This window comes from Pelophylax lessonae (assembly GCF_965119305.1).
Source record: "Pelophylax lessonae genome assembly, chromosome: 4".
In the NCBI taxonomy this organism is placed as follows: Eukaryota; Metazoa; Chordata; class Amphibia; order Anura; family Ranidae; genus Pelophylax; species Pelophylax lessonae.
In genome coordinates this window covers 265,897,186-266,041,364 of record NC_138771.1, presented here as the reverse complement: position 1 = coordinate 266,041,364, position 144,179 = coordinate 265,897,186, and positions in this window count along the sequence as shown.

The following is a 144,179-nucleotide window of genomic DNA, read 5'->3' as shown; positions in this document are numbered from 1 at the left end:
GTTGTTCCTTTGTGTTATGATGTCATCATTATAATATGACTTTCTGTTTGATCAACTATTTGCAGACCAATATCCAGGGTCTCCCCTGAAGAAGGAGTATCTGTCGCCACTCCGAAACTAGTTGGGACAATACCCCGGGATTCTGTGGTCAAATCAATACCCGCTGATGTGATGTATTTTACTTAGTTTGCCATGCTTTTATATGCCTATTTGTAATTTCTTAATAAAAATTGATTAAATTATAGTGATCTGTTTATAATGTTATTCATATCAATACCTGAGTGCCTATAAAGTCCCACATATAGGGGAATTTTCCTATTGTTCAACTGTTTATGAAGCATTTGGCAAATAATAACTTGAATCTGAAGTTTACCATGCAATGGAGGCATACAGCAATACCTTTTCTTGACACTCAAGTTATGTTGAATCATGATGGGTCCATACATACAGCACTATACCGCAAGAGCACTGCAGGTAACACCATTCTACATGATGATAGTGGACATGACGATAGGGCTGATGCCCTCCGTGACCGCCTGCGTATCTGTGGCTACAGCAACAGAGTCCTGAAAAGAGCATATAATAGAGCCAGATCTTTGGAAATAGATGAACTCATTTTTGGACCCAAAAAGGGCAAACAAGAGGACACCACTAGGGTCATTACTAAATTTAATGCAGATCATCAAACCATTAGGAATATCTTATCCAAAAATTGGCATTTTTTACGGGAGGATCGGGTTGTCTCTAAATATGTCAAGACACAGCCACAGATCACTTTCTGAAGATCTAAATCAATCAGAGACTCTCTTGTTCATAGCCATTATAGCATACCCCAGCAAATTGAGAATGGGGGCAGACCTGCTGTAGTAACATATAGATGTGGGTCATGTGACCAATGTCCGTAGGTCCTAGAGAGGGAGATACATTTCCCCTCCCTAGAGGTGGGATGCACAAATGCCGAGCCTTCGCTGATTGCCAAACAGAAGGCGTAGTTTACATTGCGAACTGTCATTGTGGGGGCCTTCTATATAGGGAAGACGAAAAGGAAATTAGCCAAAAGGATCCAAGTTCATCTCTACTATATGGAAGTAGGATTAATCTATACACCTATATGCAAGCATGTAGGCATGCATCACAGTTTTGACCCCAACTTTATCATGCTTTCTGTTCTAGAGGTCATCCCCAAAAATCCTTGTGGGGGGGACTTCGACAACAGAATACTACAGAAAGAGGCCAGGTGGATTTTCAATTTACAGGCTACGACCTGGCCTGGTCTCAATACGGCAGTTTCCTATAAACCTTTTCTTTAAAATGGAGATCATGGCCACCATACCTACAGTATAATCCAACAATATTGGAACATACCATGATTTTGTTATGTGCTAGTTCCAGGTAGTGATGGACGAACATCGGGCGGGGCGGATCGCGAACGTCAGCCGCCAATTTTCTCAAAAGTCCGTGAACCGCGAGTTCGCAGGGGGCCCCATTGACTTTAATGGAAGGCGAACTTTAAAAACCTTTAGGCCATATTTGCAGCCACAAAAGACGTAGTAGCTGTGCACAAATAGTCCCAGCACATGGACAATGTCATAACAGAAGTATTGCAATGAAAAAGTTGCCCTAAATTTTTTTTTTACAGAAAAAAATATATATATTTTTTTTCATAAATCAGCCAGAACTGACAGCATCTGGTAAATACATGTCTAATACATATAGGGTCCATTCACACATCTGTAAAATGGGTCCGCATCCATTCCAAAATTTGGCGGAACCTTTAAGGACCCATTGATTTTCAATTCCAGTCTGAAAAATTAGGCAATCACTAAATACAGAAGTAAGTGTTGGCCAGTATTGGCCACAAAAATTAGCCCACATGGGTTTACCTGACAGCTAAGAACGTAGTATTCTGTGGCTTAAGGTACATTAGGCATTCACAGGATACAGAAGTAAGTGTCGGCCAGTATTGGCCCCAAAAATTAGCTTAGATGGGTTTACCTGACAGCTAAGAATGAAGTATTCTGTGGCTGAAGGTACATTAGGCATTCACAGGATACAGAAGTGTCGGCCAGTATAGCCCCCAAAAATTAGCCCACATGAGTTTTACCTGACAGCTAAGTACGTAGTATTCTGTGGCTGAAGGTACATTAGGCATTCACAGTATACATGAAACACAAAATATATCAGCGCACAGTAAATCCTAGAGAAAACCCAGCAGCTGTACACTCAGGTTCAAAATTACAAAACCAGCACAAAAATACAGAATAGAAATAGTGCAGCGCTCATAAGTCACAATAGATCATATATGTGACTAATACAAACAGAAAAGTATGAAACAAAATATAAAGTCCATGCATTAGCGCATAAGTGAGGGATAAAAGGAATACTAATCCAAAATGGTGCTCACCGGTGAACTGGTTGCCCACCACCACATGCAATGGCCTCTCACCTTAGGGCTGCGATAAACGAGCCCAACTCTCCTCATATGACCAGAGACAAAAAGCTCCGCTCCATAAGGCAGACTCAATCAGATTTCCAGTTCTTCTTAGGGCTAAGAAAGACCAACTCTCCTCATATATACCAGGAAAATATCAGGAAAATATCAGGAAAATAGCACTGCTCCTTTCAGATATTCCAGTGATCCTTCCAACTCATATGTCATGGAAAAAACAAAGGGAGCAAACCATAGTGTAATACTGGTGATAAGCTTTATTTAAGACATAAGATAAAAATTGGCCTCTTACTATGTGGTAGAACCAGCACTCGGCGGTACACAGCAGAGAGCAGCGGTACATACAGCCGGGTCCTTCTCAGATCTCGCCATGTTCAAGTGAGAGTGGGTGATGTCAGACGCTCCTCCTCCCCCCCGCACGCGTATCGTCTCCTATGGGCGGAGACTTCTTCAGCAGCATTGGAGGGCGCAACAACGTCACCCGCATATATAACATGCATCAAGCATTAATTGGCTAATTCCCCCACCGAGTTGCCATGACTACAGGGATGCCGTGCTGCCGATATACGGAAGTCACCAAAGGCATCGGTATTCTAAAAGGTATTTAGCCATAAAATAAAATAACATAAACTGCATGAGAGAGGTACTAAAAACAGATAACTTTGTGATAATACCAAGATCCATAAAAATATCCCCTCTCATAGGAACCTCAAAGGCTTCACAAGCAATAATAATAAATATATATATAAAAATAGTCATTACAGTGATTAGTAAAAACTAAAAAGGGGGTTTGGTGTAACCAAAAACCTGCGCAAATGGTTCAACCGTGTATATAAGAAAAAATATATATGTATATATGTGAATAAATAATTTATTAAATAATTAATTAATTATTATTATTAATTTGAAGGAATTGCTTCCTTATAGTGAGCAGCAACAAAAAAGCAAATGTGCTGAACGATTGTTTAAAAGAAGGAAAGTGTCGCACTCAAACATAAATATAAAGTGCCTGTGCAGATATTAAATCAACAATTCATATTAGTACCAATCAAAATTCAAAACATCAATCAATCTGTGCCCAACATTAATGTAAAGTGCAAACAGTCCATATGCAGCATCAACCAGTCCACATATCATTGGTGTCACACAATGTGGCAGAGACTTGATAGTTAGTGCAGATTAAGCCTTCACCTCCACACTTCACCCAGTGATCTAGTAAGGTACTCCTTACCGGAAATATATGACCCCTTGATTATAGGGGGTCACATAGACATTTTCTCCAACTCAATGCACGATCCTCAGCTCCTCTGTCACACAATAGGTTCCAGCAATAAGCCTTTAGAGCATATCTCGGATTAAAATCTCCATAAAAGAATCGCCTTTCTCATCAGAGTATACAGCGGGGTTGGGAGCGCTGTACGATCGGCAGTGCTCCCAACCCCGCTGTATACTCTGATGAGAAAGGCGATTCTTTTATGGAGATTTTAATCCGAGATATGCTCTAAAGGCTTATTGCTGGAACCTATTGTGTGACAGAGGAGCTGAGGATCGTGCATTGAGTTGGAGAAAATGTCTATGTGACCCCCTATAATCAAGGGGTCATATATTTCCGGTAAGGAGTACCTTACTAGATCACTGGGTGAAGTGTGGAGGTGAAGGCTTAATCTGCACTAACTATCAAGTCTCTGCCACATTGTGTGACACCAATGATATGTGGACTGGTTGATGCTGCATATGGACTGTTTGCACTTTACATTAATGTTGGGCACAGATTGATTGATGTTTTGAATTTTGATTGGTACTAATATGAATTGTTGATTTAATATCTGCACAGGCACTTTATATTTATGTTTGAGCGCGATTAGTAAAAACTACCCATCCTAAAACCAAGAAATAAAATCTGGAGCGAATGACACATAAAACACCCACTGTCACCTGGATAACAAATAAATATTTAAAAAACATACTTTAATATGCAAATATACTAAAAATTTATATATATAAAAATAATATATAAAATACATTATAAAAAATACCAATCAAGGATAAAATAATTTAATTTAACGATCTGAGATAAAACAATTTAAATCGAAATCCACATTTAACCCACGGGGGACTGCAACTTTAGTCTCATAAATCCAAAAGGATTCTCTCCGGCTAAGTTGCCGGATGAAGTCGCCCCCCCTCCAGTGTCTCTTTACTCTTTCTATGCCCCAAAATTTGAGGCCTCTTGGGTCTCTATTATGACATTGTTTAAAGTGGTGGGATACAAAATATGATGTTTTACCTTTTTTAATATTCCTCACATGCTCTGCTACTCGAATCTGGAGAGCTCCAGAGGTTCTACCGATGTACTGTAAACCACAGCTACATTCAAGCATATAAACAATACCAGTAGTAGAGCATGTGATAAGATCATCAATCGTGTAATTTTTTCCAGTGGCATTGGCCGTGAACTCCTTATGTCTCTTATTATTGGATTTAGCTGTCCGGCACACCACACACTTCCCGCAGGCATAAAAGCCAGAAAGGAAGGAAAAAAGTTTTTCATTCCTTTGTACAGGTGGATCTACGACCCCAGGGGCTAACAAGTTCCTAAGTGTCGGAACCTTCTTGTACACGTAAGATGGTCTCCCAGGTAATTTTGACCCTATTACTTTATCCTGCTGCAGAATCGGCTAATGTTTATTAATGATTTGTTCAATCTTCTTATGCTGGATGTTGTAATCAAGAATAATTCTCACCTCCTCTTCCTGACTAGTTGATTTTTTTGGGGCATTAGAGAGCAAAGTGTCTCTGTTAATGGCCTGGTCTGCCAACCTATCATTCTCTAATTTACACTCGCTATAGCCTTTTTGTAAAAAGCGTTCTGTCAGGGACTTGGACTGTGCAATAAAATCTGCCTCAGAAGAGCAGTTGCGTCTCAGGCGCACAAACTGCCCTTTCGGGATATTGCACAACCCAGACTGATGGTGACTAGCGATGTCGCGAACCTAAAATTTGCCGTTCGCGGACGGCGAACGCGAACCTCCGCAAATGTTCGCAGCCGGGCGAACCGGGCGACCCGCCATAGACTTCAATAGGCAGGCGAATTTTAAAACCCACAGGGACTCTTTCTGGCCACAATAGTGATGGAAAAGTTGTTTCAAGGGGACTAACACCTGGACTGTGGCATGCCGGAGGGGGATCCATGGCAAAACTCCCATGGAAAATTACGTAGTTGATGCAGAGTCGGGTTTTAATCCATAAAGGGCATAAATCACCTAACATTCCTAAATTGTTTGGAATAACGTGCTTTAAAAAATCCAGTGTGTGTATACGATCAGGTATGATGTTGTATCAATCAGGTAGTGTAAGGGTTACGCCCGCTTCACAGTGACAGACCAAACTCCCCGTTTAACAGTCAGTCAGTCAGTCCATTTGCACAACCGCAAACTCCCCATTTGCACAAGGTTGGATACCAAGCTAGCCTTGTCCCGTTCCTTGTCCTCACTGACGTCATTGAAGGTCTCTTCCTCCACCCAGCCACGTACAACACCAAGGGTCTCCGAAAGGTAACAACAAGCCCCCTGGGACACCTGCTGTGGTTGGTCTTCCACCTCCTCAAAGCCACCTTCCTCCTCTGACTTCTCTTCTTCAGACTCCTCTCTCTGCGTTGCCACAAGTCCAGCAATCAACAACAACAAGGCTGCTTCTGGTGGTGATCGGGACAACAACTCTTCCTCTTCATGCTCATCTACGGCCTGATCCAGCACTCTTCACAGGGCACGCTCCAGAAAAAACACATATGAGATGAGGTCGATGATGTTGCCTTGGGTTTGACTGACCAGGTTTGTCACCTCCGCAAAAGGACGCATGAGCCTACAGCCATTGTGCATGAGCATTCAGTAATGCGGCCAAAAAATACCCAGCTCCGCAGAGACTGTCCTCTTTTTTTTTAATTAAAAAAATCTGTTCTTATCAGTTTAATCCCTGTTACGTTACGTCCCCTATCAGGGGCCAGTGTATGGAATAGATTTTAGGAACCGGGAGATGGAAAAAATGGTTGGTCTGTCCTCTTACTTCCAATTTTGGGCACTGCGCGTGCGCCGTGCAATGTACTGTGCCATCCTATATGAGTGGTGTGTTAAGTAGTACTATTCTTATCAGTTTAATCCCTGTTACATCCCCTATCAGGGGACGTGTATGGAATAGATTTTAGACAACCGCAAAGAGTTGACACACTCATGACAAAAATTTTATTCCTCTATGCGTCAATCTTGCTGTAGTGATGACTGTGCTCATGCGCACGTTTGGGAGATTGCAGGCGATGGAGGTTTTTCAAAGCCTACGGTCATGCTGAGGTAGTTCAGTGACAATTAAATGACCCAGAAAACAATGATTCTGCAGTGTGGGCCCATTGTTGGCCTAGTAGGCTTTAATGATCACCCAAGATGATCATAAAGAAAATTTATGTATTTTCTATGAAAAATTACCCAGCGGATCGCTTTTGGTCTGTTCACAATGAAGCAACGACCTTATCATCTGGGGTGTGCCAACATTGCCAACACACTCCTAGAGGTGATCGCTTCATTGTGATATGCAAGCCCCTTCACCACAACAAGGTAACGATCACGAAGGGGAATTGACACATGTATGTGCCTTTTTTTTTGTGTTTTGTTTTTTGCAGCCACAGTGTAGCACCAGAGGCCAGAAAAATTAGGCATGTACACATGCCTGAAAAAGTAGGTAATGTTGCAGCCGCTGCTGTAGCAGCGGCTGGAAAAATTGAGGTTTTCCAGGCAGAAAGTGCACTAAAACATTCTGGCTTGTACCGTAGTTGGTGGCGGAGAAGTCACGTAAGTCATCCGGCATGCAGAGTTTAAATACAGCAGCGTGTGGACCATTTTTAGCCCAAGGCATCTCATCAGGCCTTTTTTAGTCAAATGCATCCCCCAAAGTCAGTCCCTTCGGGATCCATGCCTCATTCATCTTAATAAAGGTGAGGTAATCTAGACTTTTTTGACCTAGGCGACTTCTCTTCTCAGTGACAATACCTACTGCTGCGCTGAAGGTCCTTTCTGACAGGACACTTGAAGCGGGGCAGGCCAGAAGTTCTATCGCAAATTGGGATAGCTCAGGCCACAGGTCAAGCTTGCACACCCAGTAGTCAAGGGGTTCATCGCTCCTCAGAGTGTCGATATCTGCAGTTAAGGCAAGGTAGTCTGCTACCTGTCGGTCGAGTCGTTCTCTGAGGGTGGACCCCGAAGGGCTGTGGCGATGCCTAGGACTTAAAAAGCTCTGCATGTCCTCCATCAACAACACGTCTGTAAAGCGTCCTGTCCTTGCCGGCGTGGTCGTGGTAGGAGGAGGATTACTTTCACCTCTTCCCCTGTTAGATTCCCCTTGTGCTGTGACATCACCCTTCGTTGTGCTGTGACATCACCCTTATACGCTGTGTAAAGCATACTTTTTAACTTGTTTTGTAACAGCTGCATCCTTTGCGACTGCCGGTAATTCGGTAACATATCAGACTCTTTCTCCTTATACCAGGGGTCTAGTAGTGTGGCCACCCAGTACAGGTCGTTCTCCTTCAGCCTTTTTATACGAGGGTCCCTCAACAGGCATGACAGCATGAAAGACCCCATTTGCACAAGGTTGGATGCCGAGCTACTCATGTCCAATTCCTCGTCCTCACTGATCTCATTGAAGGTCTGTTCTTCCCCCAACCACCACGGGTACCAGATAGGTGACAACGAGCACCCTGGGATGCCTGCTGTGGTTGGTGTGCCTCCTCCTCAAAGCCACATTCCTCCTCCGACTCCTCTTCCTCAGACTCCTCTTCCAGCGTTGCCACAGGTCCAGCAAGCGATGATAAGGCTGTTTCTGGTGGTGATGGTGACCACTACTCTTCCTCTTAATCTTCCTCTTCACGCTCATCTACGGCCTGATCCAGCACTCTTTGCAGGGCACGCTCCAGGAAGAAAACATATGGGATGATGTCGCTGATGGTGCCTTCGGTGCGACTGACTAGGTTTGTCACCTCCTCAAAAGGACGCATGAGCCTACAGGCATTGCGCATGAGCGTCCAGTAACGTGGCAAAAAAATACCCAGCTCCATAGAGGCTGTCCTAGCACCCCGGTCATACAAATATTCGTTGACCGCTTTTTCTTATTGGAGCAGGCGGTCGAACTTTAGGAGTGTTGAATTCCAACGTGTCGGGCTGTCGCAAATCAAGCGCCTCACTGGCAAGTTGTTTCGCCGCTGAATATCTGAAAAGTGCACCATGGCCATGTAGGAACACCTGAAATGGCCACACACCTTCCTGGCCTGCTTGAGGACATCCTGTAAGCCTGGGTACTTATGCACAAAGAGTTGTACAATCAGATTCAACACATGTGCCATGCACGGCACATGTGTCAACTTGCCCAAATTCAATGCCGCCAACAAATTGCTTCCGTTGTCACACACCACTTTGCCAATCTCCAGTTGGTGCGGGGTCAGCCACTGATCCACCTGTGCGTTCAGGGCGGACAGTAGTGCTGGTCCGGTGTGACTCTCTGCTTTCAGGCAAGTCAACCCCAAGACAGCGTGACACTGTCGTATCCGGCATGTGGAATAGCCCCTGGGGAGCAGGGGGGGTGCAGTTGGTGTGGAGCAAGACGCAACAGCAGAGCCACGCATTCCATGCTTGGCAGCCGCCAGCAGGTTTACCCAATGCGCAGTGTAAGTGATATACCTGCCCTGACCGTGCTTTGCAGACCAGGTATCAGTGGTCAGATGGACCCTTGCCCCAACACTGTGTGCCAGACATGACATGACTTCCTTTTCCACAATAAAGTACAGGTTGGGGATTGCCTTTTGTGAGAAAAAATTTTGGCCGGGTACCTTCCACTGCGGTGTCCCAATAGCGACAAATTTTTTTGAAGGCCTCAGACTCCACCAGCTTGTATGGTAAAAGCTGGCGGGCTAAGAGTTCCGACAAGCCAGCTGTCAGACGCCAGGCAAGGGGGTGACTCTGTGACATTGGCTTCTTACGCTCAAACATTTCCTTGACAGACACCTGACTGTGGGCAGATGAGCAGGAACTGCTGAAGGTGAGAGGCGGAGTGGCGGGTTGTTGATAGGGGGCAAGGAGGACAGCAGTGGTTGACGTGGCTGAAGATGCTGGACCAGGAGGAGGATGGTGGCTTTGAGTTTGTGTGCTGCTTGTACTCATGTGTTGATCCTATAGGCGTTTGTGATGTGAGATCATGTGCCTTCGCAAAGCAGTTGTACCTAGGTGGGTGTTGGACTTCCCAAGACTCAGTTTCTTTTGGCACCGGTTGCAAATGGCATCGCTGTTATCAGAGGCAGACACACAAAAAAAATGCCACACTGCTGAGCTTTGCAATGACGGCATTCTGGTGGTGGCAACAGCTTGCGTTGATTGGCGTGCTGTCTGGCTGACCCCGGGGGCCGATACATGCTGTCTGACTGACTGTCTCACTAGCTCCTTGCGATGACCTCCCCCTGCTTCCAACTCGTCTCCTCTTCCTCTCTGTCTCTCTCCCCATCTGAACTTTCCCCCTCTTCTTCTTCTCTTCGAGCAGGCACCCAGGTGACATCCACGGACACATCGTCATCATCATCAGCCGCTTCACTTGACAACTCAGCAAAGGCAGCAGAAGCAGGTACAACATCATCATCCTCATCACAATGTACGTCCATGTGTATAATGCTGCCTGACTGAGACATATCCCCGTTATCTACATCCTCTGGCACTAATGGTTGCGCATCACTTATTTCTTCCAACTGATGTGTAAATAACTCCTCTGACAGATCAAGTGAAGCGGCTGTGGTGCTAGTGTTGGTGGTGGTGTCGGCGGGCGGGCGAGTGGTAAATTGAGAGGTGCCCGAAGCTGAGCTGGAGGAGGATGGTGCATCAAGGTTCTGAGCGGAAGCTGTAGAAGATTGGGTGTCCTGTGTAAGCCAGTCAACTATGTCCTCAGAATTTTTTGAGTTCAGGGTACGTGGCTTCTGAACACTGGGCATTATTCTAGGGCCAAAGGAAATCACAGCACCACGACCACGACAGCCCCTGCGGGGTGGCCTGCCTCTGCCTGTCATTTTTTTTTAGATTTGTTGTACTATGCGTGCAAGGTGCTGTGCCACCCTATATAAGTGTTGGGCAGTGGGTACAGTACAGTCTGTGGACCTGACACTCACTGGCAGGCCAGGCAACTGCAATTATAAAAAATATATATTTTTTTAATTTGCAAACTGCTGTGCCACTGTATATATGAGTGGTGGGCACTGCAGTGGGCACAGTACACTCTGTGGACCTGACACTCACTGGCAGGCCAGGAAACTGCAATTATAAAAAATATATTTTTTTAATTTGCAAGCTGCTGTGCCACCATATATATGAGTGGTGGGCACTGCAGTGGGCACAGTACACTCTGTGGACCTGACACTCACTGGCAGGCCAGGCAACTGCGATTATAAAAAACATATATTTTTTTAATTTGCAAGCTGCTGTGCCACCGTATATATATATGAGTGGTGGCACTGCAGTGGGCACAGTACACTCTGTGGACCTGACACACACTGGCAGGCCAGGCAACTGCAATTATAAAAAATATATTTTTTTTTAATTTGCAAGCTGCTGTGCCACCGTATATATCAGTGGTGGGCACTGCAGTGGGCACAGTACACTCTGTGGACCTGACACTCACTGGCAGGCCAGGCAACTGCAATTATAACAAATATATTTTTTTTTAATTTGCAAGCTGCTGTGCCACCGTATATATCAGTGGTGGGCACTGCAGTGGGCACAGTACACTCTGTGGACCTGACACTCACTGGCAGGCCAGGAAACTGCAATTATAAAAAATATTTTTTTTTAATTTGCAAGCTGCTGTGCCACCATATATATGAGTGGTGGGCACTGCAGTGGGCACAGTACACTCTGTGGACCTGACACTCACTGGCAGGCCAGGCAACTGCGATTATAAAAAACATATATTTTTTTAATTTGCAAGCTGCTGTGCCACCGTATATATATATGAGTGGTGGGCACTGCAGTGGGCACAGTACACTCTGTGGACCTGACACACACTGGCAGGCCAGGCAACTGCAATTATAAAAAATATATTTTTTTTTAATTTGCAAGCTGCTGTGCCACCGTATATATCAGTGGTGGGCACTGCAGTGGGCACAGTACACTCTGTGGACCTGACACTCACTGGCAGGCCAGGCAACTGCAATTATAACAAATATATATTTTTTTAATTTGCAAGCTGCTGTGCCACCGTATATATCAGTGGTGGGCACTGCAGTGGGCACAGTACACTCTGTGGACCTGACACTCACTGGCAGCCGGCAGGCAACTGCAATTATGACAGAGGAAAAAAAAATATTTTTTAAACTGCAAGGTACTGTGATATGAGTGTGGTGTGCACACAGTACAGTCTGTGGTGGGTCTGTGGCCTCTCACACACGGCGGGCAGGCAACTGCACAATAGATATATATATATTAAAAAAAAATTACTGAAATACCAGCCCTAAAAAGGGCTTTTTGGGGTGCTGTCAGGATGCTGTCCTTACAGCAGGAGTGGACCGAGAACACTGAGTAACAAGACCGAGAACACTGACTAACAACTGTCCCTATTAACAGCAGCAGCAGCAGCACTCTCCCTGCTCTCACTAACACACTGCTTCAGAATGATCTAAGATGGATGCTGCCCTTACTTTTTTATAGGAGGTGGGAGGGTGTGGGAGGGAGGGTATGCTGATTGGCCGGAATGTGTCTGCTGACTGTGAGTTACAGGGTCAAAGTTTGCCTCAATGATGAAGTATAGGGGGCGGACCGAACATCGCATATGTTCGCCCGCAGCGGCGGACGCGAACAAGCAATGTTTGCCGGGAACTGTCCGCCGGCGAACAGTTCGGGACATCTCTAACATCTATCCAAAGGAATGTAAGAATTGCGGTCTGTAGGCTTTGAAAAATTACATGTAGTAAACTTATTACCGTCTTTAGATATGACAAGATCTAAAAACACTACTTTCTCATGGCTGGTAGTCCAAGTTAAGGCGATATTTTTGTTGTTCGTATTTAGTTTGTCCATGAACAACGTTAGACTTCCCGAATCCCCGTTCCAAACAAGGAACAGGTCGTCAATATAATGCCTGTAACATACCAACTCTGGTGGGCGATTATGGAAAACAACATGAATAGATTGGCCACACTGGGAGCAAAACGTGCGCCCATCGCCACACCCCAAGTTTGCAGTAAGTATGTGTTGTCATACCAAAAATAATTCCTCGAAAGGCAAAAACATAAACTGCTCAAAAGAAAACTCCTCAACTTCCTGGGGAAATCCGAAAAAGTAGAAAAAGCCCATTTAACAACTGCTTCAGCTGCCTCATGACCGATAACGGTATATAAGGAGCTGACGTCAGCTGTAACTAGTATGGTGGTAGAATTACAAGGTATATCCTGCAACACCTGTATGATGTGTTTAGTGTCTTTCAGATATGCTTTAGTTAAGAAAACTAAACGCTGGAGATACACATCAATAAACTGACCCAATCTGGACGTAACAGACTCAATGCCGTTAACGATGGGCCTACCTGGTGGAGATTCCTTATTCTTGTGGACCTTGGGCAGAAAATAAATTATAGGGGTCCGACAGAATAATGGGTCCAAATATAAGGATTCCTTTTTATTAAGCACTCCCTTATTTTTACCTGATTCTACCAATCTACTTAATTCACCTTTGAATTTTAGGAGTGGGTCCCCCTGCAATATCGCGCACGTTTCATGGTCTGAAAGCAAACGTGTCATCTGTTTTTTATAATACTCTTTACTGAGTATTACTAGACCCCCCCTTTGTCAGCGGGCCTGATGACAATTTGTTTGTTCTCTTCTAATGCTTTAATTCCTGATTTGATAGACTGGGGATCAGTAGCTCTCTTAACTTTCAATTTCTCCAGGTCTTTAAATACCATGTTTTTAAATACGTCAAAATATTTATTATCTTTATTGAGGGGGTTGAAAGTTGATTTAGTCCTAAGATTCGTATAGATGGACCCCTTCTCCTTGGGAACTGGTTAGTACAGAGGAGCCATTGGTGGAATTCTTCACGATAGGGTTAGACATACAATACTTTTTAACGTTAAGAGTCCATACGAATTTTTGCATGTTAGCGTATGTGTGAAATTTATTAAGATTTCGCACAGGGGCAAATTTGAGACCCTTATCTAAGGTCCTCAATTCATCTGTTCCCAATGGGACTCCACTAAGGTTATAGATACCTGCCCCTAACGGGATCTTTTTCCTCCGGCCTCCTCGGTTTCCTCTCTGTTTCTTTTTCCGGCCTTGTTCCATGGGGTGTCCTGACCTGGGCCTCTCCACCAGTTGTCTGACTGGCTCTGAGACGGAAATGGGGGGCCCATCTCCTGACCCCCTGATTCCCTAAAAAAGGACCCTTATACTGATTATCTCTTAACCACTTTAGAACCGCTCACAGTAATACTACTGCGGCAGAGTGGTTCGTTATCGTCCAGCGACGTAGTATTAACGTCGTTGGACACTCCCCCTTCTGGGCGGCGCTTGCGCGCCACCGGAGGCTCACTCCCGCTGTTTTCATTCACAGCGGGAGTCGGGCCAGGGGAGGAGCAGCGGCGATCGCCGCTGCTCTTACCCGATCGTCGGGGATCGAGTCTGGAGATCCGCCCGCTGTGTGTAAACACAGCGGGCGGATCTCCATAGTGACAGGGAGTGACAGATCGGACTGTTCAGCATAGCTGGACATCCGATCTGTCCATGACTCACACAGTCACCTCCCCCCCTACACGTCAGTAAGCACCAGGCATACATTAACCCCTCCCTCTCCAATAAAATTAACCCCTTCCCTGCCAGTGTCATTTTTACAGTAACAGTGCATATATATAGCACTGATTACTGCAGTAATGTCACTGGTACCCCCAAAAGTGTCAAAAATGTCAGTCAAGGGTCCGATCTGTCCGTCGCAATGTCGCAGTCCCGCAAAAAAAATCGCAGATCGCCGCCATTACGCGTTAAAAAAAAAACACCAAAAATGACAGAAATCTTTCCCTTAGTTAGTAAACGCAATAACTTTTGCGCAAACCAATCAAAATATGCTTATTGCGATTTTTTTTACCAAACATATGTAGCATAAAACAAATTGGCCAAAAATTTTTAAACAAAATTGGTTTTTACATCTTTTTTGGGGGGAATTTCATATAAAAAAATGTTAAAAATATTGTTATTTTTTCAAAATAAACGCTCTTTTTTTGTTTATAGCGCAAAAAGTAAAAATCGCACAGGTGATCAAATACCACCAAAAGAAAGCTCTGTTTGTGGGAAAAAAAGGACGTAAATTTCGTTTGGGTACGGAGTCGCACGACCACGCAATTGTCAGTTGAAGTCGCACAGCGCCGAATCGCAAAAAGTGGCCTGGACGGAAGACAGCAAAATCCTCCGGTGGTAAAGTGGTTAAGGGTTCAAACCTATTGTGGGTTGCTACCTGAGCATAGGATTGGTAATTCCCTCTATTAGGAAACCCCCCTCTAGCTGGTTTGTTACTACCCCCTCTACCACGGACTGGTGCCCGATAATCTAAAATGGGGGTCTGAGGATAAAGCCTTGGATTACCTCCATAGTGACCATTCTGATAGTTGTTATTTCGATGACTATTATTATAATGATTTAAATAATAGCCCCCCCCCTTCTGGGGGTACCATTTCCACCCCTTCCTCCTCTACCACCCCTTTTTCTTCCCCTGTTATAATGGCCTAACTGATATACATTATGAGGCTGATTTGAGACTAGGGATGATCTCCACTCAGTTGGAATCTCTTTAAGCGTCTGACGTCACCCACTGTCACTTTGGAACACGGCGAGATCCGAGAAGGACGACGCTCCGATTTACACGAGTGCTGGTTCTACCACATAGTAAGAGGCCAATTTTTATCTTATGTCTTAAATAAAGCTTATCACCAGTATTACACTATGGTTTGCTCCCTTTGTTTTTTCAATGAGATATGAGTTGGAAGGATCACTGGATATCTTAAAGGAGCAGTGCTATTTTCCTGATATTTTCCTGGTATACATAAGGAGAGTTGGTCTTTCTTAGCCCTAAGTAGAAATGGAAATCTGATTGAGTCTGCCTTATGGAGCGGTGCTTTTTGTCTCTGGTCATATGAGGAGAGTTGGGCTTGTTTATCTCAGCCTTAAGGTGAGAGGCCATTGCATGTGGTGGTGGGCAACCAGTTAACTGAAGAGCACCATTTTGGATCAGTATTCCTTTTATCCCTCACGTATGGGCTAATGCATGGACTTTATATTTTGTTTCATACTTTTCTGTTTGTTTTAGTCACATATATGATCTAGTGTGACTTATGAGCGCTGCAATATTTCTATTCTGTATTCACAGTATAAAGAAATAAGTGTCGGCCTGTATAGGCTCCAAAAATTAGCTCACATGGGTTGAACTGACAGCAAAGAATGTAGAATTTGATGGCTGGAGGTACATTAGGCATTCACACAGTATACAGAAGTGTCGGCCTGTATAGGCCCCAAAAATTAGCTCACATGGGTTGAACTGACAGCAAAGAACGTAGAATTTGATGGCTAGAGGTACATTAGGCATTCACACAGTATACAGAAGTGTCGGCCTGTATAGGCTGCAAAAATTAGCTCACATGGGTTTAACTGACAGCAAAGAATGTAGTATTTGATGGCTAGAGGTACATTAGGCGTTCACAGGATACAGAAGTAAGTGTCAGCCTGTATAGGCTGCAAAAATTAGCTCACATGGGTTTAACTGACAGCAAAGAACTTAGTATTTGATGGCTAGAGGTACATTAGGCATTCACACAGTATACAGAAGTAAGTGTCAGCCTGTATAGGCCCCAAAAATTAGCCCACATGGGTTTAACTGACAGCAAAGAACGTAGTGTATTTGACGACTGGAGGTACAGTAGGCGTTCAAAGGATACAGAAGTGTCGGCCTGTATAGGCCCCAAAAATTAGCCCACATGGGTTTAACTGACAGCAAAGAACGTAGTGTATTTGATGGCTGGAGGTACAGTAGGCATTCACAGTATACAGAAGTAGGTGTCGGCCTGTATAGGCTGCAAAAATTAGCTCACATGGGTTTAACTGACAGCAAAGAACTTATTATTTAATGGCTAGAGGTACAATAGGCACTCACACAGTATACAGAAGTGTCGGCCTGTATAGGCTGCGAAAATTAGCTCACATGGGTTTAATTGACAGCAAAGAACGTAATATTTGATGGCTAGAGGTACATTAGGCGTTCACAGGATGCAGAAGTAAGTGTCAGCCTTTATAGGCTGCAAAAATTAGCTCACATGGGTTTTACTGACAGCAAAGATCGTAGTATCGGATGGCTAGAGGTACATTAGGCGTTCACAGGATACAGAAGTAAGTGTCGGCCTGTATAGGCTGCAAAAATTAGCTCACATGGGTTTAACTGACAGCAAAGAACTGTAAGATCCTGGCACTCTCAGTGCCTTTCTATCATCTCACTTCCGGGTTGCGTTCCACCACTCAGGTAGGTGGAACGCATATAAGGTGTGTATTCCTTTAACAGTGCTGACGTCATCATCAGGTGGCGCACTGAGCGGCTATTTCAACTGACGGTCTGCACTCACACATTGTTCGTGCAACCGCTCCTGATACCTGCCTAACCTGACGCTGCCGAATCTTCCAGCTACATACCCTATACCTGGATTGACCGGAGCCTTGCTACCTTGTCCTACACTCCCTCACTACTGGCTATTGATAAGTACCCCACAGGGGACCCCCTCTTATCAACAACGCTTGCAATCTATACCTGCATTATAAGAACTATTGCTAGCTCTAGGATACATGCTCTCCAGTATCTACCATCTGCATTTCTAAACCTAGATCGCTAGCTCTTGTGCCTATTATTTGTTACAACCTGCATTACCGAACTAAGCTTAGCAACACCTGTATATCTTGCTTGCTATTATCTATCACCTGTTGATTATACTAGATTTCTAGCTCTTGTGATTGCTATCTATCATCATCTACTATCATTCCTGTAACATCACTATCTGAGTGCTTATCATCATCTACTATCACTCCTCAGAGCCTATACCTTCAGTGTAACATCTCACTGCTTCTTGCATAATTACTATCACTCCTGCAACATCATTATCTGAGTGTTTGTATATGTGCATACTGAATCAGGCTGAACCACTATGATGAGTCAAGAGAGTTGGATCAGGTGATTTAACAAGATCTCTACAAGACTACTGAGTGGAATTCTGCAGCTGCAAATCCAGTATCCTTGAGCTAAAACCCAGAGCGTTACAAGAACTTAGTATTTGATGGCTAGAGGTACATTAGGCATTCACACAGTATATAGAAGTAAGTGTCGGCCTGGATAGGCCCCAAAAATTAGCCCATATGGGTTTAACTGACAGCAAAGAACGTAGTGTATTTGACGACTGGAGGTACAGTAGGCGTTCACAGGAAACAGAAGTGTCGGCCTGTATAGGCCCCAAAAATTAGCCCACATGGGTTTAACTGACAGCAAAGAACGTAGTGTATTTGATGGCTGGAGGTACAGTAGGCATTCACAGTATACAGAAGTAGGTGTCGGCCTGTATAGGCTGCAAAAATTAGCTCACATGGGTTTAACTGACAGCAAAGAACGTAGTATTTGATGGCTAGAGGTACATTAGGCATTCACACAGTATACAGAAGTGTCGGCCTGTATAGGCTGCAAAAATTAGCTCACATGGGTTTAACTGACAGCAAAGAACGTAGTGTATTTGATGGCTAGAGGTACATTAGGCATTCACACAGTATAAAGAGGTAAGTGTCGGCCTTTATAGGCTCCAAAAATTAGCTCACATGGGTTTAACTGACAGCAAAGAACGTAGTGTATTTGATGGCTAGAGGTACATTAGGCATTCACAGGATACAGAAGTAAGTGTCGGTCAGTATAGGCCCCAAAAATGAGCCCACATGGGTTTACCTGACAGCTAAGTACGTAGTATTCTGTGGCTGAAGGTACATTAGGCATTCACACAATATACAGAAGTAAGTGTCGGCCTTTATAGGCTCCAAAAATTCGCTTACATGGGTTGAACTGACAGCAAAGAACGTAGTATTTGATGGCTAGAGGTACATTAGGCATTCACACAGTATACCGAAGTGTCAGCCTGTATAGGCTGCAAAAATTAGCTCACATGGGTTTAACTGACAGCAAAGAACGTAGTGTATTTGATGGCTGGAGGTACATTAGGCATTGACAGTATACAGAACAGTAAGTGTCGGCCTGTATAGGCCCCAAAAATTAGCTCACATGGGTTTAACTGACAGCAAAGAACGTAGTATTTGATGGCTAGAGGTACATTAGGCGTTCACAGGATACAGAAGTAAGTGTCGGCCTTTATAGGCCCCAAATATTAGCTCACATGGGTTGAACTGACAGCAAACAACGTAGTGTATTTGATGGCTGGATGTACAGTAGGCATTCACAGTATACAGAAGTAAGTGTCGGCCTGTATAGGCTCCAAAAATTAGCTCACATGGGTTGAACTGACAGCAAAGAACGTAGTATTTGATGGCTGGAGGTACAGTAGGCGTTCACAGGATACAGATGTGTTGGCCTGTATAGGCCCCAAAAATTAGCTCACATGGGTTGAACCGACAGCAAAGAACGTAGTATTTGATGGCTAGAGGTACATTAGGCGTTCACAGGATACAGAAGTAAGTGTCAGCCTGTATAGGCCCCAAATATTAGCTCACATGGGTTTAACAGACAGCAAAGAACATAGTCTGTTTGATGGCTGGAGGTACAGTAGGCATTCACAGTATACAGAAGTATGTGTCAGCCTGTATAGGCTCCAAAAATTAGCTCACATGGGTTGAACCGACAGCAAAGAACATAGTATTTGATGGCTGGAGGTACAGTAGGCATTCACAGTATACAGAAGTAAGTGTCGACCTGTATAGGCTCCAAAAATTAGCTCACATGGGTTGAACTGACAGCAAAGAACGTAGTATTTGATGGCTGGAGGTACAGTAGGCGTTCACAGGATACAGAAGTATCGGCCTGTATAGGCCCCAATAATTAGCTCAAATGGGTTGAACTGACAGCAAAGAACGTAGTGTATTTGATGGCTAGAGGTACATTAAGCATTCACAGTATACAGAAGTAAGTGTCGGCCTGTATAGGCTCCAAAAATTAGCTCACATGGGTTTAACTGACAGCAAAGAACGTAGTGTATTTGATGGCTGGAGGTACATTAGGCATTCAATCAGTATACAGAACAGTAAGAGTCGGCCTGTATCATCCCCAAAAAATAGCCATTCAATGGACATGAAATGCCTTTTATGCCGCTGTATTTAGCCAAGACAAGGACCAGGAATTGTTGTGGGTGGATGGTGGTCTGGCAGATATTTGTGGCCTGTGATGAGGAATTTCAATGAAACATGGTCTAATGGTTACATGTGTTGAATTCCTCAAAGATCCATGCCTCATTCATTTTTATAAATGTGAGGTAGTCTACATTGTCATGAGCTTGGCGTGTGCGCTTATCGGTCACGATCCCCCTGCTGCGCTGAACGTCCTTTCGGACAGGACACTGGACGGGGGGCAAGCCAACAGTTCCATTGCAAATTGTGAAAGCTCTGGCAAGAGGTCAAGCCTGCCCACCCATTAGTCCAGGGGTTCATCACTCCTCAGAGCGTCCACACCGGCCGTTAACCCGCTGTAGTCGGACACCTGTCGGACACCTTTTTTTACGCTCCAACATTTGAGCCACAGAAGCCTGCCTTTTTCCAGAACAACGTGACGACGGCATCATGGAAGGTGGAGTGGAGGACAACTGTGAGGAGACAGGAGAAGGAGAAGAGGCTGGACGGTGTGAGCCTGGAGTGTGGCTTTGTGGGTTCTGACAGTGTTGCTCCCACTGGGCTCGGTGATGGGATTTCAGTTGCCTTCTTAAGGCAGTGGTCCCTAGGTGAGTGTTGGGCTTACCGCAACTTATGCGTTGACTGCAAATGCTGCAGATGGCAACACTGTTGTCAGCAACGGACACATTAAAAAAAGCCCACACTGCGGAGCCATGTGCCGGTGTCCTGGGAGCGCCAGATGTGACTGTACATGGTTGATGGCTCACTCCTGATACATTTGCAGTCTGCTTTGTACCTCTTGTGTAATGCAAGTTCTGCCTGCCTCTCCTCCCTATCTGCCGGTTCGTCAGTCCGCCAGTTCTACAAATAATTGGCCAGTAACTGTTGTGTAGCACAGTTAACACAGAAAAAGAGGCCAAATGTTTGCAGCACTAAAATACAATCTTAGAAAATGATACTGTTAAATAACACCCCACTTCAATATGTGGTATTGGGGGGCCATTGGTGTATCACACCAGTTCAAAAAATTGGCCAGTGAGTTTGGCACTGTGTGTACCAGACTTCACTCAGCAAAAGAGGCAATATTGTGGCAGGACACAAATACACTTGTAAAAGTTTACTCAGATAACACCCCACTTCAATATGTGGTATTGGGGGGGGGGGGCATTGGTGTATCACACCAGTTCAAAAAATTGGCCAGTGAGTTTGGCACTGTGTGTACCAGACTTCACTCAGCAAAAGAGGCAATATTGTTGCAGGACACAAATATACTTGTAAAAGTTTACTCAGATAACACCCCACTTCAATATGTGGTATTGGGGGGCCAATGGTGTATCACACCAGTTCAAAAAATTGGCCAGTGAGTTTGGCACTGTGTGTACCAGACTTAACACAGCAAAAGAGGCAATATTGTTGCAGGACACAAATACACTTGTAAAAGTTTACTCAGATAACACCCCACTTCAATATGTGGTATTGGGGGGCCACTGGTGTATCACACCAGTTCAAACAATTGGCCAGTGAGTTGGCACTGTGTGTACCAGACTTCACTCAGCAAAAGAGGCAATATTGTTGAAGGACACAACTACACTTGTAAAAGTATACTCGGATAACACCCCACTTCAATATGTGGTATTGGGGGGGCCACAGGTTTATTACACCAGTTCTACAAATAATTGGTCAGTAACTGTTGTCACTGTGTTTAGCACTGTTTACACAGCAATAGGCCAAATTTTTGCAGGACTAAAATACACTCTTAGAAAATTATACTGTTAAATAACACCCCACTTCAATATGTGGTATTGGGGGGCCACAGGTTTATTACACCAGTTCTACAAATTATTGGCCAGTAACTGTTGTCAATGTGTGTAGCACTGTTTACACAGCAAGTGGCCAAATTTTTGCAGGACTAAAATACACTCTTAGAAAATTATACTGTTAAATAACACCCCACTTCAATATGTGGTATTGGGGGGCCACTGGTCTATCACAGCAGTTCAAAAAAATTGGGCAGTGAGTTTGGCACTGTGTATCAGACTTGACTCAGCAAAAGAGGCAATATTGTTGCAGGACACAAATAAACATGTAAAAGTATACTCAGATAACACCTCACTTCAATATGTGGTATTGGGGGGGGCAATTGGTCTATCACACCAGTTATAATACATTATAAGTGCTTTTGTCACTGTGTGTAGTATTGCTGCAAAAACGCTCAGTCACCACACCTGTCACAATGCTGCACAATGCACAATAATACTACTAATCCACTATAATATGCTTTCTACAAAGTATATTATACTGTGGATTGCCCCCCTCCCCCCCACCTTTTTAGTGCACTGCACAGCAATACCAAAAAATTTCCAGCCCTTTAAATGACTTTTGTGGACATTAACAGAGCTATTTGTGTCACTGCTGACGATCTCTAACTGCCCCTAAAGCACAGACTGGATACCTGACCCTATACTGAAGAGACTGTAATAGATCTACTCCAACATTGCAGCCCTTTAAATGACTTTTGTGGACATTAATAGAGCGATTTGTGTCTCTGCTGACGATCTCTAACTGCCCCTAAAGCACAGACTGGATACCTGACCATATACTGAAGAGACTGTAATAGACCTATACCGACATTGCAGCCCTTTAAATTACTTTTGTGGACATTAACAGAGCAATTTGTGTCACTGCTGACGATCTCTAACTGCCCCTAAAGCACAGACTGGATATCTGACCCTATACTAAAGAGACTGTAATAGACCTATACCAACATTGCAGCCCTTTAAATTACTTTTGTGGACATTAACAGAGCGATTTGTGTCACTGCCAACGATTTCTAACTGCCCCTAAAGCACAGACTGGATACCTGTCCCTATACTGAAGAGACTGTAATAGACCTATACCGACATTGCAGCCCTTATAATTACTTTTGTGGACATTAACAGAGCGATTTGTGTCACTGCCGACGATCTCTAACTGCCCCTAAAGCACAGACTGGATACCTGTCCCTATACTGAAGAGACTGTAATAGACCTATACCGACATACCAGCCCTGAAAAGGACTTTTGTGGACATTACCGGGGCGATTTGTGTGACTGCAGCCGATCTCTAACTGCCCCTAAAGCAACGACTGGATACCTGCCCCTAAACGAAAAAGATACTAGTAGACCTATACTGAAATACCAGCCCTGAAAAGGACTTTTGTGGATCTTCACAGAGCTATTTGTGTCTAGCAAACTCTCCCTCATGAGCACAGCAGACCTCTCCCTACACTGGCAGAAAGCGGAATGTGAAATGGCCGACAGCTCAGGTCTATTTATAGGGTAGGGGGCATGTCCATGAACTAAAAATGTTTTAATTGGCTGTCCCATTCCACCTGATGGCTGTGTCATGGGTCAAAGTTCTCCCCAATGTAAACTAGTATGGCCGCCGCGAACGACGCCATGTGTTCGCAGATTTGGCGGGTAGCGAACAAGCAAAATTCACCGCGAACCGACCGCCGGGCGAACCGAAAGGCCATCTCTAGTTCCAGGGCTTTGTTGATAACATACCTATTGGTCTATAATGGACGTTATACTAAAGTTCTGGTAATCAGGTTCTTCTCTAGTTGCACTATGTGTGACTGTCAAACTCAATTATCATATACGTATTATATATACATATTTTATCTTTACAATTTTTTTATATGATTGTATATTCATATTTTTTCCCTTTTTTTCAATGCTCTCTCCCTTCCCTCCCTTATCCCTGCTGAGTGGTTACACCACTATCTATGTCTTTGTCCTGTCTTTTTGTCTATGGTGGGAGGGAAGACATGGGTCTAGGATGCTATACATTAGCACCTAAATTGAAACGGAAGTGTTGTTGTATATTTATCACATTTATATAATTGCGATGACTATTTGGTTTTTTGTTTGCATAATTTGTTTAAGTATATCCTATGTAATTGTTTATTTCTTTTTTCCTATCTTGCTCGGTTAGGGGTGTCATTGGTGCCGTTATCCGGAAATTCCTTCCAGGTGTAGATTCGGGCGCAAAGCAGAGAAGTGACTCCGTGGGGTTTCATCTCTTCCGGTTTTTTAACCGGAACTGTGCGGTGCGGCGATGGTGCCTTTGTGGCCTCTAGCGGCCGCCGTATGGTGGATATGCGCCCGCACCGGAAGTGATGTCAGCGGGCGAAGCATCACTTCCGGTGGGACCAGTTTTTAAGCTGAGAGCGCGGAGAGGACGCCGGTTCCTCCTGGCTCTCCATGAAGGACGTCAGATACTTGTATGAGGTAAAGTTTTGGGGTCACATACTGAGATATTTTTGCATATTCCATATACCTGGCTTATTAGTTTTCCCTTTTCCTCTCTCCCCATATTCTGTGCTGAGTTCCAACTAAGTAGTATTGGGGACATGTTTTCCTTGCCTTTCCTTTCCCTATGGATATCTGTAAAGGCATGGTTCTATGGGACCTTTGTAATTGTAGCCTTTTCTTAGGTGAATTGTTTTGCCTACATTCCTGATGAAGCAATGAATTATTTGCGAAATGCATCGAATGGGCAACCATAAACATCACTGCTCACCTATGTTATGTCATGTTACTATATATTATGCCGCAATTCATCATGCTGCTAACTCTTGCTGCTATTTGTATTTTATGATATTTGTAATAAAAATATGTTACTGCTGGTATCAGATCTGATATAGTCCCACCCCTACATGACTTTACCTGGTTTCTAGGACCAGCAGGTCGAAAAGCACAATGGAGTATAATCCCAGCAGACTTCAGAAGAAGCACACAACAAATGTCATTTTAAAAAATATTGTATGTTTAGATGCAATAGAGTTACAAACCAAGTTCTCCAATGTCTGCATTAAACTTTGAAAAATTGTTGTTTGAACAGTGACAGGGTGAATGTTAGAGGAGTTTGTAAATGTAACACCTGCATGTTCTTTTCCCTTACCAGCTGTAATATCTGGCAAAAGCCATTGTAAGGTCATATGGCTGGCTTGCTGGCTGGTTAAAGGCCTAATAAGTCTACCCAGGGCAAGTACATAGGCAGGTTTACTGCATACAAGACATATTCACGTGTATAAACATTTATTGTTGAAACTATTCATGTTTTTTTTTACTAGAACAGTTCCTACTGAATCGTTTTTCACGTGTTGTTATGGCTATCTTCCTTCCTGTTTGTATAATGAATCCTGTGTATTGCATGATATATTCACAAACTTACCAAGGTTCTTGAGTGTTTTTATACTGCCTGCTTTGTAGCTAATAGCAAAACCTTGAGCGGTCCCCAGTAAATTTCAGTTTCTAAAAATTCAGATTTATCAAGTGGCAGGAAGCCATTACATAATCATTACATAAACACAGGTTGGTGTCATGCTTAGGAAATTTTGTTCAGGCAATACAAGTACTAAAAATTGAACACCTATTTGAAATGTCAATAAATACTGTAAGAGAGAGTTTGATGAGCACTGATTAAACATAAATAACTAGTTAAAAATGTATTTATTGACGCAATTTACACCAACAATTACAACTCACTTCAGTTTAAACAAGTTGCAAAGTGTCAACTTTTATTAAAGTTACTTTTAAGTAAGGTCAGATTTATGAAAACTACAAAGCAATCCATCAGATTTTATTTTATCTACCAACTTTATAATAATAGTTTGGAAAGTGTACCTGCTCAAAACACTCATTTCTCTTTTACTAGATGAGCAGATTAGAATAGGCAAATCTCCAACACGTACGGTCACCTACATTTATGGTCTATTCTGACAAATCCAGACATTGTTGCCCAAGCCAAATGTTTACAGAAGTCGTATATGTCTTCATGTACAGTGTTTGAATAAGACCTACCATAAAAATAAGACCTAGTGTGAATATTGGGGAGGGTTGCAATATAAGCCCTACCCCGACAATAACCCCTAGTTTAAAGTGGTTGTAAAATTCTATAATCCACTCTATTATAGGATTATATAATGTACAATATGTGTGTTTCTATAATATTATTGTGCCAAATACCTTCATTACAGTGTCGCTGGCCACTCCCCTGACCATGCTGCTCTCCTCCTCTTCTCCCAGCTGTCAGCGGGGGATCTCAGCTCCTTCCTCTGCTCAGAGCAGGGAAGAGAGCACTGGTCGGTCATGTAAGGGCCCAGCGCCACTGTAACCAAGATATTTGGCACAATAATATTACAGAAACACACACATTGTACATTATATAATACTGTAATGGAGTGGATTATAGGATTTTACAATCACTTTAACTCGGTTTACACTTGGGATTCCTGACAGGCAGAGAGGGAGAGTGAGGGTGAGGGCACAGGAACTGGCAAATACACGTTACATGAAAAGACATACCTCAAAAATAAGCCCTACTGTGTATTTTGTTGCCAAAATTAATATAAGGCCCGGTCTTATTTTTGTGGAAACATGGTATAAGCAGATATATTTAGTATATGTGTAGATTTTCTGTCCTAACCACTTGATATTCGAAAAATTATGTGGCTTAATTTCGAACATGTTATTAGTGCCAGAATAGATCCAAAGCAGTCAAATATACATTTTTTTTAATTCTTTTTTATTGGATTTTCAAGAGAGAAACAAAAATAGCACAAAACATAAACAAAACATCTTGACATTGGTACAAATGGAGAAAACAAAACAATGCTGCAATGATTATTCACCGGAAGAGAAAAAGAAAAATAATTCACACGGTATTAAGAAACGTGGTGTCATCAAATATAAGAATAGGCGTAAAGCTAGACACGGTTCATGTTCCATGAGGGAGCAAGTGGTCAGGTATCAGCCGACTAGGGCCAGACAGCAACGTGGGAGAGATAACCGGGTTAGGACTAATCTACTTAGAAAACAAGCTAGCAATTTAGCCCAGACTCTGTCATACTTCTTTGGGCAGCCTCTATGCGTGTAGGTATGTTTATAAAGGGGGAGTACTGTGTTAACCAGTTTTTTCCATAATGTAGAGGAAGGGGGAGTCTATTTCTTCCAGCATAAGGCTATAGCTTTCCTGGCATAGAACAATAAGAGGCCCAGTAGGTCCGCTCCGCCACTCTCGGCACCAAGTCCTCTACTAGACCCAGTAAGCACGTTTTTGGGGAGGGGGGAATGGAAATGTTCAAAATGTGTGCTATGATGTCGAGTATGCATGTCCAATAGCTGCTGATTGCAGGACAAGACCAAAAGATGTGTATAAAGTCTCCTAGATCCTAGATCATGATCACACCGCCAGCATTTCGAGGAGAGTGATGCATTAATTTTATGCAGGCGAGAGGGGGTAATATAGGCCCTGTGAGCAATTTTATATTGTACCAGGCGATCGCTTAGTGAGACTAGGATCCTTAAAGTGTAATCCCACACATCATCCCAATCCTCAGAGTCCAACTCCGAGATGTCACTAGCCCATCATTGGTGGAGGAAGGATAGGTCAGGAGAGGAAATGCGCAGGAGGTGCACATACAGAACAGAAGTGGGTCTTTTCAGGATTCATATCGTAGGACCCTTTCAAGATAAGATTGTACCACTTGAGCTTTGCCATGCAGAAATTGGTTGCCGAAGGCAGTCAAATATACATTATAATTACTATAGAGCAGTGTTTCTCAACTCCGGTCCTCAGGGCACACTAACAGGCCAGGTTTGCATGAAAACTGAAATACATCACAGGTGATCTCATTTGCTGCTCAGTGATTGCAGTATTCTAGTCTGCATCTCCCCAAGGTAATAGCTAAAATCTGGCCTGTTAGTATGCCCTGAGGACCGGAGTTGAGAAACACTGCTATAGAGCATGGGTACCTTTAATCAGTAATGAATAAATGAGGATCACTCCTGCAACATATATAGAGCATGCCCGTTAAACCTGTACGACAACATCTTAGTAAATGTATATAATGGAATTTTTTCTGCCAACATTAAGATAAGAATCAGGGTGCATCAGTGGAGCACACATTTTTTCATCTTCACATTAGTTACTGGATAGAATTAATAAAATAACAAATTGAGGCTGACAAAATCATTAACATTATATGTAAATATATTCTTTGTATACCACTGCTCAGTAATTTGTGGCATTCCTAGTGTGGTTTTAAAGCATACAGCATTCCGTCCAGATACTGATACATACTGTAGGTTGCTTTTGGGCCCACCTTATAATGCCAATACCATCATATTTAAAACCTCCAGGGAATTTGCTTTCATTTGATTTTAAAGTCAGTTTCATTGTACCCCTTTTTCTTCATTTTAAGCTGCAAAATGGTTGTCCATTTAGTAATAGGAAGTGAATTTAAAGTGACATCAAACATTTTTTTTTTTTTCATAAATCATTCTAAAATCTCGAGTATACCCCACCTCTATTGTTTTTTTTTTTTAAGTCTTCTACTGTTGTTTTCCGGCATCTTTTTTTTTCCTTTGCATGCTCCCAATCCTCCCCTGCTGCACCTCAATGCTACAGATGTAAGGTAAGCAGTAAGCGTTATTTCTGGTCACATACTCTTCTCTTTGCATACTACAATATTTCCATAGCTCTGAATGTATCTGCATATGATGTGTAGTCCATCTCGGGGGTGAGCATGAAAGGCTGGCTATGTAGGGGGGCATAGAGAGTGAACATAGCCACATTAGAATAGGAAGTCTGAGAATAGCAGAAAAAAAAGCTTGCATTTGAGAGATGGAACAAATGAAGAAAAAGAAAGATGATACATTCTACTTATATTTAAACATATTATATGCATTAAATTTATTTAGAAAATGTGAGTTTAGTGTCACTTTAATTTTATCCATTTAATAATTGGTTAGTGAGTATGTTCGCCCACCCTATGATTTATACCAAAGTCAGCTAGTCAGAGGGCTACATAGTACATTTCCTGTCATTAAAGGGAAGCTGTGTATATGGAGACACCTCTAAACAGTCTAGTCAGCAGCCCATTCACATGTACAGTGACCTACCAGAACAGGAAGATGGGCACGTGCACATGGCATGATGGCAATATGGCAGGGGAGGAAAGAGTAGGGGTCTAGTTTCAACCATGACCTCTGTGGTTCTGTTGTTTGAGGCCTTTAGGTAATTACCAATATATTGTCATGCTTGGAGAAATATAGTTTCCCTTATTGCTATTTTCAAATGGTTAAATTACTTTTTTTAAATAAACAAGTAAACTGACAAATGCAGTTATAGCAACTCAAACTGAGTCACTGAGTAGCAACTGTTATATTGGGTAAAGAAATGGCGTGCTCTGGGCTAGAGAGGAAACCAAAGGCACCATATCCCTTGTCTAGGCTCTTTCTTCAAGCAACATTTGTGATAACATCTATGTATTATTCACACATTATTTCACTGATGATATATTGTATGTGTTCAAACCTTTTCGACAAATGTAACATTTTGTTAATAGCAGTACTGAATAAAATTGTTAATTTTTAAGTTTATGAATTTGTGTTACTCTCGCACCTTGAAAATCCCACAAATCTGATCTTTCAACTAGATATTAGATAGAGTAACACAAATTTATAAACTTAAAAAAAAAGTTACAATTGTCGAAAAGGTTTGAACACACATATATCATCAGTGAAATAATGTGTGAATAATACATAGATGTTATCACAAATGTTGCTTGAAGAAAGAGTCTCGACAACAGGAGCATAATAGCGCAATTTCCTAATGTATATTATTAATGCTCAAACTACTTTACCTAATCTACTAACCCTACTGGGTCAATTTTCACAACCTTCTGGCCTTTCCCTGAGCTCTCAAAGAAAGATGGCTCTTAATGTTTACTTTCCCTCTTTAAAAATACAGTCCCTTTGAGACACCTATAATTTCCACTGGGCATAACGCTCCCTTCCCTGTTTAGGAATACAATTAACATCCTCTATTGAGACCCTTTACCGGGCCAATTACTCCCCACTTTTCAAAAGACTTCGGGAAGACTTTTGTAGTTGGGCGGATTATTCCTTATCTTAGTTTGGCAGAATCAATTCTGTCAAAATTACGTTTTTACCCAGGATACTTTACTATTTAAATCCTTACCAGGGCAGTCCTGAGGGGAGGCTTACAGCATGTACAAGCTGAGGTTCTTCGTTTTGTATGGGGGTAACAAAAAACCTTGGATGAATAAGTTGACCTTATATGCCTCAAAACCACAGGGTGGACTTGGTCTTCCTAATCTACACGATTATTTCCAAGTGGCTCAAATTGCCCAACTTACCTATACTACTGTTAAATGACCTGCACCCCTTTGGGTCTCTATTGATGCATTCTCTTGCTGTCCCTTCACCATTGGATGATTACTGTGTCTTCCTACTCGCTTATGCCCTCCTATACAATGTCCCACTTTCTCACACTAATTAGCAATATGGCATAGAGCACCTCACCGCAAATCCTTATCTTCCCCGCATACACCACTGGCTCCTGTTTTTTGCAATCTGGAGTTACCACCTGGGAAGACCACCATTGTTTCAGTGGTGACTCAATAAGGAGTTTCTAAGGATAGGTGCTTATCCTAATAGGGACCAAATATATTCCTTACAACACCTTAAAGACACACTACAGATGCCCCCTAGTGAAATCTTTAGATATAATCAAATTGTATCCTTTATCAGGTCTAAACTGAATTTTTTTGGATGGGCCTCTCACACTCACGACTTTTTAATTATTCTGCCAAACAACAGGCCTTTTGAGGGGACAGGTGTCTGCAGTGTATGCTTCCCTCAGTGATCCAGATTCCAAGCTTCCCTATATGCTGCAATGGGAAAGGGAACTTTTGAATTACAGTATTTCACAAAAGTGAGTATACCCCTCACATTTTTTTAAATATTTTATTATATATTTTCATGTGACAACACTGAAGAAATGACACTTTGCAACAATATAAAGTAGTGAGTGTACAGCTTGTATACCAGTGTAAATTTGCTGTCCCCTCAAAATAACTAAACACACAGCCATTAAACTCCAAACCGCTGGCACCAAAAGTGAGTATACCCCTAAGTGAAATTGTCCAAATCAGGCCCAATTAGCTATTTTCCCTCCCCAGTTAGTGTTACAAGGACACAGGTGTGGATGGGGAGCAGGTGTGTTAAATTTGGTGTTATCGATCTCATTCTCTCATACTGGTCACTGGAAGTTCAACATGGCACCTGATGGCAAAGAACTCTCTGAGGATCTGAAAAAAGAATTGTTGCTCTACATAAAGATGGCATAGGCTATAAGAAGAGTGCCAAGACCCTGAAACTGAGCTGCAGCAAAGTGGCCAAGACCATACAGCGGTTTAACAGGACAGGTTCCACTCAGAACAGGCCTAGTTATGATTGACCAAAGAAGTTGAGTGCACATGCTCAGAGTCATATCCAGAGGTTGTCTTTGGGAAATAAACATATGAGTGCAGCCAGCATTGCTTCAACAGTTGAAGGGGCGGGGGGTCAGCCTGTCAGTGCTCAGATCATATGCTGCATACTGCATCAAATTGGTCTGCATGGCTGTTGTCCCACAAGGAAGCCTCTTCTAAAGATGATGCACAAGAAAGCCCACAAACAGTTTGCTAAAGACAAGCAGACTAAGGATATGGAATACTGGAACCATGTCCTGTGGTCTGATGAGACCGAGATGGTTCAGATAGTGTCAAGCGTGTGTGGCGGCAGCCAGGTGAGGAGTACAAAGACAAGTCTGTCTTGCCTACAGTCAAGCATGGTGGTGGGAGTGTCATGGTCTGGGGCTGCATGAGTGCTGCCCGCACTGGGGAGCTACAGTTCATTAAGGGAACCATAAATGCCAACATATACTGTGACATACTGAAGCAGAGTATGATCCCCGCCCTTCGGAAACTGGCCCGCAGGGCAGTATTCCAACATGATAACGACCCCAAATACACCTCCAAGATGACCACTGACTTGGTAAAGAAGCTGAGGGTAAAGGTGATGGACTTGCCAAGCATGTCTCCAGTAAAGGGGAAGAAAGCTGCGCACAAAAAAGATAAAACTAAAGGCTGCTAGTACAAAGTATATCAAACCCAAGAAATATGTAAAGATGGTACAGCGCCACTAAATAGATAGCTAACTAATATGAAGGTGAACCAAAGTCCATAAGTCCATAGGAGGGAGATTTCAGATGTTGGGAATATGACTGTGAATCCCACATCAATCTTGCAAGTAGAGTTTCAGGCAGAGATCACATAAACAATAAGGATGTAACCTTACCGGACAGTTGGACCCCCTGTTACGGAAGGTCAAACAGGCATGCGATATCCACCGTCAGGGACAAAACTGCAACGGAACTCCTCTCCTATCGACCACAGACACTCCGGATAAACATAGACTATGGATCCGGCGAACCTCACTGGACCCCAGGTGCACACAGGGGATGACCTCCAATAAGACAAATGGGGGCGCACATAGTGAAGTACATTCAAGTCTTTTATTGAAATAAAAGGTAAAAAACTCACAATTTAGCTGCTTGACACAGGCATAATAAAATCATTGGCCGCGGCTCGAATAGCGTGACTGCATGGGGGCTTAGCGTGCCTGACGCGTTTCGTCCTGCAAAAGGCGTTTTCAAAGGCAAAAGCCCCCCTCATGCAGCACGCTTTTATAGGAAACCCCCAATTGTTTGGAATGTGGCCACTTCCGGTGCGTGATGACGCACTTCCGGTTCCGGTGTGTGGTGACGCACTTCCGGTTCCGGTGCGTGATGACGCACTTCCGGTTGCGGCGTGCGTGATGACGCAGTTCCGGTTTTGGCAATCAACAGCGCGGTGAGGCTCTTGCTGAGCCTCCGGTCATTGACAGGTGGGATAAGACGTGTGCTTTCTTCATTGTTAAACCTAGATTGCAATTCATGTAATTTATTTGATTGGAATATTTGTTTTTATATCTGTGTTTTTGCCATTAATTTAGTTATATACTCACATGATTTTAAACGTATATTTAAACGTATATTTTATTGTTTAACAATTGTTTGGAGTGGCTAATGAATATATTTTTTATCTTTTGCCGACTGGAAGGAGGTTATTTGGCTTGAATAACATAGTACGGTTAGAGTGGTTTCTTCTGGCTCGCCGTCGGCGGCTGGGGCACCGTTATCTCCTACTGCCTGTGTTTGTTCTCTGTAGGTAATTTCTTCCTTCCTTTGCCAGACTTCCGGAGGCTCAGCAAGAGCCTCACCGCGCTGTTGATTGCCAAAACCGGAAGTGCGTCATCACGCACGCCGCAGCCGGAAGTGCGTCATCACGCACCGGAACCGGAAGTGCGTCACCGCACACCAGAACCGGAAGTGCGTCATCGCGCACCGGAAGTGGCCACATTCCAAACAATTGGGGGTTTCCTATAAAAGCGTGCTGCATGAGGGGGGCTTTTGCCTTTGAAAACGCCTTTTGCAGGACGAAACGCGTCAGGCACGCTAAGCCCCCATGCAGTCACGCTATTCGAGCCGCGGCCAATGATTTTATTATGCCTGTGTCAAGCAGCTAAATTGTGAGTTTTTTACCTTTTATTTCAATAAAAGACTTGAATGTACTTCACTATGTGCGCCCCCATTTGTCTTATTGGAGGTCATCCCCTGTGTGCACCTGGGGTCCAGTGAGGTTCGCCGGATCCATAGTCTATGTTTATCCGGAGTGTCTGTGGTCGATAGGAGAGGAGTTCCGTTGCAGTTTTGTCCCTGACGGTGGATATCGCATGCCTGTTTGACCTTCCGTAACAGGGGGTCCAACTGTCCGTTAAGGTTACATCCTTATTGTTTATGTGATCTCTGCCTGAAACTCTACTTGCAAGATTGATGTGGGATTCACAAGCATGTCTCCAGACCTAAGCCCTATTGAGCATCTGTGGGGCATCCTCAAATGGAAGGTGGAGCAGCGCAAGGTCTCTAACATCCACCAGCTCCATGATGTCCTCATGGAGGAGTGGAAGAGGACTCCAGTGGCAACCTGTGAAGCTGTGGTGAACCCCATGCCCAAGAGGGTTAAGCCAGTGCTGGAAAATAATGGTGGCCACACAAAATATTGACACTTTGGGCCCAATTTGGACATTTCCACTTAGGGGTGTACTCACTTGTGTTGCCAGCGATTTAGACATTATTGGCTGTGTGTTGAGTTATTTTGAGGGAACAACACATTTACACTGTTATACAAGCTGTACACTCACTAATTTACATTGTAGCAAAGTGTTATTTCTTCAGTGTTGTCACATGAAAAGATATAATAAAATATTTACAAAAATGTGAGGGGTGTACTCACTTTTGTTAGATACTGTATCTGAGTGGCAAGATATTGTCTATGCTTTATCTAAAGTATCGATCAATACGACACTAATTGAATGATTAGTCTCGGCACTGATACTGATACCAGTAACAAGATCAGTGCAACCCTAATTTCAATTACATATATGTTATTGTATAATCTTTTTTCAATAAAAATATTTCAATGAAATATGAAGAAAGAGTCTCAACATGTTTCACTTTTTATATGGCTTCTTCAGGAGAGTGTGTTGCAACATACAAATTACATCAAATTACTTATCTAAATAGAAAATACAGAAACGCATAAGTATCAATAATTCAATCAGCAGTAATCTGTATGTAAGATAACATTTTTGGCAGTTTATGAATTTTTTATACTCTAGCACCTTAAAAATCCCACAAATCTGATCTTTCAAATATATGTTATTTAGTAACACTTGTATCAAAGTGAACAGATTTGCAAAACAGTAAAAAGCTGGTAAACAGAGCTGTTCCAGTGTTTGTGTGTACACTGTATTGGAATAAAAAAAAAAAAAAAACATACATAAGAAGAATTAAAAAGTGTAAAACATGCAAATGATTCTAATAGCTCAGGCATTCACTGTAAACATGAATAAAATCGTACAACAAGCATTTACTGGACCCTTGAGGGTTACCACTAAAAGATTTATTTCTTAAAGTAGACTTTAAGGGGCACTTTCACATTTGACATTACAACAGCCTGTTGTATTTACCGCATATTTTTTTAATATAAGTGTAGCACCCTCTAGTGTGTGTTACTAGTAGTGTTAAGCGAACACGGACTGTATTATTCGTGTTCGTACCGAATAATTGGATTTTTGTTACCCGAACACGAACACGGACACTTTACTGTATATTCGGGTAGAAATCCGTGTTCGGACGTTTTATTTCCGGGTTTTGCATGCTTTGGCGCTCTTTTCATGGCGGGCTTTCAACAGCCAATCAACAATCGTTTAACTGGTGTGCCTTAAGCCATCCCAGCCATGCCTGCAAATGTCTCAGTAGCTGTGATTGGCCGTCTGAAGCATGTGACCAAGTCTTTATAAGTTCGAGGCAGCCGCAGCGGCGTCATTATGCTGCTTAGATCAGGGACAGAGCACACATCAACGTGCTGGCTGCTGATTAGGGAAAGATAGGCAGGAAAAAACCATTTGTGTCCGGATAGAATTGAGGGACAGGTCGGAGTGTTTAGGCAGGGCGAGTTGTAGGCATTTTAGGGATAGAGTCTGCTGAATTATAGGGTCAGTGTGTTCTACAAACTACAATCGATATTGCTGTGTGGGGTGGGGTCTGCACTTAGTTCTCCTGATCTACGATCTCTTCTCAATCCTGTTAGGGACAGAGTCTGCTGAATTTTAGGGAAAGTGTGTTCTACAAACTACAATCGATATTGCTGTGTGGTGTGGGATAGGAGATAGGCAGGTGTCAGTGATCCACATCCATTTTTCTGTGTGTGGGCTGCAGTGAACACAATCTTTTTGGGGTGCAGTGAACACAATCCTTTTGGAGTGCAGTGAACAAAATCTTTGTGGGGTGCAGTGAACAAAACCTTTGTGGGGGTACAGTGAACACAATCTTTGTGGGGTGCAGTGAAGACAATCCTTGTGGGGTGCAGTGAAGACAATCCTTGTGGGGTGCAGTGAACAAAATCTTTGGGGGGTACAGTGAACACAATCTTTGTGGGGTGCAGAGAAGACAATCCTTGTGGGGTGCAGTGAACAAAATCTTTGGGGGGGTACAGTGAACACAATCTTTGTGGGGTGCAGTGAACAAAACCTTTGTGGGGTGCAGTGAACACAATCTTTGTGGGGTGCAGTGAAGACAATCCTTGTGGGGTGCAGTGAAGACAATCCTTGTGGGGTGCAGTGAACAAAATCTTTGGGGGGTACAGTGAACACAATCTTTGTGGGGTGCAGTGAACAAAACCTTTGTGGGGTACAGTGAACACAATCTTTGTGGGGTGCAGTGAACAAAACCTTTGTGGGGTACAGTGAACACAATCTTTGTGGGGTGCAGTGAAGACAATCCTTTTGGAGTGCAGTGAACACAATCTTTGTGGGGTACAGTGAACACAATCTTTGTGGGGTGCAGTGAACAAAACCTTTGTGGGGTACAGTGAACACAATCTTTGTGGGGTGCAGTGAACACAATCTTTGCGGGGTGCAGTGAACAAAACCTTTGTGGGGTGCAGTGAACACAACCTTTGTGGGGTACAGTGAACACAATCTTTGTGGGGTGCAGTGAACAAAACCTTTGTGGGGTACAGTGAACACAATCTTTGTGGGGTACAGTGAACACAATCTTTGTGGGGTGCAGTGAACAAAACCTTTGTGGGGTACAGTGAACACAATCTTTGTGGGGTGCAGTGAACAAAACCTTTGTGGGGTACAGTGAACACAATCTTTGTGGGGTGCAGTGAAGACAATCCTTTTGGAGTGCAGTGAACAAAATCTTTGTGGGGTACAGTGAACACAATCTTTGTGGGGTGCAGTGAACAAAATCTTTGTGGGGTACAGTGAACACAATCTTTGTGGGGTGCAGTGAAGACAATCCTTGTGGGGTGCAGTGAAGACAATCCTTGTGGGGTGCAGTGAACAAAATCTTTGGGGGGTACAGTGAACACAATCTTTGTGGGGTGCAGTGAACAAAACCTTTGTGGGGTATAGTGAACACAATCTTTGTGGGGTGCAGTGAACAAAACCTTTGTGGGGTACAGTGAACACAATCTTTGTGGGGTGCAGTGAAGACAATCCTTTTGGAGTGCAGTGAACACAATCTTTGTGGGGTACAGTGAACACAATCTTTGTGGGGTGCAGTGAACAAAACCTTTGTGGGGTACAGTGAACACAATCTTTGTGGGGTGCAGTGAACAAAACCTTTGTGGGGTACAGTGAACACAATCTTTGTGGGTTGCAGTGAAGACAATCCTTTTGGAGTGCAGTGAACAAAATCTTTGTGGGGTACAGTGAACACAATCTTTGTGGGGTGCAGTGAACAAAATCTTTGTGGGGTACAGTGAACACAATCTTTGTGGGGTGCAGTGAAGACAATCCTTGTGGGGTGCAGTGAAGACAATCCTTGTGGGGTGCAGTGAACAAAATCTTTGGGGGGTACAGTGAACACAATCTTTGTGGGGTGCAGTGAACAAAACCTTTGTGGGGTACAGTGAACACAATCTTTGTGGGGTGCAGTGAACAAAACCTTTGTGGGGTACAGTGAACACAATCTTTGTGGGGTGCAGTGAAGACAATCCTTTTGGAGTGCAGTGAACACAATCTTTGTGGGGTACAGTGAACACAATCTTTGTGGGGTGCAGTGAACAAAACCTTTGTGGGGTACAGTGAACACAATCTTTGTGGGGTGCAGTGAACAAAACCTTTGTGGGGTGCAGTGAACACAACCTTTGTGGGGTACAGTGAACACAATCTTTGTGGGGTGCAGTGAACAAAACCTTTGTGGGGTACAGTGAACACAATCTTTGTGGGGTACAGTGAACACAATCTTTGTGGGGTGCAGTGAACAAAACCTTTGTGGGGTACAGTGAACACAATCTTTGTGGGGTGCAGTGAACACAATCTTTGTGGGGTGCAGTGAACAAAACCTTTGTGGGGTGCAGTGAACACAACCTTTGTGGGGTACAGTGAACACAATCTTTGTGGGGTGCAGTGAACAAAACCTTTGTGGGGTACAGTGAACACAATCTTTGTGGGGTACAGTGAACACAATCTTTGTGGGGTGCAGTGAACAAAACCTTTGTGGGGTACAGTGAACACAATCTTTGTGGGGTGCAGTGAACAAAACCTTTGTGGGGTACAGTGAACACAATCTTTGTGGGGTGCAGTGAAGACAATCCTTTTGGAGTGCAGTGAACAAAATCTTTGTGGGGTACAGTGAACACAATCTTTGTGGGGTGCAGTGAACAAAATCTTTGTGGGGTACAGTGAACACAATCTTTGTGGGGTGCAGTGAACAAAACCTTTGTGGGGTACAGTGAACACAATCTTTGTGGGGTGCAGTGAAGACAATCCTTTTGGAGTGCAGTGAACACAATCTTTGTGGGGTACAGTGAACAAAACCTTTGTGGGGTACAGTGAACACAATCTTTGTGGGGTGCAGAGAAGACAATCCTTTTGGGGTGCAGTGAACACAATCTTTGTGGGGTACAGTGAACACAATCTTTGTGGGGTGCAGTGAACAAAACCTTTGTGGGGTACAGTGAACACAATCTTTGTGGGGTACAGTGAACAAAACCTTTGTGGGGTACAGTGAACACAATCTTTGTGGGGTACAGTGAACACAATCTTTGTGGGGTACAGTGAACACAATCTCATACTTCTGAAGCTTTGAGGGTGCTGCCTGTTCTATACTCCTCCTCCTCCTCCTCATCCATCCTTTTAGGTGTACAAACAATAGTAATTGGGGCCTAGTGTGCTTCTGTACGTGTGAAAAACATACACTTTTTTTGATCATATTTCCTATTCCGTTATTCAATAAAAACCTTTGGGGCTCAATTAAATTGCGGAATAGTCTGTGTCGGTACGTGTGAGATCCACCTTTCCAAGTTTTTGGGGTTCATCTCATACTTCTGAAGCTTTGAGGGTGCTGCCTGTTCTATACTCCTCCTCCTCCTCTTCCTCATCCATCCTTTTAGGTGTACAAACAATAGTAATTGGGGCCTAGTGTGCTTCTGTACGTGTGAAAAACATACACTTTTTTTTTATCATATTTCCTATTCCGCTATTCAATAAAAACCTTTGGGGCTCAATTAAATTGCGGAATAGTCTGTGTCGGTACGTGTGAGATCCACCTTTCCAAGTTTTTGGGGTTCATCTCATACTTCTGAAGCTTTGAGGGTGCTGCCTGTTCTATACTCCTCCTCCTCCTCCTCCTCATCCATCCTTTTAGGTGTACAAACAATAGTAATTGGGGCCTAGTGTGCTTCTGTACGTGTGAAAAACATACACTTTTTTTTGATCATATTTCCTATTCCGCTATTCAATAAAAACCTTTGGGGCTCAATTAAATTGCGGAATAGTCTGTGTCGGTACGTGTGAGATCCACCTTTCCAAGTTTTTGGGGTTCATCTCATACTTCTGAAGCTTTGAGGGTGCTGCCTGTTCTATACTCCTCCTCCTCCTCCTCCTCATCCATCCTTTTAGGTGTACAAACAATAGTAATTGGGGCCTAGTGTGCTTCTTTACGTGTGAAAAACATACACTTTTTTTTGATCATATTTCCTATTCCGCTATTCAATAAAAACCTTTGGGGCTCAATTAAATTGCGGAATAGTCTGTGTCTGTACGTGTGAGATCCACCTTTCCAAGTTTTTGGGGTTCATCTCATACTTCTGAAGCTTTGAGGGTGCTGCCTGTTCTATACTCCTCCTCCTCCTCCTCCTCCTCCTCATCCATCCTTTTAGGTGTACAAACAATAGTAATTGGGGCCTAGTGTGCTTCTGTACGTGTGAAAAACATACACTTTTTTTTGATCATATTTCCTATTCCGCTATTCAATAAAAACCTTTGGGGCTCAATTAAATTGCGGAATAGTCTGTGTCGGTACGTGTGAGATCCACCTTTCTAAGTTTTTGGGGTTCATCTCATACTTCTGAAGCTTTGAGGGTGCTGCCTGTTCTATACTCCTCCTCCTCCTCTTCCTCATCCATCCTTTTAGGTGTACAAACAATAGTAATTGGGGCCTACTGTGCTTCTGTACGTGTGAAAAACATACACTTTTTTTTGATCATATTTCCTACTCCGCTATTCAATAAAAACCTGTGGGGCTCAATTAAATTGCGGAATAGTCTGTGTCGGTACGTGTGAGTTCCACCTTTCCAAGTTTTTGGGGTTCATCTCATACTTCTGAAGCTTTGAGGGTGCTGCCTGTTCTATACTCCTCCTCCTCCTCCTCCTCATCCATCCTTTTAGGTGTACAAACAATAGTAATTGGGGCCTAGTGTGCTTCTGTACGTGTGAAAAACATACACTTTTTTTTGATCATATTTCCTATTCCGCTATTCAATAAAAACCTTTGGGGCTCAATTAAATTGCGGAATAGTCTGTGTCGGTACGTGTGAGATCCACCTTTCCAAGTTTTTGTGGTTCATCTCATACTTCTGAAGCTTTGAGGGTGCTGCCTGTTCTATACTCCTCCTCCTCCTCTTCCTCATCCATCCTTTTAGGTGTACAAACAATAGTAATTGGGGCCTAGTGTGCTTCTGTACGTGTGAAAAACATACACTTTTTTTTGATCATATTTCCTATTCCGCTATTCAATAAAAACCTTTGGGGCTCAATTAAATTGCGGAATAGTCTGTGTCGGTACGTGTGAGATCCAACTTTCCAAGTTTTTGGGGTTCATCTCATACTTCTGAAGATTTGAGGGTGCTGCCTGTTCCATACTCCTCTTCCTCATCCTCCCTTTAGGGTAGGAAAAAATTTAATCGGGCCTAGTCTGTGTTTGTATGTGTGAGATACACAGTTTTTATCCTATTCCGCTATTCAATACACACCCTTTTGGTGTAAAAAACATTAAATTGCGGCATAGTTTGTATATTTGACTGTGAGATACACCCGTGCGATACTGTTGTTCTTTTGTTCCGCTATTCAATAAAGACCTTTCTAGGGCAAGATCTTAAATTTCAGAAATATGAGGAGAGCGTCAAATAGGGGCCGTGGCCTGGGTCGTGGTGGTGCTGCTGCTAGAGCTCCTGTTGCAAGGAGAGGACGTGGTCGATCTGTGCCAGCTACACGCACAAGTGAAACACCTTCCTCAAGTGTGAGTAGGCGACAGAACCTGCATCAGTATTTGGTAGGGCATCATACGCCCCTAGAAGTGATGAGGCCAGAACAAGTGGAGGCGATAGTAGATTGGTTTGCTGCTGACAGTGCCTCCAGTTCCTTCACATTGTCTCCCACCCAGTCTACTGCAGAAAGGTCACAGTTGGCACCTGCAGCCGATGTCCAACCGTCTTTCACCTCACCCCCTTGCAAATCAGGCAAGCAGTCTGAGCCCCAAGCCATACAGCAGTCTCTTCTTCTTTTTGATGACTCTGTCAGCAGGGTTTCCCAGGGCCATCCACCTAGCCCTGCCCCAGAAGTGGAAGAGTTTGAGTGCAGCGATGCCCAACCACTTATTTCTCAAGATGAGTACATGCAAGGATCATCGCAGCACGTCTCCGATGATGACGAAACGCAGGTGCCAACTGCTGCGGCGTCCAGCATTGTGGAGACCGACAAGGAGGGCAGGGGTGAAGACTGGGTGGAAGATGATGTGGAGGACGATGAGGTCCTCGACCCCACATGGAATGAACGTCATGCAGGTGACCTGAGTAGTTTGGAGGAAGAGGCGGTGGTCGCACAGAGCCACCAGCACAGCAGAAGAGGGAGCAGGGTGCAGAAGCGGAGCGGCCGTGCCCTAGACACTACGCCCGCTACTGCCCAACGCAGCAAGGGAACGAGCACACCAAAGTCAGCTCAAAGGAGTTCTCTAGCGTGGAAGTTCTTTAGAAAATGTGCTGATGACAGGACACGAGTGGTTTGCACCCTGTGCAATCAGAGCTTGAAGCGAGGCATAAACCTTCTCAACCTGAGCACAACCTGCATGATCAGGCATCTAAGTGCAAAGCACGAGCTGCAGTGGAGTACACACCTTCAAAACCAAGAAACGTCTCTGGCTCATCCTGCTTCCTCTTCTGCTGCAGTCTCGGCCGCTCCAGCCACATCTGTAGTGATACCGGCACCTGCCACCCCGCAAACAGACGATCTGTCAGCAACACCACCACCTGGGTCACCAACAACCATCTCCACAATGTCCCGTGGAAGCGTTCAGCTTTCCATCTCCCAAACACTTGAGAGGAAGAGGAAGTACCCCCCTACCCACCCGCGATCCCTGGCCCTGAATGCCAGCATTTCAAAATTATTGGCCTTTGAAATGCTGTCATTCCGTCTGGTGGAGACGCACAGTTTTAAAAACCTTATGTCGGTGGCTGTCCCACAGTACGTCGTGCCCAGCCGCCACTACTTTTCCAGGCAAGCCATCCCTTCCCTGCACAACCAAGTGGGGGAAAAAATCAGGTGTGCACTGCGCAACGCCATCTGTGCCAAGGTCCACCTAACTACCGATACGTGGACCAGTAAGCACGGTCAGGGGCGTTATATCTCCCTAACGGCACACTGGGTAAATGCAGTGGCGGATGGGCCTGAGGCGGATAGCAATTTGGCGCATGTCCTTCCACCACCGAGGATTGCAGGGCGCTTCAGTTTGCCTCCTGTTCCTAACTCCTCCTACTCCGCTTCCTCATCCTCTACCGCCTCCTCATCCGGACAGCGTAACACCTTCACCACCAACTTCAGCACGGCCAGGGGTAAACGACAGCAGGCAGTTTTACAACTTGCCTGTTTGGGGGACAAACCACACACCGCGCAGGAGTTGTGGAGGAGCATGGAACAGCAGACAAATGAGTGGTTGCTGCCAGCGAGCCTCAAGCCCGGCCTGGTGGTGTGCGATAACGGGCGAAATCTCATAGCAGCTCTGGGCCTAGCCGGTTTGACGCACATCCCTTGCCTGGCGCATGTGCTGAATTTGGTGGTGCAGAGGTTCCTTAAAAACTACCCCGATATGTCAGAGCTGCTGCAGAAAGTGCGGGCCGTTTGTGCGCACTTTCGGCGTTCTCACCCTGCTGCTGCTCGCCTGGCAGCGCTGCAGCGTAACTTCGGCCTTCCCGCTCACCGCCTCATATGTGACGTGCCCACAAGGTGGAACTCCACCTTGCACATGCTGGAAAGACTGTGCGAGCAGCAGCAGGCCATAGTGGAGTTTCAGCTGCAGCACACACGCGTGAGTCGCTCTGCGGAACAGCACCACTTCACCACCAATAACTGGGCCTCCATGCGAGACCTGTGTGCCTTGTTGCGCTGTTTTGAGTACTCCACCAACATGGCCAGTGGCAATGACGCCGTTCTCAGCTTAACTATCCCACTTCTATGCCTCCTTGAAAAAACAATTCGGGCGATGATGGAAGAGGATGTGGCACAGGATGAGGAGGAGGAGGAAGATGAAGAGGAAACATTTCCAAGGCTTTCAGGGCAGTCATTCGCAAGGGGCTCCGAGGGTGGGTTCCTGCACACACAAACGCCAGGGACACAATTGTCCAGCAGGGGCACAGTTCTGGAGGATGAGGAGGATGAGGAGGAGGAGGAGCTGGAGGAGGAGATGGAACCATGTTCACAGCAGGGTGGCACCCAGGCCAGCTCATGGCCATCACTGGTGCGTGGCTGGGGGGATACAGAGGACATGGACGATACACCTCCCACAGAGGACAGCCTTTCGTTGCCTCTGGGCAGCCTGGCACACATGAGCGATTACATGCTGCAGTGTCTCCACAACGACCGCCGAGTTGCCCACATTCTAACTTGTGCTGATTACTGGGTGGCCACGCTGCTGGATCCCCGTTACAAGGACAACGTACCGTCCTTAATTCACTCACTGGAGCGCGATCGCAAGATGCGCGAGTACAAGCGCACGCTGGTAGACGCGATGCTGCTGGCATTCCCATCTGACAGCGGGGCCACAGTGGAAGCACAAGGCAGAGGAGGAGGAGGAGGAGGTCGCCAACTCAACCAGGGCACCGCCAGCACCTCAGAAGGCAGGGTTAGCATGGCCGAAATGTGGAAAAGCTTTGTCAGCACGCCACAACAAACAGCAGCACCAGCAGCTCAGATGGAACGTCTTAGCAGGAGGCAGCATTTTACCAACATGGTGGAGCAGTATGTGTGCACACGCCTACATGTAGTGAATGAGGGGTCTGCCCCCTTCAACTTCTGGGTCTCCAAATTAGGCACATGGCCTGAGCTTGCCCTTTACGCCTTGGAGGTGCTGGCGTGCCCTGCAGCCAGTGTATTATCTGAACGGGTATTTAGCACGGCTGGGGGTGTTATAACAGACAAGCGCAGCCGCCTGTCCAGAGACAATGTGGACAAGCTCACGTTCATTAAAATGAACCAGGCATGGATCCCACGGGACTTTTCCGTACCTTGTGCAGAATAGCAATGGATACCGACCTTACCCAGCCATTGTTCCATTTTTGCTCTTTCTCACTCTTTTGGGGTGTACCCTCATTTAAAATTTGTGAAAAGAAGCAGTGTTGGCTACCTCGTCCTTCTCCTCAGGGCCAGATTAACGTAGGGGCTATTGGAGCTGCAGCTCCATGCAGGCCCCTACCTTTTATATAGGCCCCGGGTTGGCCATATTCACTGTGACCGCTCTTCTGTCACTTGTAAACACAGAAGTCTGGCTTCTATGCTCGCTTCCCCAGGCAGCACCCTCAGAACCTCCCCACACAGCGCGAAGGCCGGACAAGGAGGGACAGTTGCCGATGCATGGATGTGTTTATGGGCTTCAGAGACAGCATCCCATGGCTGCACCCTTCCTCCTCTGGGTGCATGCCAAGGCACGGCCCTTAAGGCCCTTCAAAATCCTCAGCACCAAGACCATGATGCTCTTAATCCGGCCCTGGTCCTCCTCCACCGCCGCTTCCACCTACACCGCCCATAGGTGTGCGCAGCCTATTGCATTAGGGTGTGCACCCCAAAGTTGAAATACACATGCATGTGTTTGCCTACATGTACATGGCCCCGATACATTACTCTCCCTGCTGGCAAAGAGAAATAGAGCAGAGCAGGTGCGAGGGAGATCTTTCCCATCTCCTCACTGGCAAACAGAGCGATAATGCTATGTGCCCTAGGTGATTAGGGTGTGCCCAGGTACACCAGGCACACCCTGTGCGCACGCCTATGACACCGCCACATCCACCACCACCTCAACCTCCCTCCTACTCCATATGGGCCTCGTCCTTCAGAGATGAAGAACATTGTTTTATTTTTCTGTTTTTTTTTGTTGTTTTAAGTTATTTCCCTATCCACATTTGTTTGCAGAGCACTTGCCATGCTCTTAACTACGTTTTGCTGCCATTTGCAGCACTCTAGCCCTTTCCATTGGTGTTTTAGAGCCATTTTAGTGCCTTAAAGTTCGGGTCCCCATTGACTTCAATGGGGTTCGGTGTCCGGGAAAAGTTCGGTAAAAGTCCGGGACACGGACCCGGACTTTTTTTTAAAGTTCGGCCGAACCCGTCGAACACGGACATCTAGGTTTCCGCTCAACCCTAGTTACTAGCGGTGAGAATAGGAAAAACATAGCTGGCTCTAGGTTAGACCTGAGTCATTAAATCTGTGTCAGGCTTACAAGAGGCCAGGGCTGGACGACTCATCCTAGCAGCTCTCTGGTGCCTTCCCCTGTTTCTGGGACATTGGAGAATATCCTAGAACTAGTGGGTGGGGGTAAGTAGGGGCTACCATGAAAATGTATGGGCCCCCAACCAATCCCCAGGAGTGGCCTGGCAGGGGACTAGGAAACCCATAGATAGATATGGACCATGCCAGCAAGGGGAGTCGGGTGGAAGATGGAGACGCAGTGCTGAGGAAGGCTGTCAGTGGCCCTTGAGTGACCCCTTACCGAGGGGGGTTTACCTCAGGCTGGAGTTCGAGAGGCTGGCCTGGAAGGATCCCACCACAGGAGGCAGTTGAAGGGATTCAAGCTGGAGAGGCAGTGGAGAGAGCAAGGAGAGACAGTGAGTAGATCAACACAGTGCAGGGACAGACAAGGGGAGAGACTGCAATCTGTAACGGGTCTCTCTTCAAGACAGCTGTGTGCCAAGTCTTAATCTAATCTTGCCCTGGGGAATCTCCATGTGTATGACAGTCAGGCAAGACTGGGGCAGAGAGCTAGTCAGGAGGACTGGAAAGAAAATCAGCCAGGTGCAGCTGGTGGCAGCCAGGTGGGCTAGCATTCTGCAAGCAAGTGGAGCTGGGATCCGTGGCCACAGGAAATCAGAAGGAGATGTGTCATGCTGCTGTAAATTCCTGTCTGTAATGGGCCTTTGCTGAACTAGCAATAAAACGGTTAGCTCCCTCAAGAGTGAATAAGAAGGAGCTGTACAAAGAGGAACTAAGTGTGTGCAGGTGGAAGGAAGAAGAGAATTTTTGTAAATAGGGAGTCAGTTGTCCCTTGTTCTGTGTTCTGGACATTGTCAAGCTGGGCATCCCATAATTTCCTATCCCATCCAAGTTATAATCCCGTAATAAAACCACAAAAACGAACCAAGGACTGTTTTCTGAGTTGGAGTGAATGGAGGAAATGTGACTGGCTGTGCAACAGTGGGGACCCCCTAACGTCAGCAACTCCTGCGGGGGTAGTGCTACATACAGTGCCTTGCGAAAGTATTTGGCCCCCTTGAACTTTCTGACCTTTTGCCACATTTCAGGCTTCAAACATAAAGATATAAAACTGTAATTTTTTGTGAAGAATCAACAACAAGTGGGACACAATCATGAAGTGGAACGAAATTTATTGGATATTTCAAACTTTTTTAACAAATAATAAAACTGGAAAATTGGGCATGCAGAATTATTCAGCTCCCTTAAGTTAATACCTTGTAGCGCCACCTTTTTCTGCGATTACAGCTGTAAGTCGCTTGGGGTATGTCTCTAGCAGTTTTGCACATCGAGAGACTGAAATTTTTGCCCATTCCTCCTTGCAAAACAGCTCAAGCTCAGTGAGGTTGGATGGAGAGCGTTTGTGAACAGCAGTTTTCAGTTCTTTCCACAGATTCTCGATTGGATTCAGGTCTGGGCTTTGACTTGGCCATTCTAACACCTGGATATGTTTATTTGTGAACCATTCCATTGTAGATTTTGCTTTATGTTTTGGATCATTGTCTTGTTGGAAGACAAATCTTCGTCCCAGTCTCAGGTCTTTTGCAGACTCCATCAGGTTTTCTTCCAGAATGGTCCTGTATTTGGCTCCATCCATCTTCCCATCAATTTTAACCATCTTCCCTGTCCCTGCTGAAGAAAAGCAGGCCCAAACCATGATGCTGCCACCACCATGTTTGACAGTGGGGATGGTGAGTTCAGGGTGATGAGCTGTGTTGCTTTTACGCCAAACATAACGTTTTGCATTGTTGCCAAAAAGTTTGATTTTGGTTTCATCTAACCCGAGCACCTTCTTCCACATGTTTGGTGTGTCTCCCAGGTGGCTTGTGGCAAACTTTAAACGAAACTTTTTATGGATATCTTTAAGAAATGGCTTTCTTCTTGCCACTCTTCCATAAAGGCCAGATTTGTGTAGTATTGTTGTCCTATGGACAGAGTCTCCCACCTCAGCTGTAGATCTCTGCAGTTCATCCAGACTCCAGAGTGATCATGGGCCTCTTGGCTGCATCTCTGATCAGTCTTCTCCTTGTATGAGCTGAAAGTTTAGAGGGACGGCCAGGTCTTCGTAGATTTGCAATGGTCTGATACTACTTCCATTTCTGCCTGGTGTGTTCCTTGTTCTTCATGATGCTCTCTGCGCTTTAAACTGACCTCTGAGATTATCACAGAGCAGGTGCATTTATACGGAGACTTGATTACACACAGGTGGATTCTATTTATCATCATTAGTCATTTAGGTCAACATTGGATCATTCAGAGATCCTCACTGAACTTCTGGAGAGAGTTTGCTGCACTGAAAGTAAAGGGGCTGAATAATTTTGCACGCCCAATTTTTCAGTTTTTTATTTGTTAACAAAGTTTGAAATATCCAATAAATTGCGTTTCACTTCATGATTGTGTCCCACTTGTTGTTGATTCTTCACAAAAAGTTACAGTTTTATATCTTTATGTTTGAAGCCTGAAATGTGGCAAAAGGTCGCAAAGTTCAAGGGGGCCGAATACTTTCGCAAGGCACTGTATTTATTATAGTAACCACAATTGTTTTATTCAACAATATAATGGATCCCTTTTTGTGATTCCTCATTGTTGTAAGGTCTCTCTTTTTGATTGTAAAGGATCAAGAAGAAGCCCTTTCATAAGTAAGAGAGTTTGCGTGGTAAAGGGTGTGAAATCCCGGATATCTCAAAGTATGCCAAGTTTACCAGATGTGCCCTCACCTGGTCACTATGGTATATTCAGCTTAACATATTCCTTTTATCGATTATACAGTAGATGTCAAATAAATATTCATTAATCCAAAGATGGTATGTCCCCTTTAAATCCTTATTTCTCTTCCACCTTCACTCGTAATTATAATGATTCTCATTCTGACAAAGGACATTCGAGTGGACAGAAGATGGATGTGAAACACTGAAGGAATAAACATTTAAAAAGCGCTATTTGACCTATACTAAAAAGTATGGTCATATTCATCAGGTGGGAGCACAACCAGGAGTGGGCCTGGCAGGGGACTGGGAAACCCATGAATTGATATGGGCCATGTCAGCAAGGAGAGTTGGGTGGAAGATGGAGATGGAGATGCAGTGCTGAGGGAGGCTGTCAGTGGCCTTTGAGGGAACCCTCACCGAGGGGAGTTTACCTTGGGCTGGAGCTCAAGAGGCTGGCCTGGAAGGTTTCCACCACAGGAGGCAGTGGAAGGGACTCAAGCCAGAGAGGCAGCAGGGAGAGCAAGGAGAGACAATGAGTAGATCATCACGGTGCAGTGACAGAGAAGGGGAGAGACTGCCATCTGTAGTAGGTTTCTCTTGAAGACAGCTGTGTGCCAAGTCTTAATCTAACCTTGCCCTGGGGAATCTCCATGTGTATGCAGAGTCCAGGCTGGGGAGACCGCTCCAGGTGAGACTGGGATCAGGTGCCCGTCGGATCCGCAATCCAGGGTCACATCAAGCAAAAAGGAATGACCGCACTTCTGATGAAATTCAAAAAAGGAGTGTCTTTATTCCACATCAATCAAATGGCAAATATAGATACAAACTGTGAGTGCAGGACAAGATGGTAGACGCGTTTCACGACTGGATGTGTCGCTTACTCATTACCAAGTTCACTCTGGATGTGCATTGGCCATATATACACCCCATACATGCAGCTGACAGCAATTAGGTTCATCAAACTGGTTGTTCATCCAATTAGTCAGCTGTTGGGAATCTACGGCTTGGTTGCACAAACAGAGTGACCCCAAAGAAATCCAAATTAAACACACTGTGCATTTTAGCGACATTCGTTGTCTTAAATCAACAAATGTCGCTCGTCATTTCAATGACCTACATGGAGGGGATACTTCCCTGGTCATGGTCCAGATCATTGAAAAAATCTTAAAACCCAAGAGAGGAGGAGACATTTTCCAGATACTCTGTAAACGGGAAGTTTTCTGGAGATTTAAACTCCGTACAAGATTACCTGAAGGCATGAACTTTGAGTGGGACGTGACACACTTTTACACCTAATACTCACCTATACAATCATTGTCCAGAGACATGGATATTAAAATACATATACAACTTCCCTACATTGGCAAATCCACATTAGACATCCTATGATGTTTTTTTCACATATAGTAACATCCAAGGTTTTTATTCAGCCAGGATGTATATATATATATATACAAGAGCTTTAATAGTATTCATCAAGTTTTTCCCAGGACCTGTGACGATCAAAGAAATGACTCCGGACTCTATATATTCATATATTATATATATATATTATGTGTTTTTTATTTGGTTAAGAGTCCTGAAGCCATTTGGATTGTCACGGATCCTCAGTGATAACATAAAAATATAACATCTCATTGGAGGTTCGTCTTGAATCTTTTTTCCCCCGCCTCTGGGATCCGTGGGTGTTGTCAGTCTTTATAGCAATAACATGATAATTATTTTGCTTTGATTGCTTGGATTGAATTGGACGAGATAAACACGAGATTGGGGCCGAGAGCCAGTCAGTAGGACAACCCTATAGGATAAAAAGCATGGGAGAAAATTAACCATGAAAGGAGTTTATGTAAGGACTATTGTATTTAAAGGACATTATGGCTTTTGGGTATCATTTGTTTATTATTATATGCAAAAGTAATATTGTGATTGGTATACATACACATGTGTATTAGTGATGTCGCGAACCTAAAATTCGCGGTTCGCGAACCGCCATAGACTTCAATAGGCAGGCGAATTTTAAAACACACAGGGACTCTTTCTGGCCACAATAGTGATGGAAAAGTTGTTTCAAGGGGACTAACACCTGGACTGTGGCATGCTGGAGAGGGATCACGCAAAAAAAAGTTCTTAAAAATTATAATTTTTTGATAGAGAGCCAATTATTGGAAAAATTAAAAAAAAATAAAAATAAAAAATTTCTTTGGATTTAGCATCTGGGGGGTCTAAAAAGTGTACCTGTGAAGTTTCAGCTCTGTAGCATGTCCAGAACCCCTAAAAAACAGCATTTTTCTTATATTTTCAGGAATATGGCTTCTCTGCGGCTGGCTTTTACTCTTGCAGGCATTTAGCGGGCATTTTTTTAGGCAGGCATGTCATTTTTTGTATTTAGTGTCTGGGGGGTCTAAAAAGTGTACCTGTCAATTTTCAGCTCTGTAGCATGTCCAGAACCCCTAAAAAACAGCATTTTTCTTATATTTTCAGGAATATGGCTTCTCTGCGGCTGGCTTTTTCTCTTGCAGGCATTTAGCGGGCATTTTTTTAGGCAGGCATGTCATTTTTTGTATTTAGTGTCTGGGGGGTCACAAAAGTGTACCTGTCAAGTTTCAGCTCTGTAGCATGTCCAGAACCCCTAAAAAACAGCATTTTTCTTATATTTTCAGGAATAAGGCTTCTCTGCGGCTGGCTTTTTCTCTTGCAGGCATTTAGCGGGCATTTTTTTAGGCAGGCATGTCATTTTTTGTATATAGTGTCTGGGGGGTCTAAAAAGTGTACCTGTCAAGTTTCAGCTCTGTAGCATGTCCAGAACCCCTAAAAAACAGCATTTTTCTTATATTTTCAGGAATACGGCTTCTCTGCGGCTGTCTTTTTCTCTTGCAGGCATTTATCGGGCATTTTTTTAGGCAGGCATGTCATTTTTTGTATTTAGTGTCTGGGGGGTCACAAAAGTGTACCTGTCAAGTTTCAGCTCTGTAGCATGTCCAGAACCCCTAAAAAACAGCATTTTTCTTATATTTTTCAGGAATACGGCTTCTCTGCGGCTGTCTTTTTCTCTTGCAGGCATTTATCGGGCATTTTTTTAGGCAGGCATGTCATTTTTTGTATTTAGTGTCTGGGGGGTCACAAAAGTGTACCTGTCAAGTTTCAGCTCTGTAGCATGTCCAGAACCCCTAAAAAACAGCATTTTTCTTATATTTTCAGGAATACGGCTTCTCTGCGGCTGGCTTTTTCTCTTGCAGGCATTTATCGGGCATTTTTTTAGGCAGGCATGTCATTTTTTGTATTTAGTGTCTGGGGGGTCACAAAAGTGTACCTGTCAAGTTTCAGCTCTGTAGCATGTCCAGAACCCCTAAAAAACAGCATTTTTCTTATATTTTCAGGAATACGGCTTCTCTGCGGCTGGCTTTTTCTCTTGCAGGCATTTATCGGGCATTTTTTTAGGCAGGCATGTCATTTTTTGTATTTAGTGTCTGGGGGGTCACAAAAGTGTACCTGTCAAGTTTCAGCTCTGTAGCATGTCCAGAACCCCTAAAAAACAGCATTTTTCTTATATTTTCAGGAATACGGCTTCTCTGCGGCTGTCTTTTTCTCTTGCAGGCATTTATCGGGCATTTTTTTAGGCAGGCATGTCATTTTTTGTATTTAGTGTCTGGGGGGTCTAAAAAGTGTACCTGTCAAGATTCAGCTCTGTAGCATGTCCAGAACCCCTAAAAAACAGCATTATTCTTATATTTTCAGGAATACGGCTTCTCTGCGGCTGTCTTTTTCTCTTGCAGGCATTTATCGGGCATTTTTCTAGGCAGGCATGTCATTTTTTGTATTTAGTGTCTGGGGGGTCTAAAAAGTGTACCTGTCAAGTTTCAGCTCTGTAGCATGTCCAGAACCCCTAAAAAACAGCATTTTTCTTATATTTTCAGGAATACGGCTTCTCTGCGGCTGTCTTTTTCTCTTGCAGGCATTTATCGGGCATTTTTTTAGGCAGGCATGTCATTTTTTGTATTTAGTGTCTGGGGGGTCTAAAAAGTGTACCTGTCAAGTTTCAGCTCTGTAGCATGTCCAGAACCCCTAAAAAAAAAGCATTTTTCTTATATTTTCAGGAATACGGCTTCTCTGCGGCTGGCTTTTTCTCTTGCAGGCATTTATCGGGCATGTTTTTAGGCAGGCATGTCATTTTTTGTATTTAGTGTCTGGGGGGTCTAAAAAGTGTACCTGTCAAGTTTCAGCTCTGTAGCATGTCCAGAACCCCTAAAAAACAGCATTTTTCTTATATTTTCAGGAATACGGCTTCTCTGCGGCTGTCTTTTTCTCTTGCAGGCATTTATCGGGCATTTTTTTAGGCAGGCATGTCATTTTTTGTATTTAGTGTCTGGGGGGTCTAAAAAGTGTACCTGTCAAGTTTCAGCTCTGTAGCATGTCCAGAACCCCTAAAAAACAGCATTTTTCTTATATTTTCAGGAATACGGCTTCTCTGCGGCTGTCTTTTTCTCTTGCAGGCATATATATCAGTGGTGGGTGGGCAGTGGCACAGTACACTCTCTGTGGACCTGGCAGCAGTCACTGGCACCCAGGCAACTGCAATTTAAAAAATATATATATATTTTTTTTACTTTGCAAGCTGCTGTGCCACTTTATATATCAGTGGTGGGTGGGCAGTGGCACAGTACACTCTCTGTGGACCTGACAGCAGTCACTGGCACCCAGGCAACTGCAATTTAAAAAATATATATATATTTTTTTACTTTGCAAGCTGCTGTGCCACTTTATATATCAGTGGTGGGTGGGCAGTGGCACAGTACACTCTCTGTGGACCTGACAGCAGTCACTGGCACCCAGGCAACTGCAATTTAAAAAAATATATATTTTTTTTTACTTTGCAAGCTGCTGTGCCACCTTATATATCAGTGGTGGGTGGGCAGTGGCACAGTACACTCTCTGTGGACCTGACAGCAGTCACTGGCACCCAGGCAACTGCAATTTTAAAAAAATATATTTTATTTTACTTTGCAAGCTGCTGTGCCACCTTATATATCAGTGGTGGGTGGGCAGTGGCACAGTACACTCTCTGTGGACCTGACAGCAGTCACTGGCACCCAGGCAACTGCAATTTAAAAAAATATATATATTTTTTTTACTTTGCAAGCTGCTGTGCCACCTTATATATCAGTGGTGGGTGGGCACACAGTGGCACTGCAGTGGGCACAGTACACTCTGTGGACCTGACAGTCACTGGCAGCCCAGGCAACTGCAATAATAAAAAATATTTTTTTTTTCAATTTATTGCAACAAGATGCTGTGCCAACGTATATATATCAGTGGTGGGCAGTGCACTGCAGTGGGTACAGTGCACTCTGTGGACCTGACACAGCACTCACTGCAATTATGACAGAGGAAAAAAAAATATTTTTTAAAATGCCAGGTACTGTGCCTGTGCCACCCGAAATGAGTGTGGTGTGCACACAGTACAGTCTGTGGTAGGTCTGTGGCCTCTCACACACAGCGGGCAGGCAACTGCAGTGTACAATAGATATATATATATATATATATATAAAGAAAAAAATCTATTACCTTACCAGCCCTTAAAAGGGCTTTTGGGGACACTATATATATATATATATATATGTATATATATAAATAAAAAAATCCTCAATTACCAGCCCTTAAAAGGGCTTTTGGGGACACTAGATAGATATAGATATATATATATATGAAGAAACAACTCAATTACCAGCCCTTAAAAGGGCTTTTGGGGACGCTAGGTATATATATATATATATATATATATATATATATATATATATATATATATATAAAAAAAAAAAAACACAAATACCAGCCCTTAGAAGGGCTTTTTGGGGTGCTGATATTACAGCAGTAGTGGACCAAGAACACTGCAAGACCAGGAACACTGACTAACTGTCCCTAGCTTAACAGCAGCAGCAGCAGCAGCTCTCCCTACTCTCACTACACACACTGCTTCAGAATGATCTAAGATGGATGCTGCCCTTGCTTATTTATAGGAGGTGGGAGGGTGTGGGAGGGAGGTACGCTGATTGGCTGGAAATGTGTCTGCTGACTGTAAAGTTCAGGGTCAAAGTTTGCCTCAATGATGTCTTATGGGGGGCGGACCGAACATCGCATATGTTCGCCGGCAGCGGCGAACGCGAACATGCTAAGTTCGCCGGGAACTGTTCGCCGGCGAACAGTTCTATACATCTCTAATGTGTATGCGAGCTGTGTGTGTTAGGGTGCTAGTGGCTGTTTACTAAAGTAAGAATTTTGAATTCATAGCAGCTCACAAGATACATATATTGTAACTGTTTAAAGCAAAAAGAAATGCACACACCAGCAAACAGTGAGCATAAACAACAAATGACCCACATCCAAAAAGCCCATACAAAATATAAAACAAATTAGGGACACGGGTAACAGGGAATACCAGGCTTTCAAGGAAGGGGGGGGAATCATGACTGGGTACAGGAACAAGGGGAGCAAGAGTAAGGCAGCAATGTACAGATGCAAGTTAAGCAGGAGCAACTGGCATTTCGAATCTGGTAGCAAGAAATTCAATCAAAACACTGACGCAAGGTGTGTTAGTAGAGACAGGCTTAAAGCGTAACTCCACTTTTGTTGAGAATAAAACATTCCCCTCTGGGCGATCTCTGTACATTGCAGGGATTTTAAAAAACTTTGTTGCAGATTCCTACCCTTTGTTATTCTAAAGAAATCATTGTTTGTTCATCTGTGCCTCTGTGCTGAGTGGGTCAAATGGGAGTGGTTTCATAATTATATATCAACTATGGCAGCTGCAGGACTCTAATGAGGCAATCTGCTGGGCCTGCATCCCTTCAGACATGCTCCTATTGGGAGTATCTCACCAAAAATGACATTTTTATTGCAGGGGATGCCAAAAATCTGACCTGTATCTTAAGCAGACTTCTGGGAAAATTGGTGAGTCAATCACACAAGCAGGAAATTATGTTTCTGGGGTGTGGTCAGTATAAATTCTGTGTACAGAACAGCTCCAGGTAGCCATATTGCATTGCAATTTCAGAAAATACAACAGCTGCAGATTTAAAAGCAAAGGTAATTTTTAATAACATTCAATCACAATATGATTTGTGTCGCAATTGTATAAGCTATATTATTTTTTCTTTATTTGATATTTTCCCCACAAAAGTGGAGTTACCCTTTAAGTAGCCAGGTGGAGCTGGTTGCAGAAACCTGCTGGCTGCTCGGAGACACCTGCTGGTGGACACCAGAACTGCAGCTTTCCACCCAGGGAAGCACAGTGTCACCAGCAGGTGTATCAGGTCCTTTGTAATGATTAAGCACACAGTCAGTGTGTGAAACGCGTCTAACTTGTCACGATTGTCATATTTGGATGTCCAGTCAATAAACCTGGATTTTGACTCAACCTGGAGTGCTGCCAATTCCTTTTCTTTTATCAAGTTTTCACGGAGGCGAGCCGGGACATGCACCTGTGTGAGTCATCAGGCAATTACACCACCTTGAGCAGTGACTCCTTGTCTGTTCAATTGTATCAGGTCCTGACAGTATCTATCTGTTTGCAGTCCTCTGCAGAATGTACATTTAACTGCTTATACACAGCTCAGTTTATATTTCTGGCACAGAGACAGTGTGCTAGGCTAAATGACACCCATGCATGCCAATGCCATGCTACGCGCCAGCCAATCCAAGTGTCTTAAGAGTGACACCTGGAAGAAGCTGTGAAAAAGATGCTTGCACAAGCGCGGATAACTAAAATGAGCCCTATATCTTAGTGAAGACTAGTGAAAATTACAGAGCTGCAAATTGAAAAGGAAAGGAAATTTTTAATAACATTCAATTACAATATGGCTTGTGTAGCTAGAGTATATGCTATATTATTTCTTTTTCTTTTTCCCCACTGTGACAGTGTGAAGCCCTGCCACTGTGAAAATGTAGCAGAAAGTGACACAGGGCTCGCACATATGCAGAGTGCGGGGACTCCAGAATATCAGTTCTGAACAGAGAAAGGTGTTTTTTTTTTATCTTTCTCTGGGTTTTGTAACTCACGGATCAGGGCCTGCAGCCCAGAGACTTCAAAGTGCCTTGGGTGGGAAGAAGAAGTCTTCAACCCAGTGCCCAGGTTTTGCAAAGACCAGCAGGGAGTGTGTCCAGGTGCACACAACCCTTATAATGAAGGCTTGGGCATACCTCAGGGTTGGAACGGAGAGACATGAGGTCTTTGCATAGGAGTCAGAAGGGCTCCACCCTTCTCCAGGAGTCAGGGAGGCTGCACAGGGCAGCTAGAGCGTGTATGTCAACACAGTGTAGGTGCAGTTGGTGAAAGAGCAGAAGGGAGCGGCAAGAGAGCCAGAGTGCCAGGAGAACCAATATTCAGATGCCAGGAGGGGAGAACCAGAAGACACTGGATGATACAGTCAGAGGTACTGATAGGAAGAGCAGCGGTGCTGCTGACAAGGGTGTCAGGTGGCTTGGTATTTTTCAGTTGACTGCTCATATTGATGGTGGAAACAATTGCATGGGCAATTGATTTATATGTGAACTTTTCCATTCTTTTTAGTAAAAGTGGGCTGTCTTGCCCTAAAATACAGGTTCGACTGGCAAAATGCATTGGAAACACATCTAGCACAGGAGCATAATCACCCCAACACCACACCATGGAAATGGAATTCCCCTTTAAGTTTTAAACTGCCCCACGAAAATGGAATTACCTTTACACTGCCCACAAGGGAGAAGTATGCTCTTGACCATGTTTATAGTACCGCTTTGCCTTATTTTGACTATTCCTAACAAATGCTTATCTGTCAAAACCTGTTTTTCATTTTCTACATTCTTTATATAATAATACATTCTGATATACTTTGTGCTCATGTGTCCCCCTAAATGTTGTTCTTTTTATATGTCTTTTGTGTTAAGAGAATTCCCATCTATTTGTCTAGTATCCAAACATGTTTGTTGTGTGTTGCAGTGTATTGTGGGTGTGCACTTTATGATGCATGTTTTACTTGCGTACATGGGTTAACACTAATTACTAGTGCATGTCTTGCTGACGTTCCCTTGGGTGAGGTTGAACCTTGGGCATGATGCCTGACATATGGACATCTCCTTTTTGAAGTATTGCTGGAAAGAGAGTCTGTCTAGAATATTTTGAGCAGACGACTGGTGAAGAGTGTCATGGTGGCAGTACAAGCAACAGAGGTGGTAGTGACATTGGTGGAAGACCTAGGTACCCTGGTTATCCTCTTGTGGACAGTTGTTTTCTGTCTCCCCAGGTGATTATAAAGGGGAGTATGAGAGGAGAGGGCTGGGCTGCTTGCCCCAGGGCATCCAAGGTTAAGGCTGGCCTGGTGGGGCTGAACACAGAGGAAGGGCAACCTGTTGACTAGACATGGACACTATGTGTGATACTACTGGGGATGCCCCAATGGAGGCATCAGGGCATCCCCAGAGGCTCCAAAGCTGGAGGAGGTTGATTTTGAGCCCAGCATTGCAGAGAATTACTTCTCCAGTGCTGTGGTCTTGGAAAAAGTCATAACAAAGTCTGATCCAGTATTTTGTGTAGTTGTCTGAACATGTTATATGCTTTGCTGCTGCTACATTGTGCCATTCTGTTATTTTGCTGCTGCAATGATTAATGGTAATTGGTTCATGTGTTGAACACTGGAACTAGTGGGGTGGCTGTCTGTAGGTGGTGCCCTGCTGCACATGCTGGCTACATGAAGGAAATATGGGCAACCTTCAATGCACCTAAAAAAATCGCAATGCACTTGAATTTACTGAAAAGTAGGTAGCCTTATCCACTAAAAATGGCCAGCATTTAATACCAGGATTTGTCCCCCATAGACATCAATGGGTTTTGTTGCTAAGGTAGGGTTCACTGAATTTCAAACAGGCTTCCCAAAACAGTTAAAAAATCAAACTGTGACAGAGTCACCCATGCCTAATATTATTTTTTCTACCAATTACAATATCATATTGTATTTTGAGATACCATCAGTCTATGAATGATAATATTGTGTGGACTGTGAATAATTTATTGCAGTATTTCCCGTGATCTATCTTTCCACTTAACAGCAGCAAGTGTGGTTTATTTTCTTGAAAGTAACTTCTCACTTATGAAATGCAGTATATGTCATTCACACTTTAATGTGGCTGATAAAGCTGGGGAAGGATTCATTGTTGTAAATGGGCAGTGTAGCATCAAAGGGGTTTCTATGAGGTAAAAATAGCAATTAGGAGGTTTCTCCATTGTCAGTAAGGAATAACACTGACCTTAGTAATAAAATGATTTTCAGTGAAATTAAACCTTTATGTTAAATTCATTTTTACATTTTGTACAAAATAATGGTAGAAGAAAAGTAAAAAAAAAAAAAAAATGTCAATGTCAAACAAGAATACAGATATATATAAATATATATATATATATTTATATATATATATATATATATATATATATATATATATATATATATATATATATATATATATATATATATATATATATATAGAACAATTCAAAAGTAGGATATGGTTGGCGTGATACTTGGGGAATTGGAAATTACATAAAGTATGAGACATCATTGTCTAGTTAAAAATACCAAGAGTAAAATATAATATAAACTAGAAGTGCAACATAAACAGATATTTAAAAAAACAATTAAATGTAGTTATGTTTTTTTTTTTAATTAAATAGATTTTTACATAAAATTAGTGTAAGTAACTGAATTAATCCTGATATTAGCCTTCTATAATTTCATGACATGCTGACCCAGTCAGTAGGAATTAGCCAAACTGCCCTGGATTCAAATTGAGCAGTGTTTGTCAAACTTCAGAGAGGTTCGGATGCTGATTCTAAACTCAATTGAAATCAATGGGAGCCAAATCTGTCAAATCCAAATAGTTAACTTTCTGGGCTAATAAGTAAAGGGTTGTCAAAATTTAACATGGGGGTGAGAACATGTACCAGTGGCAAAATTGCCTTTGGCTGGGAGCAGTGATTTTCTTGAAGTACTGACATTTACAAAAAGAAAATGGTTTTAAATTGCCAACAAATAACATTTCCCCTTTGACTTCTATTTAATGAAAAAAAATAATGGCACGCAGGCCCCTCCAAAGGTCCCCCAAGGAAAAGGAGGAGAACAAGCATGCATCCCCTCCTAAACCTTAACAGGCCATATGCCCTCAACATAGGATGGGGCTTTGACAGGGGAGCCTATTTGTAAAAGCAACTTGTCCCCATGTTGATGTAAGCAAGGGCCTCTTCCTCACAACCCTGGTTGTGGGGGTCTGCAGGCAGGAGGCTTATCAGAATCTGGAAGCCCTCTTTAAAAATAGGGGTGCCCCCAGATACTACCCCCACATGAATGAGTAAGGGGTACACAATCCCCAAAAACATTCACAAACAAAAAAATGTAACCTAGAAATAAAGATTTCCAAACATTTAAGTCTTTTATTTCCAGTTACTGACCGCCCGATAGCAGTTTTACTGTACTGCTTCAGGACGGCTCTCCTGTGCAGAATCACTTATATATACATGATTCTGCACTTCCACCTGCAGGGGTTGCGTGCGCGCCACCTGCAGGCCGCTTTTGCTGCGATTATTTACAGCAGAAAATATAAAAGAGAATGAGAGATACTCTGTATCCTACTATTGCCACATCCCTGTGAATACAATTGAGTAGAAGGAAGAGAGGAATGAGAGAGTCCCACAAAACAATGGGGTCTCTCAACCTCTCGAAAAAATTGGGACTCTAGAGGCTAGTAATAGGTGCTGATCTTGATGGAAATAAATACAACAATCATCTAAAAAAACATATCATTTATTACATATATGCGTACAAAATACATGTATTTAATAAAACATGATGAATTCATGCACATAAGTCAATAAGACAGAGTTAATTAACCACTAGAGCCCCGATGCCTCTATCTGGGCGGCCAGAGACAGCGTGAGCTCCGTGTGGAGAGGCATTTTGGTGGTATCACAGGACCGGACCCTTTTTTGTTCATGCAACACAATTCTTCCTTAGTATTTGCCTCAAAGTGAGGAATGCACTGGATAGACTGATCCTTTTGCAACGGATGTTCCCCACTTCCTCATTTGTGAACACCAATTCATGCCTGGCGGCTAATAAGGGACTAACCATTGGAGTTATTTGTGATATGTTCTTACATTAACTGGACACTCCATTCTGATCAAGGGGTGAAGCCACTAAGTAATGCCTGTTCTGTAGACAAGTTTTCAGGAATTGCCTGAGGAAGCGACCAAGCGAAACGTGTCACGATTCCACGTTTACCACAAGTGAACCCCATATTTGTATGATTTTTATCATGATTTATCATGAATTGTCATATATTTTATATGAGCTGCCTTGGTCAATAGAGGCATCGGGGCTCTAGTGGTTAATTAACTCTGTCTTATTGACTTATGTGCATGAATTCATCATGTTTTATTAAATACATGTATTTTGTACGCATATATGTAATAAATGATATGTTATTTTAGATGATTGTTGTATTTATTTCCATCAAGATCAGCACCTATTACTAGCCTCTAAAGTCCCAATTTTTTCGAGAGGTTGAGAGACCCCATTGTTTTGTGGGACTCTCTCATCCCCCTCTTCCTTCTACTTTATTTTCAGCAGAAACTGATCTGCAGATGCTAGGCACTGGATGTCAGCCCCTGGATGCACTGGATGCACCCATCGTACCCAGGGCAGAGACACAGAACAGGGCTCTGCCTACGAAAAACAAGGCCCAGGGGCGTAGATAAGGGATGTTGGGGGGGTCAAACTGCCCTCCCCATCCTCCCAGAGCCTCTGTCAAAGGCGTAGCAGCAAAGCTACCTGAGCTGCGGGACTAGGACGGGAGCTGCGCAGTCACAGTTTTCTGATTATAATAAATGTCAGTCCCGCTTTCCCAGCCTGTTAGTTTACTGTATGGGCAGGCCAGGACTCGAGATACTGAAGAGTGATGTGATAAGGGAGGGACTTAGGCAGCTTAAGCTACCCATTGGCTGAGGAGACAGCAGGGGCCTACAGGCTGCACCGCCTCCCACTGCCTACAACTTTAAGTTCATCCGTGGGCTTCCTGAAGATGCGTGCATGCACAAAATGCATTGAAGCCGTGAGGTAGACATAATTTCTCAGTTCATTCCTTGGGTGGTTCCTGGGCAGTGGAATGCATGCTGGCTTAGGCGGACGCTGGTGTCGGGGCATCTACACTGGACCGGCGGAGACTGTGTATGCTGGCGATATATAACAGATGTAAATGTGAGTGCATATGCAAACTTTTTTTAGATTTTGTTGCTACAATAAACGGTATCACACTATATATTCCCTGTTGGGGTTCTTTTTTTATGGTATACAAGTCACACTGGGACCTACTAGGAGAGGAGGAGGAACAGCTGTGGGGATGATTGATGATACATCCATATACATGAAGGCTGGTTGTTTTAGTTGATCTGGTGAGTGCGTATATTGCAGCATGTGGTGGGGCACGTTGTGTTGGTAATTTGGAGGAGGCTCCTGGTCAACGTTATACTGTACTTTCTCTGGTGATTGGACTTGCACAGTTTGGATTTATAGAATTCACCCAAGCTTAGTCCAAGGATCATCTGATTACTTTGTAGATGATTGCATTTATGACCATTGGAGTAGGGTTTTTGCATTTATCACATCAGGCAAGAGCCCCTCTGTACTTATTTCATTATCATTGGTAAAGTGTGCTGTCCTTCACTACAATTTTAAGTTCATCCCACGGACTTCCTTTCAGTACAGATGCCTGGATGGAGCAGTGACTCTGATGCGGGGAGAAGCCTACAGACAAGCTCCTGACCTGAACTGCAAGCAGGTGAGGGAGAAAAGAACAAGAAAGCAGCATTCTTCTATCTCACACAGCTTCATGCACTGTACTGTGAGTAGCTGGTGACTACAGCCAGAGAATTCCACAGGTCTGAAGTGCAACATAATTACCAGCTACACCCAGTGCACGTAGCTGTGTGAGAGAGAATCAGATTTCAGCTCCGTGCTGTGAAGAGCCAAGGAGGAGATCTTGCTGTCTGTGCTCAGCCTTTATATGTACAGTGCAGGGATGGGAGCTATGCTGAGTGCCCTGCCAGCGGTGACCCCTGTCTTCTTTCCTGCCAGTTATGACCCCTGTCCTCTTTCCTGGCAGCGGTGATCCCTGTCTTCTGCCTTGTCAGTGGTGACCCCTGTCCTCTCTCCTCCTAGCAGCGACCCCTGTGCTCTCTCCTTCCAGTGGTGACCCCTGTGCTCTCTCCTTCCAGTGGTGACCCCTGTGCTCTCTCCTTCCAGTGGTGCCCCGGTGCTCTCTCCTTCCAGCCAGTGACCCCTGTGCTCTCTCCTTCCAGCCGGTGATCCCTGTGCTCTCTCCTTCCAGCCGGTGATCCCTGTGCTCTCTCCTTCCAGCCTGTGACCCCTGTGCTCTCTCCTTCCAGCCGGTGACCCCTGTGCTCTCTCCTGCCAGATGTGATCCTGCCCCTTAAGCCCCTCCCAATTTTATTTTTTTATTGGATATGTTTTATAGCGGAAAGTAAAAAAATTGTTTTGTTTTTTTCAAAATTTTGTTAATAGCGTAAAAACTAAAAAAAACACAGTGGCGATCAAATATTATCAAAAGAAAGCTCTATTTGTGGGGAAAAAAATGACATAAATTTAATTTGGGTACAGCATTGCATGACCGCGCAATTAATGCAGTACTGTATAGCAAAAAATGGCCTGGTTATGAAGGAGGGGGGGGGGTAAATCTTCCGGGGGTAAAGTGGGTTGGGGGGGGGGGATCCAACAAAAATGTCCCCCGTTGTAAATTCATTATTCTTGATGCCTCTTGCCCACCTGTAAATTCATTAATCTTGATGCCTGTTGCCCACCGACTAATGGCAATGTCTTAAATATGGCTAGTGACCATATTTGGTCAGGGATGTCACTGCTATAGCCACTCCTTTGCATATGTGGCATGGGATTTCCGGCTATGGTATGATAGGATGATTTAAATGCACACAGCTTCACCTTATTTACTAGGGTAAATGGAAATTTTATTCTCCCTTAGTAAATAACCCAATAGAATTGCATTGTGAAAAGGAGTAGCAAAACAAGACCAGAAGCAGAAGGCAGAGCATGTAAAATGCACATATGACTGCCCTAATGTCTATATACAATTAAAACCTAATTTCTGGGTTGGCATACTGTTTACACTACTCATGCATTTATGTGTGTACCTTGTTTGCTTGTAGCAAACCTGTGTTTTACCCAGCAACACGATTTACAGGCTAGTAAGTGATCTTGCAGCTTTACAAAAACTGGCCAAACACATAAAAATTTCAAAAGGCTGTACAAGAAAAATCCATAGATTTTCTCATCCATGCTACACTGTGATTCGTCAAATCTCTCATTTCCAGCTGTGGCTGAAAGAATAACTGAACAGTGACTTCAGCTCCTTTGTTTTATTAATCAGGCATAGGCATGCGCACAAGGTGAGATGGGTGTGCCTGGGCACACCCTAATCACCCTGTGCGGGGAAAATTCCCCCTGCTCCCTGGTGTCCCCCGTCTCCCCTCTGCAGTGCTGCCAGCTTCCCTCCTCTCCTCTCCCATCGGCTGCTGCGGGGGATGTTTCAGGATGGATGAATGAACACAGTGAGTGATCTGTACTGATCGGTCCTGTGTTCATTCTTAACGAAAGCATAGTAAACTATGTTTACTATACTTCAGTTTGTGAATGAACAGGAAGGCGCTCAGCACAGAACACTTCCCATTCGTTCACTGTCCAGCTGAGGCTGCAGAGAAAGGGATTGGGGAAACTTTGTTCTCAGTCCCCTTTCTCTCTGTTTAGACCCTTGATATTTCACCAAAGCCCCCCAATCATTTTTTTTTACAATTTTATTTTTTTAATACTTTTCTACAATATTATTTTTTATTATGTGTAGCCATTTCTAAAATTGTAAAGAAAATAAATAAATAATAATAAAAAAACCTACTGACATTGTCCATTGCCCTATGACACCAATCTCTGCTCTACTGACACCGACATCTGATATACACGCATGTGTGTTTTAGCTCTAGGGTGCACACCCCAATGCAGTAGGCTATACACACCAATGCAATCAGGATTTTTCAAGCCACATTATGTCAGCAGGGGCACCCATGGCTCCAATTTTTTTCAGATTCCCAGAAATCAGCCAAAATTTAAGCTATGTTTGGCCATCTTAAGAGTGGTTCAGTCTCCAGCTGACTTTAAAGCCCCGTACACACGTACCGATCGTCGGCGAACGATCGGCCGTCTTTTGTCCAGGGCTGTCGGTGTCTGTTGAAAAGTGCAAAAGACTGCACAAGAATTTTGTCCGCCGACTACAGCCGACTGCAGAAGTGATGTCATGTAATGGTTAACTTTCCCTGTGTTTTTCCTTTTCTGAGCCGCTCTGGTGTCGGCATACAAAAATTTTAATGCTTGCATGACAGATTCTTTTCGGCTGAATGTGCGCTGTCGGCTGTCGGAGGCATCATACTAACAAGCCTACAATCGGCAGATCGGTCGTCGGCCGAAGCTTTTCGGCCGACGATCGGTACGTGTGTACGGGGCTTTAGGCTCCATTCAAAAATATGCATGTTGCTTTTGAGCGTTTCTGTAGTGCTTTTTGCTGTGCTTTCCACATTTTTTTTACTTTGATTTTGTTGTGATTTTTCTGCGGTTTCACCGCGATGTGCGTTTTTGCATTTTTATGTTTTTTTGGGGGGGGGAAATTTGTTGTTGGGCAGATTTAAAAACGCAAAATGCGGCTTTCTCTCACTTTCATTCACACTAATGCGTTTTTTTGTGCTATTTTGCTTTTTGCAGCAATGCAGGAATTTTTTTTTAACATGGGTTCCTATGGAACACATTAACATCAATGCATTTTTGTGCCTCTGCATTTTTGGAAAGGGTCAGGGACTTTTTAAAATGCAAAGTGGTGCTTTTTTTGCTTTTTTGATTTAATAGACTTCAATGGAGAAGCTGCAGAAAAGCACATGGTGCATTTGTATTGCGTTTTTACTGAGATTCTGCAGTGATTTTTGGTTTTTAAATCTGCCCAACAACAAATACCCCCCCCCCCCCCCCAAAAATAAAAAAACGAAAATAGTGGTAAAACCGCCGCAAAATCATGGTAAAAAACAGAGAAAGCACTACAGAAAAGCTCAAAAGCAACATGCATAGGTGTAAATCGAGCCCTTTTCACACTTGTGCGACCTGAAAGTCCCACGAGTTTTCCGCATTTTTGAAGCGATTTTGACTGGACTTGAAACAAAGCCTGTGTAGTCTTGAGACCAATGGACCTTAAGGGCCTAATACATTGTACCAAATGGGCCTAATTCATTGTACCGCTATTTGGCGGGATTTTTGCGAACTGGCGAATTTGAACGTATGAAATTGGTATTCAACGTACCGCCGGCGGCCAACAACATATAGTGTTAGATTCATTAAGATGCTACAACGTCAGGGCAGGACTTAAAAACAGATCAGCTAAAAGCTGGACTAATGTTTTGCAAAATTTTTTTTGAGTACCCCCAAAAATCCCAAATCACTGTGGATGGTGTGGGAGATCATTTGGAGATGAATTGCTTTTAAACTGTGTCAAAAACTGACCTAGAAAGAGAGATTTCTGCAAAAGTGTATAAAGTAAAAATAGCTCCTCAAGTCCCGAGCTACAAGAGAGCTCATGTGTGCATGCGCAACGCCAACTAGGCTCAAAAAGTTACGTTTTCACAAACTTGAGCATGCGGTATGTTGAATGCAAATGTAAAATCCACTGTATCGCCCATGTAAAATGGAATGAACTGGTGGATTTGAAAAACATGCACATAGTTCATACTTCTAGCAAGTGATTCCTTAGTAAACACCATCACATTACAACGTTCTAGACACCTTTCCTGCTCAATCCTATTTCACTATAACAATCTTATATATAGTTTTTATATACATTATCTAGGGTATCCCAGAAAATATTTAATCAGGAAAGACGTATGGCCAAGCTTTTGCATTTTATAACACATTTTACTGCAGGTATATCCCCCTACTTGGCTAATTAGCAAAATATGGTAAACAAATATAGCTCTATCTCTCAATATTGCTAGATATTGACTTTATGTGGCATCTTTTTTATTTAGGTAATGTCTTTATATTAAGAGTTTGGTGATACACATGCCTATGTCAAACAATAGCAAAAGTATTGATGCTAACATTTGGAGGGTTTGAGACCTCCAATTGTTGCCCATACAGAGGGCTCATTCTGGATTCTAACTCACAAACCTAGAGCAGGAAGGCAGACTCCCTAATCATTGTGCTATTTCTCAGTCCTTACCATTCCAAACTTATTAGGCTATGTTCACATGTAGGCGTTTTGGGCCGTTTTGGGGGTGTTTTTCTGCTCTAGGATCAGCTCTCAAAATGCCCAACAAGACAAATCCTATTCATTTCAATGGGCCCTGTTCAGATCTGAGCGTTTTGATGCCATGAGCAAAACGCCCAACGCTCAAAAAAGTACATGAGCTTCTTTTTGGGAAGATTACAGGCGTTTTCCATTGGTCTCTAATCTACAAACGCCTGCACAAAAAACGCCTGTTAAAACGCCAGCAAAAATTCCCATAAGAACGCCTGTAATAGCAACGCCAAGATTATTAAGGATGTTTATTAATGATGAGCATGATTATTGGCTAATCTTCATTGAAACAACAATCTGAACTCCAAAAGAAATGCTCCCCCCCCCCCAAAATAATTTCAAAGCCCAAATTTGGTTTTCAAATTTAAAAAATAAATATAAAAATATATACATATATATATATTTATATATATGTCTCTCTCTCTCTATATATATATATATATATATATATATATATATACTGTGTATGTATGTACATATATATAGATATATAGATATATCATGTATTTGTGTATATATATATATATGTATGTATACCTTTATATAAACATTAGAAATAGTGTTTTTTAAACCCTAAAAAACATTTGTAATTTCACATATACAGTATACACATACATACATATATGTATATATTTTTTTAGGTCTCTTTCTCTCTCTTTCCCTTTTTTTTTCAACTGGGCATGCTCGAACACTCAGACGATTTAGTGTGTGTTTGGATAAACCACGCATGCTCCAAAGCTTGGCAAATCCTCCCTCTTACATCCTCCTCGAAATAGCATATGCACTTATGTTGTTTTGCTTCCAGGACACACACAGTTAAATTTTCTCCTGGGCGTTACCATTACTGGGTGTGTGGTTTCCAGGATTTTAGAAAAAACACTCAGACATGAGAGAAGATTTGGCCTGGCAACAGGTCCAATATATTGTGCGTGGGAAATGCTTTATGTTAAAAATGTGGGGGCCTTTGTTATTTTTAGGTGGGAGGTGGGATTTGGCTGTGTTGTCTGTTATGTCTAAAGACACATAGCCCAGGCCTGTATTTGTGGGAATGAATACTTGACTCTCTGTAAGTATTTGTTTGTTTTAACATAATTGTGTATTGGTTAGTCAATCTGCACATGTATCTGAATTTTCTTGGATCTTTGTTGATGTATATGGTGTAAATTTTGTAATAAGTTAATGTTATAAAATATCTAAAATTTGTGTGGCTTCAGGCTTTGATACTGGGCAAAAAAAATGTCATGTGAAATGTTTGAGCTGTGTATTCTGTTTTTAATAAACATTGATGGTGGTGGGCAGGCATGTTTCAAATGTCTTCTCAAAACATTGATCATGTGTATAAATAAAAATGTTTGGTTTCCACAAATGTTTGTTATATTATTATTTGCAATGTTTGTTAGACATGCTGATTGTGTATAGGCAATGTTTATTCGTGTTTGCAAATTCGCTAATGTTTTAAAATGCGTGCTCACATTTCCAAATCAACCGGAAACTACACTATTACTGGGTGCACACGTTTCCAGAATGTGTACAGTTCCTCTCGCAATTCTGAGCAACATGGCGCCATCACTCTATACTCCCACTGTTCTGGTGTTCATCTGCAAGGTGAGATGTGTGTGTGTGTGAAAATGTACACATTTGAATGTGCGAGATCTCTGTTAGCCAGTGGGGGTCTGTCACCTATCTAGCGGGTGTTTAAGTTGAGTGTTCTTTAGTGTAGTTTCCCACGCGTGCACTTCCTGCCTAGTATACGTCAGTTTCCCTATTCTCTAAACTTCCTGTATGTGAACCTGTTCCTATATCTATAGTTACATAATATTTCTCGCTATGTTGCGTGTATGTGTGTGTGTGTGTGTGTGTGTGTGTGTATATATATATATATATATATATATATATAACAAAAAAATTATTGAAGATCTTATATATAATTAATAATTTGTTAAAATAAATTTTCGGATTTCAGAAACCAAAAAATATATATAATTTAAATTTTACATTTATTTAATAGTAATTAAATATGTATGATAAAACAAAAAATATATATATCTAAAATCATTATATATATATATATATATATATATATATATATATATATATATATATATATATAAACTTTTTGGATATAGATAATATTTAAGTTTTGTACAAATATAAAACAACAAATAGGTTACATATTGCTAATACATTTTAGAATCTGTCTATATAAACACAAATGTATTGCCCCTTTTCATAGATGCAAAATTTGAAACATGATACTCCCTAAATAAATGTGAAACACAATTTTAGGTATAAATACATACATACTGTTGCCCGATGAGGGGTTTATGTATAAAACTCCATCAGTAATTGTAAATATATATTAATGAAAGTAAATGTACACATTTTTGATTGCAAACTCATACTTGGGAATTTAGTGTAGACATCATTTGCGTGAGCCAGATGGACTGGTTTTAGTAATCAATGAATCCAGGGTAACACGTTCCTTTGAAAGGCCAGCTGGCTATGTACATGTAAACACATAAAGTGAATACCTTTTATCTAGTCTGTTTGAATTTGAGCTTTCGTGTAGCCGGGAGGGAGCCAGTTGATGGGCCTCATGGTGTCACCCTGCGATTACATCTCTGGGTGCTAGACGGTCTGGGGCCAATAGACTAAGATGAATAGACTGACATGCCCGCCCGGATTGGTATCCCTCCATATCAAAAGACTCTCATTAAGATATGCAATGAGGATAAGCCATCTGGGGAAGGGTGGATCACATGCCTCTAGGATAAATATTGCATATCTTAAGTAGCAATTTCAGAGCTACTCCGCAGTTATGAATAATTGCCCCCACCAACAGAGAGGAGTGGTCAGGCAGAGGCTTAATTATGGGAGTAGGAAAGTGTCCAATCCGGGAGGAGATACACCCAGAGGGTGGAATAAGGCGGGATAGCTGACCCAATCAGAATAGCCCTGTACATGTCTATGAGATAGAGGGGTATATCATGGCCAGGCCAACAGAGAGGAAGTAGGAGCCATTGATCTGAGAAGGGGACCCCATATCATCTTAAACCACTGGTAAATATCAGGGCACCTCCCGGCACTTAAATGTATACATGTGTGTTGTCTGTCTTATGATGTATAGCATAATCATTTGAATCCTATGCAATATATATATATGTTTTCTGACTGTTTTAAACTTTGAATATTTTACATTTTGTTGTGTGCACCCTAGTTAGATTGTTGTGAAATTACTATAGGTTTTCAAACCTTATACAAATAAATAATTGTTGTGTTAAAGTTTTCATTCAGTCATAGAACTCTCATTATTAACCCAAATATTGTCTGAGATAAATTAACTCTCATATATTGTTAGGGTAACACATACATACACACTACAAGCTCTGGTGGTCGACATTATTGGCTGAGAGTCACCATCATAAGATGGATGTGCAGACAGCAGCTAATTTGTTCACCTGAGATGGAATGAGTGAGCACGAAAATATGGCCTGGTCATGTCTCCAAAGGATTGCATTGGATAAAGATGAAAAAAGGCAAGACATGAGTGTGTGTTTACTTGATACTGATGTGATAACACTGCGAGTTGCCTGCGTGTTCATGGATCGCATTCACAGCACAGGCATCTCACACTGGAATATGTGAATCATAGGGGGGGTGTCCATTGCAAGTTAACAACACCACCAGATCAGATCGCAGTGGGATTTTACAGGTCGCACATGAATCGGATGGCACTGCTGTGAACCACTATGCGATTCAATTCTGCTGTGGACCACAAAAAAGGATTCTGTTTAATTTCACTCATGATGTAGAAAATAAAGTTAAAAATGAAGCAAGCGGGCAGTAAGACGTGCTTGTCATGAGGAAAAGGCTTATCCTTTGCTTTAATTTTCCAGGAGTGGTCCAGGAGTGGTACTGCTTGCGGTTGTAGCTGGTAGAAACCCACCTTCATGGACTCCACTTGTCTTCATTTGTGGTCAGTGGATATTTTGTGAGGCACAAGCCCAGAACTGGCCTCGATCACCAACATGAACACCCTGGAACTTCAGAAGTGGCTTGGAAGCTGAACAGCAACCTGGCCATGCCTGTCCTCTATGAGCTGGTAGAGGTGCAGAATTGCTTCTTGACTCTGCATGAACTTGCTCAAGATATCAGAATCCCGTATCTTTGCCTAATGTAGCCATGGAGCAAAGATCGTGGGCTGGCACTGTAAAGGCACACGGACTGGAGACTGTCAATATTACCTTGCTGCATCCCTCCTTATGCTGTAATTCCATGAAAAATAAATAATTTTGAACGGAACATGTCTTTAATGCCGGAACTTTGCACTTTGCATGCTGGTTGTACTGGTGATGTGAGGGGTTGGAATGTAGGGTAGGGATGGGACAGTGGAGTGTTGAGGTGTGAGGCAAACTGTAGTGTTGGACTATGAGGGTCTGTGTTGTTCAAATATGGAGAGAGTCCAATACCAGACACATATGTGTTGTTCCTGAAATTCAACAACCATGGTAAATGTGTCAACAATTGCAGCTCCAGAAAACTAGGATCACACTCATACAGTTAAAATTGTGTTTGTTCCATTAGTGCTCTGTATATTTATGTAGACCCCCCCCCCCAAAAAAAGATATACAAACAAAAACCAAAGAAAAATGATGATGAAAAGAGATCCAAGTGTAGTGATTGTTGGGATTTGAAACCATAAATTGTTAACTGTAGTTAATTTGCAAAGCACTTAGCTATTCTGCAGAATAGAGCTGTTTGGTGAAAAGAAAGGAGTGTGTTAAGGCTAAAATGCACATATAGCTAAAGTACTAAACATTGTAGGGAATCTAGGAAGAAGACCATAGAAAAAGTGTGAGTTTTTAATGTGGACCTGAAGTGGTGTATGTGGTTAGAATACTTTGCTCTGCACCGTGCAAGCATGAGTTTAAATTGACACACAGATGAGATTATGAAATCGCTGAATATAAAGTAAGTTTGCAAGCGCTTCACAGTGTGTTATGTGTATGTAGGTGATGTACATTTTGTAGCAATATAAATGATCCAATCCGTTAGAGTTTTTAAACAAACAAAAATTCTACACAAAAGAAGTTAGGTGGAGATGGTCAGCCTCGAACCTACGGCAGAGGGAGATGCATTGATCAGAGGATATGTACACAAACTCACTAGACCACAGTGCTATGAAGCCACGATCGCCATTCAGCATAGCTCAACGCCGCTGACGGCGGAATTAATTGTTGCTGTCACGCTGTCGAATTCGCCACTGCGGGAGATAATTGATTGGAATGCGGCGAGAAATAAACAAGCCAAAGCAGTCTTAAGCTGGAGGTTTAATAAATTCGGCCCCCTGTCACATTAAAATCAGACTATAGTAGTGCAGGGACTACTTTGAAGTACCTGCAACTTGAAGTCGCACAGATATGAACGGTACTCATTGAAAATCATATGGTACGACTCATCATGCGACTTTGCAGTCCTAAGTCGCAGGACAAGTCGCACAATTGTGAAAGGGGCCTTTAACTGTATTGCATACTAGCATAAACACATACAAAATAATGTGCTTCATGTTCCTAATGAGCTGAAAATACTGTTTTTCAGAAGCATTTCACAGGACACTTTTATTCACAGCTCAAATCTGAACATAATTTATTTATAAGCCTTTGGTTGCTTTAAAATCATTCAGACAGAATTTTAGATATCAAGTTATGCATTTTGTTAGTTATTGGCTTTGTTTCTCTATTTATTTGTAGATTTGTTTAGTTTGGAAGTCTTTTCTCCTTTTTCTGATATTCGGTGGTGTAAATATTGAGTACTACCTATTGTTATAATGTACAATAACCACTTGATGGAGACAGAGTTTGAACAATACATAGCACCGATGCATGTCTATGTTAAAAATAACCAGAAAATATTAATCATCTCTGAAAGTAAGTACTAGAAATGAGTCAACTGCTTGAAAGTCAGGTAAAATGTTTTCTAGCAGAGAGAGGAAGGCATAGAATCACTCTCAGGATTTTTTTGCTGTGTGGTTTTCTCTGAGGAAAAGTTCCTCTCACTTCCTGTCCAGGCAACAGGTATCAAGCATTACAGGAAGTAAAGTCTTCTCTGTGAAGACACAGACAGCAATTAAATCTTTCATGAAAAATCCAAATGAATAGGACTTGCCAGGTACACACACAATGGCCACTGTGTTTGTAGATTAAAACATACTTTAACCACCTGCATGACCGCACAATTACCATTTATTCACTTAAGGACAAGGCCTTTTTCTGACACTTGTTGTTTACAAGATAAAATCAGTATTTTTTGCTAGGAAACCACCAAAATGTATATATATTTTTTAGCAGAGACCTTAGAGAATAAAATGGAGATCGCTGCAATATTTTATGTCACACCTTATTTGCGCAGTGGTCTTACAAACACCATTGTTTTTAAAAAACATACACTTTTATGAATTAAAAAAATTAGGAAAACAGTAAGGTTAGCCCAATTTTTTTCGATACTGTAAAAGATAATGTTTGGCCAAGTAAATAGATACCTAAAATGTCATGCTTCAAAATTGTGCACGCCGCGGAATGGCGACACTTTGGTACCTAAGAATCTCCATAGGCTACGTTTTAAAAATTTCTGCAGGTTACCATTTTAGCGTTACAGAGGAGGTCTAGGGCTTGAATTATTGCTCTCACTCTAACGATCGCAGCGATACCTCACATGTGTGGTTTGAACACCCTTTACATATGTGGGCACGACTTGCGTATGCGTTCGCTTCTGCGCGCGAGCTGGGAAGGACGGGGACGCTTACAATTTTTTTTCTTATTTATTTTACCTTTTATTTTTACACTGTCCCTAAATTTTATGTGATTACTTTTTTTCCTATTCTAAGAAATGTAAACATCCCTTGTAATAGAAATAAGCATAACAGGTCCAAAATCTGACCTCAGATCTCACAGATACAATAAAAAGCAAAAAATTACATTTTTTTTTTCCATCATGGAAAAAATGGGCCCTTTAAGGCCGTTGGTAGGAAGCGACGTATGACGTCACTCCGGTCCTCCAAGGACATAGAGTCGAGTTGGCTCCAGCTTGCCCTCACTCAACTTCCTGCCTAGGAGGGGAAAGGACCGGATCATTTTCCCAGCTACCGACGGCTCCGGTAAGCGGGGAAAATGACCGGGAAGTGGCGGGAGGGGGGCACCTCTCCCGCCACCCATAAAAGTGATCCCACAGTGAACCTGCCGCTGGGTCCACTTTTATGTGAAAGCGGACCACCCGCCCTGTAAAAAAATAAATAAATAAATAAACAGGGTTATGGCAGCTATCTGTAAGTAAATACATGGTGGGAAGTTTTGTGGTGCCTACTAAAAGCCAAAAGCAGCCAAAACATCACTAGTATCACTTTCTGCCTTAGAGAGGTCAGTAATTAGGTCTGTAGAATGTCTTTATTCAAATCAAAGTAGTGACGTAAAACTGCGGCGGGCTCACAATTGGTTAAAATAGCGCAGTGCTAAAAAGCAAAAAATGGCCTGGCCGTGAAGGGTGTAAAACCTTCTGGAGTTTTGCCCCCTTTATGACCAGGCCATTTTTTTGCTATTTAGCACTGCACAATTTGAAATGGTAATTGCGAGGTCATGCAAGGCTGTATGCAAAATGTATTTAAATGTTTTCACACAAATAGATATTTCTTTTGGTAGTATTTGACCACCACTGGGGTTTTTTATTTTTTTTATTATATAAATGAAAAAAGACTGAACTTTCTGCTATAAAACATATTCAATAAAAAATAAAAAAATAAAATTTCTTCATTAATTTAGGCCAACATTTATTATGCTGCACGTCTTTGGGGGAAAAAAATTCCAATCCGTATATATTGATTGGTTGGCTTGTAAGTTATAGTGTCTATAAATGATGGTGTATATACTGGAATTTTTATTTATTTATTTTTTATACTAGTAATGGCGGTGATCAGCGACTTATAGTGGGGCCGTGAGTGCGGCAGGCAATCTAACAATAACTGACACTTGGTGGGAACTGACTAACTGCCACTGACATCACCATCACAAGGTCGCTGTACTAATGACACTGACTGGGAAGGGAGTTAACATCTAGGCTCAATGAAAGAGTTAACCGTGTGCCTAACAAGTGTAATGTGTGAAATATGTGCTGCTTAAACTGGTAGATGCAGCTGATTCTTCACCCTGCTTAGCAGGGGAAAAAAAACAGCCACATCTCTGCAACGGTGAACAGAACACTGACTATGATTTGCTAGGCCGATCAGCAGGTCCCGGACAAAAATCATTGGCCGGGACCTGCTAACCGACTTGTGCTGTAGCAAATCACAGCACAGATAGGACAGTGGGTACGAATGTGCATGCCCCCTACACGGAAATGCAGGATCACGTACATGTACGTGATCCAGTGCAGAACGCCCATCCCCTTGCCGTATATGTGCATGGGGTAGTCCGCAAGAGGTTAATACATAAGCCTTTAAGGCTCATTTTCTACAAAAGAATGTAGTATTTACAATAATACAGTTTTATGAACCATACAGCAGGCTCAAATACTTTTATGTCTGTTTTTTCAGATATGACAAACACTTAAGCCCCGTACACACGTAACGATTGTCGGCCGTAAATATTCGGCCGCCGAACGATCAGCCGATTGTCGGGTTGTTAGTATGATGCTTCTGACAACCGACAGCGAATTTTCGGCCGAACAGAATCTGGCGTGCAGACTTTAAAATTTTTGTTGGCTGTCACCAGAACGGCCGATTGTTCGCCAGTCAGTACAGAATTCGGCCGACAAACAGCAGATTAGCAAGACTGGGCATACTCAGAAAAGAAAAAACACACGGAAAGTTAACCATCACATGACATCACTTCTGCAGTCGGCTTTTGTTGGCCGACAAAATTCGTGTGCAGTCTTTAGCACTTTTCAGCCGACAGGACAGCACCGGACAAAAGACGGCCGATCGTTCGGCCGACATTCAGTACGTGTGTACGGGGCTTTACATTTAGCTATGAAGTCGAACCAAAATGCCGGCTTCAAATCTGAACTCGCATAATTTCAAAACAGCCCCAGTGTGAACCTGGGCTAATTGTCAAAGCCTAATTGAACAAGTTTAAGTTAGAAGCCGATTGGCAAGCATGCACAACTGGGCCAGATTTTGCACTCACCAGTTTTAGTAAATCAACCCCATAATGTCTGTAGCACCCTCTAATGTGTGCTACTAGTGTTTAGAGTAGGAAAAAGCATATTCTGGCTAGGAATAAGGCCAGGGCTGGATGACTGTTCCTGGCAGCTCTCTGGTGCTACATATGCACATATTACCAAAAGTATTTGTACGCCTGCCTTTACACGCACATGAACTTTAATGGCATTCCAGTCTTAGTATGTGGGGTTCAACATTGAGTTGGCCCACCCTTAGAACAACTCGATGGAACACCTTTGAGATGAATAAGAGCGGAGCCTGCACGCCAGGCCTTCTCGTCCACATCAGTGCCTTACCTCACAAATGCGCTTCTGGAAGAATGGTCAAACATTCCCATAGACCTACTCCTGAACATTGTGGACAGGCTTCAAAGAAGAGATGAAGCTGTTATGCGAAGGGTAGGCCAACTCAATGTTGAACCCTATGGATTAAGACTGGAATGCCAATAAAATTAATGTGGGTGTAAAGGCAGGAAACCCCAATACCATTGATAATATAGTGTATCTGTAGCATTACCCCCCCCCCCCCCCAGGGGCCACTGATAACAGACTCTCCTATTCCTGCACAGCCAGGTAACACACATTCTCCACTTGAAGCCACGCACAAGAAGTGTTTTTTCTTTAGGGGATAACAACTTGGATGGGTGAAGGGATTTATGGGATGCCCAGCTGATGATGAACAGAGCAAAACTTGGGAACAATCTTCCTCTCTGTACAAAAATCTTGAACTACTTCCTTCTGTACAAACACAGAAGTTTTACTGCTGTACTCAATATCGATGTGCCTGCTTTTATCATGTACCATGTAAGTGCAACCTTTACTTATTAAAAAGTTCATTATTGGCAGTCTGCACTTAGAGGTTCTTTTTTCTTTCATTTATACTTGGAAATACCCTGAATGTTTTCATCTGGTGTATCCGGTTTATGAGTCCTGCCTGGTCCTTAGTTACCAAGGGGTGCATCCACATGTACCTGAAGCTGAATTCTTGCTGATGTGGATTGAAAATGCGATTTTTGACCTCTGGTAATACAGTGGTCATAGCATGAGGTGAGGGCATAAGTGTGCTTTCTGGTGGAGGGAGATCACTGTGTGGAGTCGCTGTCTCCTATATCCTCTTTCTACACTGGTTGGTCTTAAGGAACTGTTTCTTTTAGCTTCTGGGACTCTTTAGTTTACATGCGATTTTTCATATGCGATTTATTATAGGATTTGCACTGCATCATTTTGTATCCACTACGATACCGATATAGTGACACATACGGATCGTATAGGATATACTACTCCCTCTAGTGGTCAGATAATATTAAAAAATAAAATCACACAATCTGCCGAACCAAATTGCCACAATAAAAGTCAACCCTAAACCCGAATTCAGGTGGCTGGATCAATATATGTTGAATCCCAACAAATAGCAATATTATGCCATATAGTACATAACTATGAAATACATAGATATAATTATAAAATATAAAATAAGGGCACTCATATAGAATAATATGACTCCATATATGGAGTCACAAGGACACAAATAATGTAGCATATCATATAAAGATCTTAATAATCATAAATTATTGAAACTACTATAAAAATACAATAAAATAGAGAAAAATTAGTACATAAAACCATCTAAAACATTTAAATCTGTTAAAATAAATAAATACAATACAAGCGCCAGAAGATTACGTACGTACGTAAATTACGTAATAAAAATTATTGCCATATTATATTACAAAACATCATAAGGACTAAAAGTATCAAGACTAAAAGTATATAAATATATAATATATAAATATATAAATATATAAAATCACAAGGGGCGGGGATCTCAAACTATGCATCACTAATAAAACAATTGAGATCCAGCTCAATATTTAACCCCTTAGGATCAAGGGCTTGTGTTAAAAAAATCCATTTGGTTTCGCATTGTGACCACTTTCTCACCCAGTTCTCACCTCTCCAGGATGGGGTCACCCTCTCTACACCCCAAAAATGTAGACACTTGGGATCTCTTTGGTGATATTGTCTAAAATGTGCAGACACATTATGTTCTCTTTTCCCTTTTAAGATAGAAACATAGAAACATAGAATGTGTCGGCAGATAAGAACCATTTGGTCCATCTAGTCTGCCCAATATATCTGAATCCTATGAATAGTCCCTGGCCCTATCTTGTATGAAGGATAGCCTATGCCTATCCCATGCATGCTTAAACTCCTTCACTGTATTTGCAGCTACCACTTCTGCAGGAAGGTTATTCCATGCATCCACTACTCTCTCAGTAAAGTAATACTTCCTCATATTACTTTTAAACCTTTGCCCCTCTAATTTAAAACAGTGTCCTCTTGTGGTAGTTTTTCTTCTTTTAAATATGCTCTCCTCCTTTACCGAGTTGATTCCCTTTATGTATTTAAAAGTTTCTATCATATCCCCTCTGTCTCTTCTTTCTTCCAAGCTATACATGTTAAGGTCCTTTAACCTTTCCTGGTAAATTTTTTCCTGCAATCCATGTACTAGTTTAGTAGCTCTTCTCTGGACTCTCTCTAGAGTATCTATATCCTTCTGGAGATATGGCCTCCAGTACTGCGCACAATACTCCAAGTGAGGTCTCACCAGTGTTCTGTACAGCGGCATAAGCACTTCTCTCTTTCTACTGCTTATACCTCTCCCTATACATCCAAGCATTCTGCTGGCATTTCGTGCTGCTCTATTACATTGTCTTCCCACCTTTAAGTCTTCTGAAATAATTACTCCTAAATCCCTTTCCTCAGATACTGAGGTCTGGACTGTGTCAAATATTCTATATTCTGCCCTTGGGTTTTTACGCCCCAGGTGCATTATCTTGCACTTATCCACATTAAATTTCAGTTGCCAGAGTTCTGACCATTCTTCTAGTTTTCCTAAATCCTTTTCCATTTGGCGTTTCCCTCCAGGAACATCAACCCTGTTACATATCTTTGTGTCATCAGCAAAAAGACAAACCTTACCATCGAGGCCTTTTGCAATATCACTTATGAAGATATTTAACAAAATTGGTCCCAGTACAGATCCCTGAGGTACCCCACTGGTAACATGACCTTGTTCTGAATGTTCTCTATTGACTACAACCCTCTGTTGTCTGTCACTCAGCCACTGCCTAATCCACTCAACAATATGGGAGTCCATGCTCAATGACTGCAGTTTATTGATACGTCTTCTATGTGGAACAGTGTCAAAAGCCTTACTAAAATCTAGATATGCAATGTCTACTGCACCTCCACCGTCTATTATTTTAGTCACCCAGTCAAAAAAATCTATAAGATTTGTTTGACATGATCTCCCTGAAGTAAACCCATGTTGTTTTTCATCTTGAAATCCATGGAATTTAAGATGTTCCACAATCCTATCCTTTAATAGGGTTTCCATTAATTTGCCTACTATTGATGTCAGACTCACTGGTCTATAGTTGCTCGATTCCTCCCTACTACCTTTCTTGTGAATGGGCACGACATTTGCCAATTTCCAATCTTCCGGGACGACTCCTGTTACTAATGATTGGTTAAATAAATCTGTTAATGGTTTTGCCAGCTCACCACTAAGCTCTTTTAATAATTTTGGGTGTATCTCATCAGGACCCTGTGACTTATTTGTCTTCACTTTAGACAGCAATCTTAGAACCTCTTCCTCTGTAAAGACACATGCATCAAATGATTCATTAGTCATCCTTTCGAGTGGAGGTCCTTCTCCTTCTTTTTCTTCTGTAAAAACTGAACAGAAGTATTCATTAAGGCAGTCGGCTAGCCCTTTATTCTCTTCTACATACCTTCCGTCCTTTGTTTTTAATTTAGTTATTCCTTGTTTTAATTTCCTTTTTTCATTTATATATCTGAAGAATGTCTTATCCCCCTTTTTATAGACTGAGCTAGTTTTTCTTCTGCCTGCGCTTTAGAAGTTCTTATAACTTGCTTGGCCTCTTTCTGCCTAATCTTGTAGATTTCCTTATCTTCATTGCTCTGGGTTTTTTTATAATTACAAAATGCTAGCTTTTTATTTTTAATGATTTGGGCCACTTCTGCTGAGTACCACAGTGGTCTCTTCCTTTTTTTGCTTTTACTGACAAGTCTAATGCAATTTTCTGTTGCCTTCAATAATGCACCTTTTAAGTAGTCCCATTTCTCCTGGACTCCATGTAATCCGTTCGAGTCTGATAAGGACTCATTTATGACTAATTTCATTTTTGAAAAGTCTGTTTTTCTAAAATCTAAAACTTTTGTTTTTGTGTGGTGTGACTCTTTCACAGTTCTTATATTAAACCACACTGACTGGTGATCACTAGATCCCACGGTTTCGCCTACAATGACATCATATACTGAATCCCCATTTGTGAATACCAAATCCAAAATGGCCTCCCTCCGGGTTGGCTCCTCAACCACTTGTTGCAGAGACAACCCCAGTAGGGAATTTAGAATAACTGTACTCCTGGTAGAACTTGCTATTTTGGTTTTCCAGTTTATATCTGGAAGATTGAAATCTCCCATAATGATAACTTCTCCTTTCATTGTCATTTTAGCTATTTCTTCAACTAGTAGATCATCTAGTTCTTTGACTTGACCAGGTGGTCTATATATCACACCTACACGAGTTTCTGCATGATTAGCAAACTGCAACATAACCCAAACTGACTCTATGTTGGCCTCACCAACTTGTATTAGGTTAGATTTAATGCTATCTTTCACATACAGGGCCACTCCTCCTCCTTTCTTGCCTTCTCTGTCTCTTCTGTATAAAGAGTACCCTGGTATGGTTATGTCCCAGTCATTTCTTTCATTAAACCATGTCTCCGTAACAGCTACTAAATCTACATTCTCAGATGCCATTATTGACCCAAGTTCATTGATTTTTTTACCTTAACTGCGAGCATTTGTGGACAGGACTCTGAGCTTATCATTTCTTAACCTCTGTGCTTCTGACCTGTTCTGGCATTGTTTCGGGGGGCAATTGGACTCTTGTATTTCCACTCTTTTGCCCCCCCTTCCTAGTTTAAATACTCTTTCGCAAATTCTTGGAGTTGTTCATTAAGTACATTTGTTCCTTTAAGAGAAAGATGCAAACCATCTTTTTTGTACAGTTCCTTTCTATTCCAAGTAGAGCTATCATGAGAAACAAAGCCAAATCCTTGCTCTTGACACCATTTACTAAGCCATATGTTGAACTCCTTTATGCGCCTCTGCCTATCATTCTGAACATTATGCACAGGCAGAACTTCAGAAAATGAAGATGTTTGTAATATGTTCACCTACACGTTTCTTTAAAGTGCGTTTAGTGCGTCCAATGTACACCATGTTGCATGGGCACATTAACCACTTTACCCCCAGCCCTATTTCGGACACTTTTTGTTCACAAGTTAAAACCAGTATTTTTTCCTAGAAAACTACTTAGAACCCCCAAACATTATATATATTTTTTTAGCAAAGACTCTGGAGAATAAAATGTTGGTCATTGCAAAATTTTTTGTCACGCGGTATTTGCGCAGCGGTCTTTAAAACGCCATTTTTTTGGAAAAAATTAGAAAAATCACATTTCACTAATTTTAAAAAATACTAAACACTAAAGTTAGCCCATTTTTTTTGTATATTGTGAAAGAACATGTCACGCCGAGTAAATAGATACCAAACATGTTACGGTTTAAAATTGCGCCCCCCCCCCCCCGTGGGATGGCGACAAACTACGGTCAATAGAGATCTCAATCTGCGACGCTTTAAATTTATTTAACGGTTACCAGTTTAGAGGTAGAGTGTAGCTCTTTTTTTTAAATTATTGCCCACGCTCTGGCGATCGCGGCGATACCTCACATGTGTGGTTTGAACAGCGATTTCATTTGCGGCTCGACTTGCGTATACGTTTTTTTTTGTGCGCGAGCTAACGGTGACGGGGGCGGCTAAATTTTTTTTTTTTCCTATTTATTTTTTCTTTTTTTTTAACTTTATTACAGGTTTTTAAAGAAAAAAAAAATCTGATCACTTTTATTGCTGTCACAAGCAATGTAAACATCCCTTGTGACAGCAATATGTGTGACAGGTACACTTTATGGAGGGATCGAGGGTCTAAAAGACCCTAGACCCCTCCACTACACTTCCCTGTATGCAAAACGCCAAAAACGGCATTTTTGCATACAGCCGTTTTTTAAATCTGCCGCCTTTTGCGGCACAGTAACACGGATGTGACGTCATGGACGCCGCCTCCGGGTTACGTCATCGGAGACCCGATCGATGCCGTTTCCGGCATTCATCGGGACTCCATCCAGCCGGCGGACGTGCCGGCTGGGTGCTCGGGGCTCCCGGTGGGACTGGAGCCCAGAGCAAAGCCGCGGAAGGCGGCGGGAGGGGGGGGGATGCTCCCGAGCCGCATCGATCATTACCGACGGAAAGCCGACCGCCGGCTTCAAACAACGGTACCGGGATGATGCCTCTAGCTAGAGGCATCATCCCGGTATAACCACTCAAAGTCAGCCGACGTAGATCTACGTGGCTGGTCATTAAGTGGTTAATGCATAAACAACATGGGTAGTGTTGCAAGTGATCAAATTCTTAATTTTAAATTCCTTATTAATTACTGGGACTCTGAAATTGTTCCTCTTCCTGGGATTTGTACGAGCAGTATAACAGGCTCTGCACCTCCCACATGCAAAGAATCCTGTCCTTCCAGGAAAAAAGGATACATTTGGTGGATCCAAAATCCTTTTTACCACCTGACTACCAAAGTTAGACGCCATCCTGTAAATAAATAAAGGTTCCTTTGGCAACACTTTACCCAAGGTTTTGTCCATTGTTAAGACATGCCAACGTCTTCTAAAAATAGTCTCTACATGGCGGTAATCATTAGAGAAATTGGACAAAAAGCTCCATTCATGTGTATTGTCATTAGATCTCTTAGTCCTCACATGGTCTCTATCTAATAGAGTATTCCTTGATGTAGTTAGGACTTTCTGGATCTCCATGTCCAGAACTTCCTCCCTATAGCCCTTGACCATAAATTTATCTTTAATGACTTCAGCTTGCAATAAATAATCATTATCGTATGTGCAATTCCGTCTCAGATGGGTTAGCTGTCCCCTCTGAATATTTTTCAGCCATGTAGGATGGTGCCCACTCTGAATTGACAGGTAACTATTCCTGTCGGTATCTTTAAAATACACTTTAGTGGTGAAATTAACACCTTCTCTCCGTATCTACACATCTAAAAAGTGAACCTCTTTATCACTCCATGTAAAATCAAGATTAATATGGTTAAAATTATTATTAAGATGGCGCATAAAATCACTTAAAGACAATTCAGACCCCTACCATATAAAAATGATATCATCGATGAATCTTCGATAAAATCTTAACTGGGGTCTGGTCGTATTAAAAACAAATTTGTCCTCCCATTCCGCCATGAACAAGTTTGCTAAACTGGGTGCAAACTTGGCGCCCATCGCAACACCTGTTTTTTGACTATAAAATGTATTTTGAAACCAAAAATAATTATGGCCAAGGCAAAAGTCAAGTGCTTTACGTATAAATCCTTTTTGTTCATAGGGGACTTCATCTCTCCTACTCATTGCCCAATTGAGGGCAAGTAAGGCATCATCATGTTGGATGATGGTGTAGAGGGACGCCACGTCCGCCGTCACTAGGAAGCTGGGCGAGCCTTCCCTCAACAGTAGCCTATTCCATGAGAGTGGTTAGGCATGGTTCTCTGGTGAGTGTGCATTTTTTCCAAATTCTCCCCAGCACTGGTGGTGGTGTTAGTCTTTGGTGATTCCTACATTGACACCGACAAAGACCCTCGTGATACTGTGACATATATTTTAAGAAGGACTTTTAAATAAGGACTTGTGAAGGACTTGCTACCGCTGTATGGTCACAGATGATCATTTTATAATTTATATGCTATTTATGCCTGTTATTTATGCATTATTTTGCATTACATGATAGGAGGGTGATACCATCCTTGCGCTACTAACGTTCTATAGATTTCTTTGAAGATCTTTTATGATGAATTTTATTTATATATGACTCTATTTTGAAGTAGCTGCACTATATGTTATTTATTTGAAACATCTTGTAAGCACAGAGTATCACATTTACCTATTTTAAGTGGTGTTTTCTGTGTTAATTTTATATTGTCTGCTATTTTGACTCTGCAGCCATGGATGTAATATCCTTTTTATGTTCCAGAAAGTTGGACTTGAAGAGCATATTTAGTCCCAAGCAGGTTCCTTTGGTCAATGATGATATATCTGGGGTGTTAAAGGCATTATCATTGACCCTTGAGAAACAAGTAAGAACTTGGTGGGACATTTGTACTATTGAAACATATCTTACAGAAGGTCTCGTCAGTACTGGCCTGAGATGGGAAGTGGCCCCACAGGATGGCCTATCTGATGAGATATCCATTAGAGAATGGTACAGTTTTTTCCACCAGGCAGGAAAAGATCTCCAGACCCTTATCCTGAAAAGGAAAAAAAGGAAAATGGAAATTTTGAACAATAAAATTAAGGAGCTTCAAACTAAAATAGAGCCTCTTAAAGATACCCCCATTGTTAAAGATTTTAATGAAAATATTAAAAGTAAATTAGATAAGATAGATAAGGACACTCAAAAGAAAAAAGTGAAAAAATACAACAGAGATGTGTTCGATTTTAAAAATAATCAAGTTTTTTTATGGCAGTTGAATAATACTAATTCAGGAGAATCCATGGACTCCCCCAAGGTAACCAAAACACCAGTAAAACCAGCCCCCATAACTAAAAAGGTGCCTCATCAAAGAAGGGAAAATACCCTGAGCCAAAGAAATGACTACCCACCTTCTACCCCAAAGACACTACCCGTACAGGGGGAATGGATTTATCCATCAAGGAGAGGGAATAATAGAGGAAGGTTTAGGTCAAGGGGTAGGATAAATAATTCTAGGGGTAATAGGCATCACCCACCAGAAATCCCTACACGCAATTACTATCAACCACTGGAGAATGTAGAGAATCCAGAGGGGTACACGGACTCAGGACCTTGGAATGGTCCTTTTTTAGGGAGAGGCCGGGGGAGGGGGCGTCATCGACCTCAGACCCAGGGTTACCAAGGGTATCAAGGAGACCGAGGGGGATACAGAAGAGATCCCGACTATACAGGGGATGTAGAGCCGGGAGACGTATCCAATTCAAGAAAAAGACTGAGAGAAAACTAAATGAAGGAATTTTTAACTTTTGTCAAGTAAAGCTAGAGAAAAATTAGTTACATGTGTTAAATCAAGGATTAAAATGTGCCCCTAAGAAGGCCATGAATAAATTCAGTGTCTACATAGACACGCACAAGTATATCAGGAAATTGAATCTTAAAAAATGTTTTCTGAACAACCCCATTTCGTCTGTCAGCAATACTGGTGATAGTGGCATGATAAATAGCGGTTTACGCAATAAGTCAATTATGAACCCTCCTGTGAGTAACAACCAATGTGTGGATGTCTTTAAGAAAAAGACTGAGAGAAAACTAAATGAAGGAATTTTTAACTTTTGTCAAGTAAAGCTAGAGAAAAATTAGTTACATGTGTTAAATCAAGGATTAAAATGTGCCCCTAAGAAGGCCATGAATAAATTCAGTGTCTACATAGACACGCACAAGTATATCAGGAAATTGAATCTTAAAAAATGTTTTCTGAACAACCCCATTTCGTCTGTCAGCAATACTGGTGATAGTGGCATGATAAATAGCGGTTTACGCAATAAGTCAATTATGAACCCTCCTGTGAGTAACAACCAATGTGTGGATGTCTTTAAGAAATTAGTCCTACATGATTTACAGGAATTAAAACCTGATTACACTAGTGAGAATAGATATAGGCATATCCAGGAAGGCTTAGATTTAATGTTATCTTTCACATACAGGGCCACTCCTCCTCCTTTCTTGCCTTCTCTGTCTCTTCTGTATAAAGAGTACCCTGGTATGGTTATGTCCCAGTCATTTCTTTCATTAAACCATGTCTCCGTAACAGCCACTAAATCTACATTCTCAGATGCCATTATTGACCCAAGTTCATTGATTTTTTTACCTAAACTGCGAGCATTTGTGGACAGGACTCTGAGCTTATCATTTCTTAACCTCTGTGCTTCTGACCTGTTCTGGCATTGTTTCGGGGGGCAATTGGACTCTTGTATTTCCACTCTTTTGCCCCCCCTTCCTAGTTTAAATACTCTTTCGCAAATTCTTGGAGTTGTTCATTAAGTACATTTGTTCCTTTAAGAGAAAGATGCAAACCCTCTTTTTTGTACAGTTCCTTTCTATTCCAAGTAGAGCTATCATGAGAAACAAAGCCAAATCCTTGCTCTTGACACCATTTACTAAGCCATATGTTGAACTCCTTTATGCGCCTCTGCCTATCATTCTGAACATTATGCACAGGCAGAACTTCAGAAAATGAAGATGTTTGTGATATGTCCACCTACACGTTTCTTTAAAGTGCGTTTAGTGCGTCCAATGTACACCATGTTGCATGGGCACATTAATGCATAAACAACATGGGTAGTGTTGCAAGTGATCAAATTCTTAATCTTAAATTCCTTATTAATTACTGGGACTCTGAAATTGTTCCTCTTCCTGGGATTTGTACGAGCAGTATAACAGGCTCTGCACCTCCCACATGCAAAGAATCCTGTCCTTCCAGGAAAAAAGGATACATTTGGTGGATCCAAAATCCTTTTTACCACCTGACTACCAAAGTTAGACGCCATCCTGAAAATAAATGAAGGTTCCTTTGGCAACACTTTACCCAAGGTTTTGTCCATTGTTAAGACATGCCAACGTCTTCTAAAAATAGTCTCTACATGGCGGTAATCATTAGAGAAATTGGACAAAAAGCTCCATTCATGTGTATTGTCATTAGATCTCTTAGTCCTCACATGGTCTCTATCTAATAGAGTATTCCTTGATGTAGTTAGGACTTTCTGGATCTCCATGTCCAGAACTTCCTCCCTATAGCCCTTGTCCATAAATTTATCTTTAATGACTTCATCTTGCAATAAATAATCATTATCGTATGTGCAATTCCGTCTCAGACGGGTTAGCTGTCCCCTCTGAATATTTTTCAGCCATGTAGGATGGTGCCCACTCTGAATTGACAGGTAACGGGGGAGGGGTGGTAATTATGGACAAATCATTCTATATTGATCAGTTGAAGGGTATGTTGGAAGATGAAAATACTTACCAACTACTAACTAAAGACCCCACTGATAAATTTGAGAATGAACTAAAGTGTTTGATTAATGAAGGGTACAGAAAAGGAGTACTGACCAAAAAAGAAAAGCAGTATCTGGTACCAAGTACTTGCCGGATACCCATTATATACACCCTCCCCAAAATACAAAAAATTCCACATGCCCCCCAGCACGTCCTATTGTGAATGGGATTGGATCAGTATGTGCCAGGTTGGGACAATACTTGGATACTTTTTTGCAGCCCAGTGTAGTATCCACCAAAGCCTTTTTAAAAGATACTAAAGATTTATTGTGTTCACTGGATGATGTGTTGTTGAGGGACGGCTCGCCCGCCTTCCTAGTGACGGCGGACGTGGCGTCCCTCTACACCATCATCCAATATGATGATGCCTTACTTGCCCTCAATTGGGCAATGAGTAGGAGAGATGAAGTCCCCTATAAACAAAAAGGATTTATACGTAAAGCACTTGACTTTTGCCTTGGCCATAATTATTTTTGGTTTCAAAATACATTTTATAGTCAAAAAACAGGTGTTGCGATGGGCGCCAAGTTTGCACCCAGTTTAGCAAACTTGTTCATGGCGGAATGGGAGGACAAATTTGTTTTTAATACGACCAGACCCCAGTTAAGATTTTATCAAAGATTCATCGATGATATCAATTTTATATGGGAGGGGTCTGAATTGTCTTTATGTGATTTTATGCGCCATCTTAATAATAATTTTAACCATATTAAGCTTGATTTTACATGGAGTGATAAAGAGGTTCACTTTTTAGATGTGTAGATACGGAGAGAAGGTGTTAATTTCACCACTAAAGTGTATTTTAAAGATACCGACAGGAATAGTTACCTGTCAATTCAGAGCGGGCACCATCCTACATGGCTGAAAAATATTCAGAGGGGGCAGCTAACCCGTCTGAGACGGAATTGCACATACGATAATGATTATTTATTGCAAGCTGAAGTCATTAAAGAGAAATTTATGGACAAGGGCTATAGGGAGGAAGTTCTGGACATGGAGATCCAGAAAGTCCTAACTACATCAAGGAATACTCTGTTAGATAGAGACCATATGAGGACTAAGAGATCTAATGACAATACACATGAATGGAGCTTTTTGTCCAATTTCTCTAATGATTACCGCCATGTAGAGACTATTTTTAGAAGGCTTTGGCATGTCTTAACAATGGACAAAACCTTGGGTAAAGTGTTGCCAAAGGAACCTTCATTTATTTACAGGATGGCGCCCAACTTTGGTAGTCAGGTGGTATAAAGGATTTTGGATCCACCAAATGTATCCTTTTTTCCTGGAAGGACAGGATTCTTTGCATGTGGGAGGTGCAGAGCCTGTTATACTGCTCGTACAAATCCCAGGAAGAGGAACAATTTCAGAGTCCCAGTAATTAATAAGGAATTTAAGATTAAGAATTTGATCACTTGCAACACTACCCATGTTGTTTATGCATTAATGTGCCCATGCAACATGGTGTACATTGGACGCACTAAACGCACTTTAAAGAAACATGTAGGTGAACATATTACAAACATCTTAAAAGGGAAAAGAGAACATAATGTGTCTGCACATTTTAGACAATATCACCAAAGAGATTCCAGGTGTCTACATTTTTGGGGTGTAGAGAGGGTGACCCCATCCTGGAGAGGTGAGAACTGGGTGAGAAAGTTGTCACAATGTAAAAAACCAAATGGATTTTTTTAACACAAGCCCTTGATCCTAAGGGGTTAAATATTGAGCTGGATCTCAATTGTTTTATTAGTGATGCATAGTTTGAGATCCCCGCCCCTTGTGATTTTATATATTTATATATTTATATACTTTAAGTCTTGATACTTTTAGTCCTTATGATGTTTTGTAATATAATATTGTAATAATTTTTATTACGTAATTGTCTTCTGGCGCTTGTATTTATTTATTTTAACAGATTTAAATGTTTTAGATGGTTTTATGTACTATTCTTTCTCTATTTTATTGTATTTTTATAGTAGTTTCACTAATTTATGATTATTAAGATCTTTATATGATATGCTACATTATTTGTGTCCTTGTGACTCCATATATGGAGTCATATTATTCTATATGAGTGCCCTTATTTTATATTTTATATTTCTATCTATGTCTTTCATAGTTATGTACTATATGGCATAATATTGCTATTTGTTGGGTTTCAACATATATTGATCCAGCCACCTGAATTCGGGTTTAGGGTTGGTTTCTATTGTGGCAATTTGCTTCGGCAGATTGTGTGATTTTATTTTATTTTTTAATATTATCTGACCACTAGAGGGAGTAGTATATCCTATACGATTCGTATGTGTCACTATATCGGTATCGTAGTGGATAGGATTGATTCTAAATATAGGATGAGTGTAAGGGGTGAAGAGGTCCTCTGCTGACAGTTCCCATGATTCAGTTGGCTGGAGGCTGACGTACACATCCTGTCCCGCGCCATTTCCGGTTTCCGGAGGTGGGTGGGCAATGAACTCCCTATTTAGTTGGATAGCCGTGCCGTATAGCCATGCCCCCGTGACGAAGTCGGAAATGACAAAACGCGTCTGGGCATGGCTATACGGCGTCCACTAAGGAAGTGTGTGAGGACAGGGAAGGAGCTCTGGCGTCCGGTGACAACAGCGGGAACCGCGGATCGCATGTGGGCACTACCAGATCCTGAACCAGTCCATTATTGATGCTTTATGATCTTTTAGAACAAATGAGTGTGATGTGTTTGATTTTCTGAAAATAAATTGATGTTGAAACGTTATCACGCTATGGAGGTGTTCTTTGTTTTATCACCCATATACCGTACATGAGTGGAGGAAGTGTTGTAGGAGCCAGAGATATCAGGAGGAATTGATCTGATCCATTTATGCATTTGTAGCCTATTCCATGAGAGTGGTTAGGCATGGTTCTCTGGTGAGTGTGCATTTTTTCCAAATTCTCCCCAGCACTGGTGGTGGTGTTAGTCTTTGGTGATTCCTACATTGACACCGACAAAGACCCTCGTGATACTGTGACATATATTTTAAGAACGACTTTTAAATAAGGACTTGTGAAGGACTTGCTACCGCTGTATGGTCACAGATGATCATTTTATAATTTATATGCTATTTATGCCTGTTATTTATGCATTATTTTGCATTACATGATAGGAGGGTGATACCATCCTTGCGCTACTAACGTTCTATAGATTTCTTTGAAGATCTTTTATGATGAATTTTATTTATATATGTAATTGGTGACAAATGTGCTTCAACAAAGTATTGAGCAAAGGCTGTGAATACTTGTATACATGTGATTTATTTTGTTTTTTATTTTTGATACATTTGCAAAGATTTCAAACAAACTTCTTTCACATTGTCATTATAGAGCATTGTTTGAAGAATTTTGAGAAAAATAATGAATTTAATCAATTTTGGAATAAGGCTATAACCTAACAAAATGTGGAAAAAGTGAAGCGCTGTGAATACTTTCTGGGTGCACTGTATATCGGCAAATTACATGCCCCTGCCACACCTCCATTGTGGACTATTGACACTTTGTCCACTAGTATACCTAGGGCACATTGGCAACCAGTATGTAGGGGAAGACTGACCACCATTATACAAAGGCACACTAACCATCAGTATACAGGGGCACAGACCACCAGTACATACCTTCCAACCCTAATGAGATGTGAAAGAGGGACAGTTTATAGTACAAAGTATATAGGCAAAGGACATTCCCCTGCCACACTTCCAGTGTGGACTATAAAAAATAATGCACAAAAAAAAATGTTTGATTCAAAGTACGTAGAACTAGAGATGCGAAAGAGGGACAGTTTATAGTACAAAGTATATAGGCAAAAGACATGCATCTGCCACACCTTCATTGTGGACTATTGACATTTTGACCACCAGTATGCAGAGGGCACTGAGCACTATACAGGGGGCACACTGACCACTAGTATTCAGGAGCAGACTGACCAATATTATACAGAGCACACTGACCACCACTATACAAGGGGCACACTGATCACTATTTTATAGGAGGCACACTGATCACCATTGTACAGGCCATACACTGACCACCATTTTACAGGGGTGGTCAAACTGACCACCTTTGTATAGGAAACACACTGATCACCATTGTACAGAGAGCAAACTGACCACTATTGAACAGAGGACACATTGACTATCATTCTACAAGAGAAACACTGATCACCAGTATGGGGGGGGGGGCACATTGACCACCAGGGGGTAAACTGACTGTGATTGTACAAGAGGCACACTGACCACCATTGTACAGAGGCCCACTGACCATCAGTATACAAGGACACTGACCACCAGTAAATACCTCCCAACTTGGTGAGATGGAAAAGAGGGAAATATTATAGCTCAAAGCATTTAGGCAAAGGACATTCCCCTGCCACACTTCCAGTGTGGACTATAAAAAATAATGCACAAAAATATGTTTGATTTATGTTTTTTTTTTTTTGGATAGCGTATTGGAGGGTTATACCCTTGCAAGGTTTATTTTTGCAATCCCAATAGGGAGATTTCACTTCACTTTCTGTCCCATTGCCAAAACAGAAAGTGAGAGAAAATCCCTCAAGTTCAGGGCTGCCAGAACTGGTGTTCCTATTGGAAGATATCCCCACTATTCCTGTTTTGGGGACAACCCAAAATTTTAGATTTTCTTTTACTTCCACCTTCTGTAAATGTAGTAAACATGACAAAGAGACTGAATCTCCATAACAGGGGCACAGACAACAATAAAAACCTGACAAATGTTCTAATCCCTCTTCACTCTATCCATAATTTAAAAAAAATTTTGCCTTTATCACTACTTTTCATGTACAAGCCCGATTCCAAAAAAGTTGTGACACTGTACAAATTGTGAATAAAAACAGAATGCAATGATGTGGAAGTTTAAAATTTCAATATTTTATTCAGAATACAACATAGGTGACATATCAAATGTTTAAACTGAGAAAATGTATAATTTAAAGGGAAAAATAAGTTGATTTTAAATTTCATTGCATCAACACATCTCAAAAAAGTTGGGACATGGTCATGTTTACCACTGTGTGGCATCCCCTCTTCTTTTTATAACAGTCTGCAAACGTCTGGGGACTGAGGAGACAAGTTACTCAAGTTTAGGAATAGGAATGTTGTCCCATTCTTGTCTAATACAGGCTTCTAGTTGCTCAACTGTCTTAGGTCTTCTTTGTCGCATCTTCCTCTTTATGATGCGCCAAATGTTTTCTATGGGTGAAAGATCTGGACTGCAGGCTGGCCATTTGAGTACCCGGATCCTCCTTCTTCTACGGAGTCATCCAGAGATGAACTGAGCAGATGACATGGGGTTACAGTTTTCCAAAAAGAACTTCAAATTTTGATTCGTCTGACCACAGAACAGTTTTCAATTTTGCCAAAGTACATTTTAAATGAGCCTTGGCCCAGAGAAAACGACTACGTTTCTGGATCATGTTTAGATATGGCTTCGCCTATAGAGTTTTAGCTGGCAACGGCAAATGGCACGGTGGATTGTGTTCACCGACAATGTTTTCTGGAAGTATTCCTGAGCCCATGTTGTGATTTCCATTACAGTAGCATTCCTGTATGTGATGCAGTGCCGTCTAAGGACCCGAAGATCACGGGCATCCAGTATGGTTTTCCGGCCTTGACCCTTATGCACAGAGATTGTTCCAGATTCTCTGAATCTTTGGATGATATTATGCACTGTTGATGATGATAAATTCAAACTCTTTGCGATTTTTCTTTCTGATATTGCTCCGCTATTTTTCGGCGCAGCATTGGGGGAATTGGTGATCCTCTGCCCATCTTGACTTCTGAGAGACACTGCCACTCTGAGAGGCTCTTTTTATACCCAATCATGTTGCCAGTTGACCTAATAATTTGCAAATTGGTCCTCCAGCTGTTCCTTATATGTACATTTAAATTTTCTGGCCTCTTATTGCTACCTGTCCTAACTTTTTTGGAATGTGTAGCTCTCATGAAATCCAAAATGAGCCAATATTTGGCATGACATTTCAAAATGTCTCACTTTCAATATTTGATATGTTATCTATATTATATTCTGAATAAAATATAAGTTTATGAGATTTGTAAATTAGTCCATTCTTTTTTTACTCACAATTTGTACAGTGTCCCAACTTTTTTGGAATTGGGTTGTATATTGGCTTTCAAAATAACAAATGCAATGATTTAAAGGTTACAGAAAAGGTTTAGTGCAGAGAAACACCTTCAATAATTTATTAATACATTTTTATAGAGATTCATACGTTGTACATTAGGCCAAAAAGCAGTGCAACTAATGAAGAAAAATGGGACAGAGATATTAAGTTCCAAAAGAGGGACATTTGAGAAGTATGCCAATATACAAGGGGCACAATGACATTGATTACCATTGTACAGGTGCACACTAACCACCAATGTAAGGTGGCACACTGAGAAAGTAATGTTGTACACAGTTCTCACCCCTATATTCTATAAGCTACATAATGCTGACCTCACTCAACACCTCACTTAATGCTATGTTGTATATTTCATAATGTGTTGTATATTTTAGAATGAAGTGGGCACACTGTTTGCTTTACTCCTGGTAGTTGACTTTTATGAGATGTTGGGGGTTAATTATTGTGCAGTGCTGTGGGTTAATTAAAAAGAAATGTGGGCAGTTTATGACTGTGCTATGCTGGGAGTCAATGAATGTGCCATGCTGGGAGTTAATTATTCTGGAGTGCTAGGGGGTTTATAATTATGCAATGCTAGGGATTTATTGTTTTGCAATGTTGAGGTTTAATTGTGCATTTGTTGGGGTTTTTTTGGGCCATGATTGGGATTTTATTATTGTACTGGTGAATAATTATTGCACTGTACTGCGGCTTAATCATTGTACTAATTATTAATTATTACTTTTCTGAGCTGGAAGTTAATCATTTTGCATTATGGGTTCTAATGATTGTACCTTGCTAATATTCCAGCTTACCAATCATTAGATATGGTGGCTGCATCAGTTTCCTTTTCATTAAATTGTTTTCTCTGTTTTCACCTGGTTATCTGGCTAGTAATACACCTCCTACATTAGTGAGACACCACTCAGCACAAGAGGCACAACCGACAACAGCACTGTCAGTCTAGGGGGAAGGGTAGTGTTAAATGTAATAATAGATTTAAATTTCCCTTAACCCCTTAACAAATTGAAGCCAAAGTCCAGCTCACACTTTATAAGCAGTTACAGCAAACAGTTTTTTTCCTTTTTGGGATAAAGGTTTTACATAAATAAATAAAAGTTGATCATATTAACCACCCCTTCCAGTGTTAACTAGTTTGTCTCATTCATGTAAATGTATACATTCTGCTGGAGAACTTAAGCTTTTGAAAACAACAGACTTGCTGGCTGGATCAGTAGATGAAAATAGTGGAAAAAAAGCCTAAAAAGAAACGGAATGCAGCCAACACATCTAAGAATTGGTAAGCTGCAATATAATAAATGTTTGCTTTTAGGTTAAATACTGCTTTAATTGGTGTGCTAATCTGGGTGTTAATGCTTGTGCAGTGCCAGGGGTTAATTATTGTGCTGTGCCATGGTTGTTATTATTATTATTATTATTGTTATTATTATTTTTGTGAAATGCTTGAGGTTAAATATTGTAACATGTCCTGGGTGTTAATACTGGCCCTGACAAATGCTGGGAGTTATCATTGCTGGTTCCTTGTGGACTTATCTTACTCTAAAAATCTCTTCAGTGTATCCCAAGGTCAGGCCGGGACTGGCCATAGGGCAGACCGGGCATATTCCCTGTGGGGTGAGGCCTCTGCGGCACGAGGGAGTCGGGGACTCATCACAAAGAAGACACACACGGCACTGTCAGCCAGGCAGCGGGCCGATGCTGAGCCCAGCTCCGCAGCAGCCAATCAATCCTGCACAGCCAGAGCCAGGCCTCAGGGGGTGGTAACGAAGAGGGTTGAGCAGAGCAGAGGGACCCCTTTCTGCTTGATATCATGACGTGATGTTAAGAAGCAGGGAACACTTGACTGTTGAGACTTGACTTCCCTCAATGCAGCCGGCTCCGCGGCCAATCAGCCTTCTGCTCGGGGGGGTGTGACTCATCCCCTCCCCCCCCCACGAGCAGAAGGCTGATTGGCCGCGGAGCCGGACAAGTCAACAGTCAAATGTTCCCGCTTCTTCACATCGATATCAAGCAGAAGTGAGTCCTCTCTAACTCGCTTGCTCGCTCCACCCCCTTCCCAGTGTTTCTCTTCAAACCAGCCAATCAAAGTCCTGTCTGAAGCTCAGGGGGGTGGAAAAAGGGGTCAGGTGACTCTGCAGAGGGGCCTGCCTTGTGATTTTATAAGAGTGAAGCGGGAACACTTTGCAGCCACACCGCACAGGCGCACACCCAAGGTAAGTGGAGGACTGGAGAGAGGAGTGACTTCTACTTAGGGATTTCTTTTGCAGATAGGCTGGGCTGGCACTGGCAGCAACAATTTTATTCAAATCAGGATTTCTTCTGCAAATAGGCTGGCCAGGCACCCCGATTTGAATAAAATATTTGCTGCCAGTGCCAGCCTGCCAGGCCAGCCTATTTGCAGAAGAAATCCTGATTTGAATTGGTCATGTCATGTGTCTGAGATTGGTTTTTGTTAATTGTCTGATCTGATGCCACTGCCAGCCTATTTGCAGAATAAATCCTTATTTTTCCTAATTTTTCGATCATGTGTCATGATGAGATTGGTTTTGGTAATTGTCTGACTCTGATGCCAGCCTATTTGCAAAATAAATACTTTTTTTCACAAAATTTTTGATCATGATGTGACTATCTTGAGATTGGTTTTGGTAATTGTCTGGTGATGATGGTCTCTCTTTTACACACTGACTGCATGCAGCACAAGGGTAAAGTGACGGCATCAGACTGGGTGAGAGAGGGACAGGTGGGCCCTAAAGGTGTCCTTAAAGAGTATGTGTGTGTGTATATATATATATATATATATATATATATATATATATATATATATATATATATATATGTATATATATATATATATATGATTTTTGTTAACACTGCACTTACCATTAGCAAGCCTGTATTAAATGTACCATCTGCAATGACAAACACACACACGCTAAATATATATATATGTGTGTGTTGTGTGTATACATATAATATATATATATATATATATATATATATATATATATAAATATTTATTTTTTTTTTTGGTGTGTTTGTAATTGCGGTGTACTGGTTGGGTAAGTGAGTGCGGTGTAAAAAAAAAACAATTGGCTGCTCAGCCTGAAATGCCCGGGCTTATTTTTTGTCCCAGTCCGGGCCTGCCCAAGGTCCTATTTTGTCAATACAAAGGGGGAAAGGTGGCATACTACAAGCCTTCGACAATGAAGAAACACCTACTTTTTGCTCATGCCCAAAATTGGCCACAGCAATTTTTTGGACAACACCTACTAGAGCTTCATAATAGCTCCCCCATTTATACTCTCAGCACCAACACACAATCAAAAATTGACAGGAGCAGCACCTGTTTTATAGATATTCCTAGGAATATGTAGAACATTATGTGTTAAATTATGCTCATTGGGGAAAACTTATACAGGGCCTGAGACTCTGCCTAAAAAAATCAAACCATTTAGCTATAGCCATATGCTGTGAAATTCCTGGATACCGAAAATTATTGGATTCAGTGATCCGCATTGTCTACATTTTCTAGACAGTGTGCTATCCGGCATTCCCATTTACTGAAGTTCTTATCTATTTGTCTAAATGTATTCTGATATGCCTTTTGTTTGGTTCTTTTCTTCCTTTAGGGAGTGTGCCTGTTGTTTCTTACCTCTCAACTATGGAACTTAAATTAAAGGGACACCTTGACTGTGCCAAAAAAGGGTATGGCTAAATTGCTTAAATCCTTGTAACCACAAAATGCTCAAAAATGACTGCACTATGAGTGAGTGTCTCACATATATATTTAGCAAACTATGCATCATGCATCAACTGGTGAGAAAAAAAAAAACTTTGGTAAGGTCTGTAATCTATAACAAAGCATACAGAATGCAGGGGTCAGGTAATGTACTACATAGCACATAGAGTGTAGCAGTCATGACAGTATGTCCAACATACTGTACAGAGTGTAGTAGTAAGGAGTATGTAGCTTTTATTAGTTACGTTGCTGGTCAATGAGAGGAAAATTTACAGAGAGGGAAAAAAAGATGTGGTCAGTTGAAGTGGGCATTTGGGGATGCCTCAAAGACCGTGGTTCCTGGGAAGGAAAAAGATGTCCTGGGATTAGTGGGAGAAAAGTATAGCACTGCCCCCTAGAGAACTGTTGAGAATTACACTTTCTGGATTCCCCTGGGTTCCCCTTAGCAATTGATAGCAGACAAACCGCATTGAAAGCCCTTATCTCAGTCAATAATCAATCCAGGGGATGTTGGTTTTTGTGTTTTTATTGAGAACTGGGATAGGAGAAGGGATGAGTGGAATACTCCAACTATGAACTATGCACAATCTTGAGGAAGACTAGCTGTAGTGTGCGACAAGGCCACTGCTTCACCTTGCCACTGAAGTGAAGACAGTTTCAAAGGTTCCTGTTTTAGTTATTCTCTTCAGGGTTCTGTAACTGGCACCCCTTTTTCTCTCAACACCAGGGTGCTAATGCCTGTCCGCTGACCCTAGCTTCTGGAGTGGTCCCCTTCCTGGCAGACCCCTGGACAAGTTCATCTGTACTCACGGACACTGTTTTTCCAGAGTCACCGTTGCCTCCAAACTCCACTAGTCAGCATCCACTGGACCTCTGCCTTCAGCAACACCCTCAGGTTCACCAGGCCGACTGCCTGTGACCACCTTTCCTAGCTGCAAACGGAGAAAAATTCGTACTCTCCTTCCAAGACTTGGCGACCCCCTGCCTCATGTGCTCTTGGCTTTTATACTCTATCCCATGATGCACCTCTCCGTGTGCCAACCCACTGGGACAGTTACAAAAGCCTGTGTATCTTTGGTCAGGTTTCCTCCACTGTCCAACAGGCCTCCCTATTGGATACAGTGGGGACACTCCCTCAGACCAGATGAATACACATTGAGCACAATGAGCAGGCCTAACTATCGATCAGGCTCCCCTGATAAGCAGAGAGAGCAGACTATGTTTTTCCTGCTGCTCCCCTTTTAAGCAGGCAGAGCAAACTATTCTCCCTGCCTAGCACCTATCTAGGAGGGTGCTACAAAAGTATGCTTAGTGACAGTGGTCAGGGGAAGAAAAAGGGTGTAATGGTAGGAAAAAAGACAATCCATTGGTGGTCAGTGAAAGAAGGACAATGTAGTGAGTGGTCAGTGGGAGAAAAAAGCCAGTATTCGTGGGATGAGTTGTTACCAGGACAAAAAAGTGGAGAAATCTCACCAAAAGGGACAAAAACAGCAATAAAAACTGAACATGGGTTCTAACCCTTCCCTACTTGATCAAGAAATAAATCTTTAGGCTTTAGATACACTTTTACTCTCTTCATGTGGGCAACATGTTGTCTGCAATATTCAGATAGCTAAAAGTGCACTGTGAATTTAGTTTAGTAGAGAAGTACCTTTAGTAAAATGTTGTTCAAATAAAAGATTTTGCAAAATAGCATTAAAAAAGAAAATAATTCACAAAGGTGAGGCTAGCAGCAGATCCATGCAGTGTCCTATGGTTAACAGAGCAAGCAGGTATCAAATCACTTGTGTTGATTAATTAGTATTCTAATTTTAAAATATTTAGAAAAGCTTGTTAGAGATCTTTTTGCCATCATTTGCCCTTATGATCAGTGATGGCTTTTTATACAGTATGTGATTTAATATTTGTTCACCTGTAATTAGCATGCTAGGGAAGTCACCATAATTGGCCTGGATACTTTGGGTAATCAATAGAATTATCAAGTCTCATGGCTGCTGGGAGTCCTTTTCAGGTTGGCTACTGATTGGCGCAATGGTGTCACTACCACAACTCCAGTTGCACAGAGAGTCTTTTCATAGAGAGAAGGCATGTGGCCACAGGGAGAACTGGGTGAGTACATGCAACTTAGAGGCATGAAGTAAAGGTACAGAGAAGTGGGTGAAGCCAGACTAGGCTCTATTTATTGTGTCTATGTATTGCTGCCATGGCTTGCTTTTTTGGCCCCAAATTGGCATTATTTTCTTTTTCTTGTTGTCAACATATTCTAATGATTGCTTGCTTATTGCCATCGTTCTCCCACAGTTCCCTTTTTGTTGCCCATTTATTGGCATGATTGCCCATTTGTTGCCTATGCATTGCCATAACTAGGCCTTTGTTTCCCGCATTTCATCATAAGTGACCATTTGTTGCTTATGTATTGTAACAAGTAACAATATGTTGCCCCTGCATTGTTTTGACTACCAATTTGGTGTCCATGTATTGCTTTTGCGTTCTAATGCCCCCTGGATGGTTAATATATGCCACCATGGTGTCATTGTCTGACTACACCCAGACTGGGTGTCCCTTCAGAAGAGGGGTCCAGTGCTGCAGGAATAACCTGACTGTCCTGAGCTCAGGATGTTGATTGGGACCTTGATTTATTTTCGTGACCACGTTCCTGAACCGTCAAGGATTGAAATATTCCTATGCAGCCTGATAGACTTGCATGTGTTGTAAAAACCTTCCAGTGGTAAGGAAGGAATGACTTCCCCACTGTCAGAGCTGGGGTAGTGATCTACCAAGACAAAGAAGTTCTTGTTTGGCTGGATAGGAGCACGGGTTGAAGTTGAAGGCAAGAGCTTGTTTTGTTTGGGAGTTCTTGAATGGATTTGGGGGAACTGAAAATGGTGTACTGAAAGTTGTTCTAATGTTTTATTCCTTAAATATATGCAAACTACAAAAATGTAAATGATAATATAATTTATTCAAGTAATTTATGTGTACAGACAATACAATATTTAATAAGTTATGCATATATTTTTATAATGCAATATTTAAAAATAAATAGGGATGGTTTAACTATTAAAATTAAAACATATTATTTATATCACCTGAAAAATATGGATATGTATTTTTGTAAATAGTCTGGAATGGTAACACCTATAAGAAAACATGCTATATTGTTCCATTTCATTAAAAATACAGATAGGTCTTTAAACAATAAACAATAGCACTAAGTTTTCTAAAATTTCCCAATAACTTTTTAAAAGCTATATTTTTAAATTTAGAGTTTTATTACATGAATAAATGCAGAAAAGCTATTTAAAAAGTAGTCATCATCCAAATGGATAGTACATTCATACCTTTACAAGTGCAATCTATTATTTTACTTTTCTGTCTAAAAGCTGTAAGTCACTACTCAAAACACAACTGCAACCAAAAGTATTTTTCTGCTTTGCATAAAATGAGTAAGGGTTAGCGTCTCTTTCAGGTCTGTGTTCTTTTTGGGGAGATTTTCAATCACTTTCTCTCCCAGAGACAAAAAATAATGGGAATATCTCCAAAAGAAACAGAGACAATGACAAGAACACATACAGTGTTAGTACAGTAGGGAAAAGTTAGAGCCTCAAGTTTTTAGGCTGGAAGGCTGTGTACGCCTTCAAAACTTCGATTTCTTGTCCTCATACCCCAGTGAGAGTAAATCTTCCCATTTGAGTCACAGACAGAAATAAAATTAGTATATAGATTCCAACCCTTCCCTGCTCTATCAAAAACTGAAAAAAACTGGCTTTAAAGTTGTCAAAGTGTTGTCATAATAAGCATGGTTATAATATATGCTGTATTTTTTCCAAGAAGTTTATTTAAATAACCAATCAAAAATTATATAAATCAGCTTCAATGAGATATCAATATGCAAAAAATAATAATAATATCAATAATAATAAAAATTAATAGTAATATCAATAATAAATACAATAACTATAGTTATATCCCCCGCATTTGTTTAAAAATAAATGTGTTTACTTTTATAGAGTTGCTTCAAGTATATCCATTCATGTTTTTGAATCATATTGTGCTTGCTATAAATGATTTTCTTTTTTTGTTTTCTTTAGCTCATGAACAACAAAGTCATTGATCCACCAAAGAAGGCTTTCAAATTCACTTACAGCTTTATGTAGTTTCTTATTCCCCTTTTTAGACTTGTTCTGTGAAAACAATAAAAACCACTGATACTTCAATTTTCTCCAATAAACCTTGACAATTGATTTATAAAGTAAAGTATGTCATAACATTGAAAATGTGGGAAAGTCGAAAAAGAACTCTGGTCTGTTTAACAATTATATTGAGGATTTAATGTTTTACATTCTTTCTTTTGAATAGATTTACACCTTTCTGTGCATTACACATAAAAACTGCCTTCTAGAGTCTGTTAGTGCAATGTACTACAACATGCTAACAACATCATACCATACAGTCCACCAACTTAGGTCCCTGTCACACTTGTGCGACTTGTGCTGTGACTTGGGACTGCAAAGTCGCATGACAAGTCATACCCCCTGATTTCCAATGAGTACCGTTTATTTCTGTGCGAGTTCAAGTCGTAGCGACTTCAAAGTATTGCCTGCACTACTGAGGTCTGACTTTGATGAGTTTTAAGGTTCATAGACCTCAAGACTACACAGGGATTGCCTAAAGTCCAGTCAAAATCGCGTAAAAGTTGCAGCAAAATCGGGGCAAAAATTGCGGCAAAATCGTGCGACTTTCAGGTCATGTGAAAGGGTCTTACAAACACTTTTTCAACCACAATGCATGCATAGAATTGTACATGTATTGCAGTCAAATGCCTTGACCAAAAGAAGTGCAATTATGTTTATTCTTGCATTAAAGCTCGCTAAAGCTACATTAAAGCTTCATTTTTTATTTCATTATAATAACAAACATGTCATACTTACCTGCTCTGTGGAATGGTTTTGCACATAGCAGCCCTGATCCTCTTCTTCTGGGGTCCACCGCCGACAATCCAGACTCCCCCACTGTCTAGCACATCCCCCCCAAGGAAAGCTGCTTTCTATGGGGGCACTCGTGCGTGCTCGCTCCCGAGCTGCCCTGCCTATTGACACAAAGCGGATGGCTCAGCCCTAACCCCCCCCCGCCCCCGCTGGCTCAGCACAGCATTTGATTGACAGAATGGCTCCCACTGCTATTATTCTGCACAGGGAGGAGGGAGACAGCGGCAAGAGCCGCTGCTCTTGTACACATCGCTGGATCGGATTGGGCTCAGGTAGGTATAAGGGGATGCTAGGGGGGATTTTGCAGCACAGAAGGTTTTTCACTTTAATGCAGTGAAAAGTGTAAAGCCTTAAGAGTTTAGAACCATTTCAAGGTGGAATGGGCTGCCTGAAAGCATTGAAAACATGCGTTAACAAGTGCAATAACATGCACATAGAGCTGTGAATGGAAATCTTACTGTATTGCAGTAAAGGATATAATACCTTCACCAATTACAGAATTGCTTTAAAAATGCTATGCAATTATGGTTGCCACCTTTTCTAGGAAAAAATACTGGCCTTTTGATCTTTTTCCCATCATCCCATTTTTTTCTTATCAGGCTAAGGCTGATAAAATAGCTAATTGATTAAATGTTTGTTTCCAACATGCAGTTATGTGTTCCAGTTATTGTTGATTCCCTTGCATAGTATTTGGTGTTTTAAGTGGACATGTTCCCTGGTGAAAGACTTAGGGTAGAATCCCACTTTTATTGAGAGAAAAACAATTTTCTTCTGGTAGCTACAGACATTGCAAGGATTTTAGAACTCTTTTTAGAGATTTTAAACTTTTGAGTCCTATTAGTTGCTGTTTCTGTCTAGATTACATATGGATTTCAACTACGCTCATTCCCTGCAGTAACTTTCCAGTCACTTAGAAACATAGAAACATAGAATGTGTCGGAAGATAAGAACCATTTGGCCCATCTAGTCTGCCCAATATATCTGAATCCTATGAATAGTCCCTGGCCCTATCTTATATGAAGGATAGCCTTATGCCTATCCCATGCATGCTTAAACTCCTTCACTGTATTTGCAGCTACCACTTCTGCAGGAAGGTTATTCCATGCATCCACTACTCTCTCAGTAAAGTAATACTTCCTCATATTACTTTTAAACCTTTGCCCCTCTAGTTTAAAACGGTGTCCTCTTGTGGTAGTTTTTCTTCTTTTAAATATGCTCTCCTCCTTTACCGAGTTGATTCCCTTTATGTATTTAAAAGTTTCTATCATATCCCCTCTGTCTCTTCTTTCTTCCAAGCTATACATGTTAAGGTCCTTTAACCTTTCCTGGTAAGTTTTTTCCTGCAATCCATGTACTAGTTTAGTAGCTCTTCTCTGAACTCTCTCTAGAGTATCTATATCCTTCTGGAGATATGGCCTCCAGTACTGCGCACAATACTCCAAGTGAGGTCTCACCAGTGTTCTGTACAGCGGCATAAGCACTTTCTCTTTCTACTGCTTATACCTCTCCCTATACATCCAAGCATTCTGCTGGCATTTCGTGCTGCTCTATTACATTGTCCTCCCACCTTTAAGTCTTCTGAAATAATTACTCCTAAATCCCTTTCCTCAGATACTGAGGTCAGGACTGTGTCAAATATTCTATATTCTGCCCTTGGGTTTTTACGCCCCAGGTGCATTATCTTGCACTTATCCACATTAAATTTCAGTTGCCAGAGTTCTGACCATTCTTCTAGTTTTCCTAAATCCTTTTCCATTTGGCGTTCCCTCCAGGAACATCAACCCTGTTACATATCTTTGTGTCATCAGCAAAAAGACAAACCTTACCATCGAGGCCTTTTGCAATATCACTTATGAAGATATTAAACAAAATTGGTCCCAGTACAGATCCCTGAGGTACCCCACTGGTAACATGACCTTGTTCTGAATGTTCTCCATTGACTACAACCCTTGAGTAGGAAATGACTTACCTGGGAACATTCTGTACACATCCAGTGTACAGAACACCCCAGTTCTCATCTTGATTTCCAAAGTGACTAAGTGAAATTTATAGCTGACTAGAGATTGAAATATAAAGGTAATATAACACTGTTCGAGGCTCATGTCATTAAAATTGCCTCTTATAAACAAGAGTGGAGTAACCCTTAATCATAACATACTTTAAATGCACTTCAGAAAAGGGTGCATCAAATCCTAGGTAATACTGTTTGCTATAGTTCAAGTGATGATACACTATCTTATTTCATTGCCAATTTTTTCTCTATTTAGAGAAACAGAAATGGCGCCATAATTAAATTAGTATATGCAAATCACCACACTACTGTTGTGATAGTAAAACAATATATGTATAAATCAAAATATTGCCAAAATATATAATGGGCTTACTGCTAATCACTGAAATGTGTACCCCCACACCTAATAAAACCTAACTTTTTGTTTATTCGATAATTAAATTAGTATTAATCAGCTGGGTCCACATGCTTAGCATTAGTAATGAGGTCTTTATTTCATCCTGACCACCATCCGATGATGGTCAAGCTTAAATATTATATTTTACAGTCATTTCTAACAGTATGTAGTGATTACAATAGTATAGATATAAACTTTATTATTATGATTATAAATAATATAAGGTTTACTTTTTCAAATAAACCCCAGTAAGGAATTCTTCCCATCACTCACCCCATCAAACTTTTCCCGAAACTCTTTCATGTTCTGTGTTTCTTCTCTCGATTCGCATTTACCAGGTGGCTGTAGGAAATAAAACAGTCTGTTTAAGTATGCTTCCCTAGATTTTGTTATATTTCTATTTTTGTAAAAAAACTGAATTCAGTACAACGTCAGGTATTTTTTACAGTAATGAAATGAACATGTAAACAGAGAAAAGTCTCATAGTGTGAGGATCAAAATCATGTAATTAAAATTGTCTTTTCCAAATACAGGTCAACATTTTATTTATCAAGTTTAATGTATTACTACACTTGAATATCAAAAATTCCATGATTTTGCCATAACAGGTTTTAAAAGGTGAATCGAATTGATCTACCAAGTAGTCTTGAGTGCATTATTTATCCCGTATATAAATCAACCAACTCAAAAGCCAATGAGAACAATGACTATAATAACATTGTGGTTGATTTACTAAAGGAGGAGTAAATGTCTACCAATTTTAACTGAACTGTGTAAAACATTTTTAAATACCCGAAGTCCAAGAGGAATAAAAACACAAAACTAAATTTTTTTTGTTTGCACAGCTTCACCTTATTACTAAAAACTCACTTTACAAAGTGAAAATACTCCTTTATTAAAGTGGTTCTAAAGGCAGAAGGTTATTTGATTTTAATGCATTCAATGCATTAAGGTAAAAAGTCTTCTGGCTGCAGCTCCCCCCCCACCCCTTTATACTTACCTGAGCCCCATCTCGATCCATCGATCTGCACGAGAGCAGTGGCTCTACCCGGGTCTCTCTCTCTCTCACATTGGCTCACACAGCCAGTGAGCCAATGAGGAGAGAGCGGGGGTGGTGCCGAGCCTCACTCTGTGTGTCAATGGACAATGTCAGGAGCAAACCTGCTTTAGTGCCCCCATAGCAATAGGCTTGCTATAAGGGGCACTCGGTCGGGGGGGGGGGGGGAGCCAGGACTGGCAGAGGGATCCAAAAAGAAGACTGGGGCTGCTCTGTGCAAAACCATTACACAGCGCAGGTAAATATGATATGTTTCTGATTTTAGGTATAAAAAAAAGTAATTGCTTTAAATGCCATTCTGTAAAGATCTGTTCTTTGCTAAATGAGGTCATAGGTCTTTCTCTGCTAACTAATATTGTCTAAAATTATCCAGACTTAATAATCTTTTAAAAGTGAATTTTAATAACTTAAGTGGTTTAATTTATCAATTTAAATATTAATTTCCTAAATAAAAAATGTTCAGATCTTTGCAAGATTTGTGCAATTACATTTAAAATAAAGGCATTTTTTTATTATTATTTTGGAGTAAGGGAGGGGTATAACCCCCATCAGTTTTTTGTTTTGTTTTTGTCATCTGTGTACTATTAGGGAGATTCACTTCCATAGCTAAAACAGCAAGTGAGAGGAAATCCCTCCTCACTGGAAGATTTCCCCTCTACTCCTGTTGTGTTGATAGCTCAACATGGGGGATTTTCTTGCACTTTTACTCTTGGCGTTAACAGTATAGAAAGCATGAATCTCAATAATGAGAGCACAGACAACTATAAAAAGTGTTCTAATCCCTCACCACACTGTCTAAGTCTAAAACTAAAAAAAAAAAAAAAAAAAAGTTTTGCCTTTAGTTATACTTTAAACATGTAAACAAGTATTATTACCAAAACTATCTATTTCATATATTCCATGACTAACGTCATGCTTCTCTCTTGTTGAACAATTATGCACAGAAACAAAATGTAATTAAACATAGTAATGCATTATGGAATGCCAGCATGTACCAGGGCTGTGATTTAGACTCCAAGCCAATATTAGTGCACATTCAGTGTAATAGGCCCTTTGGATTATTGGAGAACAAAGGGTAGCCTTGTCATGCCTTTAGGTAGACTAGCAATTTGGCAATTTCCAGAGATGCATTTACCACATGCTCCTATTCCTTACATTCTTCAAAGAATACTAATTGCCTGGCTCTATCCGGTTTTCTGAGGCACAGACCTGGAACAAGTATGCAAATAAGTAAGTCTAAAAGTAGTCAGGACTCGTAATCTGCATAATTGATCTAGACCCATGCCTCAGAAAGTACTAAATGGATCAGCATGACAACCAGACAACTAAAACAGTCCCTACGTTTCCATATTCATTTTTTGAATTAAGTTTTTTGTGTAGAAAGAATGCACTGTTTTACTATTTTAACCAATAATTGGCCTCCTGTATTTCAGCACCACAACTAATTGCATGCTCCTTTTCATGTTACTGGGGCGGTTTTGAAAGAAAGTATCTCGCCATTTGTTAAAGACAGGTATTTTACTATAAGATACTTTTATAAGCAGATTTTATACAGTATATCTCTGGCATTCTGATCTGAAATTAGTAATTGACTAAATTATGTACATAAAGAAGCAAATCACTTGTTTGAAAATTCTTACTTAATGTTTAAGTCAGGCCACAGACATAAATTCAGGAGAGAAAATCCCTTTCGTCTGCTATGTCTGTAGATTGTATCATAGAAAAGTGGGTGATTGCAAGTAAAAGAAACTGAAACTATAGAAATCATGCTACCACAGAGTACAGCCTTTTAGAATGGTTTAGTCATCACTGCAAAAGATAAAACTATATGCATCAAAAAAACGATGGGGTTGATTTATTAAAGGAGTTGTAGAGGCAGAAGTTTTTTTTTTTTATCTTATTGCATTCTATGCATTAAAATAAAAAGCCTTCTGTGTGTAGCACCCCCCTAATACTTACCTGTGCCCCATCTCTATCCAGCGATGTCCACGAGTCCCTCGCCCTTCCAGGACTCTCCTTCCTGATTGGCTGAGACCTAGCAGCAGCGCCATTGGCTCCCACTGCAGTCAATCAAACTCAGTTAGCAAATTAGGAGAGATAGGGTCGGGGCTGAATAGCAACGCCATGTCTGAATGGACACACGAAGCTGCAGCTCGGCTCGGGTGTACCCACAGCAAGCTGCTTGTTGTGGGGGCACTCAACAGGAGAGAGGAGCAAGGAGCATCGAAGAGGGACCCGAGAAGAGGAGGATCCAGGCTGCTCTGTGCAAAACCAACTGCACTGAGAAGTTAAGTATAACATGTTTGTTATTTAAGTGCAGTTACACTTACTTTTTCCAGAGCTTAGTGAAGAGGCAAAGCTTTACTTTATGAAGAATATCCAATCAGGTGCAACAAACATTAAAAAAACAGCATTTTTGCTTGCACATGATTTATGATGCAGTTTCACCACATTCAGTATGCTATGAGAAAAATGCCTGTGACTGCACTTGCAAAGTGTACAGTCTATTTGCCTTTAGTAAATCAACCCCTTTATGTTTTCTAGTAGTGCTATTAAATAGTTAAATATATTATCTTAGATATCTCTAATGTATTCCACCAATGTGCTCTTATAACATTGATTTCACATAACACATTTTACATTGTATTATACAAACACAGAAAAGAAAAAAGAAAAAGTGTAACTCTGCAACTAACACATTTAATATTGTCGAATATGCTTGCAGGCAAACACAATGGAAATTCTTTACCAGCGCATATTTACCAAAAAAGTATGCAAGCCCTCAGAGTAAAATCCCTAATTATTAATTGGAGACAGCGCTCTACTTCTTGTGCACCATTTCTGATGTTTTCATGTTGTACCATATGTACTATGAACTATATTTGTGTCTCTTTTCAATCAGATTAACTATGTAACTATGTTCCTATGCAAGCCCCATTATTTGTAAAAAGCATCATAAAAAGATATTTATACCACTCAAGGTTATTGTTTTTATGCAAGCTCTGCTGCAAAATCATTAGATGTTGGTCTAGCTTGTTGCACTGTGGCAACTCAGTCAGAAAAGGAAATGAATCATTGCTCTTTTGGCTGCAACACATTTTCCTATCTCTTAAATAGTAGCAGGGGTCGCCTCTGACATGTTTTGCAATAAAAGGCACTTTTCAATGCCAAACATATCAGAGGTGACCCCTGCTACTATTCAATAAATAAGAAAAAAGTTTCTGCAGTCTTGAGTGCAGTGATTCATTTATATTCCTGACTCATCTATAAAAAGCATAGATTTAATTTTCTATTTATATTGGCATCTTACCTCAGCAAACATTTTAGACTGCAGGTAGTGGGCAGGGCTGCTTTACAAACAGTAAAGAAATTGTAATAAAATTGGAGCATTGCCCATAACAATTCAAAGGATTTAATGCCTGTTTTTTTTTTTTTTTTTTTTGCATGCTAATCTCATATAAAAACGGAGGGGTTATTAAAGTTATCAAAATTCTCATATGACAGAATAAAAAACTGGAAGTGATATAATGTATTGCATTGTATTTGTATCAGGATGGATAAAAATCGATCATTTTTTTTAAAAAAAAAGAAAAAAAAAATCAGATTTTTTGCATTTAAATCAGATTTTTTTTATTTTTATCAAATTGATTTTAATAAAATGCTTTTGGAGTAAAAATCTATCTAAAAATAGTTTTCTATTTAAGATACATTACTAATTTAGTTTATTCAGCATGAAATGGAGCTTAGTTATGTAGCATGAGGCTGTTTACTCTGCAATACTTAGATTTTTGGTAAAACTCATTCAATGAGTCCAAGCTCTGCAAGCTGAGATAGCATGCACTGCATTGATGCATTCAAACAATTTCACACTAACTACCGGCAAGAATAAGTCTTTTCATGTAAAGAGCACCTGTCATTTCAGATCCTTGTTGTGTCACTGCCGCATCACCAGCCATCCCATGAAAGTGAATAGGATTGTCGGTGAGTCAACAGCGGGTCAGAGGAGGACAGAGATGACAGTTGCTCTTTAAAAATTGTGATTTAAATCACGTTGATTTAAATCAAGCCTTTTACTAGTGATTTAAATCCTGATTTAAATAATGATTTAAATACACCTGATTTAAAATAAATCCACCCTGATTGTATTGTACTTTCAGACGAAAACTGTACAGATTAAACAAAATAATACGATCTGGTATTATACGAGAAAAATTATCCAATCAGATAATATCAGATGAATGGTCACTAACGATGTGTACTAACGATCAGATTATCGTGCAATCGCTTCAATCGCTATGATAATCGTATTGTCATACGATTTTCTGATCGTGGTGTACAGGGCTTTAGTGATCAAATCAAGCAAGGAACCAGAGTGTCTGTTATAAGCAACTATGTAACTTCCACCAATTTTCTTTTTTTTTTTGTAATTTAAGTCATATTGTTTGAAAAGATGTTGAAGTAACCATAGTAACATTGTTTCTAAATATGCATTTTTTTTAATTACTGTTCAATATCTAATTGCATTGTATGGGAGCATTTTGAAATTGTGCTCCAGTGAGATAGTTTTCTTGTAATTTGTTGAATTCACCTGCAGTCTCAATAAATCAGAAATACCTATAGTTTGACACCTCACAATGCCCTACAGTTCCTGTTTCACATCACACTATAGTGTACTTACATACAGTGAAAGTGACAGACAGAAATGTGTTATATAACACCTTAGATGGCTTCAAAATACTTCCTCAAATCTTTACTTTCAGTCTTAAAAGTTAAGAAAACACTGGATTCATTTGACTTACACAGGACTGCAGCATATCTTTAATTTTCATGAAGTCAAGATCAATACCACGTTTATTGGCCTCAGTTAAGATTTTGCCTGCAGACAAGACATCCTCAGCATAGAATGAGAGCAAATTATTTCTGGTGCTGCAGTTTTCCTATACAGGAGAAATAGCAAAGTATTAGTTACAAGTATAGGGTTATGTATGACGATCAATAACAAGTTTATATTTAAATTCCATTTGGTTACCTTAAAGTCATCCTTCAGTGCTTCAGTTAGTAGTTTTACAGATTTATTTGGGTCCTGTTAGAAAAAATGATAAGTTAATTGCATTACATATTTATCTCACTCCCACCTGCAAAAATAATGCTCAAACCCATAGAAACTTTCTGTATGAGTTTACAGGGTTTACTTACAGGAAAATGTATTTTGAAGTCTGGTGTCTTGTTAAAAAGATTTGTAGTGTCTTTAAGAATTATATTTAAATTACATCGATTCTTCACTGGAAGTCTGCCCCCACATGCCATAATCATTAGAGTAGCTAGACAGAGGGCTTGCATGAAGGCGGAACTGTGCTTCATCTTTCTAGAATATAATTCTTTGATTTCTTCACCAAAGGTAAACGCAATAAGTTATTGAATACGTAAGAGGAGATCACAGCTTGTTTAATCTCTTACTCAAGTGAAATCACATTGTTTCGTTGGATTTTTATATAGATCATCAACCCAGTCTTGACAAAATCCCCCCGTCATCATCAGTGACGTGTAGTAAAAGACCTACACAGGTTTACCGGCAGAAAAAAAAAGGTAAGTTTCTAAGAACTATGACCTTACTCACCACAGCAAACATTTCTTGTGTGGCTACTAGACTATTTGACTTTACTTGTGGCTTTGGTTCATATAATGTGGTCATAAAAATCCCTCAAAGTAGTTTTGAAGCCTTTTTTCCTTAAAATACAAGATTTATTTCCTTTTGTTAGCAATTTCTGTTCTAATGCTACCATACTTGCACTATAAAATTGCATTATTTATCTGCACGTACTACAGATGTATATATTATGTTTTACATTGTTAACAGTAATTTGTTCCCAAAAAATGTATGTTTTTTTTAAGTTTATGAATGTCTTATTGGCACTCCCTCTGGTGGTGGTCCACGGTACATTCCGGGAGCTGCGATATGCTATTAGGGGAGGTTCTTCCTCCCCTGCTGTCCCCCTCCTTCCTCCTAGGGCGGGGCCACCTGCATATCGGCGCCATGTCTCCGCGTGGGACACGTGACGCCCGCGGCCAGTGGACGTCTATGGTGTCCACACTGCAGTATGTCCATCTTGAGTGGCGGGTGGTTGGCTGCGCATTCCGCGCTGCTCACCACCACGAGGTGCCGTATGCCGCGGTGGGCTGGCACGCCCCCCTCGAGCCACCTGGCATGGAGTGCAGGCGTGGCTCTGATTGCTCTCCAAATAGGCTACAAATGGGCGGACATTTCTTTGGGTCTTTCTCTCTCAGACCACTCAATCCACATGGAGGACAACACCTACCTACTCACAATTTACACCACAATGTGGTCAGTACTCTTCACTTTAACTTATCACCTTGATTTCACTTGGTCCTGTCACCTGGATCTATGCTGATAAGTTCTCTTAAAAAAAATACGCTTTTTTCTTCCCTTTTCCGCTGTACAAATCCCGAAATGGCCATGTGCTTTGTATGTTTGTGAATGAATTCAGGCTTATTCAGGCCATAAATCATATACCACAAAAAAACGGGAAAGAAGGATGCCCTGGGACTTTGAATTGAGGTGAACACAGGGGGGCCAATAATGTAGTAACATAAATGAATTTATTAAAATGTAACAATCATCATATATGACCACATATACGTACATAAATAAAGGTATGCTTGCAAGTACAGTAAACACAGTGCATAGTTGAACTGGAGCATCAGAGAACTCGACACGTATCGTGAGAAACATAGCTCACTTCTTCAGGAGTGGATGCTCATCAACTGGTTTGAAAAGTACATGGAGTATCAATAACAAATGTATTAATATGTATATATATCACATATTGTCTATTAGAGTATAAAGACAAATGAAAGACCCTATGCTGGGAATACATACTTGCAATTGGATGAAGCCAAATTGAATAAAACGGCAATCCTGAGGTAGTGGCAAAAGGCACAGTCCGGGAGCTGGAGGCGTGGGGTGACAGACATCCCAGTGGGGAACAGATGGGGGACAAAGGAAACCAAGCAATGTAGAAATGTGTCCTTAAATGTCCATGTATACTGCTAAAACAAGTGTGTATACATGTTTAAATATGAATATTGCATCACATGATACGAGTAGCAGAGAAAAATGTATGATAGAAGTACATTCAAGTGTATATGAATTACTACATCACATGATGCAAATGGCAATGAGAAAGGAGTGTGAATAAAACACCAAAAGGTGTAGCAGAGACATGGATGTAAGGGCAAGAAAAAGAAAAGTGACAGAATAAGGGAAAGAAAAGAAAAATGGAAAAAAAAAAAAAGAAAGGGTGAAAGTGAAGTGACCGAATATGAATGAACCACAGTGCTCAAAGAAATAGCAAATACGATTAAGTGAGTAAGAACAGTGGGTACAGGTGACAGGACCAAGTGAAATCAAGGTGATAAGTTAAAGTGAAGAGTACTGACCACATTGTGGTGTAAATTGTGAGTAGGTAGGTGTTGTCCTCCATGTGGATTGAGTGGTCTGAGAGAGAAAGACCCAAAGAAATGTCCGCCCATTTGTAGCCTATTTGGAGCACAATCAGAGCCACACCTGCACTCCATGTGGCTCGAGGGGGGCTTGCCAGCCCGCCGTGGCACACGGCACCTCGTGGTGATGAGCAGCGTGGAATGCTCAGCCAACCACCTGCCACTCAAGATGGACAGACTGCAGTGTGGACACCATGTCTCTGCTACACCTTTTGGTGTTTTATTCACACTCCTTTCTCTATGCCACTTGCATCATGTGATGTAGTAATTCATATACACTTGAATATACTTCTATCATACCTTTTTTCTCTGCTACTCGTATCATGTGATGCAATATTCATATTTATACATGTATACACACTTGTTTTAGCAGTATACATGGACATTTTAGGACACCTTTCTACATCGCTTGGTTAACTTTGTCCCCCATCTGTTCCCCACTGGGATGTCTGTCACCCCACGCCTCCAGCTCCTGGACTGTGCCTTTTGGCACTACCTCAGGATTACAGTGCCATTTTATTCAATTTGGCTTCATCCAATTGCAAGTATATATTCCCAGCATAGGGTCTTTCATATATCTTTATACTCTAATAGACAATATGTGATATATATACATATTAATACCATTCTTATTGATACTTCATGTACTTTTCAGACCAGTTGATGAGCATGCACTCCTGAAGAAGTGAGCTATGTTTCTCACGATACGCGTCGAGTTCTATGATCCTCCAGTTCAACTATGCACTGTGTTTACTGCACTTGCAAGCATACCTTTATGTATGTATATGTGGTCATATATGATGATTGTTACATTTTATTAAATTCATTTATGTTACTACATTATTGCCCCCCCCCCCCCCTGTGTTCACCCTTTAATTCAAAGTCCAAGGGCATCCTTCTTTCCGGTTTTGTACTGTTTTTAGGGTTGGAGGTGTTCACTGATAGTATCGAACCATTTTATCCTTGCTGTAAATCATATACCACAGTACCAGATCTTTCACCAAATACTCCCAAAACTCAAACACAATGGAGCCATAAGGCGCAAAACAGAGATCCCTCTTTAGAAGAAAAAAATCTAAACTAAAATGTGTTTTCAGTTTATATTTTCTCCTGGCTGCCGGCTTTATTCAGTTCCAAAGATCCAAGGAAAAAGTTAAAGTATATCTAAAGCCAAAACTGTGTTTTTCATTTTGGATACAATAGAGAATGATTAAAAACCCTTTGCCTGATGTGTTTGTGATAGCGCTGGACCAATAGAAGTGAATAGTGGTTTAGTTGGGTTTACCATAAAAATGATTGTTCTTTCAAAGAAGCAGATCTGTGGTTGAAACATAGTATGAGTGGGCCTTTTTTTGGTCTTAGGCTGCTACTTTTCTAATAGCGACAAAGGAAGCGCTCGCAAGACGATGTAATGAAAGCCCCTGGTTCAAACAAATGAAAGGATCAGGGCATCAGAAGGTTCATGTCTATGATAATTAAAGTTTATGTAGACCCAATGTTTCTACATTTTGGATAGAGTGGTGAGGGCTCTGCATATAAGGAAATTCTCCTCACTTTGGAGGGATTTCCTTTAATTTCCTGTTGTGTTTCCAGGATAGGAAGTGAAGGGAAATCTGCCCAATGGCACACAGATTCTGGCACACAGATTTGATGTGTACAGAGGAGTGCCTTGTACAAAAGTTCAATGCACTTGAAGGACTTTTTCAAAAATATAAAGATTAGGCATTGCAATAAACCTAGACTCTAATCATCAGTGCTGCACCGCCATTGATTAGCCAGCAGCTTTGCGGTACCCCATCTTAAAAACTACTTCATTTTGGTGCAGCTAACAGAAAGTGACAAGAATTTCTGAATCTCTGCAAGATCACAGGTATTTGCTGTATTTCCCTTTTTTTTTTTTTTTTCTTAGAATATAACATTTAGCTTGGGGTGATTAGAATTCAGGAATGTCAGCAACTGTCTAATATCAAAAGCTGCTTTTTTCACAGCAGCTAACTGAAATGAAGAAGTCAAAACACTGTGCACCCAAAACACTGCATAACCTCAACCCTCACTGTAGCCGTTAGGCATGGTTTGGTAAAAATGTTTTACATTTTAGAACGTTTTTAGGCGAACTTTGTAATTTTGCGACATTGGGCCTGTTTGGTAGCAGAATTTCAGTAATTTTACTCATACTGTTAGAACAAATGTAGAGACCAACAAAGGGTTTATTTGAAGGACTTTCTGGTTATTAAGTCCTTCAACAGTAGTCTATACAGTATATCTTTTCACTAATTATCACCAAAAAATCATGATACAAGTCATATTTTTTATTAATAATAATAATTTATTATAAAACTATGTTCAAACTGTTTTTACAAAACCTACTGCATTGAATAAAAACGTTGACATTTATTATGTTTAGCTACTGTATGTTTATAGCCATGCTCAGTTATGATAGTCCCAAAGGCAGTTCTTGTCCTCTGAGAATCAGAGGTGGACATTAGGGATGATCGAACGGTTCGGGTCGACCATCGGTTTGACCCGAACATTGACTGTTCGAGGTTCGGCCGAATTTAGAACTTTTTGCTGAAAAAGTTCGGAATTCGGCAACCAGAACCGACCAAAATGCAATGGGCCAGGAAATGGGCTTTAAAAGCCTGTGATTGGACCAGAACCATTAGTAATAGCCAATTGAGGGGGCAGGAGAATGCTAGGAATGTGATTGGAGTGACTAGGGGGTCCAGAGGCCAATCATTAGTGAATGCGCCCCCCAGTATATAAGATAGCCCCCGCCAAATTTCTACCATTTTAATACAGGGACATGGAAGAGAGTGGAAGCAGTTCTGTTACTTCTGCTTCAAATTGTCATTTAGCAATTATTAGTGTGAGGAAAGGGATATCTAGTGTAGTTAGGGTGCTATTTTCCACTTTAGTTAGCTTCAAAAATCAAGTTTCTGTAGGGAAAGTGTTAAGTGCCAGGGTGACCGTAGTGTAGTGTAGGGTGAACTGACACTGACTGCTATGGCAGGGTGACCAAACTCTTCCATTTCAGGGTGACCGCTATAGAGAAAAGATCGTTTTCTCTTATGTGACTTTCAGAGCAGCGATATGGCTTCTCCCCTGTCAGCCTGCTTTTTGCTGCAGGCGTTTATAGGGCTTTTTGGAGGACAAGTTTGAAGTCAGGCATGACATCTGAACTTGTGTATAGGTGTATATATATACACACACATGTATGTATATATACACCTACACATATATAGGTGTGAAAATAGCAGAACCCTATGCTTGCGCTAATGAAATAATTAACAGGCATATGGCTCCGCTCCTATCACACCTATATGTGTGTATATGTATAATACATATAAGTGTGTGTGTATATATACCCCTATACAGAAGTTCAGATGTTTTGCCTCCCTCCAAAGAACCCCAAAAAATGCCCAAAAAAACGCCTGCGCCAAAAAAAAAAAACGCCCAGGTGTGTTATTGCAGGCTTTTTTTGGGCATTTTTTTGGGCAAAAAGCCTGCAATAACACACCTGGGCGTTTTTTTTTTTTTGCGCAGGCGTTTTTTTGGGCATTTTTTGTGGGTCTTTGGAGTCAGGCTAAACATCTGAACTTGTGTATAGGGGTATATATACACACACATGTATGTATATATACACCTACACACATATAGGTGTGAAAGGAGCGGAGCCATATGGGTGTTAATTATTTTATTAGCGCAAGTATAGTGTTCTGCTACTTTCACACCAATATATGTGCATGTGTATATGTTCATATAAGTGTGTGTGTATATATACCCCTACACAGAAGTTATGATGTTATGCCTGCCTCCAATAACCCCCAAAAAATGCCCAAAAAAACGCTTGCTACAAAACCGGCAAGGTGTGAAAATAGCGGAGCCATATCCCTGTTCTATAAGTGACCTAATAGAAACAATCTTTTTTTCTGGTTCTGGACATGCTACAGAGCTAAAACGTCATCGGTACACTTTTTAGACCCCCCAGACACTAAATCCAAAGTCAAAATCAAAAAATCTCATTTTTTTCTTCAATAATTTTTTCAATAATTGGCTCTCTATCAAAAATGACAATTTTTAAGAACTTTTTTTTGTGCATGACCCAGAACCCTAGGCACTTTTTAGGGGCATTTATTGGGTTTTAGGGCTTCAAAATTGGGTTTTTTGATTACTGAAGTTCGGGTCCCATTGTTTTCAATGGGGTTCTGAAATCCGGGCCGAACTTTATGAAAGTTCTGGTGTTCTGGTCGAACCGAACTTTTGAAAAGTTCGATCATCCCTAGTGGACATTGCACTTGCTGCAAAGTGTGTTGTTATATCCTTTACCACATAATTTAAATTTGGATCATCTGAGTTTTTCTACTAATATATCTCTAATCTGCCTGGCAACAGTAGACGTAATAACATATGGGCTCGGATTGGGCGTTCTTTTTACCTTTCCTTTTTTCTTCTGGCATATTTTGATAACTTACCCGGTGACAGAGGACGTAGGGAATACTGTTTTTACGATTGGTTCACCGGCAGGTAATTGAACACGCCCGGCCGGGTTGCCTGGTAACCATTTAGTATTAGAAGAGGCGGAATGGACGTGGTTCACGCTTCTCCCGATGACGTCAGTGCAACGAAACATGTCGAGAGTGTAACCACATCACTTCCGCTTATTGATCTGGAGGCTTGGAACCCACATCCGGCGGTTGGAACGCACGCCATTCCCGTGAGCGCACCGCTAGAGAGGAAGTTGCGGCTCCTAAGCCATACGGATAAACTTGAACTGAGCTATCTATGTGAGTACTTGTCTGATTATACTAAATAAAAGATTTTTCAAACAATACTTCGCTATTGGAAGCATCTTTTTCCTATACATGTCCTGGGATTGTTCTGGCTATTCCCTCCCCATTGGGATATCGATGCTGTAAGCCACTTTATATTGTTTTGGAGTGTGACCGGGTGGATTGGCATAAACCGGAAAGGAACAGGGACCGGACCACCGCTGCATGGGAGCGATCCCTATTTATCGACCTGCGGTTTACCCCTGTAGGGGTACTTCATTCTGGTAAGCGTGGGACCTAAGGAGAGGGAGAGGACCCTATTTCTCGCCCACTTACTTCACACCGGGACACCCCAAAAAAGAGCACCTCAATTTTTTTTATGGACTTTGCACCCATATAAGACTGTATTGGACACCCCTTGTCACAAACTTTTTTTTTTTGGACTTTTTATTAATTTTTGTATTTATATTTATTCATATATGCTATTTGGTTTTACTGAAGTTATATTTAATCACGGATATATTTATTCATCGTAATTTTGGATGGTTCACTAATTTTTCACCACCAATTCATACACCTTGAGTACAGTTGGATCAATTAATTTCTTTTTAAAAGATATTCATAATATTTATTAAGGGATCTCATCCATTGCACACAGCACTTTTGGATTTGGATCTTTCACTTGATTTTGTAATAGACTTATAATTTGAGTGGTTTATCACCTATTTTTTGGCACTTTGCATTTTCTTGCACTATAGCAAATATATATGGTTGTACTGTTGTGTTGCTATGTATTGGAGATGATATGATTTTTATTTAAAATGCACTAATCACTTTGTTTTACAACAATCAATTTTATACATCCTATTAGATATCAAATAACCATTATTAGAAAATCTTCTCTATATATCTGTTAGATACCCCACCTCTGGCAGCGCCAATCACTTTCCCTTTTTTATACCTTTACCACATTGTCTGCAGCTTCCTCTACTTGTTTTTTTTTTTTTTTTTAGGGAAATGTCCATACATGAACTTGCAAATGTCTTTTGGTGGATGTACAGTTGACCTTTTGGCTGGAGTGCTATCTGAAGGACTCCTTTTTTCTGTGGATGGTCCTGTCATTTAGGGGCTACCTGTCTGCAGAACTGGCTTCCCATGGATTAAACCTGGTCGCCCTCTCTTTGGTTTTATGACAGTTGTACCGACTAGGATGAAAGAGGATGCTAACTGGGCTTGAAACAGCCTCCTGTTTAGTATCTTTTTCTTGGGAGCATTCAATGCTTTGCAGTCCCATTTGTACAGCAGCCATGCATTGATCACAGCTAGGATAATGGTGTGCCAAAAAATGTAAATGTACCAGCAGCGGGATTTCCAAGGAAACTTATATTTTTCTTCAAATGATTCCAACATATCCACATCGCCCATGAATTTGTTACTGTGGGGTTTGTGCTAGGGGGCCTGTACACCCACAATGTAAGGTCTCTCAACTTCAACATATCTTTTAGTGATTGTGTCCCAGTGTTGAATCTTCTCCACTGGCTCCAGGCCAGCAAAAGGATGACACAAGTGTGACCTCTTTGCTGTCATACCATTTCACTGCACAGATGTTGTGGCTCATCTCCCTTCTGACATCAAAGTTTCGTCTGCCCTCTTTCTGAAGGCTTTTCTGACCATCAAGGTTACAGTCGACGTACCTGCCTGGCTGTTCCAGTGTAATGAATTCCCTGGTCCAGCAGCTGAACAATCAGCGGGACGCAGGTGAAATAGTTGTCTGCATAGATATTGTAGTTGTGACCTTGTGGAAGTGTGGAGGCCAGCTTCATCACAACATCCCCCTGAAAAAACAAGTTCCGATTTAGCACGTATTCCGTTCACACTGGCTTGGTACACATCAAAGTCACACAGTATGCCCGAGATGCCTGTCCTTACCCATACCTTGGACCCCCATGGATGTGGCTTGACATGTATGTATTGCTTGATGCTGCTAAATTTCACCCCAAAAGGAATCATCATTTCATCCACAGAGTTGTGTTCTTCTGGTACCACCTGCATGCATTTCTCCCTGAATGCCGGTCTGAGTTCCCAAAGTTTGTCTTGTTTTTCCATCTCAGACACTCTCAAATTGTTTACAAAATGTAATGATCGCAAGTGAGACTGGAATCTGTTCCGTAACATAACAAACTCCAGCCATTTGAACTAGGCCCATCTTCGGATACATGTCAATCATTTGTTCTATTTGCTTTGTGTTGGTATTTATTGATGCTTCTTTTTTAAGAACGCTGTATTCATTGGTGTGATTTGTCAGAGCCTGGATCATGTCTTCTGACACAAACCTTTAGAAGTACTCCAATGGTGTATATTGAGGGAGACAGCATCATTAGTGATATCTTGACCAGAAAAATCAGTGTTGGGACTGATACAATCCTTTTTCATCCAGTGATACCTTTCATGGTCTGTGTGCTGGAGTGGCTTGATTTTGTTGGTGTGATGTCCACAAAATCATCAGATGGGCAATCATTTGGTTTTGTGAAAATTGAATGACTCAGGTGGCTAGAAGTGTGATTGCCGTCATCCCTGATCAATCATCAAAGGATATTTTAAACCTCATTGTGTGGGATTTTCGAGGCAATCCAGACAAATTTATAAAAAAAAAAAACATGTATTTTATTTAAAGCATTTTTGTTAAAAAACAAATAAATAAAGACAATTTGGATAAAGAAGCATGTGCGTTTGTAGACATAGGAAGCAAAATAATCAAGAAGAAATTATTATAGAGAAGGTCAGTTACAAAGTTGCATTCCCCAACTGGCTGCTGTATAGATCCACATAGGGTAACAGCATAGATGTTACCACAAAAAGGGAAATATCCAACGCATTTCAAAATATGTAACAGATTCTTCTTCAGGGATTTTTCTGCCACTTCTGCAATATATAATAATTACATTAAAGTTGCGTGCTATAAAAATATACTCACCAACATTAATTTAGCATATAAAGTTGAAAAAAGCCTATAGTATATATGACCCTTTGGTTTGAGTGCTTCGAATCATAGGCTAAAATACCTCCAAGCTGCGATGGAAAAGCATAGTGTTGTGTCGCTGGAAAGCATAGACGACGATTCCAATGCCCAATTTAAAAAATAGAAAAATAAATAAATAGGGGAATATCAAAGCCATATATATATATATATATATATATATAGTATCTCACAAAAGGGAGTACACCCCTCACATTTTTGTAAATACTTTATTTTATCTTTATGTGACAACACTGAAGAAATTACATTTTGCTAAACTGTAAAGTAGCGAGTAGTAAATTTGCTGTCCCCTCAAAATAATTCAACACACAGCAATTAATGTCTAAACCACCAGCAGCAAAAGTGAGTACACCCCTAAGTGAAAATGTCCAAATTTGGCCCAATTAGCCATTTTCCCTCCCTAGTGTTACAAGGTCTCAGGTGTGAATGGGGAGCAGGTGTGTTACATTTGGTGTAATCCCTCTCTCTCATACTGGTCCAAGACGCTGAAACTGAGCTGAAGCACGGTGGCCAAGAATACAGAGGAATACAAAGGTTTAACAGGACATGTTCCTCTCGGAACAGGATTTATGAGTGCTGCCAGCATTGCTGCAGAGGTTTAAGGGGTGGGGGGTCAGCCTGTCAGTGCTCAGACCATACACCGCACACTGCATCAAATTGGTTTGCATGGCTGTCGTCCCAGAAGGAAGCCTCTTCTAAAGATGATGCACAAGAAAGCCTGCAAACAGTTTGCTGAAGACAAGCAGACTAAGGACATGGATTACTGGAACCATGTCCTGTGGTCTGATGAGACCAAGATAAACTTATTTGGTTCAGATGGTGTCAAGCGTGTATCACAGCAACCAGGTGAGGAGTACAAAGACAAGTGTGTCTTGCCTACAGTCAAGCATGGTGGTGGGAGTGTCATGGTCTGGGGCTGCATGAGTGCTGCCGGCACTGGGGAACTGTAACATAAATGTCAAAGTAGGGTAGCTTTGCATTAGCGAGATATGTAGTGATCTGTAGAAATAGTATAATTGTAGATGTAGTGTCATTTTGGGTTATTAGGAATTGTAGTGTTCAGTATCAGTCATACACATAAGTCCTGTTATTAGCATCTGAAAGGACAGGGCCATTCTCTAGGATAGAGTTGACACCTGGGTGCCAATTAAAGTCTCCCATACCAGTAAACAAGAGAATTGTCACCAACCTGAAGCTTCAAAGAAGACTGCTGGTCATCGTGGCTGCGAGGGTCCGCAGGGGGGCGGTGGAAGGCTCCAGACAGTCTGCGAGCTTTGATTGGTAATATCAGATCTAAGGAATGTATTTTATCTCTCATAATAGTTAAAATATTAGTGGCAGAGAGATAAAAATAATTCCTTCTTATGGCTCACGTTTTGGGCTACAAGTACATGTAAATCTGTAATTATAGCGTGTGTGGAATCCTAGAGAATTGCACAAAACCGTTATATGGCGCCTGATTGAGGCAGGCAAGCGGTGTTTGGTACTGTCGCAATCAGAGCGATGCGCTGGTGTCAGAATTCCTATCCCTGATTCAGTGGTCAGCGCTGTTCTGGGTCAATTCGACTCTGGTCAGTTCAGAACACAAAACATTGTGTGGGCTGAAATGGGGACACCCCCTGGAGTTGATTGGTCAAGGGCTAAAGTCCAGCCCACATTCATATTCCAATAAATTGGGAAACCTGAGATTTCTTCATTGTTCTTCCACGAAGCCAGTTCTGAACTGGAGAGTCCCCACATTGTTTCCGGTATGCTTCTACCAAGGGATAAGCTTCGGTAAAGTTTATTTCTGTTTTTATTCCTTTTTATGTTCATAGCAAATTGCCATTGTGTGTCTTTTTATCTTTTTTGTATTTTTGTAACTGCTTTTGCTTTGTATATATTTTTTATGCACTGCCCACTTTCGGGATATTAAATTAAAAAATTAATAAGTGACTTCTGTGTACTAAGCTAGGACTCATATCTCTGAAGAGATTGTTGCATTTTAGTGCCTAATTGCTTGGTCTATGCTACATGCCAATCTGTATGCAATTGCACTGTTTGTTGGCAGATTGCATGCAGATTGTAAACCAGACGGAGATCTGCGTGTGTGTGGTGTCCCAGCAGACCAGTCTACGGACAAACTGTTGGGTGGTGGCATGCTATCGGTTGTGGTGTGTGGGTGTGGGGACAGTGGGAAGAGTGATTAACACAGGGGTTCTAGCTTGTAGGATAGCTGGAGGAAAACTAGTAGTGTGTGATAATTGCTAGACTGCTCCCTAACCCTTACAGTGCACCAGATTGTATGTAATATTTGTATCTGCCTGTGTGTGGTCAGCCAGCTGGATTGGAGTGGAGTTTCCCTCTAGTGGTGACCAAAGGCAGTGCGGGCTGTGAAAGTGTCCCAGCCAGTCTTATTACTCAGTAGGAATTTCCCTTATTCCCTTATACTCCCCAGTCACGAAACCACGTCTCGGTTAGCTAGTCGAATCGTGACTGGAGCTACAGTTCATTAAGGGAACCATAAATGCCAACATGTACTGTGACATACTGAAGCAGACCATGATCCCCTCCCTTCGGAGATTGGGCCGCAGGGCAGTATTCTAACATGATAACGACCCCAAACACACCTCCAAGATGACCACTGCCTTGATAAAGAAGCTGAGGGTAAAGGTGATGGACTGGCCAAACATGTCTCCAGACCTAAACCCTTTTGAGCATCTGTGGGGCATTCTCAAATGGAAGGTAGAGGAGCGCAAGGTCTCTAACATCCACCAGCTCCGTGATGTCATCATGGAGGGGTGGAAGAGGACTCCAGTGGCAACCTGTGAAGCTCTTGTGAATTCGATGCCCAAGAGGGTTAAGGCAGCACTGAAAAAAATGGTAGCCACACAAAATATTGACACTTTGGGCCCAATGTGGACATTTTAACTTAGGGGTTTACTCACTTTAGTTGCCAGCGGTTTAGACCTTAATGGCTGTATGTTGAGTTATTTTGAGGGGACAGCAAATTCACACTGTTATACAAGCTGTACATTAACTACTTTACATTGTAGCAAAGTACAAGTTTAAGTGTCACATGAAAACATATAATAAAATATTTGCAAAAATGTGAGGGGTGTACTCACTTTTGTGAGATACTGTATGTATGTGTGTGTGTGTATAAATATATATATATATATATATATATATATATATATATAGGGGTTCAGGGCTAAGGATGTAAGGCCGGGGTGCAGGGATGAGAGGAGGTGCCCAGTACTTACAATGGCAACATCTCTTAAATCATCCTCCACCTGCCGTCAATTCACCAGGAGGCAAGAGGAACCACAGCAGCTATCCCCAAGATCGTTTGGCTGGTACAGAGAGTAGGTCCACTCATCCACGTGTGGAGGGGAAAGAAAATGGCATCAGAGGCATCTCCATATATGCCTTGTGCATGCTTGTCATAATGACATCACGCGCCACTGCGTCACATCCGGTCTCCGTGATGACAATATTGAAGACAAAAACCGCCGACACAGGACACTTCTCTAGTGACTGAAGGCGAGAAAGAAAAACAAAGGTTTCTCTACTCAAATGCAGCTATACCAGAGAATATAAAAAGCCCCCATCACCTCAGTGTGGGGTCCTTCCTGTGTCGGATGCAATCACTAGGTGTCACATTAAAGGAGGAATTGTACTTCTAAGGTTCCACGGGTGCACCCATACCAGTACATTTGGCCATAGAGTAAGAACACAACAAGCATATATTCACATGCACAAAATACAAAAATAGAAAAATATAATGAAAACCCAAAGGTGTATGTCTAAAAAAAAAAAAAAAAAAAACCACAAGGGAGGGAGATGGGGGCTTTAGTACTGTCATAAAGTCATTCCTAGTAACCCAGAGATCGGTTAGTCCGTTTTGCCAAAGTTGAAACCTTCAAGAAAGGGTCTATAGCTTTCGTTCTCGTTAAGGCCTGGGGGGGTTGTAGCATTCAAGTACCTAATCCAGTGCATTTCGCACTGGAGAAGGATCTTGTTCCAGCCACCCCCTCTAATTGGAATATGGACCCGATCTAGTGCCATAAACCTAACCTCTGGCATTCTTTATGTGTGATGTTTTGCAACATGTCGACCCAGAGGTAGGTATAGGTTGCAAATTCTCATGCTATGCAAATGTTTGCTGACTCTTTGTCCCAGTTCTTGTTGTGTCTTCCTTATATGAAAGGAGCCACATTGGGACTGCATTAAGTATACCACGCCCTTGGTTTTACAATTTGCGAAATGTTTTGCATATAATCATTTACCATTGGGGAGGGTTGTGTGTTTATTGCTTCTGATTGGTGGACAGAAAGAGCATGACCCACATGAAAAAGTCCCGGTGTCTTGCGGGGGTCTTTTCTTAATTCTCCTTTTGTATTCACTTTGGGTAAGATATTCTCTAATGGATCCTGCCTTTTTGTATGTAATGAGGGTGTTTTTTGTAACCAAACTTGCCAAGGTGGGGTCCTCGGTAAGGTTGGACCAATGTTTTTAAGAATTTTCTTTACCCTCATGTTGATTTGAATATCTTCCAATGATTCTTGTAGCCTTGTCCTGTTTGTTAATTTTTGTAGGTTTAAAAATAAGATCTTTCCTCTCAGTGTATTTGACCCGATTGAAAGCTTTTTTTTTTAAGGAGGACTTGGTGTAACCCCTGGTAAGTAATCTTTGAGTAAGTTAATTTGCTTCCCATCGGAAGTCTTCATTGGTGGTACAATTTAGTTTAATTAAAACTGACTATAGGGTATAGACTTTTTTAGGGGCTCAGGATGGAAACTGTTGGCATGCAACAGAGTGTTGCGGGCAGTTTCCTTTCTGAAGAGCCTACTCCTGAGAACACTTTTTGTTCTCTGGAGATACAAATATCCAAAAAACTGACTCTATGAAAATCATAAGTCATTGTAAAAACAAGTTCAAATCATTCTGATACATGCAATCCAAACATGATTTTAGTTTAAATTCAGTACCATCCCACACAATAAATATACCATCTATGTACCTTTGCCACAAAACAATGTGTCGAGTGTACATAGATAATAAGTCCTCTGTCAAGAGGTCTTTTTCCCACTCCCCGGTACAGGTTTGCGTACAAGGGTACAAGTCCCCATGGCTACTCCCTGTACCTGGAGGTAGTGGGAACCCTGAAACAGAAAAACATTATGCTGTAGGATATAAACCAGCATTTGTACTATAAAGGCATTAAACTTCCACTCATGAGTGCTTCTTTGTTGAAGAATTTGTCTAATGGCAGCCACCCCTTTATCATAGGGGATGCTTCCATAAAGCAATTCTACGTCAATGGTGACGAGAATCTGTGATTCTGGAATTTCCCAGGTTTTCGATTATCTGTAATAATTGAATCATATCCTTGGTATTGGACAAAAGGCTTGGTATAGGACATGTGGTCTCAAGTAGGCATCTAATACTTGGCTATTCCTCTCTGGGATACATCCATTTTCGGATATAATGGGTCTTCCTGGTTGATTAGTCAAGTTCTTGTGTAACTTTGGAAGAATGTAAAAAGTAGGTATACGGGGGTATTTAATCCTAATGAATTCCCACATATCTTTGGTGATAATTCCTTCTTTTAGAGCTTCATCTACTAGTAGATATAATTCTTGATTGAATCTATCAACTAAGGAAGGATCTCATGGGGGATCTCATTTACCTCTTCTCCTTCATTGTCCTCACCATCAGAATCAAGAATTTCTTGCAATAAGAGGTTAGGATCTCGAAGGGCTTTGAAATCAGCCGTTGTGAAATCGGGTTCTATTTTCTCCTCTCTTTTAATAGACTGTTTGGTATATACACTTTTAAGTAATATTTTCAGAGCAAATAATAAATTAATGTCTTTGATCATTTCAAATGTATCTATACTCTTATAAGGGCAAAAGGACAGTCCCAATGAGAGTACCTCAATCTATTTTTGGTGTTCGTTTCATGACATAGGGTTCTATCTCCTTCTGTGTGCTGAGGGATTTTTTGGTGCTGGATTTGACTAAAAAATCATTATCTGATTGTGTTTTAGGGATTGCTCCTAAGTCTTTGTAATTTTTCCATATTTTGTTTTGCATAGAGTTATAATTTTTAACAGTGCCACCAGCTTGTGTGTTCATGGATTTAGGAGTGTGATTATACCCACAACCTTTATCACCATTGGAGGATGCAGTTTGGTGCATTTCCATAGTGCGTATTTTTTATTGCCTTGTTCTTCCCCTTCCACCTCTTGCCACCTGGATGAGGGTCTGTATGAGTGGAGATAGATGATGAAGAATTAGATGGTGAGTCTGACAGATAATCATTATTCTGGCAACTTTAATGTAATTATTGATGTAGCACCCTCCAAACTAGGTGCTAGGTAAAGTATAGTGGGCCTTGTCTGCTTATCAGCATGGCCATGATTTTCAGCTAGGCTGGCATGTGTTCGCAGGTGTGCCTGTTGATTTTGGGAGGCTCCCCACTGTGTCCCAATGAGGGCTCTCATTGGGCAGTGAAGGAAACCTGACCAATAGCACACCAGGGCTTGTATCCATCCTGGAAGGGCAGATTCTGCCGCAGAGCATTCTGGGAGGAAGTATAAGTCTGTGGGGAGCACATGACAGGTGGTCTTTGGCGGGAAGCAGAGTCCCAGGAGGGAGGGTACGGCTGTCTCTCCCCCTGTCAGGAAGAATCGGGTTTCCCAGGCGGCTGCCTGAGGGGATAAAGGGCTGAGCTGAGCTGCCAGAAGGATCCTTCTTCAACCTTTTAAGTCACTTTCCTCTCCCGTTCTAACTTCTATTAAGCCCTCCTGGTGAGATCACTAGGGATGATCGAATGGTTCGGGTCGACCATCGGTTCGACCCGAACATTGGGTGTTCGAGGTTCGGCCGAATTTAGAACTTTTTGCTGAAAAAGTTTGTAATTCGGCAACCAGAACCGACCAAAATGCAATGGTTCAGGAAATGGGCTTTAAAAGCCCGTGATTGGACCAGAACCATTAGCAAAAGCCAATTGAGGGGTCAGGAGAATGCTAGGAATGTGATTGGAATGACTAGGGGGTCCATAGTCAATCATTAGTGAATACGACCCCCAGTATATAAGATAGCCCCCGCCAAATTCCTAGCATTGTTATACAGGGACATGGAAGAGAGTGGAAGCAGTTCTGTTAATTTTACTTTAAAAGTGTCATTTAGCATTTATTATTGTGAGGAAAGGGATGTCTAGTGTAGTTAGGGTGCTCTTTTACACTTTAGTTAGATGCAAAAATTTAGTTTCTGTGGGGAAAGTGTGAGGTGTCAGGGTGACCGTAATGTAGTGTAGGGTTAACTGACTGCTATGGCAGGGTGACCAAACCCTTCCATTTCAGGGTGACCGTAATGTAGTGTAGGGTGAACTGACAGTGACTGCTATGGCAGGGTGACCAAACCCTTCCATATCAGGGGGACCGCTATAGAGAAAAGCTAGTTTCTCTCAAGTCACTTTCGCTGCAGTAATATGGCTTCGCCCCTGTCAGCCTGCTTTTTGGCTGCAGGCGTCTATAGTGATTTTTTGAGCACATGTTTGGAGTCAGGCATGACATCTGAACATGTGTATAGGGGGTATATATACACACCCATGTATGTATATATACACCTGCACATATATAGGTGTGAAAGGAGCAGAAAACACTACTTGCGCTAATGAAATAATTAACACCAATATAGTTACGCTCCTATCACACCTATATATGTCTAGGTGTATATATACATATAAGTATGTGTGTATATATACCACTATACACAAGTTCAGATGTTTTGCCTGCCTCCAAAGAACCCAAGAAAATGCCCAAAAAAACACTAGCGTCAAAAAAAAAAAACACCCAGGTGTGTTGTTGCAGGCATTTTTTTTGGGTTTTTGGAAGCAGGCAAAACATCTGAACTTGTGTATAGTGGTATATATACACACATACTTATATGTATTTTACACTTAGACATATATAGGTGTTATAGGAGCAGAGCCATATTAGTGTAAATTATTTCATTAGCGCAAGCATATATTTCTGCTACTATCACACCTATATATGTCTAGGTGTATATATACATATAAGTATGTGTGTATATATACCCGTATACACAAGTTCAGATGTTTTGCCTGCCTCCAAAGAACCCAAAAAAATGCCCAAAAAAACGCTAGCGCCAAAAAAAAAAAACGCCCAGGTGTGTTGTTGCAGGCATTTTTTGAGGGTTTTTGGAGGCAGGCAAAACATCTGAACTTGTGTATATGGGTATATATACACACATACTTGAAAAAAAGGGGGGGAGAAGAAATCGGGACTTTGTATGAGGAAATGACTGGGGTAGGGTCATATTCCTCCATCCCTATGCATATATGAAGAACAAAAAGGGAAGTTGGGACTTTAAATGAAACAAAGGCGGCAACCAGGGGAATTGTAGACAAGGATACCAATGGGCCGGCATAAATATATATGTGTGTATGAAAATCCGTAACAGCGTAATTATATGTCACATTTTAATAAATAAATGCAAAGGTAAACATCATAGCATAATGACAGTGATAGTCATTACTGGTAAATAACATAAATACATAAAGTACATAACATTATATTTAATTGATAAATACATACACACATCTTACATCGAACCAAAAAGACATGGATACATCATTAATGGTGGATGACATTCAAGAATGCATGAAAGACAGCCCATTGCAGCAAGCGTAGTATGATTGCACATAATGATGTCAATGGTGTCCAATAGGGTCATCTGGACTAGCACCAGTCCAGATGATATAAATAAATTAGCGTTAAAATTCATTGCAATGCATAAAAAATTAATAGGCACATAATAATCATGACGTGGCATCCTTTAACAGCTCTATGCGTTTCATGGTTGTAACCAATCGTCAGGAGCAGATGCAACGTATGTATATATAGTCGTGTCTAAAATAGAATGCAAGGTTGTTAGTATGATATAACAGGGGGCCATAAGAGGGGAGGGGGGAGGGGAAGGAGAAGGGAGAAGGGAGGTGGGGGAGAGGGAAAGGGAAAGGAAAAGGAGGGAGCATGGGGATATACCTTTTGGCACTGATGGGGTAGCTAAGATTGCAAGAGTAACATGAGATAGTTTGGAGGTGCATGGGAATTGTTGTCCCCTTCCCGGGAGCTGTGGACGAGGATCGTGGTAGAAGGTCAACAGGACCACCATGGGATTTTATCTGGAAATAGTGGGATACATCCTGATGAATCAGCAAAGAAAAAATAATAATAATAATTAGATGTCTCAAGTGTATTGCTAAGGAATACCTTATATATGTGTATGTGAGGTATAGACAGGTATCTTATGTGATTCAATTAAAATGAGGCCCAAAAAGAGAGAGTAGTCACTGTAAAGTGACTGTTGGTGATATGATAAGATAATTAAAAATGTAAAGGTTAGCATGTGTGAAAATAGTAAAGGAAGTGAACACCAAGATCTGGAACTAAAGAAAAAAGTGAAGTAGCCAAAGGTGACACAAAAAATCAACATAAAAAGCGTGTAAAAAGGCATGGCGTCGATGCACGCTGGGCATCCAGCCCGATCTCCCGTGCCAATATGCAGAGGAGGAGGGGAAAGCCCCAGGCGCGCATCGCAGCTCCCGGAAGTGAAGGGGCAACCCAGCACCCTAAAACAGAACCACCCGATGAGGGTGGTTCAGTCTGTAGAGCTAAAGCATAAAATGAAAATTTAAATAGTCATGAATAAATAGGTAATAATCAAATTACATAGACATAATGTGGTAAAAATAGGATAATGACAGTGACCAGCAGGAATAAGGGGGGGAAGGGAAAATGATAAGGAAGGAGGGGGTGGGGGAAAGATGGAAGGAAGGGAAGGGGGCCCACTAAAATATTAGAAATAGAAAATACATTGAGTCAGGATTGACATCATTAACTATATTTTTATGTATGATTTCATTAGCGCAAGCATATATTTCTGCTACTATCACACCTATATATGTCTAGGTGTATATATACATATAAGTATGTGTGTATATATACCCATATACACAAGTTCAGATGTTTTGCCTGCCTCCAAAGAACCCAAAAAATGCCCAAAAAAACGCTAGCGCCAAAAAAAAAATGCCCAGGTGTGTTGTTGCAGGCATTTTTTGGGGGTTTTTGGAGGCAGGCAAAACATCTGAACTTGTGTATATGGGTATATATACACACATACTTATATGTATATATACACCTAAACATATATAGGTGTGATAGTAGCAGAAATATATGCTTGCGCTAATGAAATAATTAACACTAATATGGCTCTGCTCCTATAACACCTATATATGTCTAAGTGTAAAATACATATAAGTATGTGTGTATATATACCACTATACACAAGTTCAGATGTTTTGCCTGCTTCCAAAAACCCCAAAAAAATGCCTGCAACAACACACCTGGGTGTTTTTTTTTTTGACGCTAGTGTTTTTTTGGGCATTTTCTTGGGTTCTTTGGAGGCAGGCAAAACATCTGAACTTGTGTATAGTGGTATATATACACACATACTTATATGTATATATACACCTAGACATATATAGGTGTGATAGGAGCGTAACTATATTGGTGTTAATTATTTCATTAGTGTTTTCTGCTCCTTTCACACCTATATATGTGCAGGTGTATATATACATACATGGGTGTGTATATATACCCCCTATACACATGTTCAGATGTTTTGCCTGCCTCAAAAGACCCCAAAAAATGCCCAAAAAAACGCTTGCTACTAAACCGGCAAGGTGTGAAAAGAGAGAAGCCACTAACCTTTTCTATAAGTGACAAAATACAAACAATCTTTTTTTTTATGGTTCTGGACATGCTACAGAGCTGAAACTTCACAGGTACACTTTTTAGACCCCCCAGATACTAAATCCAAAGAATTTTTTTGTATTTTTTATTTTTTCAATAATTGGCTCTCTATCAAAAATGACAATTTTTAAGAAATTTTTTTTGTGTGATTAATAGTCCCTGGGGTATGACCCAGAACCCTAGGCACTTTTTAGGGGCATTTATTGGGTTTTAGGGCTTCAAAATTGTGTTTTTTGATTACCGAAGTTCGGGTCCCATTGATTTCAATGGGGTTCTGAAATCCGGGCCGAACTTTCGGGAAGTTCGGATGTTCTGGCCGAACCAAACTTTTGAAAAGTTTGATCAACCCTAGAGATCACTACATCCACTGACCATAGGCACTTTTAACCTCTTTTTCCTAAGGGAAAGATTATAGACAAGACCTTGACTGGTCACAATGACACATCACACATCCTTTATTGATATAGCATACTACTTCACAAACAAACAGACTTTTTACACCAAAAGCAGATTATAAAACTATAATATACAAGAAAAAACTCTACTCCCTGATATTGAAACCTCTCTCAATGACAATATTGACCAAGATTTTTGGTTCCAAACTTATTATACCTATATTTTAAGTTGTAAACTTGAAAATACAATTATATTTCTTGAAAATAAGAAAGACGTACACCTGGGAGTGATGATTGGCCAACGTCCCACCCGGACACAGTTTGTTCACATCAGGGTGTCCAGAAGTGTCATGGACAGGACCAATATCACTACTTTACAGTGGATTTATTAACACACAATGTTTGTTCCGTTTTGTCATTCTCTTTTGACATTGTATTCATTGATTAGGTCAAGTTTTGCTTTCATGTAACGTTCTATCTACTGACAAAAACCTGAAAATTTTATGTCTTCTTGCTTGTAATTCTTATTTTTTGAAAATTTTTCAATAAAAACATGAAAAAAACGTAACCCCATGGACAACTAATGTACCCAATACATTAACATGAAAAAGGAGCTTGTTTTGTTGTACTTTCATAAGGTAACCATCTTATCATGCTCACCTATACCAATGTTTTCTAAAGTTGTTTATTGTAAACCTTAAACTGATGTCTACTGGTTTTGTGGTCATACAGTATTAAACTATTTTTAACATTTAGACATTTAGTGAAGCGAAATGTAGAAATAAGGAAACTACTGTAAGTGGGTCAGGAGCTTCAAATTAGTCAGCAATGTGAGTGCTTAAATATCTTTCTGAACATTATTGTTTGATGTACACTAAAACAATAACAATGCCTTTAGCAATTTTTTCTATTTGTATGGTTAACAGTAATTCCTTTTCTGGCTTTTTTTCCTTTTCCCATTTTTCCTAAATTTTATATACCAGTATCAAGAAAAGTTCTAGTGGGGTTAAATATTTATTGGAACACCAAATTTCAGGTTGAAATAGATGTTTTAACATTTCAGTGAATGATAAATTTAGGGGGTGTACATTAGGGGAAAGGGTAATGACATAAAAAAGGAAAAACAGAAGAAGAATGCACCAAGGAGGACTGATCCCACAGAATCACCACACCCTTGGCCTTAATCCAGATGGATTATTACTGATCTCCTAACTGGTTAAATTCAAATAGACATATGAGCAACTGAGAATCTGAATTATCTGGAGCAAATTTTAGTGTCAATATGTTTATCTGCAATAATCAGCTTTTTTACTTGCATTGTTTTTATTAAAGGTTTTCTCAAAACAAAAGAATAAAGAGATTCCAACTTTAGTTTTGAATAGTACATAATATCCACGAGATGGATTACATATTGAGTAAAGATAAGAGGTTATGTGATGTAACTACCCAAGTAAAGAGCAAAAGGCATATAACAGCAGTCCTCACAGTGGTAAAGGGTTAATTCCTCTGAAACAACTTTCCATAACACACATATAAGACATATAGCCACAAATTTCAACTTGTTTTTAAATCGACTGCAATGTAAATGTTTAATTTGCAAAGAAACTGTAGAACATGAAAATCACTGTGTATCTTTCTATTTTTTTTTTTTTAGTAACAAAGTGATTTGATGGAGTTCGGAGGGCCTCCTCTGCATTGGGAGGTATAAATCTCCTCAACCACTTAGAGGAGGACGCTCTATCCTCCATACCCGCGGAGGTATGTAGTCGGAATCCCTCTATTACAAAGGGAAAAGAAAAAAGAAAAAAAAAAAGGGGGGGGGGGAAGGACTCCTCACCCTGGTTTGCATCCACCATGAGGGGCCTTAATCAGGTATGGTCCGGGGGTCATGGGTCAAGTATCTAATCCATGGGCACCATACCTTTTCGAACACTCATATTCTATCTTGCAAGGTACCCTTTAACCGTTCATTTATCATAATCCAGGAAAGTTTGTGTTTAAGCTGATCAAATGGTATGATAGCCAATTTCTGGCTATAGTAATTTTAGCGGAAAGAAATATAAAAGTGAGGAGTCGTCTCTGGTTATTCGAGGCTTCCTCCACTGTATATCCCAGTAACACGTGCTTTGGGGATTTGGTCAGATTAATTTGTGTAAGGGTAAAAATGAAATTATAAACTCTGATCCAAAACCGCCTTACTTTGGGACATTGCCACCATATGTGGTACACTGTCCCTTCCTGACCACAGCCTCTGAAGCACTTAGATGAAACTCCGGGAACATAAGTAGCAAATCTGGCCGGCACCAAATGCCATCTAAGCCGAACTTTGTAGTTTGCTTCAAAAATGGAAGTGTTGATAAGTGACCTCAAAGCAGTCTGTGCAATCGAGTGCCAATCATCAAGTTCAAGGTGTGAAGGTGGCGGGTATCAGACCCCTGGCGTTCTCATTCAACTCGTGACCAAAGACCAGGCAATCTCACACCCTGCCGTCACTTGCGTAACAATGCCACTCTCAGCTGCACCCGGCACACAGATTGTCCAGCTTGCGGGACCACAATCTAGATGCCAGCAGACTGAGAGCAATTGTCACTGGGCTAATTAAACAATTAACCCTTTCTCTGCCACCACCTCTACGTTATATAATGAGCCCAGAGGACGCTCGTAATTTTAGAAATACCAATTATGAGTTTAGAATATTCATCTGTAACACACACTGTCACCTCAGACAAGAGTGTTCAGATGTGAAATAATAAGGTTTTGCAGACACTGGACACCTTCAGCCAATGACCACTGCCACATCCCTCTGAAAACATTGAAAAAGGTATTGTAAAGGTGTTCCACACCTGTACCAATCCCTAAATTGGCCCCTCAAGGTGAAGAGTACAGTGATGGAACCACCCAACCTGGGATTTTGGAGGCAGTGACCTTAATGGCATAGAATAGATAAATATAAATATCACAATTTAAAAAAATATAATTTTATTAGTTCAAGTAATTCATCAAATGTTTAAAAGCAAAGATGCAAATTAGCATCAAAAGGTACACATACAGTACAAAATGGATGCATAAAATTATGAACCAGAATTTATGATCGAGGGGTCACCAAGGTCCGACATGTTTCGCCAACATGGTGGGCATCTTCGGGGACCAGTGATAAAGATGACCACTTTAATGGTTCTAAACATAAAAATAACAGATATTAACAGAGAATACAATGTTGATCGTACAATATCACAAATCTGCAAACAAGTGCCGCAATGCAGCTTTAGGCATCGATAGGGATATAACATCGTACACTCACCAATGATTCATAATTAGGGGCATATGACTGTTAGACAACGACAGGTATCGTGACGTGCACACTCAGCCAAGGGATCACCCAGGCCCAGGTCCAAGGACCAGGGGAACAGTGTCCTCAGGGGATAGCAGATACCGGACCGGGTTGGGACCAGCAACGGATCAAGATATACCAGAGGGGAGCAAATATGAGCACTTACCACCTCTGAGAAAAAAAGAGGAAAAAGGGGAAGGAAAACATAATAAGAAAAAATAATAGCAATAACTAGTTAGGCAATAATTAAAATATGATCTTGGCTATATGGCAATGGATGAAACCAGTGATATAGATAAGAATAACCAGTGAGTGAGAATAGATGCAAAACCATATCCTAACAAGGGAGGTTACCAGGTTTAGAAAAAGTCACTGGTAAATGTACATACCCAGAAAGGGACTAAACGAAACTCATGCATGGTGCTGTGAGTGCCAGACAAGTGAGATTATTGCTATGATCCAGAGTCTCCAGAAACCGGACATCTGGTAAGGCCGGCCTCTATAGATCACTTCCGGCATGGGCGCCATATTGCGACCAAACCAGCGTGACCCGCAAGGAAGGCGGGGCAGCGCGGTCGAGCCGGAACCTCCGTCCTCAAGGGGGCGGAGAAGGGAACCAGGGAGGGGAAAGAAGATGACGAAAACTCTCACCACTCCCTTCCCCAGCTTGGCGCCCGAGCATCCGCCATCAATGAACCGACGTAGGTATACATCAGTCGCGCGCCTGCAGCTAGTGGGCGCGCTCCCACCCCCACTCGGCAGCGGGGATGCCGATGCACGGGGCAGGCGGCTCCACCTGACAACCGCGATTGCTCCGAGCTGAGAGAGAAGAACGGTCAGCTGTTGTAAACACAGCTGACCGTTCTTCTCTCTGCAATGATCAGAGCGCTTGTGATCCTGCTATATAGGAACACAGGTCTCTGTGAACATTTCACAAGCCACGCCCCCCCCCACTGTTAGAAACACACCCCTAGGTACACATTTAACCCCTTGATCACTTACTGTGTTAACCCCTTCCCTGCCAGTGTCATTATTACAGTAACAGTGCATATTTTTAGCACTGATTACTGTAGTAATATCACTGGTCCCCCCAAAAGTGTCAAGTGTCAAAAGTGTCAGTCAGGGGTCCGATCTGTCCACCGCAATGTCGCAGTCCCGCAAAAAATTGCAGATCGCCGCCATTACTAGTAAAAAAAAACCCAAAAAACAATAAAAATGACATAAATCTTTCCCGTAGTTAGTAGACACAATAACTTTTGCGTAAACCAATAAAGATATGCTTATTTTGTTTTTACCAAAAATATGTAGCAGAAAACAAATTAGCCTAAAATGTTAAAAAATTTTGATTTTTAATTTTTTTGGGGGGAATGTTAAATATAGCAGAATGTGAAAAATATTGTTTTTTTTTTTCAGAATTGTCGCTCTTTTTTTGTTTATAGCGCAAAAAATACAAATCATACAGGTGATCAATTACCGCCAAAAGAAAGCTCTGTGCAGTGCTGAATCGCAAAATAGGGCCTGGTCATTAAGGGGGAAAATCTTCCGGTCCAGAAGTGGTTAATGATATGTGTATATATATATCATTTTTTTTTTATATTGTTTATAAATTAAATTAACTAATTGATTGTATAATGAATGTAATTGTAATGTGCCCACTTGTGTTCCAAGGAGGTGCTGTAGATGGCTTAATTTGCATAGAAGGGTGTAAGAAAATCCCCCTCCCCATAGTCCGGTGTTTGCTTTGTGGGGAGAATGGGTATATGGTGGGCTGAGGTGGAGTAGAAAGGGAGGACTTTTAGTCCCATGTCACTGACTCCCCCCTTTTTTGTATACAGTCTGACCGGAATTAATGTCAGAGGCAGAAGTTGCGGGAGTGAAGTAGGCGGAAGTAGGCGGAACTGACGTCACGGTTTTGGAACGCATGACGCGACTGCGTGCATTCCACACATATCTAGTGCAGGAAAAGGGCTTGTAAGACCATGTTTAAGCCCCTACCCCACATTACATTCCATAGCACAATATATACATTCACCAGAGAGATTATACTGTACATCAGTGCATGGACACTAGCATGTCCATACTTGATCTCCTGCAAGACACTTGGTACACAATGATTCCAACAATAACAACAATATCTACCATCATACTTTATGGCAGCATCTCCCTGGACTGGCGTGAGTATGTTTTGTAATTATCTCCCCTCTTTCTGCTTGTTTATTTATTTTTTAATTTATTATTTTGGACACAATGTTTGCATATCTAATCAGGTTAAATGTTATAAAGTGTGAGTACTATGAATCAGCATTATTGTGGGATGATGGTAATGGTGTGTGTGGCGGGGTTTAACAACTTTAGTATAACCACACCCATGAGGGAGGAGTTTTCCAAGGCCTCACTAATGAGGCATGAGCCACTTTTTTGTTAATATAAGCTGGCGGTCTTGACATAGCCCATTGGCTCTGAGGAAGAGGCGAAGCCTTGAAACGCGTCAGCCAATATTTTATCAAGGACAATGACATAAATTGGTCCAGATGATTGGATTTGATATGCTGGTTTACATCATTGTTTGTAAGTAGTCACTTTTATTTTTTACAAATAAAGCCTTATTGAGGATAACGTGCCAGGCCAGTGCGCCCTTTCTTTGTTTTTTGTTTGCAGTACTTTTGGACTACCCCGGTCTTATAGGGCAGCAAGGCCTCAGCCATTGGGGATGCCAAGTGAGAGTTCCGTGGAAGGAGTGGTTGGGGGGCTCTGGTTCTGAGCGCAGGGGCAAGTACCAATATAGATAAACCCTGGGCTATAGAGAATAAATCAAATGAAAAAAGGGTGCTACATTAGTTAAAACTGTGCAAATACTAAAGTGAATCTCAAACATATAACACACTACCAGTCTTCAAATGTGAAGATGACAATAAGTGCAATATTCAAAGGAAGTGTGTATATAAATCATTATGCTTCAGAAAAAAGTCCAAAAATTCTGCACGGATAAGTGACAATAAGTACAATAATGTGCAAACACAGTCATAAACGTAATAAAGACGGTGAGTTTATAAATAAATGTGCTGAAAAGGGCTAAAAAAGTAAATTATATAACATCATATCACAACTTCTCCCTTCACCATGTGATAGATTTAAAGTAATTCTTCAACTACGGTGTCACCTTAGTGCTCTCAGGCTGCTCGCCTTACTGCTGTAAGGTAACAGCATTAATAATTGCTCTTTGATGTAAATCTTTCACTCTCAGCGTGTGTCGGTTCCATGGTCCTGCTTCCTTATTCTTTAGTGTTTCTATAGCATATGGGTATAAAAATTTGGACCCCATATAAAAACAATGTGGCATCCAAACATCCACGAGCATTGAGCTCGTCTAGACATTACTTCCGGTATGCCTCTGCCCTACGCGTTATGTCACAGACACGTGACTTCATCAGGGGATAACAGAGGACATCTGTACTACGTTTAAATAGGCCGTTAATTGTCTCTGATATGGCTGCCATTTTCTTAAAGACTGTGACTCGTGTGATGTGTTGTATTTATATAGAGTACTGATCATCATCATTGTGGTGGCCATTTTCTAAGAGATTATGCTTACTATATAATACTCTGGCCTTGTCCTGATTAAAGTACCAATTTTGTTGGAGATCAGGTATACTGATAGTTAAATATATATGGTACTGGCCACTATGGAGACCAACACATCATATACTCTTAAGAAAACAGGGAATAAACTTACATTATTCTATTGCACATATATATGATGCTATTATTCTTTAAACATGTGTATTTATGATAGGAATAAATCTATATATATTTATTTATGCACACCAGTACACTCATCCCACTGCGGCATACACCCCATTACACTTAGCACACTTCAGCATGCGCCCCAATAGGCTCAGCACATCACATCATTTACATACATGCACTTAGAACACTGCAGCATGAACCCCAGTACACTAAGTCCACTGCAGCATGCACCCCAAAATACTTATCACACTGCAGAATGCACCCCAGGACACTCAGCATGTTGCTGTGTATACCAAAATACACTCAGCACACTGCAACGTGCACCCCTATACACTTAGCACACTGCAGCATACACTCAGGTACACTCAGCCCAATTTAGTGTGCTCCCCAATAAACTGCACACTGCAGCATGCACCCCAGGGCATTCATCACACTACAGTATGCACTACAATACACCTAACAATTCAGTGGAACTAATGTTGAAGCTAATATTAGAGTTTGACTCATCTGTAGCTGAGATAAGATTGTATGCAGTGTATTTGACTCATATAGAAACAGATGGTGAAAAACTGCTGGTGATGATTTGTACATTTGATAATCATAGCAAAACTTTTAGAAAAATTGAAAAAAAAATAGAAACATTATTGGTTATTGAGGATGTATCTTTGTAAAGATGTGCGTTGATCAGGGAGTTCCCATGTTTATGAAGAAACCAGCAGTGGTTGTTATTCTCAGCAGTTACAGATTTTTTGGCCACCCTCTGAATTTAAGGGTGATTTCCATGTAAAAAAACATTGACCATTGCTTCAGACCCTTTAAAGTAATATTAAGCCCCAAACCAAAAATGTAATATATTGCAGCTTATAAAAAATATATTTATAATAACCCTTAATAGATCTTTGAACCATGTATGCATATCATATATAAATGGTCAATTGCTAAATCGGTGCGATAAAGGATGGGCAATAATACTCCCAGGTGCAGATGGATTCTTCTCCAGCAAACGCTCAGTGTATGGATCGTCAAAAAAAGGAAACAAAAAGCCTCCACATAGAGTAAAACCATACAAATGAAGGTATTTATTAACCGCTTGCCGACTGCGCACAGTATATTTACTGCGGCAGTCGGCCCCGGCCAGGCAGAGTGACGTAGGTCTACGTCGCTCGCCTGTCACTCCTTCCAGAGCCAATAGCGTCGGCTCGTTCACGGAGGAGTGCGGGAGTGTGACTGGCGGACCCGATGTCCGCCGGTCACACTACGATCGCCGGTACAGCGGGAGAAAGACAGAGCGGCTTATGTAAACAAGCCGCCTGTCAGTTCTCCCTGTGTAAAAGTGAAGATCAGACAGTTCTACTATGTAGAACTGTTGATCTTTGTTTTTACACTAGTAGACCTGTCCCTGCACAGTTAGAAACACGCCCCTAGGACACACTTAACCCCTCCCTGTCCAATACTGTTAACCCCTTCCCTGCCAGTGTCATTTTTGCAGTAACAGTGCATATATATAGCACTGATTACTGCAGTAATGTTAGAGAAGACAAAAAAAGAAAAAAGAGGGGCGCACCGACCTAGTGCATTACCATAAAAACTTTTATTAAAATATTAAAAGGTGTACAATATACTCACAAGACTGGTGTGGTACAACACACATCAAGAATAGCATATACAGTCTCCAAGGTAGCCAGGTCCCAATAGTGACAAATGGGCATACAGATAGTCGCATGGGGCTGCTGTGGCTAGGCTGACGCGTTTCAGGGGCGAGCCCCCTTCCTCAGAGCCAGAAAAGATGCTGCTAGATCACAAGCCGAACGGTCAAAGACTAAATGGAAGTAGGCCCCACCTCTTCCTGCTCCACCCCAACCCTAAGGGCGGGACAGAGGGGAGGGGGGAAGTGAGAAAAGGGAAGAAGAGGGGAGAAGAGAAAGGAGAAGAATAAAACGGACACAGCAGCAAGAAGGAGAAGGGGGGGGAAAAGAAAAATGGGGATGCTGGGACAGGGAAAGAACATGGAAGGGGGGAGGGGGAGGGGAAGAGGGGAGGACAGAGAGGACACTTGTCCAGTCCGAGCCAAAACACACCCACCTTCCAAGGCCAGCTCGGACTATGTGATCAGCGGCAAAAGAAATATAATAGATAAAATAAATATACAGCAAATGAAACACTTGTTCGAACAAGAAAGGAGATAACAAATCAAATGTGACGGGTAATGCATTGTGGTCAGAAGTGGTATACATATATACGTATATACATATACACATGTAATAACCACACACGTATATATATACATGCACACATACATACATATACATATACATGCACACATATACACTCACATCAACAGTCAGTACTTTAGGTCTCTATTGGATCAGATGAGAACTCCACTGCTTATCCTGTGCATATCCACTAGCAAGCAGAGCAGTGTCAGCCACCCCTGGCCTACAGCCATGCAGGGGGGACACTACCCGTAGGAGCAGAGCGTATACAGCTAGCCTGGCATGGTGCAAGAGGATCTCGCTGGCCTCCACACACAAATAGTACCTGTGATCATGATGTGAGGGGGGTGCCGCTGGCCGGGACTAAAAGGGGTCTGCTGTATGTTGAAACATCCCTATTTGGATGGCTGCGTCCCTTCTCTGGGACGCACGCCAACCCGTACCCGGAAGTGAGAAACCGGAAGTGCGGGTGGATGCGTTTCACCCGCATCACTTCCGCCATCATTACGGGGCGCCGCTCGGACCATTTCTCTGCAAGTCATTAGCTGTGCCAGCCAGCAGTGGACATGGACAGAGCGGCGCTTACCCGACTCCGCCCTCCTCCTTGCGTCTCTAAGCAAGTGGCTACAAGTGCATATGTATATATATATAAAATGTCCGTGGTGAACAGGCAGGCTGTTCAAAAATAAGGGCAATGATGGCACCATCTGCATAAGCTTGCAAGGTACATATAGCATGATCAGGACATATTGACAAAAGAATATATATAATAATAGTAGTGATAATAATAAATAGAGGTATATACGTATATACATATACACATGTACAAGTTAGTGGTATTGTTGTATTATTGCATCATGTTATCAATCAATCAATCATTTACCTCTATTTATTATTATCACTACTATTATTATATATATTCTTTTGTCAATATGTCCTGATCATGCTATATGTACCTTGCAAGCTTATGCAGATGGTGCCATCATTGCCCTTATTTTTGAACAGCCTGCCTGTTCACCACGGACATTTTATATATATACATATGCACTTGTAGCCACTTGCTTAGAGACGCAAGGAGGAGGGCGGAGTCGGGTAAGCGCCGCTCTGTCCATGTCCACTGCTGGCTGGCACAGCTAATGACTTGCAGAGAAATGGTCCGAGCGGCGCCCCGTAATGATGGCGGAAGTGATGCGGGTGAAACGCATCCACCCGCACTTCCGGTTTCTCACTTCCGGGTACGGGTTGGCGTGCGTCCCAGAGAAGGGACGCAGCCATCCAAATAGGGATGTTTCAACATACAGCAGACCCCTTTTAGTCCCGGCCAGCGGCACCCCCCTCACATCATGATCACAGGTACTATTTGTGTGTGGAGGCCAGCGAGATCCTCTTGCACCATGCCAGGCTAGCTGTATACGCTCTGCTCCTACGGGTAGTGTCCCCCCTGCATGGCTGTAGGCCAGGGGTGGCTGACACTGCTCTGCTTGCTAGTGGATATGCACAGGATAAGCAGTGGAGTTCTCATCTGATCCAATAGAGACCTAAAGTACTGACTGTTGATGTGAGTGTATATGTGTGCATGTATATGTATATGTATGTATGTGTGCATGTATATATATACGTGTGTGGTTATTACATGTGTATATGTATATACGTATATATGTATACCACTTCTGACCACAATGCATTACCCGTCACATTTGATTTGTTATCTCCTTTCTTGTTCGAACAAGTGTTTCATTTGCTGTATATTTATTTTATCTATTATATTTCTTTTGCCGCTGATCACATAGTCCGAGCTGGCCTTGGAAGGTGGGTGTGTTTTGGCTCGGACTGGACAAGTGTCCTCTCTGTCCTCCCCTCTTCCCCTCCCCCTCCCCCCTTCCATGTTCTTTCCCTGTCCCAGCATCCCCATTTTTCTTTTCCCCCCCCTTCTCCTTCTTGCTGCTGTGTCCGTTTTATTCTTCTCCTTTCTCTTCTCCCCTCTTCTTCCCTTTTCTCACTTCCCCCCTCCCCTCTGTCCCGCCCTTAGGGTTGGGGTGGAGCAGGAAGAGGTGGGGCCTACTTCCATTTAGTCTTTGACCGTTCGGCTTGTGATCTAGCAGCATCTTTTCTGGCTCTGAGGAAGGGGGCTCGCCCCTGAAACGCGTCAGCCTAGCCACAGCAGCCCCATGCGACTATCTGTATGCCCATTTGTCACTATTGGGACCTGGCTACCTTGGAGACTGTATATGCTATTCTTGATGTGTGTTGTACCACACCAGTCTTGTGAGTATATTGTACACCTTTTAATATTTTAATAAAAGTTTTTATGGTAATGCACTAGGTCGGTGCGCCCCTCTTTTTTCTTTTTTTGTCTTCTCTACCAGTGGTTCTGGATACCCTTGATCCTGAAGGGGGCAGCAAGACCAAACAGCTCTCTTTACATCTGAGTTTGTAGTGCACCTCTTTCTACTCCATCAGACAGCACTTAAGCGCAGGAGGTTTTGTTTTTTACTTGAATACTACTGCAGTAATGTCACTGGTACCCCCAAAAGTGTCAAAAATGTCAGTCAAGGGTCCGATCTGTCCGCCGCAATGTCGCAGTACCGCAAAAAAAATCGCAGATCGCCGCCATTACTCGTTAAAAAAAAAAACACCAAAAATGGCAAAAATCTTTCCCTTTGTTAGTAAACGCGATAACTTTTGCGCAAACCAATCAAAATACGCTTTTTGCGATTTTTTTTACCAAACATAGGTAGTGTAAAACAAATTGGCCGAAAATTTTAAAAAATTTTGATTTTTACATTTTTTTTGGGGGGAATTTCATATAAAAAAAAGTGAAAAATATTGTTGTTTTTGCAAAAATTACGCTCTTTTTTTGTTTATAGCGCGTGATCAAAAAATCGCACAGGTGATCAAATACCACCAAAAGAAAGCTCTGTTTGTGGGAAAAAAAGGACGTGAAATTCGTTTAGGTACAGCATCGCACGACCGCGCGATTGTCCGT